A 117256-nucleotide genomic window follows, 5' to 3' on the forward strand; every position below is an offset into this window, starting at 1 on the left:
AAAGCTTCACAGCAAATGTCTGTCTGGGACCGCGATCTCGCCTAGAGGAAGCCATGACCACATGTCAGAGCAGGGAAGATGGCCACGGGTTGTGTTCATCACCCGATGCGTTCGCGAATGGAAGCAACATTTTGCGAATGCTGCTGTTTGTGAACCGAATTGCTTGTGAACAGAAGTGTTTGTGAACTGAGGTATTACTGTATATGGCAGTGTTGTCCAAACTTGGCCACTTTAAGATGAGTGGACTTCAACTCCCAGAGCATGGCTGGCTGGGGAATTCTGGGAGTTGAAGTCCACTCAAAGTGGCCAAGTTTGGACAACACTGGTATATGGATATGGCTCCTTCACAGAACACAGCTACCAAAGCATTACGCTCTATGGACCATCAAGGTTAATATTATCTTGCTATTGAACAAATATTGTGATGTTGTATGGATGTTTTACTGTTTGTGCATCAAAATCTTCCATTTTGCATTCCAACTCTGCTCAGCGTGCTCGATTACTCAGGTTTTAGAATACCTGCCACAGAGAATGGGTGTTTTGCCTGACCCTGAAAAATGCTTTCCTCAGCCTGGGAAAGGTAAAAGTATTTAAATACGTTACAGGTCCCTAAGCACCCTTTGCATCTCAAGTGCTATTGTTCTGTGACAACCAGTTGACTTCAGTCTGATGTTCCATATAATTTAATTTTTGAGGGAATGTTTGGCTTTTTCACATCCCAAAGCTATTAAAAATACTGCTGATGACATGTGCCATGCTAGTTTTTGCAGCTCTTCAACTTTGAAGAATAATTGACGACAAATGCTACTGGCAATAAACCTTTTAGGAGAATGGGATGTCCAGCCACCAGCTATCTGTAAACTTGTTTCCATCTGTTTCTATTAATCAATTAGTTTTGATGATAGAGAAAGGCAAGTAAGCACACACATTAATATTTTATTGACAAAGTGACAAACAAGAATAAGGTTGCCTCAATAAAGCACAAAAAATTGTTCTTAGCCTAGCAAAACAGTAGCATACATAATTCTTTATTCCCAACATGTTTTGATAGGTACTCTTGAATTCCAACTTTCTTTTGGTAAATACCCTTAACAGAATTAAGATTTTCTGCTGCTCCATTCTGCTCCTGTGTTTTGAGGGATACTTGGGGAGGTTGAAGATGGGTAAGGAGAAGGAACTTATGCCTTAATGTGAATGCAAGTCATATTATTTTTAAAGGGCAGTGTTCTTACATAAAAATTAGAGATAGCTGAAGCAATAAAGAATTTTTTTATTAGTTCCCTACTATTTCATGAGAAAATGTCTCTATAGAGAAGGCAAGTTTGTCATCTTGTTACAGTGAGAGGGCCAGCCCTCCCCACATAAGCTCTATTAAGTTCTTGATCACTTGAGCTTCCTTCTCTTCCTCCAGATGTTTCGCTGATGTTACCTAACCTGGTAATAAAACATCTGCAGGAAACAAACTCATTCAGAAACCAACAGTTCAACTCAAGACTACATATATTCTCCATTACTGCAACCTAAGTTCTATTTGTAGCTTTATAGATGCATTAAAATGGGCTGAAATGAGCCCATGTGTCTCATTAAACATCATCTAAAGCTTGCCCTGCAGACTTAATAGACAAATTTGTAAACCTCTGTGAGGTCCATAATTTAAATACATGCACTCATAGTGAAGAAAACCTCAATATTATATAATCAGCAGACAGAAAATGAGTACCTTTAGCCTTCTATGGATTGAAATGGGATGGTGAAGTTAGATGCAAACTGATGTGCATTTAGTTGGGAGGCAAGCCCACTGAAGTCAACAGCAACCAGAATAAATCCAAACAGAAGTGGGCTATATTGTGCGGTATTGCCGGTATGTTTATAGAACCATTAGTATTGCAGGCAGCCAACCCATTGCGCTTATGATTTTAATCCAGCAGTGGCTAAGAAGTGAGCTCAGTGAGAGCTAATAAAAGTTCTGTTTTGGGGTAAAATTAGAGGATTCTTCAATCCCTCCATTATTCTTATAAATATTGTTGATGCTGGGAAAACTTCAAAGGCAGAGATAGAGTAAGCCAAACCAAACTATTGAGTAGATCATAACCAGATGACTGTTCCGTTCAAATCAAGGGGACAATTTTTTTTGAAATAGCCAACATCCTGGCACGAAGTAGTGGAATATTTCTGCCGCTATCTGTGAATGGAAGAGAAATTTCTGGTATGGACAATCAATTGAGGGAAGCGCTATGTGTGCGCAACTTTCCATGACCACAGAAAATACAACAGATCTACAGATGAAGTCCAAGAATGGGGCCTATAGTCTTCCAGATACTGTATGTTCAGGAAAAAATCAAGCTTCTTTATGCATTACAAATTCAGTTTCAAACAATCAAAGAAAATCATAGTTTGAGTATTTTTTTGACTGAATTGCAAGTTGATTTCCCCCAATTCAACCAGAGTAATATTTAAGATTCTAATCCTATACCCCAAATTTCATGTACATATGAAAGAACACTAGAAATGCCTAGTGGTGCACCACAAGGAAAAACAGCTCTCTCATCCCCACACAAAACCAAGCTTCTCCTTTCCATTTCCATAAGAAGTGGATGGACGTCAGCAATCTGGTCCTCAATGCTGGAAGAAGGTACTTTTGCAATGTAATAGATGCAGGAAGTGTGATTCTGTCCTTGGGTACTTTGCAGCCAAGATAGTTTCCTTTGGTGTGTAGATGATACAGGTTAAAGAGAGTGTATCATCACATTACAGTATTTAAATAAATTAGAAGTATTTTAATATAATTTAAGTGCCATTCTAAGCATACCTACTAAGAAGTTCAGCATTTGCAGAGTTTCTTTTGCTCTTTATAATTGCCCTTACCTTCCAAATATTAGGAAAAGGACTTCATGAGAAATGATATATACTTTGCAGTGGAGGCTGATCAGAACCAATGCCCCTTACAGGGTGGAAGAAAAGATCCCAAAGGCTAAGAAGCCAGACCCTTTCTTTTATTAAGATTAGTGTAACGCTCTGATAAAGCTACGTAGGCAGCTTTGCAATCTGCAATTGCCTTGGACAGGTAACTTGTGTCTGTTCCATATGCAAGGGATCCTCAATAAGTACATCATTTATTTCATATTACATTGTATAGTACCTTTACAAATCAGCATCGTGCCTTTTTTTAAAATGAGGCTGCTCTGAAATGCATCACAATGTGGACATAATCAGCATGCCTCAGGGGAAAGCAGGAACACCCGACTACCTGAATCACTACTGTACAATTGCCATAAGTGTGCCATTCTGTTTCTCTATTTGTCTTACATGAAAAATTGGAACACTGGAATAGAGTTAGTGAAAACATATGACTACAGTGTTGCTGTACAGCACACCATTTGCTTTAACAAGCTTGTTCTCAAATGCTGATGATTGTACCAACCATAAAATCTACCCCAAGAAACCTAAGTAGACTTTTTTTTTTTTTGGCTGTGATCAGTTAACCAAGCCTTAGATGCTTTGCTTGAGTATCAATCTGATCCCCAACTGCAAACTGCTGTGCAAATGATTTTATGGCTGCCCTATAAACATACATACATACATAAGCAAGATGCCTTATACTGGATATTATTTTAACTTCTGAATGTTAAATCTAAGCTAGTCTGATTTCTAGGCCATTAAATTTATGAAAGCACTGCATGTGATTGAAATATTGAAAATCCACAGCCACTGAGGACTGAATTATCCAAATGCAAATCATCCAAGTATGCAAATTCTTCACGAAAGCCGAGCCCTCGGGTGATTTGTTGCTTTGGAGTAGGACTGCGGTTTCTTCCAAGTTGCTTTTGCACGAAGAACAAAAAGCTTTCAACCTTGGACTCTGGAGAAAATGTTCATCTTGTCTTTCGCTTGATCCAGGAAAGATATTTTGCTTTTCTATCAACAGCTGTGAGGCAACCACTTTCATTTGCAAGTATGAACGTCAGTCACGGTCTCGCATCTTCTGCAGCGTACGTAGCAACACCAAACAAATTTGCACTCGCATCTCTCCACGTGCCTGACTACCTGAGTGTTATATCCACGGCCACAGCAGAGGAGGTTGCATCCATCAGACCCCGCTGATGTGCGGTTGCATCCCCTTCCTTGCGTCCCAGAGACCCCCAGTTTGCGATCTTCCATACAGTAATTGGGCGATCTGTTGATATAGAGCAGGTCTTCTTTGTGGATTGGGATCATCCGTTGGCTTTTTTCTTTCCTGCGTATTTTTTTTCTTAGTCTGTAAGAAACCTGGATACTGTTCTCATACTTTTCTTTTAAAAAACTGCCAACTTTTGCAAAGGATGACATGGTTTTCCAGCAAGTTTTCAAAGCACAAGAACCAGATACACCATGACAGCGGCAATCGATGGACATCAATTTTGCTACTGCCTGGAGGAAAAATTAAAGCAAACCACAATCAGACATGATCAACTCTCTTATTAGGTAGGATACTACTAAGCACATTCCAAAGCATTTGAGTGTCTTGTCTTTATTTAGAAGCTGCTCCTCAGAGATAAGGGCCAAATTTCCTTAGGTACAACAGAAATACAGCATGCAATTTTCAAACTATGCAGCAGCTTGCATAAGTGGACAAAGTGGCAGCAGCTTGTGTATTCAGCATTTAGACACTTTGGAAGCAATGTGGAGGGATAGCTTCCTGCTCCCGTTAAATCACGTAAAATCCTGTACATAATATAACATCTGTATTTCTCTGCTCTGAAAGTTCAAGGGGAAGGTGGACTGTATGTACCATTCTGATAGCCTTTACTACTTACTGCAGTCCATGACCCCATTCAGATTTCTGTATGAATAAAGAAGGGCCAGTACATCAATATTCACTCTACAGAAAAACATATACATGACTTGTGCAGAGAACAAGAGATGGCACTGAAGAAGGAAGGAGATGGCACTTAGCAGAATATGAACTAAGCCCAGGAAGGCTTAAAGAAGGTATTTGAAAAAAATTTAACTCTTTGACCCTCTTTGGCAGTGTTTCTCAACCTCTACAAGTTTAAGATGTGTGGACTTCAACTCCCAGAATTTCTTAGCCAGCATGCTGGCTGGAGAATTCTGGGAGTTGAAGTCCACACATCTTCAAGTAGCCAAGGTTGAAAAACACTGCTCTTTGGTATAAGAGGGAGGGAAGAAAAAGGCTCTCAGGCCTTCTGTTACTCTAACCTGTATCAATAAATTAGAGTTCAAATATTTCTTGTGGAGTACATTTCCTGACCTATTTCAAAGGGCTGACAACTTTCCAGTACTCTCAGACTGTAGGTACCCACAACAAGTCAAATAAATATATTGTCATATGTGGTTTCCTCAAAGCTTAATTTCCACACAGAAAGTGCATTCTCTTTAGTGGAGCCCATTCTGAAGAGCACCCAGGTAGAGAGAGCTTCTTTGGTGGAAATTCAGTTGTTACTGAATTACAACATTCAGTAGACCCAGCCAGCATGGCCAATGGTACAGGAGATTGAGATCTGTAATTCAGTAACATGTCAAGGATTCTCCACACTTATTTGCCATAGTGGAGCTAGCGTGGAGATCAGACAGACAAAATATCTTGAGGCATGATCACATGAACCCTATGTTCAGATGGGAACTAAATAAAAGAAACATGTAACCTCCTCTCACCAATATTCATGGATATATGGGAGAGAAGAATGGAAGGGAAAGGATTTGAATCCATACCAGTCTTCCTGCTTCGTTATTATGCAGATTCATGACTATCAATCCATTTCTATCTTTCCCAGTGATGTTTTTTGTAGGACCATCTAAGAACTTTCTGCTCAACCACATTCCATACTGGATATCATCAGAACATCCACCCCAGTGCCAGCCTTCATTAGCTGAACCACTGTTTTGCAACATGGAATCACAGGCACATTCAGTCATGTTCCCTGCGCTGCATGAATGTGTCACTGAGTGCACGAGGCCAGCTGCCATCACAGCATAGATAAATGCTGTTTCTTTGGTACCTACAAAAAAAAAATAAATACAAGGGTTTGTTTTAAAAATCAGCAGTATGTTCCTGTGGTTAAAAGTTAATGATGCTAACATGCAGCTAAGAGTACTAGCATCTGGTCTCACTCCAGAAAATCAGTTCTACCCAAGTCCATTCAATCAATAAACAACTTAGTCGGAATCTGAGTCATGAATGGGACCAATATGCTCAAATCATATAAATGAGAGGATACAATAATTCACAACATTTCTTCAAGAAACTTTTTTTCACATCCTACAATTTCCTCAGAAATGAATATATTTACCCTACTTCGTTTATGTAAGCGGATGATCCAAGTTGTCAAATAGCATCACTCTGTTCCTGGGCTAATGAGAACCTGGTCTAGCTTGGCCAACATTGACCATAAGAGTTCAGGCTTAAGCCATCAAGAGGACCTCCCAACCACCACTGCTGCCAACTAAGAACCTACCGCTGCTCAACTCATAGCCAAAGACGGAGAAAGCAGGAGAGACGGAGATGGATGAAGGATTAGTGGAAAGTGCAGACACCGTTTCCGGAGAGAGTAGACAGTTCCACCGCTCATGTCTGAACTGACTCTGGCATTCCTGGATGCCCAAGCGTGCTCCTTCTTGGATGCTGTGCAGGAGGTAGGGCTTCTTCTTGCACAGGTCTTTTTGGTGACCATTCAGCGGCAGGTTACCACAACCCAATTTCTCTGGGACACCAAAGGAGGCAATACCCAGCCACCTGCAAAAGCAGTCCCGGGGGTGAGACCCAAATACCACGTGTTTCATGTTATGCTCACAGACAGAGAGGTGGCCCATAATGAAACCTCTACGGTCAAGAACTGCCACAGCTCCATAGAGTGACGATGGGGAAAAATATGACACACCATCATCAAACACAGATGGACAAAGGAGCTGAGACTTGGGGTAGGCATATTAAGTGACAGCCTCCTTGCACTGGCTAATAAGATTAATTATAGGCAAAGAATCAGGAGTCTGGGGACCATGGGCTATTCTTTCAGTGATTTCAAAAGTAATTAAATTGTTTACAAGCCTAGAGATCTAGAAAAAATTAAAAATGAATAACATCCAGGATACCATGAATTTCAGACTCATGCCTGAAATTACATTTCAAAAATACTTTTTGCTGCACTCTAAACTTTTCAGTCTTTTCCAAGCCCAAGTTGATGACAATGCAGGCTCTGTGTGCATACAGTATATATAGTTTATCTTCAAGAAAAAATAATGGTGGCCAAGGTGTAAAAGAATGTCTGCTATGCCTTTCAATGTTCTTCTTTTAGACCTCTTGGAAGCATCTTGCTACTGCTACTTACTGTCTTTATTCATACTTCGAATGTATTTACTCTTAATTTATTCCTTTTTTCCCCACTGCCATTTTTTCAGTGCAGTCCTCCGCACCCTGTGCCAAATGAAATACATCCTTTAAGATTGCTTGCTTTTGTTATATTCAAACTGAACATGCCCTGTGGGTTTTATTTTACAAGTGCTGCGAAGAACACCTTTTAATTTTTATTGGAACATTTCTCCACACCCTCTAGGATGCTATGTCCAGATAGTTTGGAATGGCAAACCTGAAATAAAAGAACTACCTGGCCAGGCCTGTGCAAGTGCTTAGGAATGGGGCTATTTAACATGTGGTCTACTTAGTTCTGTGAGCTCCTCTGAATGAGCAGTCTTCAGAAAAGAGATTAGCTCAGTCCCCATTTGGGTTGGAAATGTCCGATGTTCATATTTGTGTGCTCACAAAGGTCTTACATGGAAAAAAACCACATTAAATAGAGGATCATTTTCAAATTAAGTCTACATTCAGAATAATATAGTTTTTCCTATAAGGCAATTCAATTTGGAAAAATACAGTCTATCAAATGGCAGGAAATGCTATAGAACTATTTTTTTAAAAAAGGTATAAGATTATAGCAATGCATACTGCATAGCAGTTGACACATTCCCTCAGACTTCCATGCCCATTTAGAAAGCAACTTCCTTCCAGTCAAATGTAATCCTTTGGGACTCCATGGATACATCCATATAATGGCAACCAGAAGGAAGCAGTTTGCCATTGTCTATCCTCCACAATGATGTTTTGACTTCCTAGCCTAGTCATAGTCCTAAGATGGGTCGTCTCCCATCCAAATGTGTAGCCATATTTGACTCTGCTTAGCTTCTAAATTCAGATAAAGTTTGCCTGAATGCTGCCAGCTTTTGAGTAATTAGAGAATAATTTTTAAACCTATCTTCAAAATATTAAAATAACAGCATTCACATTTAACAACTTTTCTAAATAATTTCAGATAGCACAAGACAACAAGCAGCGGTGGAATGCCCATCAGTATGGTTTTATTTTGTAATCAGAAAGATTAATGGGCCCAGGTATTCTGACTCTGTGTGTGTGTGTGTGTGTGTGTGTGTGTTTTAAATAAGGTTGTTATTCTGGCACAATTATTGGGAACAGTACACACTTTGAATATATTTAAAGGAGCATCTCCACACACAAGCCTTTGGGCCTTCAGGAAATGCAGTAAGGGTAGATTTAAATAGATTTAATGCATTCAAGCCAGAGTTTTGGGCTCTTTTCACACAACATTAAATAGGTATGTATGTGTGTGTGTGTATACATGCACACATTCAAACCTCCCTTTCACCTTTTAGACCATCTGAACATGCTGTAAACAAGCAGCTGGTCATTTATTTAGCAAAATAAAGTATATAATACATTCCCTATGGTTTCATTTTGGTTAATCTGTTTTTGGTTGATCTGTAATTTAATAAAAACTCTGTTTTACGGCACATTAATAATACTGACACAGACTACAATGTAAGTAGGGCTAAAGAGGCTGGGCTTGAAAAAACCACTCAGCTGCGAGGTTTCAACTGGCCTGGAGATCCTTCCCCTTTCAGCGGATTCAAAGCCTCTTAGTTAGGAAGTAGAAAGTGACCTGCCTTAACATCATTAAGAACTGTCATCCTGTCACCGTTTGAGCCTTTTCAAGGGAACGGCATTTGATTTGGGATTGCTCATGCTCGTCAGTGATGTTTTCACTTCAAACTACCATCCGCCCGGCCTCTGGCAGGGGACAAACGTCATTTGCAGCGCTTCACCCAAGGACAATCATGGAATTGCGCAGTGTGGAGGCGGCGCTGGCTCATTCAGAAGGCGCACATCCCGTATCCTTCGCCGGGCACTCCTGCAGATTACAGACCCGGGAGATTCAAACCGCTCCCTCCCACGCCCGGCTCCAGCGAGTCCACTCTACTCACATCCAGTCGGCGTGGGCGCCGCAGGGGCAGAGTTCCCACAGCACCGCCGTCCACAGCACGCACAGGCGAGGCAGTCCCAAGGGCGCCCCTTTCTCCATAGCCAACGCATGGAGCTCCTTGGAGAGCCAAAGCCCTACCTTCCCCCTTGCTCGTTCGGGCGCGGGCACCGCCAACCCCCTCGCCCTTGGGGATCTGGCCGACGCTGCGCTCTGCTCGCCGGGCACGCTCGCTGCGCTGGGAGTTAAACGCGAGGGATCCTCCAGCCGGGGAAGAGCCGCGCCAGCGCCAGCGCCGCGCTGGAAGGTGAGAAAAGTTGCGCGCGGAGTTTCTTTATTTCTTTCGACTTCAGGTTTTTTGTGCTCCCTGCCCGCTGCTTCATTGGCTAGAGGGAGGTCATGAATATTCAACGTAGCTCTGATTGGTTGGGACTGGCCGTGCACGCGTCCATAATAATAAAAGGAAGATCTACGGGGGTACTGAGCATATAGGCTTTCTGGACCCGCGAAGCGCGATCGCTAGATGCCCTTACCTGTTGTCGGAAGCGCAGGCAGCCTCGGGTCACGACACCGCGCCTGCCCAGCGGAGAATAAGGCTCTTGTATATGGCTTTTATATTCTCTTCACTGTATTGTGAAACAAACAAATGCATTCTTTTTAAAAAGGTAACTAGCATACTTTGGAGTCCGGCCCTTCAAAAGCCTCACTTTATGGGTTGGCAATAAAGTTCCCAGCATCCTTCTCCTGTGGGAATGTATGCTGGAAAGAAAAAAAAAGTAAAAATACTTGCCCATGTCAACATTCAGACATGCCATTTAGTTCTTGGGCAACGTTCATTCGAAGTTTTGAATGTAACCCTACATTCAGCTTTGTGCTTTTTTGAAAGCTTTGCATCCTGAAAAATGACTTGGATTACTACATGTTTATGCCTCCGAAAACAGCATCAGTTCTTAATGAATGTTTCTGGACTGAATGCTTAAATTAATTCAAAATGAAACCAATTCCTGACTGGATCACAGGCTTGCATACTGAAAAACATTGCAATGAATGGTGACAATTGAGATCAGGTGATTGGCCTGCACAGAGAGAATCCCCTTGAGATATTTTTCAGAACGGCACCCTGAAATCTGTATGATAGCAAAAGTAGTATGATACATTTTTGGGGAAAGAGCATTTTGGGGATGGAGTTGTAGGGAAATAAGTGGGAGATGGGAGAATGACATTCTCCAATCTCCAACTCTCAAACCATAATCCCCATCTCTCCTAATTTCGTGTTTTTGTATCATATTTTTGCTTTCATTTAATTTAAAGAATAGATTTAAGTGGCATTATTAATGAGATATAGACACTGATTTGTACCAAGAGTCGATATAAATGAGAATAAAACACAGGCTATAACAAAAAGCAGTTGGTAGCAAGATTACTACAATATAATTAAGGCTTTTCTATAATTATGTTTTCAACATGTCAACATGTTTCTGTGTCTTAATCACCAAAAGAAAAAAGAAAAAAAAGGGAGAATGTTGTCAAAGAAAAAAAAATTCACAGTTCAGAGTCTGCTGTACAGAGGGAAAGACTGTATATATGTATCACAAACACACACACACACACACATATATATAAATAAATAAATAAATAAATTACCCTCTCACCCCTATGGGTGGTCTGTGTCTTCCTCAATCTCGGGTCCTCTACCAGAGGCCTGGGAGTTTGAGGGTTCTACGCACCATCTTAGCTGTTCCTAGCACTGCACTCTTCTGGACAGAGAGCTCGGATGTCATTCCTGGGATCTGTAGGAGCCACTCTCCCGTCTGTCTGTCTGTCTGTCTGTCTGTCTGTCTGTCTGTCTGTCTGTCTATCTATCTATCTATCTATCTATCTATCTATCTATCTATCTATCTATCTATCTATCTATCTTCCTACCTACCTATCTACCTACCTACCTATCATCTATATCTATCTATCTATCTATCTATCTATCTATCTATCTATCTATCTATCTATCTATCTATCTATCTATCTATCTGCATATGCATACACACACACAATACAAATACAAATACATAGACATAATTTCTTACCTATTAATGTTTTTTTAAAAGTAAATCTGTGATCTATCTATGATAAAGCATGGAGGATGGCAATTACAGTTTCTTTTAATTACAAGAATCTGAAGTTCTGAGAACATTTAAAATGTTTCCTTTGAGGCCTTTGGAACAAGACAAAAGAGAAGTATAAGCAGAAATTTTTTAAAAACGCAGATCCAAATACAAGAGTTTGTGCGTCATGTCATGTCATTCAATGTGCTTTCCAGTTGTTTAATTTATATGCTTTCTGGTGGGGAATGAGGAAACAGAGTATAAATCCAGGTCTCCCAATACTCCTCAACAGTTGATCTACACAGCTCTTTGTTTTGAAAGGTTACAAAAGCAAAGCCCAGAGGGAAAGAATTCTGCACACAGAATTAAAGAATTATCCAGCCAGGACAGGCAGACTCCATTACACCAGGATGTTTCAGTACACTTCTTTCTACTTTGCTGTAAAGCTGTTTTCAAGCTGGTGAAGATGATGATCTACCAGAATAAAAATGAGTTGTAACCCTCTCTTTTTAACCAAAAGATAAATCAACCAAATCAATGACTAATTAATTGGTTAGGTAATTTTTAAATTGTGGGTTGAGAGTTAAAGACACACATGTTTAAGTTGATCATTTAGGCTATTATGGTTTTAATGTTTAACATGGAACAAAAATGCTTAAGGAAAGTCCACCCTTCTGAAATTGGATGGTAAGTATATTATTGAACTGTAAATTCATGCTTTCTTCTATATTTTAATTTTAAATAGCAATTCTGTTGGTTATGCTCTGGTAACATGTAACAAAAACACCAAAAAGTTGATGACTGATAAAAGGGCACTTTGGAAATGCCACAGAAGAAAATAATTAAATCTCCATACAATTTTACAGACTTAGAGTTATTGTTGAGGAAGTGGGTATAGATATTAATTCTCAATCTATTTACTCCTACTTCCATGCTGAGTAACTCTCTAAACTACAAATTTCCCTCCTACCCCAAGCTCTTACATCTGATTTTTACACTGCCCAACTATACTCTTCACCATGGATCTGGAACCCAGTCAGACTCAGAATACTAATCAGTATTTGCCAGTCCTGATAGCAACATAGCACTGTGTTCATTGTCATGTATCTTTTCATCCTTCTAACGTTCCAGATGCACTGTGGAAGCCAGCCACAAGGAAGTGCCAACCAGAATGTCCTGGCAAAGGATTAAAAATTGATTTTGACACATTCTTTAGTTTGGACTTTAGGAACTTTTGGGGGATGGTGTGTCACAGGAAGGTCTCAATGAACTAAACATAGCAGAAGAGTGGCTTGATTAAGAAAGTACATCTTGATGGTTTAATAAGTCATGTTGGGTCAAAGGGATGCAAAGAAAGTATACAACATAGTATTTGCATATTCCATGCTCAGAATTTATTATCTTTCAAGAACATTAACATACAGTAGATTGGACTTAGGTCTAACATGTTGCCCTGCAAATGGCATACATGCAACTTATTTTTATTTATTGTGTTTATTAGACCTCATGAAAAATATGTTAAATATCAATAAGAGGTATTGGTTTACACACACACGCAGATATTTTCTCTCCACTCCTACATTTCTTTGAAAAAAATACAATAACAAAGGAAGGGAATGTTCTTACCCCCATGGGAGGAAAACTTGTGTTGCATTCCTGCACGTAGTCAGATGAGTAAATAGGCTAGGTCTAAGGAGGATTCTCAGCATGCAGGTGGAAAAAAATTATAGTGTATTCATACTTGTGGGTAACAAGAACATTATCCAGAATTTTGTTTCAGGCAGTATCATGGATCTTTGCAAAAGTGGAGTTTTGACTTGCAGCTCAGCTCTAAGCAAGTTCACTTAGAAGTCCAATAGAGTCTACTGGGGATTAGTCCCAGATAAATATATATATTTATTTGGAGGTGTTTGCATACTGCCCTTCACTTAAAAAAAATCTTCAAGAGGTATTCACAGTACAATCTAAAACAGCCCTCCTAAATAGATGCCCTCCAGGTATACCAGACTTCCTTTCCCAATATTCTCCAGCATAATTTTTAGTCTATACCAGTGTTTCTCAAACTTGGCAACTTTAAGATGTGTGGACTTCAACTCCCAGAATTCCCCAGGTCCACACACCTTAAAGTTGCCAAGTTTGAGAAACACTGGTCTACACATTTAAAACAATGATGACAAAGCAGCAAGAGATCAAAATAGATCTACTCACCAGAATTAATCATATTTAATAAAACACAAAATATTAGAGGCTCACTACCTACCAAGGTGAAAGTGGAACTTAGAGTACCTGACTCAATAAGGGAGATACATTTTTATATGAGAACAAGAAATTGCTGTTAGAGAATTGTACTGTTTATACATCAATACTCTTTAGATCTAATCCTCAATTACAGAATATTTGGTTTTTGAATAAATGTCTGTATCAAATGTTAAGATGAACCATCAAATCAAGAACAATTGTCAGAGAGATTTTTGTACAACTGCTTGTCTATTTGCTAAAATTTGTCAAATTTATTTTAGATGATATTCTAATGTTTTCAGTAGCACATTATGATACCCAGGGGGAGTGGGGAGTTGTGGTACAAGAGGCTGAATAAGTCTGAATAAGTCTGGAACCGTAGACAAAGAATCTGATGAATGGCAGTGCAATATGGTTGGGAATGACTATTAGACTATTATTAGTCTAAATACTGGTATATGTCTCTTATCTTGACTTGCCCCTTACAAATGTTTTACGTTCATCATCAGTGAATGAGAGTGAGTAAAGGCTTTGATGCCATTTGAAAATATCCTGATGCATGAATATAAATATCAAGAAATTGCTGGGCATTTGGGAATACTATTTATCCACAAAGAGATCCAATAAAATCAGCTTGGTCATCGTGGTTTCCCAGGATGTTTAGGGTGTATCTCTTTGTAAAGATGCTTTGCATACTAAAGAAAACAGACAACTGAATATACATCAGAAAGTGATACTTTCAGTGATCTGTTTTCACATGCCAATTAAAAAGATACCCATATCAAGGAAATGCGTCATATAGTATATCAATATTTATTTTATATATATTTACTATTGCCTAATTACAAATTAGATACCACTGATAAACATCTATGGTCCATATTCATATTAGAGTGATGTGCATGTTACAGTGATAAGTTTACATAAAAATATGCATATAAAAATATAGGACTGAAATGTTGCTTTCAAAAGAGCAACATCTGAGAAATATTAAACCCAGTGAAGGACAGCATAGGATAACCATATAATGGTGAATATGCAGAAACCGCATTGCACATTTGCCAGCATGAACTATATAACACAACTAGAATTCATTCTAGTTTTTCAAAAAAAGACTTTCCATATGAGTCCAACTTTAACATTACTTTCAGTATAAAGATATTTATACAGGCAATCCTCTTTAAATTTTTGCTTCTGTTGGAAAGCAATCAAGCACTCTGAAACCTGGATCACCTCGCAATGTATTTTTAAAAATCAGAATTTGTATCCATAGGAATATTCAAGTTATAAGTAAGTATAATTATTTTTAAGACTCTTCAGTAAGGCAAGTCTACCTTTATTTCAGATTTACCTTCAGCACTATCACAGGTTACTTCAAGTTTAGACTTCGTATGCATTTTTTTTTTTTTGAGATACTTGCATAATCATTTCTGTAAGGTTACTAAAAACTTTTTTATTCAGAGATAAATTTTGAGGACACTGCACTCTAACATCAAAGAAATGAGCAAAGGAAAAGTACATGTGCAAAGGCAGGGGCCAGCAAGGTCTGCAGGGCACGATCAGAAAATTCAAGATGGCAGCCATGATGATGAGATCAAAGCTCTTCCCATTTTTTTTTTATGTGCGTCCTACTGCCCCGGCCACCATCTTTACCATCTTTACCATACCCTGCAGATAATCCTGGCAAGGCCACTGCAGGAAAATGAGTTTGGTTTTTTGTTATGGTTCTATTGGCAATATGCACCCAACAAGGTGAACTGGGCTACCAGACACAGAATCCCAATGAGCTGAGCAAATGGTATTTGGATTTTCTGTGACTTCCCTCAGACTTTTGGGCATGATTTCTGGCAGAGTGAAAGGAAACCCAGTGCATATACATCATATCACTACAAATGTGAGTAAAAAATAATCACTACCAGTTCAAATCATGCAGCTACAACCTCATTGCATGGTTTTTAGGAAACCAGTCTTTCTCATATTAGCTTGATCCAAGTTGCCATTGAAAGAGTTGAAGGTTTCTTTCCCCATTCTTAAATGCCCTTTGCTAAACAGTACAATAGTTTTGTTTAGGAGTTCTCAAGTCAGTTCCACTACTGGAGGAGGAGGAAGAAAAATGTAGGAGCAGTAAAGATGCAAAATGTAGATATAAGATATAAAGATATTTATACAGGCAATCCTTTTTAAATTCTTGCTTCTGTTGGAAGACAATCAAGCACTCTGAAACTTGGATCACCTCACAACAGAGGAAAAAGAAGGAAGAAGGAGCAAAACATCTTCATGCAGCCACACTGTACATGTTTAATCTTAGTGCAATGGAACAACAAGTGGAAGTTACCTGGCATTCTGAATATAAATCAGGTTAATTTGGACAAGATCAACCTAGAGTTTTCACTAGAGGCATAAATGACCAGGCTCAAATTATCCTACTTTGGACAGATTATATGAAGGCCTAGCTTTCTAAAGAAGGCTGTAATGCTGGGAACGATGGAAGAAAAGAGAAGAAGAGGACAACCAGCAGCAAGATGGATGATTTAATTATAGTGGCAATGAATCCACTGTTGGAAGAACTGAAAGACCAGGTAAGGGACAGACTGTCATGGAGAAAAATCTGTCTATGTGGTTGCTAGAACTCAACATTGACTTGATGGCACATAATCAATCAATCAGTTTGGACAAAAACTTGTCAGGAAATCTCCCTGTTGGACTTTTTTTTTTTTTTGGACTCCTAGAACAAGCGCAAGGAGAGCTGATGCCATCATTTCCTCAATACAAATGCTAGAAGTGCATTTTCCTCTATTGCTTTTTTCACCTATAATCATAAAACTTTTAAACATGGAATGAGATTTTTACATTTTACAAGATATATCCATAAAATCTGTACCTATACTTCAGGAGTTTCTACAAACATAGTGAATAAAATACAGTACATCCTATCATACAATATTGCATAAACGTAGCTTACAACTGATTTAATGTTGGGCACTATTTCAAGTAACTCCTCTTTCTTGCTTTTGCCCCTTGTACTTCTCTGTTTCTCCCTCTGAAACCACAGACCTATGAAGACGCATCTTGATTTTATAAGGTTTTGACGAAATGTCCACATGTCTTGAATTATGCTAATGTGTTCAGCCATTCAGAGAAGTGTGCACTAAATCTGAGAGGGTCTCTGGATCGCCCCATGGGAAAGTGGGAAGTCTTAGTACTCTACGTCTCCACCATTCAAAATTACATGCCAGCATCCTTTCTGTTATTCCTGCAGATCCTGCTGAGAAGTATTTCAGAATAAACTTGATTTATTGGGCCTCTCACATGATAAGGAGATTGAGAATTGGATGCATAAGCTTGTAGTTTCACAAGGTTGCTTTGGTTGTTGAAATATTTGCCCAGAGCGTAGGGTCTTGAGAATGTTGTTGCTGTAGGAAAACTTCTTTCAGATACTTTTGATTTTGCCACCTGAAACAGATAGAAGCAATGGTTTGCAAGACATTCACACCAAGGCTTCAAGTTCATGCAACAAATCCTCAGTTCAAGCTGTATATGCATAACAATTCAGTTACTAAAAACTACTGTCATTTTATTCTGCAATCATTTAAAGGTCTTACAATGCAATCTTGAAAAGTGGTGAATTTAGTTCCTATCCTTTTCTTCTTTGCAGCTTCTGTCTCTCCAACAATGTAAGTGTGCACACAAACACCAAAATCAATATCAGCCCAAATAATGGTATGGTTGCCAACCCTGCCATGGTTGTATGATAGAATACTGAAGCATGAAATATCACTGTGCTTGGGGGGAAAAATGCTTTTTCAGGACTAACTCTGTGGATAAACTTTGTGGCTTGTTTACTTTTGGCAATGGATGGAAAGAATGACAATGGATGGGCACGCATCTGCTTTTTCCGGATGAGTGTAGTTGATTTCTTTAAAGCCATTTCAATAATATTCCTGGGAAACCACTCATTTTCTCATGGCTCGCATTTAGAGTTCTGAGCAGAAGTGTGCATAGATTGCAAATGCAGGGTGCAAGACTGGCAAGGAGCTTTTCCCCTTTACACATATAAGATGTATCTGCATAGCCAACTGAGGCAATTTGTGTGTAATTATTTTTACTTAGCCAGCTCTAGAATTTGCAGCATTGAATTCCAAATCATTCTGGCCTTTAACCCTTTTCTCTGTATTCCTACTTGTAACATTAAGATAAAGAGGATGCCATGAGCTTCTTCATCTACCTCCTGGTGGGAGGGGGGCAGCTGCATGCTGTCCACAGTCTTCCCCAAATATGTCATCAGACCATCCCCAAGTGTTACCTGCTAGGGACCCCCTCTTTTTCAAAAATATTTCTGGCTGTGTCAACTGTCTGAATTATGACCAAGTCCCTGATAAGATGGGCTACCAAGCCATCTCCAGGTGTTTTTGTTGTTTATACTCCCTGTCTCTACAGAGAAGTAAAAATGGTGGCAAAAGTCCTTGGATACTGAACCTCAGTACATAACCAAAGACCTGGAAAAGTGCCACACAGTTACCTTCCAGGTTCAGGGTCCATCAGCTGCCATTTCTTTGGGGTTCCTGGTAAGCTGAAGGGACATGGATTGGTATTTTTCTCAGCAATTCTCTTAATATTTATTCAATAATACTCTTTTTGACGTTTTACCTTTCAGTGCATCTTCTCTGTTCACACGAACACAGCATATGTTCTTTTTCTTCTTTCCCTGTTCATGTTACATTGCTGGGCATGTTTACTAAGAATCAAGCTGCACCATGTTCAATAGCATGTATCCCTAACTGATCTCACTGTAAAATGCTCATAGTGGATTGCCAAAATACAGCTATATTTCAAACATTTTCATTAAAGTTGAACAAAATTAAAAGCCTATAAATACCCGTGCTGGAGCATTAACCCCAAATACTTACCTCATGAAAATGACATCCACATTTCCCTTGCAAAAATTCCTTGTACCGTCCCATTGTAATAATGAAAGTATCGACTACTTCATACCCATACTGTTTTGCAGTGTTTAGAATGGCAAGATTCTCATTCCACAAATTCTGTATTTCTGCCTGCAGTTTAAATCAAGATACCTCACATCAACTTTCTTTGCTTATTTTAGTTTCTGTTTGAATAAAAGAATGGTAAGCAAATGAATGATTTGTATGGAAATCTGAGAAGAAAATCTCAACTTTTGTGTTGAGTATATACAAGAATGTCTGAGATTAAAACAGCTCCCAAACTGATCTTCTTAAAACAAACGAGAAAGGGAGGAAAAGAAATAAAAAGAGGGAGGGATAGAGAAAATATTTCAGAAATCAAATGTCTTTTAGGCACCCCAATCCTACAGCTATTTACAAGTGAGGAGATAAAAAACTATTAGTGGTTTAATCTGGTAATGCTGTATGCAATGAGTGATGCATTTCTGTCAAACTCATTATAATGTGGCTGGAATCCAACTTTATATTATATTATTTTTATCTCACTCAAAGTTTCCTAGATACTGTGAAAAAAATCTGTATAATGTAATACAGGCAAATGAGAATCAAATAATAGATTCCTGGGTGATAGGCAGTAAATCAAAGTGATATCTAACTTTAATAATTTAACGATAGGACAAAAATTGACACTCTTTCAAATTATATTGGGAAAGCTTTGTGTCAAAAAAACACAGCTCACTTTTGGTACACAGAACAAATTACTATGTTCAGCTTCAGTTGGCACAACTTGCATTAAAAAAGCAAAGTAAAGACACATGTCTGAAGTCTGCTTACCCTTCATGTAACAGGCATGGTTTAAAAAGGAAGGAAGAGAGGCAGGGAGGGCAAATTCAGACCATACTTTTTCATAATAATTTACATATTTGTCACCAGATGGCATGGCCACTGAGGGAAGAAATATATTGTGAGGAAATGAAAGTATCACACTGTTGGCTATTTACATTTCTACCACAGTTGGACAAGGGCCACTTGTTTACCAAAGCTGTCAAAAGTTGTTTCAGTGTTTTGAGGATGTTGGGGATGGGACAAGATAGACTGAAGTTGAACCTCAGTAAGATGGAGTTGTTGTTTGATCATCATGGTTTTCTACTAAGCTCTGTTTTGTTTCTTGAGAAGGAGGTATTATCTTGAAGGATGGCCATAACTTGGTAATCTTCTTGAATAAATGGCTCCTGCTGAACAGGCAGGTGGAGGCTGTGGCCAGGGGGACCTTTGGGTGTGCCAATTGTAACACTTTCTTGAGCAGAAGGACCCTGCAGTAATGATTTACGTCCTCAACACTACTCAACTAGTTACTACAATGCACTGTACATGAGGCCGCTTTGAAGACCACATGGAAACTGCAACTGGTATAAAATGCAGCAGCCCTTTTTTTGTCTGGCACTCCCAGCATGTGCCTAATATACCTGTGCAATTCAAAGTTTATTTTCATCTAGAAATACGGTTTGTGGTTCCCTACTTTAATGAAGTGAGGGAGGCTGAGGCCCAAAGTTGTTTTTCAGTGAGGAACCTTTTCTGTGGAATAGCCTCCCCCTTAAGAGCTCTTCCAGATGGTACCTGGGGAGTAATGAGGTACTGCTGTGTTTTGCTTTGGGGGGGGGGGTATTTTGCTACATCTTAATGTACTTTTAAATTTTTATTGTTTATCATGAACATTATAGTTTTGAAAGAATGTAGATCAGGCTTTGGGAAGAAGGAAGGGAGCAACGAATTGTTATGGGACAAGAAAAGTCTACTTAGTCCTGAGAAAGTGGAAAGCATGAGAAAGAAACTCAGAATAACTCTGCTTTGATTTTGCTTGGTATAAGATGGAGTAGACAGATACTCTAACAGGCTTTCAAGATTCTGTTATTCTGCCCTACAACAATAAAGAGCATTCTAGGAATCCCTGCTCGTTTCTTGATTTTGCCACCCTTGAAGAGCTGATAGTTATGTTATTGTTATTATTGATGTCCTTGCGCATTACAGAATCAGTGCAATTCTTAGGGCCAGGATGCCAAACAAAAGAAAAATTACTGTTTAAAGGAACAATTAATTTTAACAGACTACGAACAAAATGTAACTTACTGGTGAGAGTGTGTGCACTCCATCCACTGGCAGATGAAAGCCCACTCCCAGGGATTTTATCACTACCATTATATTTGAGAGATTCATTCTATAGAACAAGTGACAAAAAAATAGATATATTTTATTTTTGGATTTGCATAGGTGTAGTATTTTAAGAAATTCTCATTGATGTAACATTCAGGTTCAACAAAATGACATTTCATTTAAAACTTTGATTTTTAACTTAATCTTCAGATTGGTAATGTGAACACTAAGTGAAAATTGAAGATAACAGTGGTCTCATATAATACCAATATAATTTTAGGTTGATAACTATGGAGAGAACATCCTTGAGTTATAATTCAAGGCTGATCTCTCCACAGTTATCAATTTAAGATATTTTTGGTTAAATCATAACAGTAAGAACATATTTTGAGGGGTGGATTTCTTATGCCAGTTTATTTTATAATTTATCAGGTTCGAGATTAAACCTGCAAGCAGTTGGAGTGGAATGATTACAGTAAGAAGTAATTTTCACAAAAACAAGCTATAAAATGACAATGGTCAGCAATCTGAAAGAGATGGACAAGTGAATTGGCCCTCAAGTTGAAATGGAAGCTATTTTATATTTTCTAAGTCCTCAGAGCAAACAGAATGCAGATCATTCTGCCTGACTAGAAAATGGGATAACTCCACATGCCAAAGAATTGATGTGTAAGCCAAGCACTATGTTTTGCACTGCTTTGTAGTACTGGCAGCAGAAAGTGTCACGCATGTAACTAAGCTAAGGAACTGATTGAAAATGCAATTTCTACTCATTTTGCTCCATATAGGATTAGAGAAGGGAGAGTGAGTTCATCCCTCAGGGATATGCCATTCCAATTATCTTCGTATGAGACCTTCTATTCAAGCAAAGTGCTTCAAAAAGTTCTGCCACAGCTGTTCACAAAAACAGCTCCATCGAGTTAGGAGCTCTCCGTCTGAGGAAGGAGATTGATTCACTGGTTTTCCCGTGCCTGTTGCTAGATGGCCAGGCACTGCAAAAGCCCAACATGTGTCCCAGTGGACATGTGGTGGACATTGTATTTTTTTCAGCAAGCTGTATATTTGGATCTATGGTTCCATTCAGTTGTGTAGGCTAAAGCAACGCTATGAACGTTTTGAAGGATATTCAGTTTCTTCCAGTTAACTAGCCCAATAAATTTAATAGATATAGGAAGCTTTGGACCCAAATAGAAGAAAAATGCCCTCCTTGCCTTACCCTTTTTTTTTTTTTCCCTCTTCAAGGAGACATTGTGGAACTGGTTTTTACATTTCTTATTTAAAATACTCGGTTAGTTTTATCACAAAAAGGCGATGTAAGAAGTGCTATACCAAAAGAAAGTGAACATAATGTACCAATTTTTTATAAGTCATTGGGAATGATAAACCTGTGTTTCTCATGTCTCAGGCTCCTTTGGTGAGATGTCTGGAGATGCCAGCATGCCAGCGGATACTTTTCTTGGCCTATGCCCTGACTTATTACGTTTTTTAATTTAAACAATTAAATTAAATGCTGCAAAGCAAAGCACTAGCCTTCAGTGTCATCTTTATTTCCAAGAGTATCTCTAGAATCCAAACAGGCTCTGTAAACAGCTGTTTTTTCAAAAGTATGCTTGCTTGTCCAATAAAATAAAATAAAATAAAATAAAATAAAATAAAATAAAAAAATAAAATAAGCAACAGTCAAGAGGAATAGTAGGGAAGGGTGTAGCAAGTAGCATTCTAGAAATCAGTGGTTTCCAAGTGGCTGTATAGCACCTTGCAGCTGTTTTGTGAATATCCAAGCTTACCCCCATCAGCCGTTTTGGAAGAATATCCACAGCATATTCTCAAGATTTCAGATGTGCCCATCAGGTCACAAAAGTTGGGGATTCCTTCTTTAGATATTGTTAAATAACTTCCAGCATCCCTCACTATTAGTCATATTGGCTGGGATAGTAGGGAATTGTAGTTTGGCAGTATCTGGACCTCTACACGTTGCAGATGCTAGGTTTGCAAGTATGCACAAACACTAAGCATTTTGAAAATCATACTGGAAATAGTCCCTAGGGATACTAATGGTTTTTCACATTATAATACAAAACAAAAAAATCTGAAATATTAACACTTACCGCTTTAGTACTTTTTGAATAATATGCAAATGACTGAAATTCAGCCATTGGACTCCACCAATAACTAGTATGGTCTGGCCTGTATTCTCTAGTGGCTGTGATCTATAATAATAACAACAACAACAACAACAACAACAACAATAATAATAATAATCCTAAACCACAAACTTTGCCCTAGCATCTGAACAGATGGCAGCATTTATATTTTAGCAACATTGCAATATGCATCAGTCAAGGCTACTGACCATCCTTAACCACACAGACTGATGTCATTTTCCATTAGATAATATAGTTCTGCATATTTTAAGCTTGAACATTTATTATTTGTTCTCTTTTTTCATTGTATTGTATCTATATCTATAGATATAGATATTTGAGAAATAGATATAGATATAGATATTTGAGAAAGCAGCACATGCCTGATGCAAGGAAGTCATTCCAGCAAAGATGTTCAAAAATATTTAACATTCCACTGTTATTTTAGGACACTGCGTTCTGACCTTTGAGCTGTTTTCTGTTTTATTGCATGCTAACATTCCCAGCAATAGAAAATACTATCGAAGAGCAACTTGAAGTGTAAAGAAGAAGGGAAAATGCATGAGATACAGTTCTTTACACAGAGTTGAGAAACCTATTGCTGTATTAGAGCTTTCAGTTTCCCTTTTCACTGACCATGGAGTCCAGGCCTATTGAGTATCTTAGTCTATCAATACCTGGAGGACTGCAAGTTCGCCACACCTGATCTCTGCAGTTAAATATGAGATAGACTGAGACCCATTACTGCACTTCTATTGTAATAGCTTCTCTTAAATATGTTGGGATTAGAGCTCCTAGAATTCTCAATCTGATGAGAAGCGGTGGGGAAACTGATGTAAATATCTCCCAAAGGCAGAAACGGAATCACATAGAATCAACTTTTAGCCAGGATGCTGGCATGAAACACCTGAATGCCTGGAAAAGGAAAGTTATCTTGCCAACAATTCTATCATACCTGAGTAGCAGCTGCTCTAGAGCTTCTTCAAATGTTGGTCTTAGGCTGACATTGATCCAGAACTGAGGATAATATGAATAACTAATGAAGGTACTCCTATTGTTCACATTGTGATAAAACTTCATGCCATGTGCCTTTTGCCATTCTTGAAGGGTTTCATTCACTCTCTCTATCAGGTAATACATCATCCCTCTGTTAGTGGAATCACCAATAAAAAGAACCTTTAAAGGTAAAAACCACACATTTAATGTCAGGAGTTGATGGATCAGTGGAACTCAATAGACCGTAAGTCTGCCGTTTTAGTTTAATGCTGGTTGGTGGACCAGCAGTAGACACCATAAATAAATTACAGCAATTTGCATGATGCAGGGTCATAAATGTACAGGAAGTCCTCATTTACTGACTGCCTCATGTAGCGACCTTTCAAAGTTACAAGGGTGTAAAAAAAAATTAGCTTTGCAACCAGTCTTTGCATATATGGCTGCCTCAGCATCCTGCAGTCACCTGATCACCACTGGGCGCTTTGCAACCGGTGAGTATTTATGACCATTGCAGAGTCCCGGGGTCACATGATCACCATTTGTGTGCTTTTCAGCTGGCTAACAGAGTTAATAGAGAAGGCAGAAGTAAAATTGTAAATTGCAGTCATGTGATGTTTCACTTAATGAGTGTAGCATTTCACTTAACCGAAGAGGAAGTGAGGTTGTAAGCCCATTGTGGTCACGTGAATTTGCTCTTAATGACTGAGTTGCTGGTCCCAATTGTGGTCGCTAAGCAAGGACTACCTGTAGTTTAAATATGCAAGCCTGTTTTTCAGATACGTATTTCCTAGTATTAATTTTAACAAGGCTAAAAGGACTGCTGAAACTTATACATGATCTGCCATCTGTAATTGCAAATTGTTCTTAATACCTATCTGAAATTACATCAGATGGCTGAAGGGAAAGTGAAGTTCTCTAGTTTAGGAAAGTGTGAGGTGGATTCTGCAGTCACTGTACTCATGATGGATAACACGTATTTGGATTCCATGACTTCAGACACAAGTCTCTTCCAGTTAGATATAAAGCAGTGATAAGCCGCTGGCTTATCTCCCAGCATCTAGCCTGGCTGGGTGTGAATATTTGTTCAGACAAAGGCAGTGGTTGGGAATAAGATATCTCTACTCTACATGTTATATTTTAAATTATATCCCAATGGCTGGAGGTGGGCTACTGCCAACTCATCTTTGGTCCTCTGAACCCCCTTTAGAATGATCTGAATACATAATGGTATTGACCAAAAATAGCACTGGAATAGGATTTTTTTTTTTAAGGCTCTAATGCTATTTCTAGGAGGATATGTGGAAAAGGGCCAGACAACAGTACATACTGGCTTGTGGGGTAATTGATTCTAACCCCCCGCCCAGTCATCCTGAATTTTAGAGTCTTTTTATTTTTATAGTCTTTTTATATAGTTTGATTTTTTAAAGCTAATTTAATGTGGATAGTTATATTTTTAATTGTTTTTGATGCTTGATTTTAATTGTGCGCCGCCCAAAGTCACCACCCAAATTTAATAAAATAAAATAAAATAAAATAAAATAAAATAAAATAAAATAAAATAAATAAAATAAAATAAAATAAAATAAAATAAAATAAAATAAAATAAAATCAATCAATCAATCAATCAATCAATCTAGCATTTTGCCCAGCACTTTTTAAAAATCCGCAGAATACTTTAAAATCATTGCTGTGAGCTAACGCACTTCAGATCCCAATTTACAGATAAGAAACTGAATATGAGAAGTAGCATGTGGCAGATGTGAAATACTGAAGATCCCAATGAAACCTACAACACATATCATACAGTCCTCATGTACATCTAAGATGGCTTTCTTGAAGTTGGCCAATCTCAAAATTAAGCAGAATAATGTTATTACTTGATATGTGTCATCTAGTGAGTATAGAGGGATTAATTGGTTTTTTTTATTACAAGGACCAAACCAGGAAAAACACACACATTGTCCAGAATATGTGAAGGAACCACAAATGAGAATAATGATATAATTACAATAACATTAATTTCTCTACCAGGTAAAATGAAGAAATTTAAATACTGTTAAGCCAAGAAATTTCATGTGAAAAAAAATAATATATGCAAGTTCCTGTTTTAATAGGTGGATTTTAAGCATTTTAGCAGATCTTGTTTTTTTATATGGCCTATTCTCAATAATACATTACTGAGAGCATTTGATTACACTATTAAAATATAAAGGACTTTTTTAGAGTGAAACTGAATAAATATGTGTTTCATCACCTTTCACTTGATGTAATAATGTAACATATGCATCATTATTTAAATAATGACTTAGTATTCTATTCCCCATTTCAACTTTTTTTTCCTGAAAAGTTCCTTCAGGCTTTTTCAAAATACTACACTGCAGCAAAACTGTTATGGTCAAAATTAGTTAACTAGAAATTGATAAAAGATTTTGTCACACAAGGGAAAACAAATTAAACCACTTTTTTGGTTTGGATTTCATTGTTTTTATATCCATTTAAACTTCATTTCCCAAGTGGTACAGTCTAACAGATCATGTAATATACTCTTCATACCCTTTACTGTACTAAGGGGTTCAAAGATAAATTCCCACATAGTGTATTATATATTATTTTCAAGCATAGATTTCCTTCAATCCTTGTATGTGACCAATTAGTTTTGCTGACGCCTCCCTGATCTCTGCAGGCTCTGTTACAGAATGCTTTAGGGATTTATAACCCGTTTTTCATGTCTCAGACAATCTGTGGGTACTTCTCCACCCCAGGTGGTCCTAAGTTAGCACGGATGGAAATAACTTGACTGTTGAAATGAAAAGGCAGGTCAGAATAAAGGCAACGACAAGCCACAGCTATTAGTGAAACATAAAGCTAAGATGCCCTACCAATTCTTTCTCAACATTTTTGTTGACCCTTATAGAACCTGCATCTCCAGGACCACATCATAAGCTTCATGGAGAAGGGCAGCATTTGAGCATCACCTGTTCTTGTCAATATATAGTCCAACTTTCTCTTCCACCTTGCTAGGATATCTGCTGCTCCAGATTAAAGAACCTTCTTCAACCTGATATTCTCTGGTTGTATCAGACTACAACTCCTACCACCCCAATGGTCATGCTGACTGTGGATAATGGGAGTTGTGATTCAACACATCTGAAAAGTACCAGGTTGGGAAAGGAGACAATCAGTTCATTTGTCCCATCATATTTTTAGAGACTATTTACTCCAGTGCTGGGCATATTCCTTGGATAATTTAACAGATGATACAGTTCTATGTGAACATTTCTGAGAAGTAACTTTAAGAACAGCATTGCTTCCATTTCTCTATGGAACAACAACAACAACAACAACAACAACAACAACAATAATAATAATAATAATAAAGGTGACACAATTAGAAAATTTATACGACTTTTTGACATCTGCAGAAGCTGAAAATTTAACCAAAATGACCAAAAGTGTATTGTGTGACACAAGCTCTGCCTCTTACATACTAGTGTCTAATGTCACAATTGCAAGTACAAAAGATGCAGAGTTTGCATCACAACATCATTTTTCATCTCCCCCACCCCCCAATTCTTCCTGTGAACAGCCATTCATTTCAATATCATGACAGGGTCTTAGCTCCATTTTTAGCCATAGCACATTCCCTACATTAAATGCTGCAAGGTATATCTGCAAAATGTTGGAACAAAAAATATAATTTTAACCCTTATTCACACTTATACTCTGGGGTAATTACTAGTTTTAAATTGCAGATATATCTATGTTTATACCATTTAAGTTATTGCAAGAAAAAAATGGATTGCTTAAAATTGTAAAAAGGCAATATAACCCATTAAATCATCCAATTTCATTCCCAAATCTGTCAGTGCTGCAATTTGTTTTGGGTGATTCTCCACATTTACGGTTTTAAAGATGTGAGTAAATTCTTCAATTATATATCAAATATTTGAAATATATGTTATATATATACTGTATATATATTTATGTGTGTGTGTGTGTGTATACACACACATACACACCCAAACACTATATATATCAAAAAATATTACTCTTCAAAGATGGGAAGACAGCACAACTCCACCTTTACAATTCTATATTGTTCTAATTTGTTTGCTTTGTTTATGGGCTGGCTCTCAATGTAATAGAAAGACAAAATGATATTATTCTGTGTGGTCAAGACTTAATGATGTGTTTAAAAATTGAGCTGAACTTATTTTTTTGTACATTGGATGTTTTGGGGTTTTTTTTCCTGATTGTTTTTGTGTTTATATCTTATTTATAAATTTATTTTGTTTCTTAAAGGAATTAAGATATATCCTTTCCTTTTAAGCAAGTCTAAATAAGTATAAACAGGCAGACCTGCCACAAATAAAGACTTCATGTTGTTTTAAAATAGAGTAGAACCATTCTTTCTAGATTAATTATTTTGCAAGGTGAAATTACGACAGAAATAAAGTTAGATAGTCCAGCTTTCAGATAGTGTAACTGAATTTAAGTTTCTCAAAGCTAGAGAAGAAATGGATGGCCACAGATGGAATTGAAGAATTATGTGCTAAATAAGGCAGGAGCAGAAAAGGAATGTTAGATATTTCCTGTCAAACCTTAGCAGTAATTCTGTTTGGCTACATCAGCCGGGAAGATAAGACACCCAAACTTTCTATTTGGCTCTATTGGAACCAATTATGATTTGGCTCCCTCTATTCCAGAACATTTTCACAGTGCCATTATATAAAACAGTGTTTCTCAACCTCACCAATTTGAAGATCTGTGGATTTCAAGTCTACACATCTTAAAGTTGCTAAGGTTGAGAAACACTGATATAAGGCAATTTAAGTAATGTGGTGTCCAGCAACTGTTTTAGGCTTTAATTCCTTTCATGAAAAAATTGGAATTCTCGCAGCTATAGTTCAAACAATCTGGATAACACCAGGTTGCTTACTCCAAAATAAAATGTATATGTGTGTTAAAGAAGTTCATGCATCCATATATAGGTGAATATTTTAGCCATTCATTAACTCATGCAGCTTAGTATTGGGGTTATTTCTAAGTACTGGTTCTTAAGTTGTATAACACACTGCAACATTTGCAATGTAGCATTTACTTTTGAAGATGTGTATTAGGAGACAGCTGTACCTGTGCCACCCATCTCAGCCAGATGTTAGACAGTCACACCATGCCTATTAAGGAGAAACTGCTTTTCTAAGCAGTCATCTTAGATTCTTCCAGGTAAGAAAAGTGAAGTCCACCTCAGGCCTGCACAAGAATGTGAAGGAAGACTTCATAAATTTAATCAGCAGAAGCAAAGCCATGCATTACACAACCAGCAGAAGAAACAGAATTCATGCAAAACATATTAATTTCTAACACTAATATACAGCATTTTGCCAACTGAAACAGGTCAATACCTTAAAGGGTTATTTAGACCATTTAATGCAAAATTTGAATGCTGCCAAGTGACAAGCTATTAAAAATGATAATGATATATTTAAGAAAGAATAATGTTAGTTCTTCCATCATAATACAAATTACAATGGAAGAATTATTAATACATTCGTAATTCAGTATTTTGGTTCTTTAAAAACACATGGACAATAGCTTAAATGAAGAGTTAAATTAATTATCCTTTTCTTGTAGACTTTCTGTACCAACCTTGTGACTTACCTTTTTTCTTTCTACACACTTTTGGAGTTCTGGTTTATTCAGAACAGGGTACTGACAATTTCTTGGCTGCCATGTTATCTGCCTCCAATCACAAGTTCTATTATCAGAACAACTAAGGCAAGGAACGATCCACTGTCCTAGAAAGCAAATGATAATCATTCTTACATTTCTATCTGGAATTTGCTGAGCACAAATAAATTGGGCAGACATTTATTTATGCCTAGAAACCTTTTTTTGGTACTGGCAATATTTATTTCTTGAGAGGAACACAAAATTAATTCTGATTTTTCTTGCTAAAAAATTATCTTTCTTAGCTCATGATCAGTGAATGAAGCTTGAGATTTTTCTTCTTTTTTTAAGTATAACTGACTCCCAGTGGCAGACAGAAAAGAATATTCAAGCTTGTAAGAATGTGAAAAGATTTCTGAATATCACAAAACATATTAAGAACACACCTTTTACATCCCCCATTTCACATGTCTTCAGTTGTGGTTGTGAAATGGTTGACAGGTATTCAGCAGAGAGAGGCTGCAAACCACAGGATTCCTCAGGATGAATGATTGAACCACAATCCTGAATTAAAATGTCAAAATACAACCAATCAATACACAACCTATGTACTATCACATATGAACTACAATGAGGAATGTAAGTATAACTGAATAGAACAGTTAAGACAAAGGAAGAAGAAGATGTATTTTTACTCATTCCTCAGAATGTTCTGTTCACAGATTGCCAAATTTTTCACACCCCTGTTCAGAAGCAGAGTACATGTTTTGTAAGTAGAAGATACGAGGTTGAATATCCAGCATTTTTGTGGGAGGTTTGGAAAGAATCTTCTCTCCAATGGGGAAAAATAGGTTTTCTTAAATTACTCCTTTGGTATAAAAGCTCCAACATCTATTTGGCTAAGGATGGTAGGCAAACAAAACATGGGTGAGGATATCACAGGCAATGATAATTTAGTCGCTTGCTGAAGTTCCTTGGATGAAGGGTGGAATGCCAATGTAATATAATAAATGAATAGGTAAAAAAACCAGCATTATTTATTTACAGCCCCTAGGCAGTGGTAGGCCACAAAGAATGTCACTGCATGCCTCAACAGAGGCCACTCACTGAAGCTTCCAAGCAGCCTGATATGTTAGTTATATCTGAAGATTATAAAAAAACAGTATTATTCTTTGCATTGTTCAGCTGTGACTATGTGGCACCATTTCATTCAATCAGGAAAGAATAAATTTACCATCTGCAACTAATTGTGCTTAGGGAGAGATCTGCATTCCTCATGAAGTCATTTCAATGCTCTGTTTAGTCAGTCCATGTCCATTATCATACATAACCAAGCTATGATGATCAAATGCACTAGGAAAAGTGTACTAATAAAATTAGTGAGAATGAGCTCATAAAAGTAGAATAAGTATCTCATTGCAAAGAATTATACATTCTGACCAGATGGATTAGCTCCACTTGAAGAAAGCCATTAATGCAATAGAGCAAATGAGAAGCAAATGCAACCAGAATTGGCATGGAGATTTTTAATCTGTTCTTCCTGTACTAGACTGCCTTGGGAGTTTTTCCAAATGATCTTTGTCTGTATCCCACCCGCACAGCCACATTTTAATTTTTTCCACTATCCCAACAAAACTCTGACCAAAGGCATAGAATGATAACAAATGCACAACGTGTGAGGCACTTTCAATTCTACAAATGTTTGGTCTCTTTTTGAATAGGTGGGGTGGAAATGTTAGACCTGCAAGGTAGTCCAGATAAGAAGCACAACCAGGAGGTTACATTAACAGAGGATTCTGTTAACAGAAGATTCTGTCAAAATTGCAAGACTGAAAGTATTTCTCCCCTCCCTTCCTTTTACTCTCTGGAAAACTAGGGAGGGTCCCTTCTGAAATGTTTTCCATGCCATCCCTTTTCTGTGGGCTGAGACATCTTTTACATGCCAGTTTGCCAGTCTGCAGCTCTCCCTTTTGTCTTCCAAGATCATTCCCACATACCACTATAGGAAATCAGACTATATGTGTGGTTCGATGGCAGAAAAAGTAAGAACATAATCCCAAGATATTGATAAGCATCACAACATTCTCTATACAGTTTGGACCAACACCTCCAAACAGCATGGCCAATTGCAAAATCCAGTCAGAATTCAAACCAAGATCACCTTCACTGCCCCTAGCTTAAAGGAATTAAATTAAAATATCTTTAAAAGAGAGAGACTTTTAGAACTGAAAGATATGCTTATTTGGATAAAGTAAAGAATAGTTTTACTATTGCTGGTTGTTTTTTTGGGGGGGGGGGAGCAATCAATATTTCCTATGGTTGAGCTATTGTACTTCCAATTCTCTAGTGCATATTCCTGACTACTCATAATCAGGTTGATTTTGGTAATATTTGCATAGGTTGCATAGATTTCCCTGTAGTCAGTGCCCTTTGGATATGTCAGAAATGCTCCCAAAATTCCTAGCTAGTCACTAAGTTGGCTGAGAATTCTGGAAATTCTAGTCCAATTATTCCAGAGTAGGGAAGACTCTGTTAGGATAAACAGGGGTATAATTTAATGGTAAGGCAAAACAATGCTCATTGTTCTACTCTAAAAACAAATTGGTTCGCAACTACTGTACTGTACAGCAAATCATAAAATATGTAATTTCAGTTGGTCATCATACAAATCTTCTTGGATTTTTGGATCATTGCTTTAGACATGCAAGTATCTTAACATTTTCTTTTGAATTAAACAGGGATAAAGTTTGGAGAGAACATGAATGCAGTCTCAGATATATGAACGGGCTTGTATTGCTCTGAAGTTGTTCTCCCACACAGTGCTGCAGGCCCAATTAATTTTTGTGGTCATGTGAAGGTAGAAATTACATAGGGATTGCAGGGTAAATTAAATGAAAAGCATGCTTGACTCATTAGTCAACAGCAGCAGGCATTTCCCTTTGTTCATTTTTGTAGTCTGTTTTGCTTCAAGCAGTTGCAAACCAGAGTTTTTGAGGTTTTTCATGTTATTAATATCATAAGAGTGAAATCTAATATTACTGCAATGGTCACATATAAAAACTAATATGAAAACAATATTAAGATATACACTTCATTGCCCCATTTGAGAAATTAAGTCATAAATCTAATAATTAAATATATCAATAGCTTCTGTCTGAGAAGATATCTCAGAACTGGGCATCAGGAGATTTTTCTAGTTATCTATTCTTTGACAGAAGATATGTAAACATAGTTATTTATGCCACATAAGTTAGATCATACCATTATTTTTACCACATATGTCTGCAACTGAGGGCCACAGGGGGCATAGCAATAATACAATTATATCATCCTTAAATATCTTTGATGTACAATTTATGCATTCATTTGCAGGCAGAAGTGTGAACACAGTCTTTCTCACACACAGCATTTATTGAATGGGCATAGATAATGGAAAATGTATTGCTGTTGTTATTAACAGTAAAGCTAACAGGACTGTGTTTCCAGACACCTACAATAAAAATTCACATCCAACATAAAACTTTGGCTTAAAGTTCAGAGTCATAAAATTAGACTCTGTGGTTTAACAGCATTAGAGCTGCATAATAATACTGAATAAGAAACATTGAATAGTTCTTTTTGAAAAATTGGTAAATAATTAGAACCTTAAGATTAGGTTTATGTACTACAAACTGCCCAGAATTATTGGGTATTGGGTAGTGTAAAAAATTAATTAATAAATAAACCTGTTGCTTTATAATATATCAGTGTTTCTCAGCCTTAGCAACTTTAAGATATGTGGACTTCAACTCTCAGAATTCCCCAGCCAGCCATACTCGCTGGGGAATTCTGGGAGTTGAAGGCCACATATCTTAAAGTTGCTAAGGTTGAGAAACACTGTAATATATTCTTGAGATAAATATTCTGTAAATAAAGATGACAAACTTGATTTCATAAACTACTAATCTTTTCTTTCTGAAAACTCTAATAGCAACTGAATAGGGTGTAACAGAATGTCACTATCTATTCTACTTGAATTTAATGAATGTAATATTGTTTCATTAATCCCAACTGGCTTTCAAAAACAGCTAATAAATGTTGCTTTTTACTGTATAGATTTTTGTAATACTGTACAACAAGCAGAAAATACAATCTTTTTGAATCTGAGAGGGGACAGCCCAGGGTCTCACATACGAAGAGTTCAGTGCACAAAATAAGTCGATTCTACTTAAAACTGACTCCTGTTGTACAAGCAGACAGCTTGACCCATTTATTTCCTCCTTTCCTTTTAATTCAGGGAGAACAATCAAGCAATGGGAGATAAAAAGTGACTCTACAGTGGCAAAAAATTAATCATGGCTATGAAACAAAATTACTTAGTTCAAGCACTTATTTCTCCTGCACAAAACTATGATTAACGAATTAGTACATGAACTTGGCAGGTTAGAAAAAAGTGAAGAAAAGGCTATTCCTAATCAAAAGGAAATGCTGGGAAACCCAAGTTCTTGGCCTGGCACCTACAACTATCCAAAAATGGATGAAAAATACTGGATTCTGGAATCATGTAGAATTCGGCTGTTTGATCTATCTGCTGCTAGGTCTTTTTGCACAGTGGCACATATTGTAGCTCAACAGAATCCAAGACAATGTTGCCATTATAATATAGCCTCTTATGAAACACACCAATTAATTTCCGATATTTGTGGAATATGTTAGATTTATGCTTCAAAATCTGTCCTTCTTTCACCAAAATAATACACACTCTTTTGATGCCCAACACACAGCAGATCCAACAGATTTATTATTGTATACACTAAAAATGGACGCAAAAGTAACATGGTAGTGGCCCTATAATTATGCACACCCTTTTGAACAACCTTTTACAATGTGGAGACATGGACTACAAAACTGGAACATCATAGCAAAAGACCAAGTGAAATATAAATATCTGTTGTGTTTGATGCTTCAGATATCAAAGCTATCCAGATGAATTGGCGGCATATAAATATATAAATGATAATAATTATTATTAATATGACAATCAAATGATAAAGTGACAGTGACACTGAAAATAGAAATACAAAGAAATTTAAAGTCTGTCTGCAAATCCAAATTATGTCAAATTATGTCAGGAAAACAAAAAAAGACATTAATTATAAGCCAGTAATATTTTAGATTTCTTTGGTACTTAATACCTTGTAATAAAATAATTTTCCATGTGGATGATGCTTCCATTAAAACAAAAAGAAGTTGCTGAGTTTGACTGTGACTTTAGTAAAATTAATGTAATTTATCATATATAAATGCAAAATCAAATCCTTGAGTTTGACATATCTTTCATCTATGGTTCAGTAACTTTCTATTATTTCCAAAATTAAATAGCACAAAGTACAACAAAAATTAGTTTGAGTTTAGCACGCTGCCTTTCCTATTTCATCCCACAGCTGAACCCTTGCTTCATCCATAAACTATACATTCTTCATATAATGCAGCCATAACTGGGCACCTTTTTGGGTAACAAATTTTATTAAAAGGCATAAGCTTTTGTGAGCTGCAGCTGACTTTATCAGATGCTTCATCAGATTAAGTAAATTTTAATACATTTTCTTAGTTGGGAAAGGTGCTACCAGATTCCTGATTTTCTGCCACCAGAGACTAGCACAGTTCTCCTCCTGCTATGTCCACAACTTGCAGGTGAGCCTTTCTCAATTGCCACTTCAATAACCTGCCTAATATCATTTGCACAGGGGTTTGTCCTTAGCCTGTGGATAGACAATGTCTGGCCTACAGACAGCAACTAATTCCCAACCACTTTTTTTATGTTGCTGGAGATCTGACTGCTGAAATACGGAGGTAAACCATCAAAAATCAAAAGCATAATTTGTGTTTGTCAAATAAAAGCAAAGAAAAAAGGCACATAAGTGCCTTCCAGATCAGTTGACCAATCTAAAAAAGTAATTCTGCCTCTTCTGCCTGAAGTGTTGTCCGTTATTCTGCATGTCACTCTAATCCTTTTAATCTGTTCTCCCATGCCTTGCATTGATTGCTCTGATCACATTAATGGTTGTAACTATTCACTTTACAGCCATCTAAATCCTAATACCCTCTGATGTTTAGCCAAGAGTGCAACTTGATCCAGAGACCTATTGGAGTTCCCTACACATCCAGGGAATTCTCTATCGCCAGACATCGGGGCTATTAGAACAGCTGAAAATTGCAGCCTTTTTTATATCACATTCCTTAGGATCTACCTATCATTCCATCAGATCCTTCTCTGCCACCAGAATCTGTTTGAACTGAAAGGATTTTCCTTGACATTTCAGTTGGGCCATGAATTAGTCTCTTTAGTTTTCCTTGCTATGAAACAAACTTATTTTGAACTGAAAAGCTGAACATTATCACTTAAATGGTCTGCTAAATGGGATTCAGATACATGTTTTCATTTCACCAACCCCCCCAAAATGGTTTTTTAATTTAAAAAAATCAGCTTCAACCATTTGCCATGAAATCATTGTGTTACCTTGATTTTTGGCAACTGAAAAAAAAAATGTGGCTCCAACAGCATAAAAGTGGGTTTGTATGTGCCTTAAGACATTTAGGCATATTTGTTTCCTTGTATTGGGGGAATGGCTGGAGCTACTTAGGTGGGTTCCAACTTCTGACTTCTTAGGGATCAGTGTGAGGTTATTCTAAGTATATTTAAGCAAAAGTTTATACCAGGTGATGCCCCATATGACAATTCCTTATGTTCTCTTTCCCCTCCATGTATTCCCTAGTAGGGGACCACTGATGATAGTAGAACTTATATTTGCTTGCATAAAGTGTGAGCTTCAGACTTTTTTTTTCTTTTTTGGTACTTGAAAGCTACCACCAACCAGAAAATGCAATACTCAAGTACATATACTGTACCAATGATCTGCCTAAAACCAAGATAGCTTATTAATCACAGAATCATCCCATTAACTGGTCCCATCTTTGACATCTACAGTACCTGCTCGATTTTAAATTCATTTTCAACTTATACCTGCCTTACTAAATGGTTAGGATGTATAAAACTTAACTTACGTAAGCTTTTACCTTAACTTATAGCTTAGTAACAAATCAAATGAACTCACAAATGACACCAATATAACTGGTGCAGAAAGCATTCACATAGAGGACTTAAATAAGCTTTGAGCAAGGAGCAATTGCAAAAAACAAAAAGGAAGGGATATTTTGGTCTGATTTCTAATGCTTTTATATGTTTGGAAGAGAAGACGTGAGAGAAAGCAGGTGAAAGAAGACCTGAGATATGCCCATAAAGCAGAGTGCATAACCTGAGTACCCAAGGACACATTCAGCTCTCAAAACCTTGCATATAGCCTTCAGCTACCATATAAAATTTATCTCCCAAGTTTCAATGTTTATAATTTATTTATTTTACAAGGCTTATAGGCCATTTGAATCAGAACCAACTTTCAATAGCATACAATCCCCCCTCTGTAGGTTGGAATGAAAAGAGAATATAAGATAATATGTAATCATATGGCAAATCAATAAAATCTCATATATAAGATCTGGAAATGAAATGTAATCAGCAAAACACAATTTACAATGTCTAATTGTTTGAAGGAAAAACAAATTATTCAGACAGGAGGGGCTGTTTTAATTGTCAAATCTTAACAGAATTCTTAAATGCTAAAAAGGAAAGATGGGTACCACATCTGTGCCAATAGACTCCCCAAAGCACTTTTCGCTTTGATTCGAAGTGCTGTTAATATTTTCCAAAACAGTCTTGCCAACCTTTTACCAAATGTTTATTCTCTAAGAATCAGTTGCAGAGAGTGTTATGGAAAAAAAAAATACTGCATTTTTCATTAATCAATTTGAGGAAAGAGATTTCACTCCCAAGGTTGTGTGTTTGTATGTGTGTAAAAGCAGAATTTCATGGGTGAAGTGGAAAATTACTGCATATATTTTGTTACAAAGTGGCCAGGGATATTTATCTTTTCTTTCATGATCCAATTCTCTTACATTTTTTCATTGTACAGTCCTCTCTTTAGGCCACCTTCTTAGTTCCATGCACATCAATTAAACCTGCAGGATTAAATTTTCCCACTGGGCCTTTTCAGGTTGGGAAATATGGCAGGGAGGAAAGCTATAAAGCAATGGACAGATGTGTAATACAAAGCAGCAATATCGACAGAACTCACTCTGTCTTCTGCAACAATGAAGCTCAAAACCACCATTAAAGCAAATTCTCAGGCAAGCTAAGTTAGAAAAGCAAAAGCTTTTTTCACAGAGGAAAAAAACCTTTTTGATAAACTGTAAGGTAAATGTTGACAGAGCATTAGTTGTCACTGCTACAAAGACAGGGAAAATAAGAAACCCACAACAGAGTGAAACAGTGTATTAGTAACAACTAAGACTATCTAAAATAAGAGCCGGAGGATATAAAACAGGAGGATGTTCTCCCACCATTATTCCTATTGAAGAAAATGAAACAAGGCATTCGCTGAGCTCATTTCTATAAGTTTGCATGGTCAAGTGCCATGGGGATTGTGCCTGTAACTGCTTCTTCTACATAGCTATTTCATTTAGCCACTCCATTCATGCCATATGTGTTTATCCTGTTCTTTGGAATAAATACTCTTTCTTCAAAAACTGTAAGGCATCACAAATATGCCAATCTCAAGGTTACTGCATGATGAAAACACTTGCTAATCATATGCTTGCAGACCCCTGCACCACATGCCTTACACGCAGAACTATCTTGCCATTAATATACCTTTGTTTCTGGCTTCTGGATTAATGTTATGTTTGATTAACAAGGAAGAAGCACAGCACTTGAGCCAAACTGATACAATGCTATCTTCCATCTTTAATTTCCCATCTGCTGTTTGAAACAAGATAGGGAAAAGATGTGAAGCATGGCTTCTGGATTTCTTTTCAACACCATTATGCCATGGCTCGTGAAGGAAGAGGCTGAGAGTAGAGGGGTTAGCAACCTTCTGAGATACAGCCCAACTGGGCCTCCCATGGGAATGCACTGGGGAAATTTTTAATGGATTTTTTTTCTCCACAACCTTAGCTTCACCCAATCCATTTTAAACTTGATTTTTCTATTGCTGTCTTTTCCTCCTACAGCAAATTTGGCCCATTCTGTTTAGTTTTTGTAGAGTTATCTTGCTGATAGATGGACAAATCCCAAGCCCTTTATATATTTTCTTTCTAACATCTGTTAGTTTGGAAAAAATGGGAAATCATATCTAAGCAGGAGTAACTCAAGACCAAACTTCCTCAGTCTGGCACCATCCAGTTGGAAAGATGGATATTGTAATACAACAATTCTGGAAAGTTTTTGGTTGTGGAAGACTGTAATACAAAGTTTATACATTTACTGTACATGACATAGTTGGATTTTCCATCTGTGGCTTAAACTATGATCCTAAGCATGGGATTTGCTCCCATAAAATTGCACATTAAAATGTGGTCTTAAATCTTTATGGTTTTGATCAGACAATTTTTGGTGTCTCTATCTAATTATATTGCTAAAAAAGGGATATTTATTTGGTTCAGAATGGTGGAAATGGACTATTTAGGCCACCAAGTCCAGCCCTCAGCTCAGTGCAGAAATCCAAAATGAAAGCATCACAGTCTCTACATGCTCACGTCAATGAAAGGGACTCTACCACCCCTCCTGAGTAATTCGTTCCACTGTTGACCAGTTCTAAATGGTTAATAAATCTTATCTAATAGTCAGTTAGGTCTGCTTTCCTATTACTCAAATCTATTATTCTGTGTCTCTTCTCTGAAAGAAGAGAGAGCAGATCTTGAGTTTGGATGTGACATCCTTTCAGGCATATAAACAGCTCATTCAATCTCTCTTCCTGGGTGTTAGTTTCCAGCCCCCAGAAACTATTCCAGTTATTTTGAATCTGGCATAGATTGTGGTGCCCAAGATAGGACACAGTACTTGAGGTGGGTAGCTGACCAAGGCAAAATAAAGTGGAATTATTACCTCTGATGATTTGGATATTGTAATTTTCTTGCTATGGCTTAAAATTGCATTTGTGGTTTGTGCAGCTGCATGGTCAGGCTGGCTCATGATCAGTTTGAACTATTTTTTCTTTATTAGCATAACCATACATCATTCCAGTTTCCCCAGCATAGGCACCCTCCAGATATAAAGAGGAACATCCTAGAATTCTTAGCAATGGTAATGCTGCCCGGGAAGTTCTGGAGCTGAAATCCACACATCTATGGCATGCCCAGAATGGGGATGGCTGCATTATGGTCTGTTGCAAACACTAGTGATTAGATTCAGGTCATCTCACCATTTTGTCAATAGCAAATACATTTGTTTTTAATAGAAAAACAAATCAGGTTTGCAACGAACTGCACAGATAAATGTCAAGAGCTGCATATACTAGTGCACATACTTTAGGGCTCCTTTGGGAGAAAGAACAATCAACAACCACAAAATTAGCAGATTAGGGTACTCCATCCCATTTAATAGTCTGCTTCTAGGGACAACTATCCAGTCTGATAAATGTGTGTACTTTATAAAAATGGAAGATATATAGGGAAAATTGCCAGATTATACCCAGAAATAGACAAAGGGGTGCGTTTAAAACATACAAGATGCACAAAGGATCTTTTCTGTTTTTCATTATCTTTTTAAAACCCCAGGATGCGTATTGTAATGCTAGACTCTTAAAAAAATAGAGGAAAGGCCATGTGATCATGCAACATTCATTCCATACACATCTATACCACCCCCAAGGACAGCAGTAGCAAGACTTTGGTCTGGCTAGTATTTATCTAAACACTAATTTGGGTATCATAGGATTTAGAGTGGAATCCTTTTAAATCCTCATGTAAAACAACATATTTAAGGTATGGTGAATCATAGTGGTGGAACGCTGCTTGTAGTAACATTTCAGACTCTGGTGGCTTCTACTGTGTTGCAAAGCACAAGTTTCCTCAAACATCAGGGAATGCTCTGTTGATGCAACGAACCAACTATAAGATATACATGCATCATTACTGGACCTTGGGCATACAGTATGTGTTTCAGTGCATATATACTTTATCCACTGAATTTATGGCACAAGGATATGATAGGAAGCAGAAAAATGGGGTAAAGGGATTACAGGATATAGACCATCTTTCTTTGTCAGCCCCCATCGTTTCCTGCCAGACTCTGGGAGACCACAGGCTGGAGAATTTTACAGTAGAAGCTGAAACAGAATAGAGTAACCAACTGCTGAAACTTTATTCAGAGAAATCAGAAGATTTATTGGTTACCTGGATCTTGTCGCTTGTGCCAGTTACTCAATTTGCATGGTATATTTTAAATTGCTTATATATTAATGCAGAACAAATGCATCATCTATTTTTTAAAAATTTTGCCAAAGCATTCCAATACCCAGGTTCATTGCAATGGATCCTCTACTGGGTATTTATTTATTTACTAAGATTTCTATCCTGTACCATTCTACACTGGCTCTGAGCAGCTTGCAAAACCCTACCCAGTGCATTAAAAACAATAGAAAAAAGAGGCAAAAACAGTGCGATAATAAAGGTGCCCTCCACCAACAGCAGGTCAAAACTAACATCCCCCCAAAACCTTATCCTCTCAACATATCTTAAAAGGATGGCATAATATAACTTAAAAGCATACAAATGAGTCCCATCCAGTGATAAATATATAGGCAAAGGAAAAATAAGTTATAGGGACAACTATTACATGCATTACTCAAAGAAAAATTATTTTTGAATGCAATTTATTCACTTCCATGCTACAATAAATTTTGTGCAGAAGTTGGTTTATTTTACTTATGTCCCACAACCCCCCACAAAAAAGTATTACTATGAAGAACATTTATAGTTATCATAGAACAAACCTTATTGTAATAATAATTGCCCCTGAATGACAAAAATGGAGGGATTGCCAAAATATTTTCACATTCAAGTCTTCCCTAATCTATAAAATACATTGTTGGTGAGTTTAAATCTTGGTTTTAAAGCATTCATCTTCACCAGTCCTTGCACAAAATCAAGCAGGAGCTCATTTCAGTTATTTTAATATTAGTTGGAAGTTACTGTACATACGAATATCTAACTGGATTTTAACCGTCTCAGAGAAGCTAACCTAGGTTTATCAATGGCTGCTTGCATGTTCATACAGTATAAAATGAGGCCAATCTTCCCTAATTCTTTTCTTTAGCTACATCTTTTTCTAATGTATATAGTTTAAACTGGTAACTAGTTGATTGCAATAATATATTGTAGAATAGTAGTCTTTACACATAGTTAATGTGGTAAATATAGTCTTCTTTGATTTAGGACCAACATTTATAAGTTTTGTTTAATGTGTACTTTAAAAATTTTTGTCCCATCCCTTCAGTCTTTCTAACCTGATGACAAGCCTAGGAATTTTTGGAACCATAGTCTAAGAAAAGACTAGGAGAAGGCTCCCACATACACATACAGGTTGATTTGCATATTTTGATCATCATAATCTGGTTTGTTTGGCCTTGATTATTATTTTCTGTGAACCCAGTCATTTTGGTTTGCAAAGTACACTCAGTTTATGTGTGAACCAACTTTACTCAACAAGCCCAAGTTAGAAGACCAAGTTTTAGTACAATTTGTGAAGCCAGTCTCTTAATCTTATGGTAGTTCCTTGCCATCCCAGTTGAATACAATTTCTGCGTTACAAAAGCTCATGATATCTAAAGTAAAACATGAAAAATGAAAGCATTGCTGTTGACTTGATCCAGGTGGTATGGTAGTACTACATCCATTTTATTTCTAATTCATTTTAAAGTGTTCCCTGCTGTTATACAGCATTCTGAGCATAACTTACCTTCCTATAGTTCTTCAGGTTCATTTGAAATAGTCTCTGTACTGAATGAAACATGTTCAGCAGACTTCCCAGGGTGATGGAAACAAATGTTCCAGTCCTGAAGACACTTCATTAAATCCTCATTTATTTCAGATGAATCGCAAAGGAACACATTTAGGATTTCTTTTTTATTATTATTTTTGGTAAAACATATGAAAAGCCCAAATAAATCATTTGATGGAGTTCAAAATAGTTCATTACATTTTTCTCTCCCACTGAAACTGGTGTATAATGCCATACTAATATTTATTCATATTATTTAACACCAAGGAAGGACATGCTTGTCATGACTTTCAGCATTTTTACAAACAAAGGAATTTGAGGGGCAGGATTGGGTTACTTCTTCCCCATTTGCAGTGGTCCAGATTTAGAGCAGGCTAAACGTAAAGCAATGTAAAGCAGTCTGGAAGTGATGCTATATAGTATGATCTTTACATATTGTGCACTTTGCCCTTTAAATTACCACCTTTTAAACAGTAAAATCTTTTCCTTTCATCATTCCAGTTACTTGCCAGTAGGAAGTTTTCTATTATTCTACTGTCATATCTCTCTCTCCCCCCTCCCCATTTTTCTCTGTTCTCTTATTTCATGACCCTGACCTAATCCTGCTATTGTTCCTATTAGCAAGTTTAAGCAAGCGAACTTCAAACAGCCAAGGAATGGGTTACAAGCTTTAATGGGCACACAGATAATCATCTGAATTACATTTCTAGGACTGATGGACCAGACAGGCTTAGAGGGTAACTTTACTAGTTTTCACTGTTAATCAAAATGCATTGTGTATCTCAGGGTGTATCTGCCTTGTCCTTCTGTCTGAAGGGCTGGGCAATACTGATTAACAAAGGCAGCTGCATTAGCTTTCATCTCTCCTGAATTTCGCTCAAGAGGCCCAAGTGACATGAAAGGCAAATGTGACCACGCCAACAGCTCAAACGCCAAATGCTCATCACTGGGATATTATCCACCCTTGGCTTGCAGATGACTCTACTCAGCAAAACAGTTGTTGCCAATTTTCATGATCTGTTAACACTTAGGAACTTTGTATGGTGACGGATCCTCTTTCACCTTTATTGGGTGTATTGTCAAGGGGGAAGTGGAATGAGCTACTTCACATTGTCTGCTGAGTTCAAGAGTGATGACTTGGGAGAAGCTCAAAAGGTTTCAGTGACTGCATGTTCTAATTAACAGATAGTCTTCATTTCAGGAGAGAAGGGACAAGCTATGCTGGGCTGGATGAATGAAATTAATACTCATACGAATGATCAAGTGTCACTTTTTCTTGCAAACACAAAGCTTTTTAAAAATCTTAAAGAAATACACGCATAATATTGCACATAATAGGCCCACGTTTTCTAGACTTATATTTTATGTGAACATCACCCAACATTTCATCAAAAGTCCAGGGTGATGTCTTTTAACTGATATACTGTAAACAGTGGTTTATCTTGAAGTAATCCACTTATTCTCCAAATATCATTTAGCTTTAACGTCATGAAAAACAGCATACTTGTCACTGTTCTTTAATGCTGCAAATAACACAATGTTTTGGCTTAAGTAAAGAGGTGGTGACCTAGGAAAAATTTATAATTTGAAATACTTGGATAAAATATTTCTTCTTCATATATGATCTAATGCCATTGTTTACTGAAAATATGGATCTAATAGTAGACCAGCTAGGATGATCCCTACAGCAATGAACTATGTATGAAGGAATGAATTAAATGCTCAGATTAGAAGGGCAGAAGAAAAATTATCTTTTGTTACATCTGCTTAGATTTTTAATTTTTAGAAGGCACTAGGGCAGTGTTTCTTAACCTTGGCAAATTTAAGATGTGTGGACTTCAACTCCCAGAATTCCTCAGCCAGCAGTCTTGAAGTCCACACGTCTTAAAGTTGCCAAGGTTAAGAAACACTGCTTTAGGGGACCATGTTTGGGCTAAAATGGGGAGGACACATTTTGTGGATTTAATTAAAGTCTCTTCTTTACACTTCCTCCTCTAATTTAAGTACCAGTAGGGATGTTGTACCTTCCTCGCTGGCCTGGTGTGCTTTTGACACCTCTGGCAATGTATATGGTAATGGTACATTAAAATATGACTAATGTTAGGGTTACTACATCTGGGCTGCAAGAATCTTGACAACCAGTAGATGATAGCAAAGATTTTGGGAAAACTAAAGTCATGGTAGCCCTAACCAATATACTGTATGTAAATGCAAGTGTCTGAAAATTATGTGCCCTGCCATGCTGTCTTTGCATACATGGCCATAGCTGGCAAGGCCATCGTTCACATGATGAGCTCAATCAAGGTTAAAGCATTGTTCTATCCCTGTTACTATAGTTTCAACCAGTGTAATGCAGAGCTCTTTTCCATGTAGTATAAATAGCTTATAAATTATTTTGCTATTCCCATGTCTCATTCTACAAAGTCAAGATCAGAGAGTCTTTAGGCATTGTGGCACTTTGATTCCCATCAACTCCAGCAAGTATGATGTGACATAATTTTTCACTTGCGGAGGTTCAGTGGAGAACATTTTGGTTCTATCTGTTTTGTGCTTGGTGTTACCATGAATGGTTATCTGGCATCCAAGGTACTTGAAGTAAAGTTTTATTTCCTTTATTTATTTATCATCAGTGTGCTGCCCTTTTTGTTTTTCATCATTGCAAGATTAACTACAAATGCCCACACTTTCATATCCATAACAATCTACCAAAGATAACAAGCAATGATTCCTCACCTCAACTGCCATTTAAACATTTTTTTTTCCTGCCTACTTTATATTTATTGTTTTTGTGCCTTTTGAGCTCCTTTTTTCCAGGAATAGAGAAGCAGATACTGAAAATTTAGGAAGCACCATAAGAAATAAAACAGTCAGCTCAAAGACCACATTATTTCTACTTCCCTGAGACTCATTAGGTGCTGTAGAACGGTCATTAGTACATTTACTAAAGGAAGTGAGGTGTTCAGGAAAATTAGGGCAGGGTATTTATGAAAAATATTTGAACTGTAGCCTACAAGCAACTTCCCTGACATCATTTGGATAATGCAGAGTGAGATCATACCTAATTATGAGCACCTGATCTCTATTTAAAAAAAAATAGCAAAAGCTAAAAGACATACTAAAAGTAGGGAAGAGGCTTAAGGAGAATTTAAATGGGCTAAATGGCACACAGAGTTAATCTTTTCTCAGTCTTCTACACCTTAATGAAAATAACTGGCTGATGTCATTTCATTCATTTGTGATTCATTAAAACCTCTGATGTAGCTGAAGTCTTAAAGCACTAGGAGATGATTACAGCAAAACCAGTAAAAATTTACAAGGATAAATTGAAAAAAATAAGCTGTCTATATAAATAACAATGTTTGAAAGAATGAATGAGGAAAAAAAAAGAAAAGTTTCCTGATCACTTCAGATTAATTATTTAATCCTGGATATTTCTCTACCAATGCAATTTGCACATTTCATTAAATAGATTTTGTGCTATTCTATTGGATTTATGTCTGCTCTTTGGAGATAGGATATTGCTTCGCTTGGTCTATTTGTTTAACCCACAAGAGCATCTGTAAAATAAGCAGCACCATTTGACTGAAAGGAATAGTTTTGAAGAGGCAATTAACACAGCCTAATAAAAACTAGTGATGCCCTATCTCTGCCTTATTTGCTTTCTTTTGTTGCTTTCTTCATTTCAAATCCCTTAATATAATGATGTCGTCTTGAAAAAAATGTGCCACTGATTGTCTTATTTTCTTTGGGAAAGCCACCTTATTACCAAGCTAGTGAAAGATACCCAATAACTGAAAATGCCCTGCTGGACCTGACTGGAGATCAATCCAATGAGCATTCCCTAGCTGGCTGGATATCAATCAATCAGTCAATCAATCAATCAAATAAATGAATAAATTGTGTTTCAGAACAGTTCCATTTGAACGTCCACTGGAAGACCATTTGAGAAGGGGCCATATGAGTCTCTGGAGATAGACTAATCCATAAGAAGGGAGTATATTCAGAAAAATGAAGGTTTCCTAGACCCTCCTTCTCAAATTTCATACAGAAGGCAATCTCTCAGCATCCCTAATTTGGGCACATGTACTGGACAGATCAGTTGTATTTGAAGGAGCAGTCCTGAAAGTATCTAGATATCATGCATGCAGGACTTTATAACTGATAACTAGCACACTGAATTGTACTCAGAAGCCTTCTGAGGAGTAACACTGGCATTCCAGCACTTCTCACACACCAGTGAAGGGAATGATACATTTTGTACCAATTGCAACTTCTGGTAGTCTTCAAAGGCAGCACCATGCACAATGCATTTCAATAATCCAGCCTCGAGGGGATAAGGGCATGGGTGACTGTTCAAGTTCGTTCCATGTTAGGTTCTTCATCTTAGTTCTGTCATATAGACTGTCACTCAATGAAAAAATCTTGTTGGATAATAGAATTAACTGCAATTAATTAATTGTTCATCTTTTTCATAAATCTCCAGACAAATCAAATTAATATTTCTGAGGGGCAGGCTCAGGCCGCCTAGATCAAGGCTATGACAGATTTGTCTGTAACATGATCAGAAGTGCTTTTTGTGAATTCCTGGTGCTTTTAATCGGCTGAGCCAACCTTTTCCTTTTCCACAGACAGAGCCATGGCCTCATTGCATTCTCCTACTTCCAGCTTGAATCAATAAGAGAAATTATGTCAATTTCAAAGGGAGAATAGAGAAACAAATTATGGGACAATAAAATAATGCCTGATGAGGTAGAAGGAGTGAAAATCTTCAGTGCATTGCTTTGTTCAGTTAATCAATTAAACATTACACCACTGTTGTAAAGCTACATATTTTCTAGAAACGGAATTACATTGCTGACGATTTAACATCTTCAATACATTTTCCTAAAATGTATTTTCCACTTTATATTTAAATTCCATATAATGGTATATTGCTTTTCATGTTGTGGTAAAGAATCTTGGGTTTCTGATTTTCCTTGACCTACAGACTATTTTGTTACTCTGCTACAGAAAAACAATCTGAAATGAAACTTATTATTGCTTAACTTTATTTTATGGGTGTCACACAATTCAGGATAACTGTTAGTTATTTGAGAGTAATGTGTTGAAAATAATTTCATTTTTCTCATACCTAAGGGATCTGAAGTGACAAGTCTATTAAACCTGTTTATTCTAGTATTGCATGTTATGTTATTTGGAATATGATTCTACAGGTATTGAACCTAAGTTATAATTGCATCTTTTCTTTCTTATTGAGGCTAGAAGGTGAATTTTAAATACAATCAATCTAACATCAATCAAACCTAAATCCATAACCTCTTCATTAACAGGAAAAGTACTCTTATTCTATGCTATAATGCAAACAATGGAAATTTTAGCTTCTTAAGATGCCATCATGGCTCACGCCTTTATCCCTGACTAATTTGCTTTTAATGAAGATATTACAGCCACTATTGAATAAGTGAAATAACAATAGTTTTGTACTTTTAGGAGTTGCACAGCTTTGGGATTGCACACTACTTTACTGAGTAGCCTTGAATTTAATCCAGGGTTATTCAAACACATGAGAATTATTGGCAGTCTGGAAACAACATACCCAGTTCTCTCTTTGTATTGTAACCTTCATCATGATATCAGCTTGCACTGAAACTTGAATATCCTAACAGGATTAGACATGAAAGAAAAGAGTCTCAGGATTGGACTTTCAACTGAAACCCCACTGTGAGAAAGACCACACCACTGTCTTTGACCTTTTCTTTCCAATGCACGAGTCCAGTTGTGCCTAATCAAGTGTCTAAAGAAGATCTCTGGCCGTTTGCTCTGTTTATCCTTTGGCTCCTAGAACAGGTGTCTGGTTACTAAAAAGAAAAAAAAAACATGGACGTCTCTGATCTCTGGCACAGGCAAACTCAGCCAGCAGCAGTAATGTACTCCAGTACAAAGGAGAAAAAGAAAATACTCTCGCCACAAAATTCAGTCTATGAAGATTTTTTTTAAAAATACAGATTGCCTTTGCAAATTCCTATTTGAAATTAAAAAAATAAAATAAAATCCACCTTTGAATATGTTATAAATGGGTCAGCTGGTCTTTGAAAGGATTTTGCATTAACAGAAAATACCGGCTGGGGAGCTAGCACAGGTGACCCCAAATGCTGAGACTTGCCCTGTGGATTTTTCTTTTTAACTCCCCACCCACCCTTCAAACAGAAAGCCCATATCACACGTTCTTTTGGGAATTCTTCTTTTTCAAACTAGTTTACACTGTGACATGGGAGCTTCACTTTGAAGAAATGCAACCCCCAAATTCCATGTGGGACATAGAAATAGTGGCACAGTTAAAGTTACTTGACCGGTGTTCAAAGGCAAGCCCGTCTCCTTAGGTCATGTGTGTGGCCAATCCTAGCAGTGAATGGAGAACCCAGCGAAGGAGGCCTAGCTCTGGCATGCATCAGTAACATGGAATAGGTTGCTTAGGGCTGCCATAGGCAATAAAGCCTGGGAGCTAATCAGTTGCCAAGCAGGTAGGACCAGTCTCCATTCTGGTCTGTACTGATCCTATTGGTTCAATCCACCCACACATTCTTATTTAGTAGCTTTCATCCTAAAACACCTTCCTTAACATAAACATTTATAAAGAATAAAGTAAAGTCATCTTTTCAACAATTCAACTGCAAAATCATCCTTTCAACCTAAAGATCACTTATACAATGCAAATAGCTAGGAATACTTTTTTGTAATTTGCTAAGGGGTCAAATTCGTGGGAGTTAAGGAAGATTAAAAACTATTCTTGTTCAGAGTTAAACTATTGATATACCTAGTCCTGTAATGACTTCCTGGATTTTCCCTTCTACTTTTCAGATACCATGATTTGAACCAAGGACATTCTAACTGCAAAGCATGTACTCCACTAGGAATCCATGAACCCTTCGAGCAAACAGTCACCTCCACAAGATCCTGCAAGAGTAGAAAGTCTGGACTGACTAAACTAACAGAGGCAAGTAAAAACATAATAGAGGAGGTATTGAACACCCACAGAACAATTGATTTCCTTCACTGTTGATGAATAAATGACATGGTGCACGGATAAAACATTTGTTTGCTAACTGTATTTAGAAAGTACCTGTACAAAACCACACAGCATGAAGTCATCAAATAATGGCAAGCTTGGACGGTCTTCACGAAAAATGATGATTTTGTAGATGCTCACAATCTCATGGAGTGAATGAGACTTGTCTGTTATCAGAATAATTACTCTGTTTATACCTAATCCAAGTGGGTAATGTGCAGAGCTGTTAGAATAGAAGGAGAATGCAAGAACAATAAAACATTAGTGAAATAAATAATCAGTTCATTTTATACATATCATATTAAGTTAAAAAAAAGTTTATTTTACATCTATAAAGGAAATAACAAACTCTTTGGGATGATATACAGTATTAACTTTCTGTTACCTTTCTGTTCTTACTGATATTTCCAAATGTCTTAACGCATACAGTAATTACCATGCCAAGCTCCATGTGCTCATTGGAAAAAGCAAGGTATATGAAGTGCAGGAAGAGAGATGCATATCAGAAGCACCCTCCAAGTCCTGTACAGATCTCCATCGCTCTGTCATAGACTTGTGATAGCTGCACAGTTCTTCTACTTGCATCCAGTTGAAGGAGTAGAAACTTCCAAACAGTTGGAATCTGTGCTTTATCAGGGTTCTCAATTGCAGACTTCCTTGCTAAGCATGGAGAAACTGAAACATGTTTTGGGCAGAGCAAGCATGCATGACTCTGTCCCTCTTAATAATATTCAACTATCTATTCAGACAAAATATCTGAATAGAACTATAATCTGTACCCTCTCCTTCTATTTATTGTTCCAGTGTGCTCATAACATTCATGTTTGGGTGCTCCACCATTTTATCTAACTATAGTAGACAAAAGCTGTACTCAGGATCAGTTGGACTTCCACTTCCATCAATTACTTGCCCTAACAGAAACCCTGTGCCTCTAAACTTTCTGTCCCAATGGTGGGGGAAAGGAGAAGTAAGTATGATATCCTTTCTGCAGAAAGTACTGTAGGCAGAATGGGAGAGTCTAAGTCTTCCATGTAGAAGAAAACATTGCAGAGGCAAAAAAAGAAGAAAAAATGAAGAGAGGAACTCTATTCTTCATGCCCTTAGCAGTCAATAGGATATATGGTGCAAAGAGTTAATGCTTCTGCATCTCAAACAAATTTGGCAAATGAGACAATAAAGAAAACAGTTCCTTGTTGTTTAATGCTAGGTGTTTATCTTCCTTTCACAGAGCACTCCTTAGGGATTGAGGATAGCAGTTTACCGCAGAGACAATGCAGGTGTAGAAGCCTTTTTCATTGAATGGACTTGTTGGATGAGGCCTTGGAAGGAAGAAGTGAAAGAGTGCAATGGCTGTGCTTTAGCAGGGGAGGAACAGGTTGTGCTGCTTGTGAAGCACTGTCAAAGGGCTGCTTTGCATGAACCTTTGTTGAAGCTTTGCACAAGTCTAATCTATGCATCACACAGCAAACTGCACAAGGGCTACAAATATGTTTTGAAAGGCTCTGTACCCAAATACAGGAATCTGGGTCCTGCTCATTTCATGGTTATAAATACAGAACTGCCTGTACAGAGTTTAGATATGCATAGGGATACAGATGGTTGCTCCACTTTCTCTTATGAACGTTCATGATGTACATGTTCACATTACAGCCAAGTAAATGAAGAAGATGCAAGATAGTCTCTTAAAAGGGCACTATACATCAATAGGTTCTCGTAGAAATTTTGTAGGCTGTCATAACCAGCACTGATATAGGAAAACTGGTCTTCCAAAGCTTGCAACTACTAATTAGTAGTGGCATTTTAAATGATAACATGCTGAAATTTTTCTGGTAAAGCAGAATTTAAGGATTTGTGTTGTACATCCCAAGAATAACCACCCACCATTCCAATTACCTTGGTCCTTTTCTCTCATCCAAGTGAGCTTCACCTTGACAATTCATGGGTTCTACTCTAATCTTGATTGTCAAAAGATCAAAAGGCACTTCAGAGCAGTATTCTTTGATCCTGGGGTCAAAATTAGGATTTAAGTCCAAAGGTGGGCTGGTGATGATCTGCCTGATATGAGGTAGTGTCTCTTTATCTGTTTTATAGGGAAAAAAGAGCAACCATTTAAAAAAAAATGCTTATGTACATTAAATCAGTGGCTCAGCTGCATATTTCTAATAGCATTCAATTACACAGTTCCTTCTGTAAGGCACTTAAAATAAACCGTACAAAATTTAATGGATTTTTTTTAGATATTAAAAAAGCTCCATAACATGAACAGCTCCATGATAAGCTTTTTTGAGGTTGTGTATAGTAACTCTTTAAATGGATTATTTTTTAAAAAATAATATGTTGATGATTCAGCTTTCTCTCTTACCATGACTGCAATGCATTTCTTTAGCCAGATTTAAAATGTGCAGTTCTAGAAAATATACAAACACAAAGTTAGGATGGTTTGTCATTCATCCACTGTATATATCTGCATTTGAGAAAGATGTCAGGGAAGATCCAAAAATAGGAATAAAACTTTATCTATCTATCTATCTATCTATCTATCTATCTATCTATCTATCTATCTATCTATCTATCTATCAGATTTGCATTGGTACCAACGTGTAGCCTTTGATAAATGCCATTTGTTTTCAATAAATTATCATTCTTTTTGTCTAGCTTCAGCTGACCATAAAGAAGGTGAAGTAGTGTTGATAGAGAACTATATAAAAAATTCCTGATAATAGTTACATTAATGATCAAAGCAAATCCTATAATGATCAGTGCCTTTAGCAGGGGAGCTATGTAAGGACCAGCTTGTGCAATCAAGTAGCCATAGGAGAATCACTGTAAATCCAGCTAAGCCGTTTTATGTATTCACTCAACATATGAAATACAGTGGAACCTCGGGTTACGAACGCTTCTATTAACGAACTTTTTGGGTTACGAGCAGCTCCGGCTGCAAAATTTTACTTCGGTTTGTGAACTCCGCCTCGGGGTACGAACAGGATACGTGGCCATTTTCCCTCCCGTGACATGGTCCGCGGCCATTTTTCTGCCCCTGACACATTGTCCGCGGCCATTTTCCGCCCCTGACACGTGGTCCGCGGCCATTTTTCTGCCCCTGACATGTGGTTGTAGGGAGGGGGATTCTCCCTCCAAGCAATAGCCGCCTCCCTGTCCTCCACGCCAGAACAGATTAATGGTAATTACATTGAACCTTATGGGGAAATTTGCTTCGGGTTGCGACCAATTCAGGGTGCGACCAGAGTCACGGAACAAATTAAGTTCGTAAACCGAGGTTCCACTGTACCTAGTCCATTTGACTTCCACTTCACAGAGAAATATCAAAGTTTTTTTTTTTTATTGTGAGTTGATACATATGGAATATTTTCTATACAAAACAGCCATTGATCCAGTTGGATTTATATTTGGATTCTGAACATATTTAATTTAGTGGCAAACAACATTAAATCCAGTAGAAAAAATATAAACAATGTTACCTTTATCTTTTTCCTTGACTGGGGAAGATACCCTTAGTTTAATGTTCTCTTTTTCTGAATAAGAAATCCTACAGGTTAAGTAACAAAAGGAAGTCTTAATAATATGAAATTCAAACACAACCCAGTTACAAGAATATCCCACCTCCAGCAATGTATTTTTTTTTCTGCAGAATTATTTTGGTAATTCTTCATATTAATACAAAGGCAAGGTTAACAAAGCAATTAATAAAGAAAATTGAACTTGCTCTTAATGGAATTCATTCCAATAATATTTATGGGGAAAGATAATTCAATTATCACTGAATAAGCTTTGTACATGCTATTTGCTGTGATGATACTTTACATGTCCTTCTGGAAAGGACATTTGATCCCTTCTATGGAAGAAAGGCTTACTAAGGTGTGGAAAGCTGTTTCAATGTCCAAAATAACTTTATATCTTAAAAGTAAATCTGACATAGATCTAGTTCAGTTTGGAGACCAATTTAAGATACATGGATGTCTACCACATTCAAAATGTGGATTTCTCTTTTTACATAAAGCTTTAACATTTCAGTTTTATAGGATTTTAAAAATTAGAATAGACTTCTAATAGTGTGGACAGAATTTATTGTAGTTTACAATTTCATTTTATGACTTGTACTGTAATGACTGCGGTTTCTGATATTTATATTCAGTTTAAAGTTTAATAATGATTTTCAGTTTTTTTAAATGATAAAATACACTCAGTTACTTAAAATCAATAATGGAATACTGAAGAATTTTAATTTTTATGATACTTGTAAATCCTTTGTTTTTTTCATGTATATTCTATTCTTTTACCCCCTTTTTAAATTCTTTTTCCTTTTCTAGTCAAAAAATATCTACCTACCAACCTGCACTGGTCAGTGTGGTAGATTACAGTCCATAAACTTCAAAGAAGAGCCCTTCATCCTGCGGGAGACTGATATGGGCTAATAATAATACATAAAATAAACTGTTTCTATATAAACTCTTTATCCTTAATCCAGTAGTTGATTCTAGATATGTAATAATATTTTGTACCCTCTACTGCACTTAAGAAAAAGTGATTAATTCTCATGTAAGTATACTTTTATGAACTTGATTGCAGTTTACACCTTCATTCTCAAATATTTTTAATAGGAGACACTTAATGTCTCCAGTCTCACTTTGAGCACCATGTTTTCTTTTTCTTTAGTGCAAATACTGGATTTTTTAATTGGATGTATCTAAGGATTCCCAAATAGTTATAATTTTTGCAACAGAAAATTGATTGTAGCTACAATTTTATACATCGAACTCTTAAGCTATATTTATTTCTTCAAGTCAGACTTCACAGACAAAATCCACATAACAATATGGAATTTTTTGCTCCTGCTTTCTTCCAGGATGTTTTTTAACTTCACTGTTTGGTCTAGACCATCAGATTCCATGGAGGCTTTAGCCAGGCCTAACCTAGCTTTGCTTTCAAGTTCAAGCAAGATTAGTCAAGTTTTGCTGAGCCTTTGTATACTTACCTGAGAGAATGGGAATAAATATTATTACATTTATTGGGGTTTTATCTTACCCATACTTTATGAAACTATACTTCATATGCAATTAATGCATTTAAATTAATTATATTTCCTAAGAGATATCACTTTAACAATCCCTATTCATTTCAATGAGGATTATGTAAGAACTATAAAACCAGGTGATGTGAATGGATGGCATGTCATATCAATGCCTGGTGAATTATGTCCAGTCTTCCTTATACTTATTTTGCCATGATAATTGTACTTCTTAATTCTCACCCATGATTTGACCATGTAGCTGTCATCCAAGGTTTGTTTTTTGAATTGTTTTGCCTGTGGAAAAATGTAAAAATTATTACATGTTACTAATTCGTTGTGCTGGAAGAACAAAGAAGGAAGATGCTACAATCTATACTGGAGTTAACTAACTGCAGAAAGAAAAAAAAGAAAGGAAATAGAGCAAAGTGACTAACATCAAGAGAGCAATTTACACAACCAGAGAATCTGGACATATTGATTTCTGTAAGTGACCTATACTTATAAACTGTTCATATTATCAAAAATGTTAACTTATATGAGGTTCCTATGGGCCATCTATTGAAGTTGATGAAATACATGATTTAAAATATAGGAAAGGAAAATATATAACTATGATGTTCTGACTAAGCTTCATATTAGTGATACAAGATGGTTACAAACCATTTAGTCAAAAAAAGACAATTTTTTACTGTAGAATATATCTATCTTTCTGGATTTGTTAATCCTATACCTATTTTTTGTACTAAATTGTCAAATGCCTCTGAACAATTAGTCATCAACATTTTAATTCATTTTTTTATTTATTGCATTTATAGCATTATATACTGCCATATATCCCAAGGATTCTCGTATATAAAGAATAAATCAAACAGTTAAAAAACCAAAATATGAGAAGACAGAAGACAATAATTACAGGTATTAGTTTTTAATTACAATAGCAAAGTAATTAAATCTATTGAAGCTACTTGTTTCTTTTATATGGATGATTTCCTCCCCAGCTTTGGATAACTTTTTATTCAGACAACTGGCCAAATGCAATTTCTTTCAGTTTTATTTCTGTAACAACCACAGGGAATTTAGGAGTGCAACTTTCAGTTCATACTCAGAAGCCATCTATTACAATAATATATGTACAAACATGTAGAATACCTTTAAATGTAGCCAGTTTGGGATCATCTTTGTTAAAATCAATTTTATTTCGAGGTGTTTAAAATTCATAAAACCAGAAACAAATTTACGTTATATTGATTAGTTGGGGATGATGTAGTTTTCTGAACTCTTTGACATTGGACTGATACCATAATCTTAAGATTTTCTGAGAGATATAGAGTTAAGAGGGTGTTTATCAAAGATTCTGTACAAATTGCAGGAGTATAATACAACAATCTAATATATTTGATTTTTTTTTTGGTTAATTCCTCTTCCATTTTTTGAAAAATGGGCCTTAATCAGCTCACCCTCCTTTTTTTTTTTTTTTGATTCTCCCCTTGTTTTTGCCCAACATCACAGACTTGGGGAAAGCTGGAACAAGTAAAGTTTAGCATGACTTATTTATTACAGATTAAGATACATAGACTATTTGACACCATATACTTGAGGTTATTGAAAATAATAAGTCCAAACATGGATCATAATGAACATTTTGATGTAGTGTTAATTTGTGAACAATTAATATCAGGATGATTAATCAAAAGCATCCTCTAACAATCTCTTTTAGCTATTAATAGTTTCAAGCTATCATGTGATAAAGTTGTAAACAAACAAATATAATTAAAATATTATCTTACCCTTTTGGAAGGTTTGCAGGTGCTATATTGCTAATTCCTTGGAACTGTTTACGTAAATTTGAAAGGAACCAATGAACAGCTAGGATTGAGTTAAACTTTTTTCCTGGGTTCACCATATGATAAAGATCATGCAGCAAAAAATGGATTTTAGGAACAGCAGAAGGGAAAAGCTGAAAGAAAAAGCAATTGGGAACAATAAGAAAGGTGTGTATGAACTAACTAATTTCCATATATTCTATCAAATTACAAAGAAAAGATTTTTCCTCTGTCTTCTCTCATCCCAGTATGGTGAACAAACATCATAGTAATCAAATATATATGGAAAAATATTCACATTTGGGAAAAACACTTATTGAAAAATAAAACCACAAATGTCACATACCAGTTCAAACTGCCCTAGATTCTGAATCCCTTTCACAAAACTGATCAATGGATTTAATTCTTCTAATGTTAGGCAATAATCAGAGTTCTCCTGGAGATGCTCATCCTGTGAATAGACAATAGGAGAATCTTGGTTGAGATAAGAAAACAGCAAGCCACTAAACTAAGCATGTCCTGAACCAGATTGCTAGCCCTCTGCAGCTACTGCTTGGTCATTCTGTTCCTGGGGTGGAAATGGCTGAAGAAGAATTCCCAGAGTTGTCTCCCTTTGGACTGTAGCATTCATATCCAGAGGAGAAATTGTATGATTATTTCGTTTTCCATTTTTTTTTTAACAAAAATCCACATATACTGCATATATACAACTAACATGACAAAAAGAAGATATTAGTAATAGAGTAGTCCTTCTCACATTCAGACATGCAATTCTTTGCAAATTTTCTCCAAATCAATCCATCTGAAATCTGTCAGGTGATCTAGAATGATACTATGGCTGATAACAGCAAAAGCCACTGGCAATTATAAGCTGCAGTTTTAATACCGCAAAAACATTTTTGTTTGCAGAATATTGCCATACCTTAAGCCTTACCTTAATTCTTGCTGATCGGTATACATTTTGCATAGCTTCAAAGAAAGTAGAGGAAGAAGATTGATTCGATAAGAGAATCCTGAATGTATCTCTTAGAAGGATTTCTTTAACAGTTTGGTCCTCTGAAAATGAATCTTCATCAGCTTGAAAGTCAAAATATTCATGTACCTAGGATACATATTAACTGATTAAAACATTTAACCAATCAATAGATGACAACATCTACAGATGCATAGCTCCATCTGGAAATGTTTATCGGAACAGAAGAAGGAGAAAACACATGTGTGAGCAGAAAATACATTCCCAGCATAGGAATTTTCCTGTCTCTTTCCAAAACCCTTTCACTTAATCACATAGGCCACTCCCACTTGTTAGTTACTCATGACAATTGTAGTATGCAAATGCTTACCTCAAGAACGATAGGATAAAAAGTGTGTCTAAATCCAATATCAAAAGTTAACATCTGAAAGCAAGAACTGCATCTGAAATAAGAGAACTGAAATAAATTAACTGATTCCATTTTTCAAATCAACCTAATACCCAAATTTTAAAAGGTATCATGTATATTTCAGAACCCCCTCAAGTCCTGCTATGCTGCCTCATCAGTGTATGTGGGGGTGGGGAGGGGGTCTTCCTGGAAGGGATGAACAAAGAACATCGGGAGTGTATGCCAAGAATATGTACTCCTAGCAGGGATACTCTAGGTGTGAAGGTCATCCCTAAAGCAAGCAGGCACTTAGGTTGGACAGCAATGATATAGGAAGATGCTTAAGTCAGATGTTAACTTTAGCAACAATGGCCAAGGCAACATTTCATAATGTATGGGAGAAGGTAATGATAAACAACTCCTGTAGTTTACCAAGAAAACCACATGGCTAGACAATATAAAGTGATTGATGATATAATACCAGATGATGAACACTTCAAGTTGGATGGCACTCAACATGCTACTAAGGGAGAGCTAAGGATCTTTTGGAGTATTAATAATGTTTATGACCCAGTGAGATTAAAGCCTTCCAGATGTCTACTTGCTGGTTTTGCCATGCAGGAAAATAAAATCCAAAGTGGCAAAGACAGATTTACAGTGGGAACATGGAACATAAGAACACAGTGAATGATGGAATGAATCAAAGTCACATTACATCTTAGGTACTGGCAAACTGAAATGGACCAGAATTGGTATTTTCAGTCAGAAGATCATACTGTTTACTACTCTGGACAAACAAACAAACAAACAAACAAAACAGAGAAGAAAGAGCATTGCTTCTATAGCTAGGGAAGATACAGCCAAGACAGTACTTGGATACAAAGCAATCAATGAATCAATTAGACATTGCTGACAAACATTTAATTTGAGAATTATCCAAGTGATAATTGATATAGAGGAAAGGGAGGTTGGCAAGTTTTATGGTCAAGTTCAATCTGAAATTGACAGAACATGCAAGCAAGATATTCTGCTTATGGATGGAATGCCAAAATTGAAAATAGTGAGGAGAAAACATAATTGGATTCTATGGCCTAAGAAACAGAAATGAAGCAGGAGAATGACTTATCTGTTTCTGCCAATCCAATAATTTCTTCATGGCTAACATGGTCTTCAAACAACCAAATTAATGCCTACATAGAGATCACCAGGTGGAATACACAGAAGCCAATTTGACTATATTACTGGTACAAGGAGCATAGTCATAACAACAAAGACATGGCTAGGAACTGATTGTGGAACAAATTACAAACTGGTATTGTGCAAGTTCCAAGTCAAGCTAAACTTGAAGGACAAAGCCCATCATTTTCTGTGATATGATCTTAGGCCAAATGCACCATTTTCAAGGAGAACATCAGGAATTGCTTTGAAGTCCTCATTGACTGGGAACCAGAAGAACTGTGGAATGAAATCAAAAAAGTTGTTAAGGATGAATGTGAAAAGAGAGTGCCAAAGATCAAGAAACAGGCAAAATCAAATTGGATGCCAGACCAAATGGTGGAAAGTGACAAGAGAAGTCAAAGCCAAGAAAGACAATGATCACAGGAAGGAACTTAATTTCAGACAGCTGTTAGAAAAGACAATAAGTAGTATTACAACAACAACTGTAAAGACACTGAAGATGGAAACAGGCATGGAAAACAAAGAAAAGTCTTCTAAAAGATCTAACTCAGAAGGAGGTTCCAAGATCAGATAAAGATGGAAGGAGTACACTGAAATTCTGTATAGTAAAGATGACAACATCCAAGATATCCTACAAGATATTGCCTACTTAAAAGAATCGAAGTACTAGAAGATGAAGTTAGATCAGCACTCTGGTTGTTACCATGTCAGAAGGCTACAGGAGCTGATGGAATATCCATTGAAATATGGCAAGCAACAGAAAAAGAATCAGTCAAGATTCTAACCAAGCTATGCCAGCAAATTTGGAGAACAACACAATGGCCAACAGATTGGAAGAGGTCAATTTACATTCCAATACCCAAAAAAGGAGACTTAACAGAATGTGGAAACTATCATACAATTTCCTTAATTTCACATGCCAGCAAAATATGTTGAAGATGGTTTTCAGAAAGGCCAAGGAACAAGAGACTTTATTCTTGATGCATGCTGGATAATTGAGAAAGCTAAAGAATACCAAAAAGAAGTCAATATGTACTTCCCTGATTATAGAAAGGTCTTTGATTGGCATACCAGTCAAGCTGTGGAATGTGCTTTCAGTCTTGGATATTAAACCAACTTTGTTTGCTTGTTATACTGGCATCTTGTCTTTCTTTTCGAATAGGTGTGCATAATTTTTTTAGGTGAGGACTGCACTTGGCATCCAGTAAGTAGGTTCAGATGGGACAAAGAAATAGGCAGGGACAAGACAAAAACTGAATCTATTTCCTTCCTTATTTATTTCATAGACACATTTTTCATCTCACGGGTATTGTGCAGATTGCCTGAGCAAAAGAACATTTTTACAAATAATATAAGATATTATTAGCTACTCTGCTGACTTCTTGTCATTCTATCCCACCAATTCCCTTACTTGGAATTGCTTCTGGGTAAACCAAAGAGTATTTCTTGGAAAGTTGTTTATATTCATCCACTTACTGGCTAGTAGTTTGTGGCTGAGGTAATGCTGCTTCACTGAAAACCTCAGTTATCAACAAGAGTTTGCTTATTGCCTCTTTCATGTCATCCAAAGCCTGCTGAGGAGAAGTGGCCCTCAAAAATGTCTGAAAAAAGGTTTGCAGCTATAAAAGAGAAAGAGAAGCACGTTTCAAAATGCTAAAATATATATTCCTTTAATCCCAGGGAATTCTCAAAATGCAGGCTTAATCCTGCCATTTTCCCACTTAAAAGAAATAGCAGACAGTTGATTATTCAATATTTTGGAAGCAGAGATCAAGTTCAAAGGGGTTTGGAGGGATAGTTTTGTTCCTTTACACAGTTGGCCTCAGACATGCATGGAAATGGGTTACAACAGAAAAAGTATACATCTGACATACATTCACATTAAATCAAGATCTCTGGAGTTGCAGAAATCAATTTAATTTCTCTTTTGGCAAAGCAGGAGCTCTGTAAACTATTATTTACTTCAGGAGCAGTCCTCCATTTTGAGTTTTTGGGCATATTTAGAATTCTAAGACCATGTTGAGGTGATTGCTGTCACTGAAGGGCTGACTTCCTTATTGACAAAATGGACAGAATCATGGTAGGTCATATGGAAAGACTCTGAAATACAGCGGAAGAATGGTTGGTTAAGATGATAGAATTTGCAGAGATGGCAAAATTGACTTGTTTGATTAGGGAAAAGACAATATCTACATTTGTCAGTGACTGGAAACCCTTTATGGACTTTTTGCTGAAAACAGATAAAAATGAAGTTGTGAATTATAGGTTTGACGAGCCATGATACAACTTTAGAGAGAGAGGATAAAATATAAATGCATTTATAACTGCTGCTTCTTTATATCTTTTTTTCTTTTTTCTCTTTCTTTTCTGTCTCTTTTCTTTTATTTATTTCTTATTAACTTATCATTTTCTTTACTTTCCTTTTTCCTCTTTAAATTTGTATTGTTTTTATTCTGTAAAAAAATTATTCAATAAAAATTAATAATAATAAAAAAAGAATCATGGCAGGTCATCAAAGGCCCATTTATGAGAAAAGAAATGGTTGCTTGTATTCCCAGGTATCTGCGTGCTCATTTATGGCTACCATGCTGCTCGTTTCTGGTTTATTTATTTACATTTTAAAATGATTTACCACTTTTCATTTTCAGTACAAATCCCAAACTAATTTATAATCATTTCATAATAAAATAACTAACCAATGGATTGAAGTCTACCTTACCATGCATTTCCAAAGAACATCAGAATGAATGTTAAAAAACATGGAGTTCAGATTTCCTAGCAGTACCCCCTACCTTCAATTCTCTGTGCACTTCTTTTTGTTCCTAAAACTACATTTCTACTTGTGCTCCATGAAGTGTTAAAAGACGATAGCTTGAAAACAAATTAATTCTAAGAGACTGCGTATGTCTCTTGGAGAAATTTCTCTGTACCGTTGCCCATGGTATAGAAACAGATAGCATAAAATTTTGAGAGGAGAGAACAGAATTGTGAAAGGAAAGAGGGAAGGAGAGGATTTTCTCCCTTAGGAGGTAGAATAAATGATGTAATGACAGCTGAAAAAAAATAATCGCATGTTTTGTGACATGCTAAACATTGTTTTCCCTTTCTTTTAATGAATAGATTTTTACCTTGCTCTACATCAAGAGCACTAACATCATCGTAATAGCTACAACAAACCATGGGAAATAATAACCACAGTCCACAGCTTTTCTTTCATTGACTAGCTTGTTATACACTTACTGGAATGTGGTTAAAGAGAAATCATAGCAATAGGGGGAAAAAAATCATAATATGTCACTTGCCTGAAAGGAGTTTCTCTAACATATTACCTCCATCTACTGGACACAGAAATAAATGATTGTACTGTAATAGTCAAAACTTTTTTTTTTTTTTTTTTGGCGCCTTTGAGTCATTGTTGATCCTGGCAATTGTGTGGACAAGTCCCTGCAGTTTTCTTGGCAAGATTTCAGAAGTGGTTTGCCATTGCCTGCTTCCTAGGGCTGAGAGGGAGTGACTGGCCCAAGGTCACCCAGCTGGCTTTGTGCCTAAGGGAGGACTAGAACTCACAGTCTCCCAGTTTCTAGCCTGATGCCTTAACCGCTACACCAAACTGGCTCTCCAATAGTGAGACTAAGAAACGAAAAAATATTATTACAAAGATAAATGAAAAAGCATTGGTAAAACTTTTAAAAAAAAGAATAAAAAGTTAATCCAGCTATATTCTGCAGATCCCTACCACTTTTTAAAATGCTATAATCATGCTGAGTTTGAGTAAAGGCTCGCGGTCATTAATATGATCTGCATAGTAATCCTGGAACAAGAAGCTAGGTTGATTTATTGAATAGTTCAAGAGAAAAACCACTTCAAGCTTCCCTAAATCTGAGCAGAAAGAACAAGGCAATACATTCTTTCTTACAAAAATAGTTATTCCATGGAAAATTTGAAGACTTGTCAACCTTGCCTTTCTGGGCCTGGTCTCTTTATTTCTCAGGTCAATTGAAGAAGAAAGTCTTTTTCTGCTCTGCTGCTAGTCAGAGACAGTCTGAGATCTATTATTTCTTCTGCTGTGTTAGGGTGGGGATGGGAAATGAACCAGAAATGTTTATTTTTTACTAACCTTCTTTGAGCAGTATATGAAGTATACTATAGTACTATAAGTACTAGAAACTATGTACAGTTGGACCTGGCTAGTACTTCGATGGGAAACTAGCAGGAGATCCCAGAATTGTAGGCTAGATTGATCAGCCAAAAAACCTCCTGGAGAAAGCTATGGCACCTCCATATACTTGCCAGGGAAACGGTATCACCAGGACTTGAATTCCCTTTGAGGAATTCCTTTATAAGGAAAGACCAAATGCTCTGTCGCCCGTTGATATTACTGCACCCCTTGTGCTCAATATCCACAGTGCTCACCCGTTGCTCACCACAGCCAGTGATAAAGCACTGCAAAATCTTTTAAATGCCTGTTTTTTTCACTATTCTTTTAAATTTAGTTCACTGTCCTCTTCTCTCCTTCAGAGCAGATGAAAGCAAGTTAATCCTATTTGTTGGTATGTGTGGTTTCCCTGGACAGCCTGCCTGTTTAAGCTAATGTTTATTCCAAGTACATGTGAGAATTAATGCTCTTCAGAAAGCTTGCTGAAAAGATTTTTGCTTTTGCTTTGCTTTTGTTTTCAAGAAGGAAGAGAGAAGGACTATTGGTGCTGAGGGGTGAACTCAAGACTATTGTGGCAACTGGAAGCTTCAGCCTACTGATGGTTTCAGTGCTCAGCTACTGGGTCACTTGGGCAGAGGAATGATGAGCTGAAGGTCTTCCTTGCAAATTCGCATGCCATACAAAACATGTCTGAGATCTCTGGATGTTGAGACTAAAATGAAAAAAAAAAAAACCATGTAGGGTTTAAGGTGCTTATGAGATGACTTACAAACAGAAGAGATGGTGGTGGGACAGAATTCAGGAGCTCCAGAGAAAAGAGGGCAGCCACTCATGAATAATCCAAGTACTAGCAGGATACATATTTTTTTAACCTTATATTTATTATTGTGTTGTAGCCCTCTACTGCTCACACCTCTCTTGAATGAAAATAAATTCCCAGTAGATGTAATAATTTAAGGAAGGCATGTGTAATACAGTAATGATTGTCCTAGCCAGGAAATAAATTGCACCATTTGATATCCAGGTCAGGCTGATAAGCACCTGATTATTCCCTTGTGCCCTAATATGAAGCTTGGGGTGGACATATGGTGATTTCAGCTCTTGTTTAGGAATTTCCAGGGATCTGCTGTACAAGGAATAATGTGTCCCTGGGACTAATGCATTTGGCTCACACAGAGTCATTTTGTACTGTGTATGTTGTGGCGGAGAGATATGTTTGGGAGGCACAGTCTTTAATTGACATATGGTTGTTTTTAATAGTGGAGTATCTGATTAGTAGATTATGCTGATGGTTCCAGAGACATTGTGGCCAAGACTCTCATTTATACATTTTGTTTTAGTGGTGTTCCAAACATTGTTTTTCTCCCTACAATCCATGCTGTGCATGCTGCAGTTCTCAGGCAACCAGGGGTTTTCAAATTTTGCAATACCATGACTCACAATTTCTTCCCTGTGCTATCTTACAGCCCTGCATCTCTTCCCCTCCATTGCAATTTCCTCCCTCCAGCTTTGAATTCTGGGAGTTGAAGTCCGCACATCTTAAGGTTGCCAAGTTTGAGAAACACTGCTTTAGAGCAACTGCATCTTTTCCTGAGTTCATACAGCTCCCCACTGCAAATTCAGCCTGACAGAGATCTCCCTTGTCCTGAATGAAAACATCTTAATTGGAAATGAAAGCAAAAGAGATAAAAAAAAAGAAGCTGGGTGTGTTCCATCTGTTTTGAACTGAAGGGAAGAACATAGTTTTACCTTGACTGAAAAATGCTTCTTCTTAGGTAGATCCCAGAGAATTCCAGTTGAATGAATGAATGCCTGTAAAGGTGTTAAGGACGTCACCAACACATACACTTTGAAGATGATTGAAAAATCTTGAATTTTAAAGGCTTCTTTATTTTCTGCTGTAATGGGGATCTGATGTCTGGAAAATTACAACATAATATTAGGAAAATGTTGTTTCTTCCGTGTGATTCTAACAAAAAGAAGACATCATATTTTTCATTCTGGGTGGAAACAATAGTTTACACATGTCAAGCTAAGAGGCAGACTGCTTTGTTTATTGACTTGGGAGTTCTGGCTTGTTTATGACTTCTATTTATATATTTTTGTATTTTATGTTTACTCAAAATGTGAATAATTTTGTGTATTTCTAGTGTGTATTTTCTATCCTTATGAACCACCAAGAGTCCTTGGGGATTGCACCAAGGTACAAATGTAATAAATAAGTAAAGTAGGATTTGGGATTTATTCTGGACTTTTATTGCTGGCTTGTTTGAAGCAGGTTTGCATGTCTTGTTATACAAAATTCAAAAAGAGTTCCCACCATTTGTGTAGTTACTCTGACTGGCAGAAGCAGAAAAGCCGGAACATTTCTTCATGAAATGACTTCATTGATTTCATTTCAGGGTTAGCTGGATATGGGGACATAGCCTCAAAGACATCCCTAATGCTGGATCAAGAGCTAAAATGGCATCATTTTTTTCCTGCTGTTCCACTTCACCACTTAAAAAAAAAAATGCTGCCCCATTCAGGCATCAAGACCTGCCTTCATTTATTTTCTCTCATTCCTATACTGCTTGAAGCAATAAACTTGGACCAGAAGTCTTCAGTGATTTGACATTTATTTTCTTCTGATAAACATTTTTAATAAATTCTTCAGACTTCACTTCATTTCATAAAGGTGCCATAAGTTAGCGCAAAAATATTTCTTTTTCTCCCAATACTCTAATAGTTAAATTAATTGTTCTATGCTTGGGATGTGTATTCACATAAATATGCACCCACACATTTCATACAGACATATGCAGGGTTTGATCACTTAAATATTGAATACTACTGTGATAGAGATATGTATACTTCTATATTTGGTTTATTTTCTTATCTCTGGCACTTTTACTATCATATTCAAAGGCTAGAATTAGACAATAGTCCCAACTGAACCAGGGTTCCTATTCTCTGTTGGTCAAATAATAGAATTGTTAGAGCATTGCATAAGATGATTAGTTGGATATTATGAAGGATTTGTTTGTTTATTTATCCTAAATCCTTTCTACACAGCAATCTGTCCCCTACAAAGATTCAGTCATTTTTATCTCAATTGCCCTCATGCCTACAATTTTGGAACCCATGGGTGAATGGAGGAAAATGTAGGGAACATATTTGGTCAACAAATGAAAAGTTAAGTAATGGTTCTCTGGTTTTACATTAGAAGAAATTCAAATATAATGAAAGAAATATCATTTCATTCTACCCAGGGAGGTTTTGTTAAGAACATAAAAATATCTTACTGGTGAACAACCTTGACTGGCTGATGTAATGTTTCAATCAAACTTGTCCTTTCATTCTTATCATAAGATTTGACCATATGAAGAGACGTAATTTTTGAATCTGGGCAAGCAGAAGGAACAACTGGAAGATGCAAATCTGGAAAAAAAAAAACTCATTAGATTGGGAGAGGGAAATCAAAATGAAATATGGCAAAATAACAAACGGCTATCTTTTTGACAAAAGCATTGCTCTGTAGTTATATTTCACATCTTTAACATTACCTGGATTGGAGATATAATAACCAGGAAATCTAGACTGGGAAATTGAAAAAGATCCCCCCCAAAAGGCAGAGGATAACTACTTCCTTATTGTTGCCAAGAAAGTAACACACATGTGTCCATGTAGTCATCAGGATCCTGATCTCAATCTAAGGGGGACCTTGCTGTCACTATTCAGTTGGAAAGTGTTATAATTTTCTGATTTTTAAAAAATTTATGTTTAATAAATTCATGTGCTATTCTAATTAAAAGTCTCACAATGGCTTAAATAGGATTCCTTGTGTTGCCCTACTCAGCAGATATCAGGTGCGTACCTGTTTAACTTCTTTCATATTCATATGACATTAAGTATCATCAGTGCATTCATTAGACTTTATTTGTTATATTCCCAGCAGGAATCAGACACAGTTTGAAACATATGATGTTGACAATCCAAAGGATATTCCATGTTAATTCGTATCATTGATTTCAAAAAGCCATTTCCTAAAATACATTTTGATCACAATAGAAACACTAAAGAAACTGTGATGCATCTATATTCTGTTGAATACCTCCTGAAAACCATTGGGTCTACTTTTGAAGCATAAGATTGGGCTGTAAATCTAGTTTATTTGGGGTGGCGGTGGTTAGGACAGCTTTGTTTATCACACAAAATGTTGAAACATTAAATGAAAATATTGGATATTTTCTAATAGTATCTATGGAAACATTACCAATTTAGACCCCAACAGCATACAATATTTTGGTGCAACATTGATAAATTGCTCCCTATCAGTTACTTGACTGAGGCAGTGTTGGATGACCTTGTCAGGACTGAGAAGCTAAGCAGGGTCTGGCTTGGTTATTTCTTAAATGGGAGATCTCTAAGGAATAGTAGGGCTAAAAGTTACATTGGGGAATTTAAAACAAATCCTTGAAGAGAACAGTGGCAACCCAGTTTGGCATTTTTGCCAAGTAAACAACATGAACATCTCCATTAAAGCATAAAAAGTTGAATTTGACTTAAATGAGGAATTAATCCTTTCCATATAGTAATGAAAGACCAAAACTAGTATGCAATCTACCAACAGAGGGCGTGGTTTCCCTTTCTTTCCCCTGTCGTATGTTACAAAGCCTTTTTTGTTCATGTGTGGTGTGGTTTTTATTAAGTAACTGAAGGCCATTTTTAGACATTTCTGAATGCTTCAAGGAAGGAAGAGATCAAGCTGCTCCTGTTATTCCCAGATCTCATTACTTAGCTAGAGACCACACCATGCTGAGCTGTCTTTAAAGACAATCCGTTTTATTTCAGTTCGAAAGCTAAAAGCAAACCTTTTACACTTTTTAGTGAGCACGTAAGAACTTGTGATAAAAAATACTGTCCAGGCATATGTCCATTCAAAAATAATTTGCCAACCAAATGCACACAGATCATGGTGTGCATATAGTTGGCAAATGAATGAATTCATACTAATTCTACTGCCAAAGCTGTGTTCTGTCAGAGAGATGAGAAAGTCAGCTAATGCAAGATAGGAGATGTGCCCATTTTTCTGTCACTCATCAGCAGTCAAGTACGTGTATATCTTATGGGATTCTTTATCTTCTCCATACGATTTCCAAAGCCTCTTAAAATAAATTTACCTGACTGCCCTCCTCACATGCATGACTCTGGGCAGCTAAGAGTTAAAAATAAAATAAAAACAGAGTAAAAAACAACCAAATTAAAAAAAAAAACAGAAATAACATTAAATAATATAATAGCTGAGAACACTCAGTCAGCACAAGCAAACCCAAGAAATGAGCTCAACTATACTATGAGGGCCCCAGGCTTGATGGCAAAGCCAAGTTTTCAATGCCTTGCAGAAGGCCAGAAGGGTTGGGCCAAGTCTAATCTCAGGGGGTATGATATTCTGCCACCATGGCAGAAAAGGCTATCTTCCTGGGCCCCACCAGATGGCACTCTCTTGTTGGACGGGACCTGGAGTTGGCCTCTCCTGCTGGATTTAACGGGATGGGTGGACACCATTGGGAAGAGATGGTACCGTAGGTAGCCTGGCTCCAAGACATGAAGGGCATTCAGGGAAACCACCAGCACCTTGAATTGCACCTGGAAGCATACTAGTAGCCAACGCAGCTCACGGAGCAGAGGTGTCACTTGTGCTGAGCAACTGGCACCCATAACTGCCCGCGTTGTTTTACTGCATGCTTCTTCCTGACTGGATCTAGGAATTGGGTATGATGATGAGCAAAAAATGGTACTCAGAGTAAGAGCAAATGGGGATGCAACCAAACAGAACTGGGAAAAAAATTTATATTAAAAACAGTAGTGCAAGCTTGCTGTTATTTGAAAGGCCTCAGCACATTCAGAACTCTATTTAGAACAAAAATTACAGTTTCTGCATTGCTGGTTGCACGCTCCAGCACTGTTTGGGATATTTTAAGGCTAAAATCCTGAATGCATTAAGGTCCACTGAACAGAACAAGGCTTATTTAGGTGTTCAACTGAGTAAATGTGTTAAAAGATTTGCCTAGCAGAAAAGTCTCATTGTTTACATTTAGTAAAGGATATGGACTGCATACCACTTAATGTGCAAATCAGAGCTGAAACCCTTTACAAACGACATTCATTTTTCTTTTATATTTCATTTTCTTAACAGTAAAAGTATTTTTTTAAAATAAATAAATAAATGAAAGGAGAAAAAAGCAAGGAGAAAGAAAAAGATTTTCCATTGCCACACAAATGAATGAACAAACATTTTACTACAGTCCAAGACCAGATTAAAAAAAAAGAATTAAGTCATGGACACATGGCTGGTTTTGTCTTCAGAAAGCTTTTGCTTCATGCATGTTAGTTACTATTGTGTCCAAATGGGTTACTATAGGACATAGCTATGTGTCTTCTCTATGTGCACCCTAAAACCCCTTTGCAGTTTCCTTTAATGGTTTGTTTGCAATTTATATTTGTTTCTTTTGGATATGGTTAGAATACTTCCAGTTCAGTTACATGTCTTACACACCAAGATGCATAGAAATCATAATATGCTGCTTCTAGATAATGGGGTTTGAGGAAACACTAGAAAACTGATGAGAACCTACAAAGGAAACAGACTGCTCATATCATGAAAGAGTTTGTGAATACGTGGATTAAGAAGAATAGGAGCATCTATCTTGTTTTGCTTTTCACCACACTGCCTCCCTTCAGAAAATGAACCAATTTCCTTTGATAACAAGTGTGTGCTGTCATGTTTTCCACCGCCAGTGATAGATATGCTAAAACATATTCTTCTTCCTCACTGAGCACTTCTTACTCTTTAATCTTAGAATGGCTCCAGCATAACTGCTGAATGAGTTAAGTGTTTGAAAAGATGTTATGACTTGAGAAGCCATCGGTGCATTTGGGAGACTAGCTACAGGGCAGAAAAAAATCCAAGTTCCATCATTCCAAGCTATGACTGCTGGTGATGGTGGTTACAACGTTTTGGCGAATTTCTTGGAATCAGTGATAACCCTTGATTAAAGTCACCCAGCCCATCAGTTCTGTATGTGTTTGTGAGCAGATACACACAAACTGTGCATGTATATACACAGATGCATACGCCTATATTATACCACATAGGCAGTGCCCAAACCATTTTCTCTGGCCTCCAGAACTCTCTGAAATTGCTCTCAAAACATGATGAAAAAACCTACCAATTTTGTGATACCCCCTCCCCCTGCCAAAAGATGTATAAGTCACAGGATGGACTTAATCAATCTAAAAAAAGCAAACCATCTCCAAACCTCCCAAAATACAAAAAAGAAACCTGATTTCCATCCATCTGCATGACTCCATTGCCGGGCCCACTATGGTCACAACTAATACAGTGGTACCTCTAGTTACGAATGCCCCTCCTTACAAATTTTTCGAGATACGACCAGCTCCGGCCCCAAAAATTTACCTCGTGTTGTGAACCACCTCGAGTTACGAACCGGATCCGCGGCCATTTTCCCTCCCGTGACACGTGGTCTGCGGCCATTTTCTGCCCGTTCCACGTGATCCGCGGCCATTTTTCCACCCATGCCACGTGGTCCGCGGCCATTTCCCACCCGTTCCACGTGGTCTGCGGCCATTTTCCACCCGTTCCACGTGGTCCGTGGCCATTTCCCACCCGTTCCACGTGGTCTGTGGCCGGGTTTCTGCCCGTTCCATGTGGTCTGCGGCTGTTTTTCCGCCCTGCCACGTGGTCTGCAGCCGTTTTTCTGCCCTGCTGCGTGGTCCGGGGCCGATTTTCCGCCCCTGACGCGTGGTCCACGGACGCCAGAACGGATTAATGGTAATTACATTGAACCTTATGGGAAAATTTGCCTCGTGTTGCAACCAATTCGAGTTGCAACCAGAGTCACGGAACGGATTAAATTCGTAACTCGAGGTTCCACTGTATATACACAATTTTCCCCTGACTCATTGAAAGATTTCCTATTCCTGTTTTGTAGCATGAGCAAACCACTTAAACTTCCATACCCTATATTGTCTAGATGAGCTATATATTCATAGAAACAAGGTTTTTTTTAAAAAAGAGTATTCTTTAATAAAACAAGCTTCACAGGCAGGGCTAGATGTAACATTATTTAAATACAGTATATAAATATACATTTAAAACATCTGTTCAATCCCTAATTTTATAGAGGTAAATAATGCAGCATGATTAGTATCTCAAAACTAGGGTAAATGCAAACTGCATTTAATAAAATAATAATGCCCTTGATTCATTATTTAATCCACACTATATCAACATCTTAGAACGAGGATTGTAATGTTCAGAATGGCTTGCCTTAGGACAAATTTCCCCAACCTGGTCTTCTCCAAATGGGTTGGAATTACGACTCCACTATTTCTCAGCCAACAGGATCAGCATTTATGGTGGTAGGGAATTATGGACATTGTCTAGAAATTCTGGATGAGCATTAAATGGCTGTTGCTTGGGGAAAATGCTGGTTGCTATCTTGATATATTTATTCTTAAGAAAGAAACTATTTTGTAGACAGAAATTCTTAAGATTGATGATGTCACCAAGCAACTATATACTATATCATGTCCAAATTATGCCAACAATATAACTGTTTACAAGCTAGGATTAAAATGCCTTTACCAATAGAAGTGAATAGGTGTAGCTCAGGGTTGAACTATGGAGTCCTTGGGGTTCTCTGAGCTTGGTTGTTTTCTTGCAAATGTTTTGTTACCCGGCTAGGTAGCATCTAGTACTGAAGGTGTTACCTAGCCTGGTAACGAAATGTTTGCAAGAAAACAACCAAGCTCAGAGAACCCCAAGGACTCCACAGTTAAAATACCTTTATTTACCTAGTTTTTTAATTGTTTTCTTTTTTTTTACAATATATAGTAGCTGGCTATCACTGTCACTGAGGCTTTACTGTGCTTTACACTAACTTCTTTTTGTAACCCAATCTAGAGCCCACTTTTGTGAATATTCAGTATATAAGTTTTAAATATGAATAAATGAAATAATTGATCAAAAGACTTTATAAAATTAAGCATCTAATCAGAATCTACAATGAGTATATACTTCATGGTTATATTAACTTCTATATTTTGCATGGGACCATGAAAATACAGTGGTACCTCGGGTTACGAACACCTCTGTTAACGAACTTTTTGGGTTACAACCAGCTCCAGCCGCAAAAATTTACCTCGGTTTGTGAACTCGGCCTCGGGGTACAAACAGGATACGTGGCCATTTTCCCTCCCGTGACACGGTCCGTGGCCATTTTTTGCCCCTGACACGTGGTCCACAGCCATTTTCCTCCCCTGACACGTGGTCCGCGGCCATTTTTCCACCCCTGACATGTGGTCCGCGGCCATTTTTCCGCCCCTGACACGTGGTCCGCGGCCATTTTTCTGCCCCTGACACGTGGTCCGCAGCCATTTTCCTCCCCTGACACATGGTCCACGGCCATTTTTCCACCCCTGACATGTGGTCCAAGGCCATATTTCTGCCCCTGACACGTGGTCCGCAGCCATTTTTCCGCCCCTGACACGTGGTCCACGGCCATTTTCTGCCCCTGACACATGGTCGTAGGGAGGTGGACTCTCCCTCCAATCAATAGCCGCCTCCCTGTCCTCCATGCCAGAACGGATTAACGGTAATTACATTGAACCTTAGGGGGAAATTTCCTTCGGGTTGCGACCAATTCGGGGTGCGACCAGAGTCATGGAATGAATTAAGTTCGTAAACCGAGGTTCCACTGTACATGAACTTACAGCATTATACATATATCTGGAAGTGGTGCAAGGCCAAAAATGGCTTGATGTATTTTTAAAAGAATGGAACCAAAAAGCTTTTCTATGAAAAAGAAATCAAGTAAGACAAAAATATATTTATCCAAACATAAAGAGGTACTTTCAAAAAACCTGACACATACCACTTCAATTATCTAGTGAATAAGCTAACTGTTCTGAAGCACAGTTTTATAGGTTTCTTGGTTTTAAAAGTGGTTGCAATAAAAGACCACAAAACACTCATTGTGGGATGAAAACATTAAATCTTCAGATAAAATGAAACAACGTAATTTTCTGAAAAAGCAAAGCAATACATCTGAATCATCTTTGCTTTTTAGACTCCAATGTGAATTCAGTAAAATAGAGATTCCATAGAACGTACTTCCTTCTGAAAATGCATGGTGAAAAGTTCCCAGGTTAAGCCTATGTATTCTAAACAATAAGTACAAGTAGTTCTTATAAAATAATTCTTAGAACCAGGTTGTATGAATATTTGCAGTTCCCTTTTTAAAAACATTTCTGTTATGACAACAGAATTCAAATTGGATAGTTTTTACATTTCAGTATTTCTTTATGTGAAGCTTTGTCCTTCATAGTGATTTATACAACCTGCATGTTTTTTTGTGTGTGTGTGAAGGTGTGTCCCATCTAGTAAAACTGCCATATTTGCTGTGATCATAAAGCATTTTAGTCCTAGGTTATCTGAAGTTACTTGGACATGTTTTAGCAACAACTCCTTCTTACTGAGTCCATCCATGCAGTTTTCATACAATTCTCACACAGCACATAAAATTCTCTCTTAGCAGAATATTTCCAATATATTTTTTAGGTCAAGCCCATATTTAAGAGGGACGTAGCCTCGTGCGCAAAGTAAAGGTAGCTGTTGATCATCCAACCCACAAAAGGAATGTAGTTGAAAGTGACACACCTCAGAATTGTTCATGGCCAGCCACCTGTTGCTAGGGACACCCTTTCTGAGGGAAAAAGATGAAACGCTATGACTATCTGACCAAGACCAAGAGTGAGGGGAAAATAGTGAGGAAGCATTGCCTCACTATTAGCAAATGCTTTTTTCCAACAAAATGAGGGCAGATGTAAAGCCTCTAGAAAAGTGCCCGATCTGCCAGTGGCCAATTTCAGTTGAATCAAAGCATAAGACTAACTACTAATGAAGAGAAATACAGGATCCAGGCGTCCCTCCAGACATTTGAGGCTCTGCCCATGATGCAAAGAAGATTCTGCACAGAGAGCCAGATTTCTCTCCAGGCAAGACCAAGGGAGTGTATAAAGTCTTGCAGCCAAGTAATCAGCAGGCTTACCACATGTTTCTATTTGTGTGTGTGAGAGGGAAAAAACAACAACAAAAAAACTAGCTATCTGGTTTTTTTCAAAAGCACTTTTAGAAAAAAGCAGAAAGAGATGATTTTCATACTGAGGCCATTGGAAAGACCTCAGAGAAGCTGAAACAAATGTAAGAAAACAAATATGTAGAAGAGCTAGGCTCACTAAAGAAAGGTCAAGTGATAACTGTAAAACGAAAGGCACACAGAGGAAGAAAAGTCACATTGCTCCTTCCCTCTTCCCTTTTGCAGAATCCCCACCCATGGATTGTGGCACGCTGGCCTCTTGAAAATGAGCCTCTTGTGTCAACTGTAAAGTGTGTCATCACAGAGAAGAGCTGAAGAACAGCAATGAGAAGTATCTTGAAGATGCCAAGAAACTGAGGGGCAATGCTGGTTATGGCAATGACCAAGAAGAATAGTAGCAGTGGTGCTGTTGGACACTGGACACACCAGCTGCCGTACCAGTTAAACTCAGAGTGCTGGGAACTGTGTAAGGAGTCCTAGAGCACTGGCAACAAGCATGTGAGAGTCCAGAGTGCTAACTCTACTGCAAAGTGGTCAGAGATCTCAACACCGGACCCAAAACAACCCAGCTACTACCCACTAGCAGAAGAAGACTGTCAGAACCCCAACATTTCACCGGGCAGCAGCCGTGACAGCAAGTCAAAGTGTTGCAACACAAAACTTGAGAGTAGCAACTTGGTTTTACATGCAAGTGACTTACACCAAGGCTGGCTGGAGAAGGCAGGAGTGAAGGAGAAGACATAAGAAACAGTAGAAATGATAGAGCCACAGCTGAATATAGTATAGAACACAGGAAATATAGCATAGAAGGTTAGAGCTGTAAGATAGGAAATAAAGCCATAGGAATATAGAAACTGTATGATAAAGCATAGCATTATAGATATAGGTAATAAGTAGGATACTAAATAGACCAGTTAGAACCTATCCTGAAAAACATGCAGGATGCAGGCTTGGCCTGTGAAAAGGCCTTTTTCTAACTGTTAACTGAAATGAGGCTTTTCAAATTTTTCAGAGATGCATAAAAGCAGATTTGCCGTTAACTGCTGTTCTGTTCTTTGATCCATATGCTTAAAGAAATTGCATTATTTCAGAACAAAGATTACAGAAAATTCCTCCCTTTTAAGCTTCTGTAATTACTGTTCAATTATTATTTCTACATCCCCTCACATTTTATAGAACATTGGACAGCAGCTAAGCAAGCTGAGAAAGACATGAAACTAAAAGAAACATGAAACGCTTTACACTTCAGCCCTACTTCCTACAAAACGAGGCCAGAGCTGTCATTTCAGACTGGGGCTCATTTGACTGAAAGTTCCTACACTGAGGGGGGAAAAGTTCCTGCGTACAGAAAATTAGCATATAAAGGGAGCAGACTAAGCGAACATGCTTTCCTCTCATTTAGTTTTCTTTATGTGTGCTTGTTAAAGGATGGAGACATATAAACATGCACATCAAACACCAAATCATGAAAAATTACACCTGCATTCTGAAATGGTACAATCCAAATAGATTTGCAACCCCACTGAGAGGCTAAGCAAACATCCTTCTCCTTTATCATAATTTTTAAATGACTTTTTGTGCTATTATTGACCAAGTTTCAAATACCATAATCAATATTTTCAATTTTATTTGTTTCACTTTTATCTGATTGCTGGCCTTATGGCCACAATAAAGCTTTGATTTTATTTGATTTTATGTTTGATTAAGTTATCTTCGGAACTCACATTCCAGCCTTTCTTCCTTTGAGCAAGCAACCAAAGGTCATTGTTTGGTTTATCAACATAACTCAGAATTTTACCTGGAAATCTTTTCATTATTTGGCACAATCCTTCCTTTCTGCAAAGCAGATGCTGGATTCGAGAGAGAACATTAGCCTGGGAATGAACAGAGAAACTCCAATTATTGTAAGCTTACAAGATTGTTTTTATATGCCATTGAAGATGCCATTACAGTAAGGTTGGCTGATATAGGGAAATAGTAGTCATTCCCCTGAGTAGAATGGGAAATATCTTCAATTAGGCATAAGCCAAGCTTGGTGAGTCAGGCTGTTGTAGTGGTTAAGGTACCACGTTAGAAACTGAAAGACCATGAGTTCTAGTCCCATTTTTGGCACCAAGCTAGCTGGATGACCTTGGGTCAGTCACATTCTCTCAGTCCTAGGAAAGAGGCAATGGCAAACCACTTTGGAAAAATCTTGTCAAGAAAATTGCAGGGACTTTACAAGGCAGTCACCAGGAGTCAACACTGACTTGAAGGTATACATACAAGCTTCCACAAGCTTTTTTTTCAGTCAACCTTAACTTTGCTCTATTTTTAATTACAAGCTACATATTATATCCTTAGTTATGAATATGATCAAGTTTTAAGGCAGGATTAAAGACTTACAAGAGAAGTGTCCCCAAGATTCAGAGTGTTCATTATGATGATGAAAGCAACATCTCACTGCTGTGACACAAGGTCCACTCTTTATATGTGCCTGTGATATTATAATGCATGTAAAAATGGGCAGAGTGTGCATCATGCTGGACTGATTTTGCTTCCCAAAAGCATGATCCTGCTTTATTTGTCCTCTTGACACCCATTCCCAACACCTCTACTATACTTACAAGAAAGGGAAGGGAAGGGAAGGGAAGGGAAGGGAAGGGAAGGGAAGGGAAGGGAAGGGAAGGGAAGGGAAGGGAAGGGAAGGGAAGGGAAGGGAAGGGAAGGGAAGGGGGAAACGTGTAGGCATTGAACAGGATTTGGCAATATAAAGTAAACTCAGACTGCAGCATGCACTCTAAAATGTGTCTTTTTATTTGTTGTTCATAGACAAAATTGTTCTTTTGCCTATGGGACATGTCTGTCCGACATGTTTGTAAAACAGCAATTTTCTTTTTAATCTCAAAGTCAGGGCTGGCAAGAAAAAATTGCTATGTCCTGCAAAATGGGTTAGGGTTAGGGTTTTGCTCCAAGGCATTCTTTCTTCAATAAGACATACAATATATGTCAATTGCTTAAGAGTCTCATTTTTCTTTTCTTTTCTTTTCTTTTCTTTTCTTTTCTTTTCTGCAGTATGCATGAAATTGAATTCCATGGGCATGTGTGAGACAGATGAAGTACAAAAGTCCTGTTTAGAAAACCATAGATAATGATGACATCACATAACAAATACAGTGATTCTGACAGTTTAGCATACAGCCTTGACCTTGATGAAATCAATGTTAATCTGTGAATATTCACATTCTTCAAGATATTTGGCAAATGCATATTTGTGGTTTTTTTCCTTCCAACTCTGCTGGAAATAAAGATTTTAGAGAATGCACTTGAGACTTCACTCATGCAAAGCATCTGCTCTAATATCAGCAAATTCCTGTGAAGGTGAGACAGCTATTAGAATAAAAAACAGTGCCAAAACTGGGATCTGATAGGATGCTTTGTAATAAAATAAAAATGCAGATTAAAAAAAGTAAGTATATGCCAGAAAGAGAGGACCCTTTGCAATCCTACCTTCTGCAGTAGTGTTGGTTGATACGATTCCACTATATTTAAGCAATTTTCATGGTCAGCTTTGCTAGATGAAAGGCAAATCAAAAGGTCCCAAGAACTTAATTTATCTATGATAAAAAGAAAGTAGCACGTTAGGAATGAATTGTGATGAGAAAGCACAGCAGACCAATTAAATGCAAAATATTTATTCAAGTGACACTGTCCTTCTCTAGCAAAATAAAGGAAGAAAGAAGGGGGAGAAGACACCAGTTTGAAAGCTTTATCATGTCTTGGGCCATCTGATCAATATGATTCTGTGTAGTTAAAGTCTGAGTTCTATTGTTCATATATTTACTGTAGCAACTACTATTCTCCTTTTTATTTTTGCTTGCTTTTTAGGAGGAATAGCAGCAGCAGCAGCTTTGTGGATCCTCACTGCTCCCACCGCCTATACCTACCAATGTGTCTTGCAGAGCTTGCAATTTCAGTGGCTAAAATAATTTTACCCATACTTGGCTTCCAGTGACTGTTCCTATGGAACACTGCTTTGTAGAAGGAATCTTCCAATTACAACTAACTTCCTCAAGGCAAAATTTTTGGAAGAACATGGAAAGCAGAGACAGGTTGTGAGCCCCAATTCATGAGAAAGCCTGATTACACCTGGAAAAGCTATCACCCATCTTGAATTGGTGATACACCTATATATCTGAACACTTTTACTGTATGGATTTTGGTGGTTAAATGATAAAGTGTCAGCCCTTCCAGGTTGTCGAGATCAGGAAACAGACTTCACAAGAAGACTAGAACTAAACTTTATTAGATAGACTATATTAATAGAATCTTACAAGTCTGACTGTTTTTCCGTCCCTCTCTCTTGTACCCTAAGGAGTCAGGGAGGAGCCACCCTGAGTCTCTTCCTAATATAAAGAGAGCTTCTACTAGATCAGTGTTGTCCAAACTTGGCCACTTTAAGATGAGTGAACTTCAACTCCCAGAATTCCCCAGCCAGCATGGCTGGCTAGGGAATTCTGGGAGTTGAAGTCCACTCATCTTAAAGTGGCCAAGTTTGGACAACACTGTACAAGATGCACAGCAGCAGAGATAAACTGGAGAGTTTGCTTACGTAGGAACTAGATGTGATGTGCTCTGCTTTTTCTCACCTTGCAATAATCTCACAAGCAGAATAGACAAATAGTAAGTTACTAGGATTTTTTAAAAAATTAATAAACATTCAAGCTTAAAACAGAGACCCAGATTTCTGTGTAACTGTAGAATTACAAACTTCCTTATCCAGACCATAAGGAAGATATATTTATTAACCTGCTCCAAAAGAGAAGCATATTAGCTCGTAACTTATTTTCTACCATTATAGTTAAAGTGAGTTGTTCGGAGCTCCAAAAGTCCTATTTCAAATGTCACATACTGTATGTTTATACATCTATTAAGCCATAATGAGGTTGGGGGTGGACTAGAATCTGGACCTTTCTATTCCTAATCCAACACCACATTGGTTCTAGTGTTTAGCTCTCCCACTCGTGCTACAATCCCAATCTCCCTGCCTACCGTTTTCCTAATTTATGAAAACTATAGTTTAATCAATAAACCATGGTTTAAATTTGCCATGCAAAACAGGGTATGAAACAAAACAGCTTCACAGCATCAGTTTATATCAGTCTTTCATACAGGAGTTCAAAGCAGCATACATAACATTCCCTCCTATTATTCCTCATAACATGTACCCTGTAAGGCTGGTAGTATTTAATTCATTTTCTGGAAAAAAATCTTATCCATTCTTAGGATTCTATTTAGATTTGCATTTCTATTCATTTGAATAGTCAAGGCAGGATTTTATATAAATCGAGCAGTTTGACACAGATATGTGGTTAATATTTTCATCAAGAAAGTAGTAGCATTATGATAAACATTTTCTGAATGCTGCCTTCTGAACAGGCCACGTGGAATGTTTAATACGGGCACTAAATGCAGATGGAAACAGAATTGTAGGAGTAGAAACACATTCTTTTATCAAGAGCTTTTGGAGTGGGTGACAACTCGGCAAACACAGGCAAGCTAGAAAAAACATCCATATATCAAACTGCACCAAGGATAAACTTGGAGATTCTAAATGATATATTTGACATCATAAAGAAGACTGAGAAGAGAATTAAAACAAAGAATAATTCTTTCTTGGTGCCTGCAAAATGATCCTACCTACCCTTTTTTGATTTAGAAGAATGAAATTAAGAAATAGATCCCATGGAAAGAGTGCTTGAGAGATGCTTTGGAAAGCGCCACACTGTAAGACAAGCAGGTTAATGGGCACCTTACGCAACATGGGTAATTTTCAACCTGCCCCTCTAGCAGTTGGATGCCTATACCAGCCTTCCCCAGGCAGGAAGGGAAAGACCATAAAAGTTGTTATTGGATAAAGTTGACAAGATCCAGAAAAAGAGAGAGGTGACAAGTTAACAAACAGAAGGCAAACTATGAAGTGGTGAATTGATGTAGCGGAAGTCAGGGTAGAAAGATGTGGAGGGTATAATGAACAGTGTTGGTGTAAACTAAATTGAATTATTATGCTCATCTTTTTTCCTACCTCGTGTATTTAATTTCTTTGGCTTGCTATTTATTACTCCTTTTCTTTGCTTTTGTATGTAATAGCATGAGGGTTATGCACGTACATTGCCCGTTGCATGTGATTTAGATATTTTCCAGCAGCAGATCCACAATGCAAGGGGGGAAAAGATCCCTAAAGGAATTTACTAGATTGGATCCAGGGGCAAATTGAGGCTGCACATACTTTATAAATATACAAAAGGGCTAAAAGTACTCTCCTATTTTGGGGATTTAACTTTTAAAATGTCCAGTATACTTACAGTAGAATTGGACTCTTAGAAGGACGATACTCCTGGTACTTTTCTGGATTGGCCATGCCAGTGTTTCTTAACCTTGGCAACTTTAAGATGTGTGGACTTCAAGCTGGGGAATTCTGGGAGTTGAAGTCCATAGATCTCAAAGTTGTCAAGGTTGAGAAATGCTGGGCCATGTGACCAGCAACCGGAAGTGTTGTGAAAGAAACTTTTACCCATTGGTGTTGGACTTTTTAAGACAGTACTTTAAAAAAAAGTAGGTAGTACTTCTTGGCCATCTCATAATATTCATAAAGAACAGCCTCCATTATTTGATCTGATGAATTTTAGTATGGATTTCTAATTTTTAAAATAGAAAATTTTACAGACAGTTAAATAGAGCAGATCAGTCTGCATTTATTAAACCCAAGCTTCAGAGGCACTGGACTACAACTTCTATTATTCACATCGGCATGACAATAACTTAGTATAGATATGATTAGTTGAGAATATTTGTCCCTTTGCTATCACTTGCAGGTTTTGGCAGACTACTTTTGGATACAGAACACCAGGCCAATTCTAGGTTGAAAGGAAATTGTAATTATTAAATACTTGCTACTATGATGAAAAAAACCTGAATGCTTGCTTCTATTTATGACAACAAGCTCTTGAGAATAAAGAGGTGCTTTACCGTTATGATTTAATGGTACATCAATACCAGTTGTAACTGAACAACGTACAAATTTCTGTCAAGCACAATAAACTATATAACATGTTACGATTGACTATACATAATAATATAAAATTTCATTATCATTGATAGTGAATAGAAAAATTACTTAGTACCATCTGTGGTTTTTTAGGCAGTGAGTCAGGTTCAATATATACTGGAGTACTGTAATTAAATGTATTGCCTTTCATATTCTGTAAAAGTATGATAGGCCATTTTCACACTTGTGATTTATAGAAATTTTTAGGGTCATCCATCCATCTCTATGGTAATATAAAGCAAGCTTGTATTCATTACTGATAAATAACCTAAATTTTATGCCTATAAAATAAAGTACTGACAGGATGAATACATGCCCTGCTATGGATAAAATAATTATACTTGCAAATTTTAATTAGGTGCCATTGAGTCAATCCCTTTACAGAAAATGCCCATCACCTTGACCTGTTCCCAGAAATAATCTGTAGCTCTTCTAAGAACATAACAGTGAATTTCTTGATTTTATCCACCCACTTTAGCCATTGTCTTTCCCTTCATCTATTTCCATGAGCTTTGCTAAGTCTAGTCATTTTTCTAGTACATCATTTGTTGGCATGTACGTTTCTGATTCCTAATCATTCGCATAACAAAGCAGTTATTTTTTATAGAATCAATGGACTGGTTCTTTTTACAGCCCCTTAATAGCAATCCCCAAGAGCCTAATTTGAAATTGGTAATCATCTTCTGTTGCCTTTTCTCGATGTCCAGCTTTCATGACCATCCGTTATTACTGGAAAACCATTGATTTAATTATTGTTACCTTGAAGAAATATCCTTCATGATCTTGGCTTAGTTTGTTATTACCCTCCTTTGTAGAATTAATGCCCTCTTTATTTGTCTAACACAAAATCCATCTTCATCTGTGCTTAGTTCAAGAAAGTAAAACTATCTACCACTTTCATTTCTTGACTGTCAACTGTAAATTTGCTAAGTAGGCTGGCTGACACCACCTTTTACTTTTGTGTAACATTATACTCTCTGCATATCTTAAATTGTTATATTTCAGTCTACAATTTTGGTTACAGCTATTATCTCTTCCAATCCTACAATTATTACATTTGTTCTACAAGTTTAACAGATATGGGCTCAACATACATTTCCTTTGCTATTCTGAACCGCTCTGTTTCTCCAAGCTCATTTCTTACATCTTCTTGTTCATCTTAAATATTACGTAGAAGAATAATCAGATTTCTGGCATGCCTTTTAGCTTTAATATATTCTGGCATAATCTACATAGTTAAAGGCTAGCTATAGTTAATCAAAGGTAACTTTTAAATTTTCTTGTTTTTTCCATTATCCATCTTATGTTAACTACCTGATCTCCTGTCCTTTTCAGAAATCCCCCTGTTCATTTGGCTTTTCTCTCTCCATCTATAGCTGTATTTTTTCTTTGTAAGATCTTTCAACACAAAACTTTGCTTACAGTGAAGGTGATGAATAGATTTAGAGGATTAGATTTGGTAGACAGAGTGCCTGAAGAACTATGGACGGAGGTCCGTAACATTGTACAGGAGGCAGCAACTAAAACCATCCCAAAGAAAAAGAAATGCAAGAAAGCAAAATGGCTGTCTGATGAGGCTTTACAAATAGCTGTGGAAAGAAGGAATGCGAAAAGCAAGGGTGAAAGGGAAAGATATAAGCAACTGAATGCAGATTTCCAGAGAATAGCAAGGAGAGATAAGAAGGCCTTCTTAAATGAACAATGCAAAGAAATTGAGGAAAACAATAGAATGGGGAAGACTAGAGATCTCTACAAGAAAATTGGAGATATGAAAGGAACGTTTAGTGCAAAGATGGGCATGATAAAGGACAAAAAAGGCAGGGACCTAACAGAAGCAGAAGAGATTAAGAAGCGGTGGCAAGAATACACAGAAGAACTATACAAGAAAGATCTTAATGTCCCTGATGTCCATGCTGGTGTGGTCACTGACCTTGAGCCAGACATCCTAGAGAGTGAAGTCAAGTGGGCCTTAGGAAGCATTGCTAACAACAAAGCTAGTGGAGATGACAGTATTCCAGCTGAGTTATTTAAAATACTAAAAGATGATGGTGTTAAAGTGCTGCACTCAATATGCCAGCAAGTTTGGAAAACGCAACAGTGGCCACGGGATTGGAAAAGGTCAGTTTATGTTCCAATTCCAAAGAAGGGCAACGCCAAAGAATGCTCAAACTATCGCACAGTTGCACTCATTTCACATGCTAGCAAGGTTATGCTCAAAATCCTACAAGCTAGGCTTCAGCAATACATGAACCGAGAACTACCGGATGTACAAGCTGGGTTTCGAAGAGGCAGAGGAACTAGAGATCAAATCACCAACATTCGCTGGATCATGGAGAAAGCACGAGAGTTCCAGAAAAATATCTACTTCTGCTTCATTGACTATGCAAAAGCCTTTGATTGTGTGGATCACAACAAACTGTGGCAAATTCTTAAAGAGATGGGAGTACCAGACCACCTTACCTGTCTCCTGAGAAATCTGTATGCGGGCCAAGAAGCAACAGTTAGAACCGGTCATGGAACAACCGATTGGTTCAAAATAGGGAAAGGTGTACGACAAGGCTGTATACTGTCACCCTGCTTATTTAACCTATATGCAGAGTACATCATGAGAAATGCCAGGCTGGAAGAATCACAAGCCGGAATCAAGATTGCAGGGAGAATCATCAACAACCTCAGATATGCGGACAATACCACCCTAATGGCAGAAAGTGAAGAAGAACTAAAGAGCCTCTTGATGAGGGTGAAAGAGGAGAGTGCAAAAGCTGGCTTGAAACTCAACATTAAAAAAACTAAGATCATGGCATCTGGACCCATCAATTCCTGGCAAATAGAAGGGGTAGAAATGGAAGCAGTAACAGACTTCATTTATTTGGGCTCCAAGATCACCGCAGACGGAGACTGCAGCCATGAAATTAAAAGACGCTTGCTCCTTGGGAGGAAAGCTATGGCAAGCCTAGATAGCATATTAAAAAGCAGAGACGTCACCTTGCCGACAAAGATCCGCATAGTCAAAGCTATGGTTTTTCCAGTAGTAATGTATGGCTGTGAGAGCTGGACCATAAAAAAGGCCGAGCGCCGAAGAATTGATGCCTTTGAACTGTGGTGCTGGAGAAGACTCTTGAGAGTCCCCTGGACTGCTAGGAGGTCAAACCAGTCAATCTTAAAGGAAATCAACCCTGATTGCTCATTGGAAGGATCGATAATGAAGCTCAAGCTCAGATATTTTGGTCACCTAATGCGAAGAGAGATCTCTTTGGAGAAGACCCTGATGCTGGGAAAGATTGAAGGCAAAAGGAGAAGAGGACGGCAGAGGATGAGATGGTTAGATAGCATCACTGAAGCAATGAGCATGAAACTGAGCAAACTCAGGGAGGCAGTGAAGGACAGGAAGGCCTGGCGCAATATGGTTCATGGGGTCACGAAGAGTCGGACACGACTTAACGACTAAACAACAACAAATGTAGACCAATTTTTTTCCATAAATGACACTCCTTGAAATCAGAAAAAGAAACATACTGTACGTTTTAAATAACAAGCAAACAAATCATAACAATCCAAGCATTTCATTATTTTTTTCCACTTCTTTTTTTTTCTTTTTTTATTTTAGAGAACTTTCAAATTTTTGGAAAACATGCATCATGTGGCATTCCCCATCCTACTTCCTATACAGGAGATGTATTACATTTATTTGTAATTAGTTTCTAAAGTAAATTTGTTCATCCAGGATCTCTGAACTTAAAACTATAGTGTTTAATGCCTTTTTTTCTGGAATAGACCTCTGTTATCCAATTAAATTATTCTAGTACAATGCAAGAACTACCATAAACACTATTTGCAAGTAGATTATAAAAGTTTTCAACTCCTGTCCATTCTGGAATCTATGTAACAACATATTTGATAATCAAGTCTGCCAATGACTACATTTCCCTTGGCTCCCTATATTCCTAGTCACAACTCTGTACCCATCCCAAGATATTGAATATTTGATTCCTTACCCTTCCTATTCTTAAATAAGGATGCTTCTTAACTATCTGCTTCTTACAACCAAATGTCTCCATTCTCATTGTCAACAATATTAAATATTACCAAATTTGTTTTCTGTTTATGGGATCAATTCACCTGACCACTGTGCTCTGTGCCCGCCAATTAGTTGTATACTGATTTCTTAATTGATCTGTCTTCATATAAGCGTCCTGAACAGCTCATAAACATAACATTTTATTCAATACCATTTAGTTTTCACCTACTATTGCGTGGTGGGTCCTGTAGTTATTCCAGCTATGTTATGGCTAGCTTAACTTGTAATTCCCATAACAAATTTGTTACTGTTGTTATAGTCCTTGAAAGGATTGGGCTTAACCCTTAAGTAATCAGTGCCTGCAGCTGTATCTGAGATCCTGGATTTAAATCATGCATAGTCTGGTGCTTCATATTACTAGGACAGTCCTGCCTTTTTAATGTCTTCATACTTAAAGCTTCAACCATTCATGATGTAATTCTAGTGCGCCTACTGTATTCAAGCAATTTATTTATTAGCATATGTTATGATCAGTCTCAGGTAGGATTGCACGTTTCATTATAAAATATCACCTATAATGTAAGAGAACTCATGAAGTTTCCGTTGTCAACCAAACCATTGACCATACAATGTGCACAAATAATGTGAAACTTTTACTTACCTGCTGTAAAGTTAGCACATACTCTCTTTTGCTAAAGTACTGGATTAAAGGATACAATTAAAAGTATACTGTACTTTCTTTTCCATAGCAAAATAAAACATGGAATGTTTTATTAGAAACAAAAAGATAAAGTTTCTGATATTACAACCATTGGCAAGATCTATCTAAGAGAGAATATAATAAGACTTACATTCTTATTTACTCTACAGTGTTTTTATGTTTTAATATATTTCTCTAGTGATTTCTTGGTTAATGGTGCAAGAACGTTTTGGACTTGTATTCGCATCAATAGGCTCCAGTCATGTTTATTTAACCTTCACTCTGTTGGACTGTTTACACTCCTGGAACATGTTCAGATTTCTTTACATTTCTCAGACTTTCTTATTTATAAAGGCTGAGCTTCTTGTGACCTCTCTATTCATACTTCCTTTACCCCCCAGCAATAAAAAGAACAAAATACCCAGTGTCCTATTTATTTATTTTCAAATCTTTTACTTGCTTAAAGGAGTGGCTTTTCAATTATAAATGAAAATGGTAACCAGATGTTTACAGACCATGCCAGCATTTTCCCTTTAGGCTTCTAATGTTTTTATTACTCTTAGTTAGAATATTAGGCCCTTTATTTTTAATTTTAAAAAAAAACTTGCAAACAGCTTGCATTCTGTAAACATTGCTTTGTTGTATACATGACTGCAGTTGAAAGCACAGCTTATTTTCTCTTTTCCATGCTACTTTTCCATGTTGTTAATTGATCAACATATAAATTTACCCGTGGAAAGAAAAGTATCTGAAAGAAAAATATCCAACCTGATTGGATATATTTGTACATGAAAGTAGACCAGAATTATAAAGGACTCAGGCTTATCAAAACTGGATTGCTCTAGTTTTGCTTCTCCTTCCAACTGAGTTGGATGAACTAACTCAGATGACTTCAAATAAGACCAAGCAAAGGCCTACAACAAGCTATGCTCTTACAGATCTAGCTTGGTAAATAGTTTACTGCATTCAGGATTAATATATTCTGGGTGGTACATAAGCAAAGTATGGATGGAGTGGATGAGAAGGCATCAAGGCATCACTGCACCCACCACTGCAGTGTTTCTCAACCTTGGCAACTTTAAGATGTGTGGACTTCAACTCCCAGGCTTCCCCAGCCCAGGGAATTCTGAGAATTCAAGTCCACACATCTTAAAATTGGTAAGGTTGAAAAACACTGCACCACTGTGTTGCTTACAGTGGGACACAGCTCGTGAATAAAGATAATTTATTTATATTACAGCTTGTAACACTTGGATTCAAAGGCAAAAAGGCGCTTCTGAGCAGGCAGGAGCATAAACATGGCCACTGTCTACAATTCTTAAACCAGCTACAACTTTTTCCAGGATCACATGGCTGCCTTCCAGCCTATTTATCTTTAAATCCAAAACAATGCATAGCCCTAATCTATGTGAAATATTCATATCCAAGAAATTGATATAGAAAACTGTTTTGTCGTAATGTTATCATTGACAGAAAGTGGCATGATAACTCAGGGTTATTAAAAACAGGGGTTAGTGACAAATTCTCTTACAATAGGAATGACCCACCTTCTGCAGAATGCCAGGCCTCAACTGATTTTTACAACTCTTGGAACTGAAAGCAAAGAATTACTCATCTTTATGACATCTAAAGCAGTGTTTCTCAACCTTGGGAACTTTAAGATATGTGGACTTGAACTCCCAGAATTCCCCAGCCAACAAGACTGGCTGGGGAATTCTGGGAGTTGAAGTCCACACATCTTAAAGTTTCCAAGGTTGAGAAACACTGATCTAAAGGATTAGGAATCACAATTCTTATTAGTACTATTTTTCTTCTGGTTGACAATATTTAATATTTCATAGCATGAACTGCATCTTCTTTAAATCTCAAAAGGTTGAAAAAAAAAACTTTGGAAAACTTGCTACAGAGAGCTGTAAAAGAAAGAAATACACCCACTAAATAATAAATAAAATGAGCAACAGTGTCTTACAACAACTGTGCTGTTTTACAACTACTTACTTTGCAACTGCATTCTTAATTTGTTATCTACTATAATTTTGTATTTTTTCCCATTCTAAACAGTCACAGTCTGCTGCTTCTTTAGAAGCTGTGTAGGACTACTTCATCCGTGGATGTATAGCTCCATTTCATTTCCTAGATTTATTTAGGGATTGACACAATGAGGTCATATTAAAAGCTATATTTAGATGATATATATCTCCCCTGAAATCTGTGCAGCTCCCACCCTGTTTGAATTCTGTAAGACCTTGAAGACCTGGTTGCTGGCCCTGGCCCTGGTTTAAAATGGATGGAGCCCCTTGTTGGATGTGTTTTGCTCTATGTTTTTTGTACAGAGTAACCAGACCCCATCTTGTTCTATTCTATATTGTGTTTTTATTATTTATTTTATTGTCAGCTGCCCAGTGTAGGTTTGGAGTAGGCAGCACCTTAACTGAATGAATGAAATCAATAAATAAATCTTGTTCTTTACAACTCTTGAACATAAAATGTGGACTCCCATAGTTGAAAAGCAGATAGTCTGACCGGTTCTTGTTTATCTTGGCCTTTCCCAATGTGATGTCCTCCAGATGTCTTGAGTTAGCAACTCTAAGAAGCTCCAGCCAGCATGACCCATCGTTAAATACCTATCCATCTATCAGGTCCCTAGAAGAGCACTTTCTTTGTAGCAGTGCCTGTCCTCTGGAATGAGGTCCCCCCCCCCCATATCCAAATAGCCTCCACTCTGCTGGTGTCTTGAAAGCCCTTGAAGACCTGGCTGCTTGCCCAGGCCTTTGGCAAGGATGACTGAAGCCTCCTTTTAGACTATGTTGGGTTGTTTTCCTTTGTTCCCACCCGGTTTTGTCATCCTGCCATCTTTACCCTTCTTTTTGTCTATTGTTGTTTTTCTTTATTTTTAATGTTTTAAACAATTTTTAATCTGCCCAGAGTTGGTGGGAGTCAGGCAGCATATACATTTATATAATAACAATAATATGGAATTTTCTAAAAGTAGAAGAATAAGAAATGTAGGTGGAACTGTGGGTAAATGTGCAATTAGTATATAATTTGGCTGGTGTGGGTCTTCCAGGCTGTGTGGCCGTGGTCTTGAAGTTTTGTTTCCTAATGTTTCCTAACGTTAGGAAACAAAACTTCAAGACCACGGCCACACAGCCCGGAAGACCCACACCAGCCATTGTATGCCGGCCGTGAAAGCCTTCAACAATACACAGTATATAATTTGTTAATGGACTAGACTATGTTTTCCTCATAAGATATATCGTTATGTTTTTAGTGTTTCCAAAAAGACAATCCCATTGTGAATTGCAATTTATTATTAACAGCAACAGAACAACTTTGCAACCCCAATTTTATCCCATCCCCATGGCCCCAATGTTATCGCATTCCTGGGAAGCCTTAACCTGCTATTTTCCATACTACAAAACACTAGTTAGATAGAATACAGCAAGCAGAGATGATGCTATCATTATGCCAACAGCTCTTTTGATTGCCACAAGTGAGGACAAGCTTCCACTCTGCCTCCCTAGTGAGAAAAGGATCTACATGTGATGTCAAAAAGTCTTGGCCATAAGGCATATTTGTTGTAGAAAGAAGACCAACATTAATCGTAAAATTATGCTTGAAAGTCATTTCCTTTAGTAAGAAGGAAAGTCTAGTTTCTTTGTGATTAAACACAACAGCTGGAGCACAACATTACCAAAGTTCCAATGTGAATGAAACTTTTCCAGCTATCTTTCTTTAAATCAACAGGTTTTTTTCCCCTCCTTCATAAAGTTTGTACTGAGCCAAGTACAGTTTAGATTTAAAGTTATAGAAAAGAAAAAGAATGAACTACAGGCTTTTGACACAGAACCAGATAAAGGCCTGATTTGGATATAATGAGAAATCATGGTTTTCTTTTACAACAGCTGCAGTAATTCTTAGTCACTGTAGACTTTCTGCAATACACTTTAGTCATATATATTTATGGGATTAAACCTCAAAGGACTATTGCTTGTTTAAACCAAGGTTTGAGAACAAGTCAGGATCTGATATGACAATTTCCCGAGTTTGGATGCCATGGGAGTTGCAATTTCTTTAAAACTCCAGATGGAGAAAGGTGGAATTCTTGCCACAATTCTTTCGAGTAGCAAGAAATCTTAGTTTGCTAATATGTACTGTATAAACTAGATACAAATACAGCAACTAACTATCAGGAGGAATCTAAACAAGCCACTCTTCATTTCAGATGTAAATTCATTCAAATATAAATAGATTTTAAGCTTCACTGGGCCAAAGTCAAAGAAAGTATCTAGAACAAACGAATTCCCTGCTGTTATCTCTTGAAACTGTTGTTAGTTTATTATGCTTTTAAGATGATTCTGCTTAGGAACTTGGCTCGTTCTTTTATGCTTTCTGATTACTCTGTTTTCTTGAATTTCTTTTGGGAATAAGAAATAATATCATGTTTAAACAGTAAATAAAACAGTAGGTGCTATGGCAGGCCAAAATAAGGGCCAATGAACTCCTAACCAAAATGATTTATCAACTCTATAATATATGGTCATTTAAAAACAAAAATGGAATCATGTTACAGTTAGGAAATAACTGAGCATTCTCACCTGGATTTAGATTTTCATGTCTGCTTAGCTTCCTGTCTTCAAGGACTGTAACTCTATAACTGTGTTGCATAAGGATTTGCTGATATAACTGAAGATCTTGTTCACTGCCAGAAGAAGGGGTGTATAGTATTACTTCTCTGGCTTTGTTTCTAAAGAATTTAAACATGGTATCCTCAATCTGAAACAAGAAAGAGATATTCATGCATTACATCAAGCAATGAAATGCCAAGGACCATGAGATGATGACATAGAAAACTGGATCAGTTTTTCCTTAGAACTGTTTCAGAGAACCCTGTTATTCACAAAATTACAATAATCATAGAAGAATGTGGGCAATGAACATCTGATGCTCTGCTGACTCCCTTTGGACTCCCTTTCTTATGAATAGTAGTACTGCTGGGAAGGAAGCTCCCATATAGTAATGGCCCAGTTTGTCACTACTTCATTTTGAGAATGGCACAGAAGCCTGACCATAGCTTTCTCATCCCTGGTACATTGCAGGGAATTGGACTACAACTCTCAAAATTCTTTGGTTCACTATATTCACAGAATGCTAAATTAGCAAAACAAGCCCTACCCCAGAGTAGGCATCCTGTGACACACCCAATGTTGCTGAACTGTTACCGCCAGCATTTCTAGGAAATGTGTCCAATGATGAGAGTGACTGCTGTAACTGCTGTTATTCAGCAGTATTTGGAGGGCTAAAGATTGTCAATATACTGCCCTGTACAGTATATTTTCCACATTATCAAGAACTGGTGCATATTTCTGATGTTGCTTAATTTGTTGCTTAAGCAGATGATTTATGTTAAATAATAATCTAACTGTTGATAAGCAGAACATGAATGCTGCATACCATTTAATCAACACTGAGGGTTTTCATAATAGCATGTAAAATTCTGTGTTTCATTTGCAACAAACAGCTTGTTCTACATAAACAGCCCATGATTTGAGACTTCCAGGGGCAGACATAGAAGACCAAACTGAACACACTTTAAATGGAATCTTGGAGGAAGGGAAATTAAATGAAGATTGCTTCAACTGAGGAGGGGGGATAATTAATGAGATTACAACAAGTTTAGAAAGCAAATTTATTTTTTGCTATAGCTTTGCAGAACATCTCCTTCTGAAGGTAGTATTTGACTACAATTTTGTTATCCCCTACAAAAGATAAAACTGGAAGTTAAAAAAGGTGAACAATCAAAGCTTTGGGATTGCTAAATGACTGGCATGCTTACAAGAACAATTGTGCAAACACATGGTTATGAACCTCAGAATGGGCATTGTTGAACAGAAGAAAGGCAGATCTTTCAGAGTAAACAAGTCTAGTTCAAAATGCTTTGAGTTCTTGATTAGCCTGGTTAGTTAGCTATAAAGTGATGTTCACAACAGTCTTTTTATCAGTTACAGGAAGTTGCTTTATGTTACACTTGGCTCAAGTGTTAAATTATTTTCAGGAAGGAGACACATAACTATGTCTAATCTTTGATGAATGACTAATACTTTTCTGGTTTAATACAGAACACACATCTTTTCCAATTACAATCAATACATTTATCACCTGTTAACATATTTTATTCACCTTTTTACTATATGTTTAAGCTCAAGACTATTTAGAATATTCCCATCAAATGCATTGTGTTTACAAGCAAAAGTAATACGAGTGAAAAGGAAGTAAGTGCATGGGAATAATATTACAGTCCTGTAAGTTTATCCTCTCTCTGTCCTTGCCATATTTATAACCCATTTGTCTAATAGTGAGGAATGAAATGCTGTTTAACCTCAAAACACCTCTTCTTCTGGAACAACCTTTCTTCTTTCTATCCTGTTCTACTACTTTCTTATCTTTTCCCTCTCCTATATGACTATTGTCAGTTTGAGATTTACTAAAATCTAGGTTTTTTCCGTACTGAGTACAAGCTGTCTCAAAAATAATAGCACAGTCAAAATTTGGCTATTTGTTCTATAAATCAGAATAAAAATTCTAAAAATGTTTAATAAGTATATATATATACAGAATATAATATTATTAAAATAATCATAATCATAATCATAAACATTGTGATGATTGATATTTATTTAGGTGACTGTCCTATTACTTCCTGCATACTGCCATGTATTGGCTTTGACCAGATTCCAAAAGCCAGAATACAACATTCAGTTTTGAAATTCAGAGGAAGAGTAACAAGGAGAAATTTGCAAGGAGTGGATTTCCATGGAAAATCTTGCTTTCTCTTAGATTCAGAACAAAGTTAATGAACAAACTTATTTTGCAAAATTGTACTGTGTCTTGACTTTTGCAGCATGCACACTAAATAAAACTAATGCTTGTTTTTAAAAAGAATGGAGGACATAAAATGCTACAACTAAAAGCCAAAATATATGCCTTTAAACTTTTGGAAGCCAAAAGACCGACATGCTCTACATTTTTAGTGGAGCATGGTCAAATATGGTTTTCCTAGTAGAGCATATAGCAATACACATATGTGTGTATAGAATTTAACTGTGAACATTGGGGCAGGAAGAAAGAGTTAAAATCTACATTCCCTTCTATATGCCAAAGTTGTGATACCATTGCTCAGCTGATATTTGCAGGCATTTCATAATTCTTATCTGTTCTTATATCTCTTTCTGTCAGCAGTATTTTGCCCCTCTGAAAGGGAGGAGATAATCTTACAAAGTTGTATTAAAATGTTGTTTGTATACTCCAGAATCAATTTTAGTGAGTTGTGGTAGAAAAGTCATGTCGGGAATCAATGTTACAGGCAAGAGCTTTATCATGGAAGAATTGAAATATTGTGGGAATAGAGGGCACCCATTGTTACAACATATAAAACAGCATTTGACAGAAAACAGCAAAATTTGGTCATGTTACTTTATTCAGTTCCATTTTAGAACCAGATTAGTTCACCTTAAGAGGAAGTAAAATCTGAGCCATACTGAGCAGGCTTTGACAGTACTATATCCCTAATTTCCACATATAAAGCCTTGTACTACCTGAATGCAATACTCCTATGAGTCATCTCCTATGATCCAGTGGAATGTGGCAGATGGGAGAATGTTTTCTTGAGTTTACTATCTAAATGCCAGGTAAGAAGAGCCAGCAAGGAAGCACAAGAGACAATTTTAGTAACTTGTCTACCACAGTTACAGTCTGGGAGCCTGCCAAAGTCTAGTTATCTTCACACCTCTCACAAAACCTTTTGATTCATGCTAGCTTTTGGTAATTCAGTTTAAGTCAAAGAATGCCTTGTACCATGAAGCATCAAAAGTTATGGATCAAATCAGTCTTTGTTCATTCATATTGCTCCTTTTATATATATATATTTTAACTAGCTGAAGGGACTGAGATCTTAAAAATAGCATCCAAATACTGAATAAAGTATCTGGGCCACTATGCCTTTTGGTAGCTGAATCTCTTCATTAAACTCCCATTTCCTCCCTAAATTAGTTAGCTTTAACATGTATGATTGAATCTGGGGTCATAATAATTATCATAGGCTTCTCTGTTTTCTATCATAACTTTGTAGGTGAGGTGCTGAAGGCATTGGAACAGATCCCTTGGTAGAGGTAAGTAGATACTGGGTTCACTACTCTCTGGATAGAGAGATGTGTGACTGGATGAATTCTGTCCCCAAACCCATAAGTGGCCCCAATTATACTTACCTAAATCTGACTACCTATTTCCTGCCATTTGACATAATCTGAAAAATAAAGAACTTGAATTTCAACATTTCAAAAGATTTCCCCAAATGAATGCCAAACTCAGAAAAACAGTTCTGTAAGAACTATACGCTTATCAAAATGAAGAAATAAAGAAGTCTTCCAGATCAAGAGAGAAAGAAAAGGCCAGAAAGCCAGAAAGACACCAACAAGTGTGTGAACACAATCCCACCCTTTTGTGTCATTAACCCACTGTAACCAGGGTTTCCCCTAAAATGTTAACTATGAGCCCTGGCCTGCAAAACATCTGTCTTCTGCTCTAAGGACACTCAAATGGATGATTTCAAGTTTGGGTCTTAAAGAATTAAACGGGATAAATAAGTACATAGGGACAAAAATAGTTTATTTTTATGATTTTATCAACAACACTTGTCCATCGGCAGTCCCTGTCAGAGGTTACACTACTATGTTTGTAAAAGGTGAACAATTGGAACAATTGGAAACCTTTTCTCTAACTGATCTAATTTGCCTGAAGAACTGTAAAGATACCACCACTGTCAGTCCAACATGCATTTTTAATTTCTGTTTTTAACATTAGCAAATAAAATTTGACAGAATAAATACTTAGTAATAATGTAACATGACTGGAATATAGCCAATCCCAGCAGTTATTTTTCCATCATGGACAGTGATCATCATTAAAAAATAGGCCTCTTCTGAAAAAAAAAAATCATTGCATATGTACAACAGATCATCCAACATCACATTTTCAAAGTGTCTAGATAAAAATGTAAAACATTGTATTAGATTCTTGGTCTGAAAGGAATGAAGTTCAGCTTATGTTCTCTGTAAACACTCATCAAAATGTAGGTGTAGAAACAATATAATGTGTAATGTATCAAGATCTATAACAATATAATAAAAAAGGGAAAAAATAAAAATGCAGGTGTTTTGAACTTTTTCTTCAGATTTATTTATTTCATTTGGTTTTGGCGCTAATAAACTCAGAGCGGCTTGGGGTGCTTCAGATAGCACAAAATGTAAAATAAGGTTCATTTGGCATTTTGCCATGAGTGTTTTCCACTATAAAAGGCTGATGTAGCACTAATTGAATAAATATGCTTGAACTGAAGCATAAAGAATTTGGCATTCATTAGTAGAAACTGTAGTTCCCCTTTGAAATTCAGGAAACTTCATTTTCAAATTATGCTAGAGAGCAGGAATACTTTCAGGGCACAAACCAGATGTTTGATTTTGCTCTGCATGTGTTAGAGGTTTGGAAGATCCAGTTCAAACTGCAGGGATTATTTCAGTCTTAATTCAGTTAGGGTCTGTAGGCAATGAATGAGACTGTCTGCTGCCCTCCAGACCTTTTTGACTTCAATTCCCATCAGTACTAGTCACATGAACTTTGGCAAGGGATTGTGGGAACTGAAACTCAAAACTTCTGCAAGGCTTCTATTGGTTTATATTGTAAATTGTAGAGTGAGCTAAATAGTAAAACTGAAATCAAATGAGATATTTCCACTTTTCTCCCCATGTGCTCTCAACCTCAACTCTAGAGGCCCTAACCCTCTACAGCAGAATTTGAGTCTGTATTTTGAGTGCTAGGAAACAAGGTGAAAAAGAAAAAGAAGTCCATTAGTTCAGTACTGAATTTTGCCCTTTATCATTTTTTACCCTAACAGGTCCATCTAACAACCTATAATGTTTTACTTTCCCTTTTAAAATATTTTATATATACTGTGATTAATTCACTTCAAAGTCTATTTCAGTCAAAGTTTTGTAACTATTATTTTAAGTAAAAAGCTTGTCAGTCTGGATGAGATGTCCCATCTTTTGAACAAGTACTATTCCAACTGTTAAGTCGTTCCGTTCATAAAATATTAACATCACTATTCATATTATTCCCATTATCAGTTTTGGTCTGATGTTATAGAAACTATGCTCCACTTATCCCAAGGTTTGCCAATCTTAATTTTTTCTGCTCCATTTTTAAGTCATTAAATCTACATCATAGATTTTAGAATCTTGGCATGAAAAGGCTTATATCCACAGAGGAAAGCAGTTTGCTCAAACTGATTATCCTTTTGCTGGCTTTCATACCCTTATGCTGAAAGGATATGATCTTACATTCTCTTTGGCAAGAGAATGATTTGCCATACTCAAAAACATTTTTTAAACATCTAACTATATGTACTATTTTAATGAAGTGTATTTATCAGGTTAAACAAGTCAAAAAATGAATAACCAGATGTTAAGACATGCAAGATTATGGAATCTTGAACATAAATTAGCATTCGGACCTGCATGTATATATAGCACTTTACTTTTTACAAAAAAGTAAAATAGCTGATGTAGTTAATTCTGGGGATAGAAAATAGTCCTAGAGAAGAGACTTGCAGCCAACATTTTAGAGGACTGGTCTTAAGAGTTTCTGCGAAAAGGGGGAAAGATGCCCAAGATCACATGGGATCTTATGAGATATCAGCTGGTTGATTATTGGAAAAAGAATTCTTGGGAGGCACAAAATGGTGCGATTAGAAGGACACCCCTGTTCTTGTGCTCTTCCAGGATAGCCCTGTAATCTTGCTGAGGTATAGATTTAGAATCTTCATCCTCAGTATTCTCCATTTTTGAAAAGCAGTTTTTTATTGGATGGCGAAAGAAGAAAAATCAGTAGAACCAAGAATTTTATATGAACGACCGACATTCTCATATGCCCATGTTGTGGCCAAAACCTGGCTCACCGAAAGCTTTGAAGATACCACATAATTTTATTGGCATGCAATCAATAAACAGTATATACTGGACTCCCAGCAAAGCATTGGCACTTTGCTGAACAGCCATGAGCAAAAGCAGAACCCGAGCTTATATACCTTTGGCCTACTACATTGCAAAGACAAGACAAAGACAAAGGCTGACACAGTGGAAATTACAGTATGATGTTGGAATATTTTAGATAAACCCATCTGGGTGACCTTATTATTATTTACCCCTTCCTCCTAGGTCAGCATGCTGGCCATACTATCTTTGAGATATGGCCAGGGGACATAAGCAATTTGGTTTACTGGACCACTGGCCCCTGTCTGATTCCTCCCCCTGTCGCCACTCAGGATCAATTAGCTTGCTGTGAATGTTTTCTTACGAGGGCACTTTAAGGAGTTCATATGTATGGGGGCAGGGAGGGGGGAGAATCTCAGAGGTTTAGGAGTGAATGCTGCTTACATATATATGGGGGGTACCTTTTACCTCCACACATATACCACACATATCACACTGCTGATAAAGCTGCATCACAAGTTATCCACAGGTTTGCATGTTCAACTGAACTGACTTGAAGGAGGTATTTTTTCTGCTTTTCTCTCATTATGCATCAGTACATATTGTTCTATTAGTTAATGTTGCACTTTAGATCAGTGTAATATCACTCCTTGCTTTGCATGTGTTTAGCGTTTTTATATCTCTGAGGTTTTTAAAATGATCCTTGTTGCACTGGTAGAATTGCTAGCACAGAGACAGAATTAATATCATCAGAAAAAGAATACAAAGGATTGTAAACACAACCTTGCAGGAATGAGGAATGGATATGTCTTTTCTTAGAATTAGAATCATTAGAGGCAACAGAACTGCTGGTGGCTTAGAAGGGCCCCACTTTGTACCTCCCTAGCATGGAAAAAGGTTATTTAAAGGGAAGGGTAACCAGGTTTAACCACACCCACTTTAGGAAAACATTTTATAAATACATTTTGTAAATCTTCTATGGATAGCCCCATTCAGTGATGGATTAGGATATTATCTCTGTTAGGTATCATTAATTTCATCAAAATTGTGAGCTCTTAAATTGGAGATACAATTTTTTTTTTTAAGCCTACAGAACAGCAGATTTCAGATTATCAAACATAACTTCTTTAGCTACACTTCTGGATATCTAGAAACCACAAAAATTGGTTTTCCCCTCACCATTTTGCACCACTTTGAGACTGGTTCTGGACTAACTGATCTCAGGATAGTGTTTGTTTTGAGACATGAGTTTTTTTCCTGGCTCCATTGGTTATTTGAAACCAAAGCTAAACATGATTTATTTATTTTTTTGGCCATGTTGCAACTTTGCAGACCTTGTGGGCAGGGGCTCCTGCCTCTTGAGTTCAAACAAACATTACTTTCCCCCATTTCCCCCAGAAATTTGCAGGTGTGTTCCTGAAGTTTTCTTTTTCTAGTACACTGTGCATTGTTCAGAACTTATGCTTTGCTTTCCCCAACTCAGCCATTCTAACAACATGCAATCATGGTCATAGATATTGGAAAAGTGTGTTTATTGCAAAGTTTCTAACATACTAGCATTGTATCAAAACAGCTAATAAGTGGTCCATTCCCCCACCTGATCAACTGCAGTTATAATAATAAAAAGGCAAGAAAACAAACTTAACTTGATCAAAATGAACTTTAGTAAGTGGTAGGGCCCTGGAAGACCACCACAGAACTGTCTGTGTATCCCAGATTTTCCAGCAGCCCCCCATGCCTGTGTCTCATCATTCACTGACTCTTTGAAGAAACATTGGAAGGTGTGAAGATGGTAGCACATTCTGCAGTTGGCAACCATGGCCAGGAACTTTTCCACAGATCAATCTCATGCAGCAGTTACAATTGTTCCTGAATCTGGACACTCTTCTCACAGTCACCCATAACATAATCATTTCCCATTTGGAATACAGCAATGTTTTCTTACTCCGGCAGATCACTCAAAAATTATAGATAGTCAGGATGTAGTGACACAAGTAGTAATGGGCACATCTTGTTTGTGCCCTGGTAACACCACTGCAATTGAGACAGCCTATAAGTTTGATTAAATACATAAATAAAACAAGAGTTTTAATCAAATGTCATCTTTTCATGACAAAACAGAGAGCAGAATTCTCTGTTTAAAAGACAAGTAAGAATGTCTTTTCATTTCATTTTTAATACGAGACGTCTTGCTAGCCTCTGGCATTCTCTATAACTGACATAATTTCAGAGTAACTTCTATTTAAATATGATGTTGGCTCAGGAATTTGTTCACCAACCAGATAATTATTGTCCAATTATTCCCCCCCTCCCCACCTATTTGCTTGTTTGAAGATGAGTTCTGCAGGAGCTCTCACTCTTTAAAATTCTCTTGGGATAAATTATAACTTTGGTACAAACATAATCCACCAATGAAAATCACATTGGAGGACATCCTGAAGCTGGCTAATTTGCCTGGAATCACTCAGCCCATCCACATACTAAACACAACCATTTGCTTTCTAAATTGGATGCTCAAAACAATTATTTCTGTGGTGAGTTTGTCTCCCCAACTGGGTAATGTAAGAAATGTCACGGATTAGAAATCCTTAGAAGTCATTTTGCACTGCATTTTAACGATGTGTTATATAAAGCTGTATGTAAACACCAAGAGCACCAAGAGCACCAAGAGCCTCAGACCAGAAGGAAAAAAGCTAATCATAGTGGAGTTATGTCACAACAGTGAATGCATTGCTAGAGGAAAAAGGGTAGGTCAACATTGTCAGCCGCATTCAGTTTAGACGCTTTAGGAATGGTCAAACTAAATTGGTTGAGACCACCAGAAATAGTGAGTTCTGTTGGACCAACTGTGAGTTATCATATCCAACAGTGCCAAAAATCTGATAGAGGTTTGCAGGGCCACCCTTGTCATTAAGCAAAATAAAGAAGTTGTTTCATTTAGCAGATGCTGGGAGGTGACAGTGGGATGTTGGAGAAGAAACCTGTATATGACATGGCCTGCCCTGTGCCCTAAACTAGCCTGTTGCCTTCACATATTCATGTTGAAGAAATATACCGTTATCCATCTAATCAATGTAAGGAAGCTTGAAATAAGGAAGTGGAATGTCAGATACATAACTATCACTGGAAGATTATTTTGGCATGTATATGCAACATAAATTATTGTTTGGGATATATAAAGAGTAGAAAGGGAGCCAAACAAGTAAGAAAAAAGACATCCAGGCAACTAAGATCAGCTTGTCATCTGGTCTGGGGAGACAGTGGTGGTTAATCTGAGCAAGGAGGAAATAATAGAATATTTTTAAAGAATCCTTCTTTGCGTTATTAGGAGCACTTCCCTATACAGCCTCCCAACATATGTTTTGTGGATGTAGTTTATCCGATTTTTTAATGCTTCCTGTATTTCTAGAAATAAGTGAATTTCCTTTTTTGTTGTTGTTTTCTGGAAGCTACTTAAAATGTGTTAGCTTTTTATGTCTGTAGTATTTTTGTTCAGGAAGGAGTGGGCTTTGGACTGAAATGACTGGAATGTTCCTGTGTTTCTCATTGTTTGCTGCCTAAATATAGAGTAGGCCACAAAATCAAAAGATATGCTTTGATTGTAGGCATGATGCCACATTAAAGCAGGCTGAGCACTTGACAATCAGATCTGCTGTAGTTTGACTTCAGAGGAAGAATATTGCTAAAGCTCAAAACTCCTTGGCTTAGTTATTTTATATGCGTGCAGCCTGTAGTTCACTCCATTGCCAGTTGTTTTATTTAGATCAGTTTTCCACCATCTGATTGCCTCCAGGTATGAGGAGACTAAAGCTGCCAAAATTCCCAGACATGGGATTATAAATCAAGTATGAAATGCAGGATCTTTTCCTAAGATTTACTTTTAGAATCAACATTTCTTTCAGAGGAAAAATACAGGTAAATTTGCAGTGGAAATCACTTCACTGTAGTTTCCTTGCATCAAAATAAAACAATTTGCCATTTCTTCTGAGGCATAATTCACAACCAGAAATGTGCTATTTAACTAGCTCCAAATTTCCCTCCCATTTGCTATCTCCAGATTAAATTCTTTGCATCTCCTACTATATACTTATAGGAAAGTGTGTCAGATGAGGATAGCTATCAAGTATGAAATGGAGTTAATTATGGTTTATCACCCTGAGACTGGAAATCTTTCTTCTATCTGAATGCATGACAATATGGCAGAACCTGTTTCAATATAAAGATCTACTTGTTGACGCCTCAACTCTTCCTCTTTAAACTGGACAACTGCACATACTTTGCAAAGATGACAAGCTCCACTTTGATCATTCTTGGATGCCTGCTGAATTTCCATCAAAGGGAAGCCAATTACAGTTATAAGGCTGAGATTATAGACATCCAGAACTGTAGTCCTAATGTATGAAGGACATCCCTAAGAATGTTGACATTTTTTTTCATATGAGATATGGATACATGAATATGCCCAGTGGTGTAATGTTGCAGAAATGCCTAAGAATGCAGTGGTTTTGGAGAATGCAGGGGAATATGCTTTGGGACTTATTTTTAGAGGAGGAACAATATATCATCACCAAGAGCACTAGAATAGACCGACCTTCCTTACAGTATTCTTAAAATTGGATGAGATGATGCAATTTAGCATAAAGGAGGTCAGAAAATTAAAATAAGCAAAAGTTGTATAATTCTTTCCTTGTCTTTAAACTTGTAATTTAAACTAGTTTAATTGGATTTGATTTAATTTCTGATTAAAAGATAAATGTCACATTTTGGCTACTAAAGTCCTTTTGTTAAAGATCAGCATATTTTGTAACTTAAATTTTATAACTGGAATTTACAGTTATACACTCATTTTAAACTGAGAGATTTTATTAGTAGTTTCTTTGCTCTGAGTGTTTTGAAAACAATGTATGTGTGCATGTGTGTTTGTTTTTTTAATAATAATTTTTATTAAAGTTTAAAAATACATAGATAAAAAACTAATACAAACTAAGAAAAATGTACAAAGAAAAAAGAAAGAATAAAAAGTTCAAAGGGAAAAAACATAGCTATCTATATCTATATCTATATCTATATCTATATCTATATCTATATCTATATCTATATCTATATCTATATGTGTGTGTGTGTGTGTGTGTATGTGTGTGGTATATACACACACACATACATACAAACATACATACATAGAGAGAAGAAAAAAGAATATATAAAGAAATGACTTCCCCCTTCATCAAGACAAGTAGAAATAATTTCAGTAACTTATCACCTTCTCTAACATTTCAACCAAAGATCTCCATCCCGTATCTCATCTTTTATCTATTAGTAAATAATAAAACCTCATTATTCAATCTTAATTAGCAAAAGTCTATTAAGAGTTACCAGAAACAACAATATATATAACATTAAACAAGTAAATCAATTTAATTTAATTTCCTTTACACAGTAACTTATCATTTTCTCTAAAAATACAAAATCTCTTCTTCCCATATTTTATCTTATATCTATAAGCAAACCTATAAAAGCTCTTTGTTCAAACTTAATAAAAAAAAATTCCATTAAGAGCTACCAGAAAATCTTAAACTTTAAACCAAATAATTTCCCACAAATTAATTTATTATCATTTTCTCTTCATCTCCTCTCAGAAATTTCTTAGCAAATTTAACACTTTATTTCAATGTTAACCTCATAACACATCTCTAATCATACAACAAAAAAACTCTTCTCCCCATATCGTAGTTAATAGCAAATCTTTATGGTTTCGTCATTCAATCCTGGTCAAGCAAAATCCATTAAAAACTACTAGAAGAAAAAACATCACGTATTTTAACCTTGATCAAACAAGCTGACTTTATAACCTTTCTTTTTGGTTTTAAAAACCTTGATGTTTATTCCTTTTAAGTAATGTCCCAAAAACTGATTTATTTTCATTTTTTCTTTATCCTTTCTCAGAAACTTCTTCATGACTGTAACACACCTCTTTTGTAAGTCCAAGTCACTCTTCTGTGTTGAAATCCACACATCTAAGTCACACTGCTAATGTATTATTTGTATGTCCCTTTTAGCTATTAAAACATCAGCCAGTTTCATTTGTAAGTCCTGTGTAGCATCTTTGTCAATATCATTCTTGTATTCTATCCCTTTTAAATCCATATCCAAAACAGCTGGATTCTCAGTTGTATCATCTTCTATCTCCTCTTTAAAATCCATTTTTATAGTATCAGACAATCTTAAGAGAAAGCTCTGAGTACATTGTTGCCAAATATCCTTGAAATCTTCCAGAGTTAAAATACTGTTTTCCATTCTGTATTAGTGGGTCTTCTCCTTTAATTGTAATCTTTAGTTCTTTCTGATTGCCTCTAATAACCAGCCTTCAAGGTCTCCTTTTATCATGTTTTTCTCTAATCCATACCATTTTTCCATGGAAAGATTTCTTACACTTAACTTCAAGATCTTAATATGTTTTAAAAGGATTTTAAACAAATCACAGGAAGGAGTCTTATAGTTATTTTCAACATCTTATTTCCAGTCAATCTAGCCCCTTAGCCCATTTATAACTTTCCAAAATCAATGTTCTAATCACCATTTTGCTGCTTATTTCCAAATTAAAAAAAAAAATATCTTTAAGTTCTTAAACTTACATGGAACTTCATTCATTGAGGATTGAAGGAAATTCACCCCGTGAAATAAAACTCATCTTTCTGAAGGTTCTCAGTATCCAAAAAGCAATTTACAAGCCATTTTCAGAAGTAATTAAGAAAGGAAGTGGGCAAACCCAGTGTCTCTTTGAAGGCTTCAGGCCGCGGCTTGGGCAAGTCGACTCTCCTAGCTCCCAGAGCTCTAAGACCCACTAGAGACCACTGTTTTACAGTCTCGTCCCAGGGAGCCTCTGTAAGGAGCCCTATGAATGATCCCCTTTATCTGGGGAGGAATTTCGAGGTGCCAATCTGGTCATCGAATCCTCATTCTGCCATGGTCATCGGCTCTGTTGAAAGCGAAGCTGTCTTCAATTCGCCATTGCTTCCCCAGAAGTTGTGTGCATGTGCATTTGTGCGTAAGCAGAGATATGCAAATATGGATTGGTACTGAGTTACACATATGAGATTATTACATTCTGCACTTTAAAATGTTGGAACACCAAAGGCAAGATTCTTCTAGTCCCTGTTCATCAAGCTTTTGTTATATTGCTTCATTGGGTCATAGCTGAGTCCTGGTGACTTCCTGGATAAAAACTGTTCAAGTGATACTGCCATCTACCACATCGCCAAGACCTCCTGGTGCATCTCCGTAGCTTCTACTATTCCAGCTATCCACTTCATGCACTGTCAGCTCTTTCTTCTCTTTCCATCTACCTTGCCCAGTGTTATCATGTTTTCCATAAATGCTTCAGCCCTCCTGATGCGTCCAAAGTATGGTAGTTGTTGTTTTGGGATACTTGCTTCCACTGAACATTCAGACTTGATTTCTTCTTCTAATACTTTACAGTTGGTCCTCTTGGCTGCCCCCAACATGACAATTCAAAGTAGTCAAACTTTTTCCTCTCTTTCCGGCCCAGAGTTCATCCCTCACATCCATACATCATAACAGGGAAGACCACTGAGTGGACCATTCTAATTTTTGTTGTGATAGAAATGTTATGGTCCCTCAATGCCTTTTTGACCATTGTTATTTTACTCTAAATCTCTTTGACACAGCCACCATTTTATCAATTTTGGAACCTAAAATTTGTAACTGTCAACCACATCTATTGTCTCATTGTTTACCTTAAATTCTTCTACTTTTGCAGCATAATCTTTGTTTTCTTGATGTTCAAAGAGAGCTCAACTTTTCACTCCTGTTTTAGAATGATCATTATTAGGTCTTCTTCAGTTTCTGCAATCAAGATAGTGTGGTCTGCATATCTCAAGTTATTCCTTCTGATTTTGACCCCACCTTAAGTTCTTCTAGACATGCAGCCCTTATAATGTATTCCGTTGAACAAGTATGATGATAGAACGCAGTCCTGTGCGACTGTTTTTCCATCATTCAGCATTACCAAATTCTGTTTTCATTGTTGCTTCCTGGTTGTTGTAGAGATTTCTTATCAGAAGAATTGGATGCTTTGGTATACCTATTGCTCTGAGAAACTTCAAAGTCTTGAATTACTATATTATCAAAAGCTGTGGAGTAATTTATAAAAGTATACTTTACTGAGATAGGCTACAATAACAGAATCTTTTGCAAGTCTGATTGTCCTGTTCCTCCCATGTCTCTTATACCCAGGGAGTCAGGGAGGAATCAGCCTGAGCCCCTTTTTATGCTATCTATCTTCCCAGGACTTAAGGAATGCTTCTGTCTTTTTCGTTTACACAACGGTTTCTGTATATTTGCTTTAAGGCATCTCACTGGCTCTCTACAATTATCCACTAATATTAGCTATATGATCTTGTGTTCTGTTGCTCATTCTGAAGCCTGCCTGTTCAATTATCTCTCCATCCATACAGCACTATAATCTCTTCTGCAGAATTTCCAACAGCTGGTATGTGGTATTAGGGCTATTGTCCTGTAATTAGAGCATTCCTTTAAACCTCTTTTTTTTTTTTTTTTTTAGAAATTGGGATATAGATAGACCGTTTCCAATCTGCTTTTCCCCTATATTTGTACTGAGTCAAAGATCATCAGAAGCAGCAACTCTTCTGTATTTGTGAAGTTCTTGGACAAAGGAACATCTGGAGTCTCCTGTTTTCATAACCCCATAACCCTTAAAAAAAATCCTGGTTTGCTGCTTTAGCACAGCACCTACATTGCTATCTGCCTCCCAGCCAGTCAGCTAGTCAATACAGATAGAAAATGTATATGAATGCTATATGAAAGTATCCTAGCCTACATGCAAGCAGATGACATGCTGCCTTGGAAGAGTGCAGTTAGTGAGAATAGACTTCAGCATTTCCTTAGCATGGGTTGTTGGTTTGGGAATCTTTCCAAATGAGATCTAGATCTCCATTCTACTCTAACTCTAATGATGCTGCCACAACTAGCCCAGAAAATCATGAATAAACTAGGAGACCAGATTCATCCCAATTTCTCATCAGATCTTTTTTTAAGCTGTGGGAAACTTCTGACATTAGATTCCCTTGTATTTTTAAAACACATAAACATGGGTAAGAAAAACAGTTGAATATGTTTTTAATTGTAGAAAGGTAGATACAAGAATTAGATGTTGAACTCTAGCAAAGTCTCTGGAGGCTTTATCTGACATAAACTAAGCAATTATTAACTTTTCCATTTTTTGGAATGTTTCCTACCTTAGAAATATTTTTTTTTAAATGAAAGTCATTCTCAAGAAAGTTTCTAGGAATTACTGGGAAAGACACAATGCAACTAAATCTGGTAGTATTCTACACATATTGCTGAAAAATTCAGATGCACATTAATCATACCTGTTTACAACTATTTAATTAAATCATAGTCTGATGTGTTGCCAAAGAAACTAGTAAAAGGCAACCTGAATTATCTGGGACATTTCATAGGAAGATAAGATTGGGTTGTAGAGGAAGGAAGCAGACAGATATTCAGGAATGGTAGGAGTTATTTTACTTGTACTGTGATACAGGCTTCCTTATAATAAAAACACTCTTGCCCGGAGGACATTTAATTTAAAAAGCTGTCCATGCATTTTATAACAGCATTTCTTTTTCCAGAGATTTAACTCTGATGCAGTTGTGTAGAGCTGATGCCACAACCAAAATAGCTAGTACAACTACAGGTACACTTTATGAAAAACTAACAAATACATATTTCAATGCAAATGTTTCATCATTTCTGGTGCCAAGGAGATATAAACAAACAGAATGATGTGAAAAAAGGTATTGGTTGTAATGCAGCCAGAATAAAGCACAGTTAAAACACAAGTGCTGAAATCTGTATAGTATTATTTTTCTTTCTTTCTTTGCATGTTTTTCCAGAAAGTGCCTCATGCATAGCTTTAAAAGTCTTCAAATATCTACATATACTCATGTAGGGATGGGGACTTACATTAATTAACTTCAGGGATTTGAGTGAAGCCATGCCATCTGACTTTGGTTAAACATCTATCCAAGTCTCAATCCTGTTTTGAATGTCATTACAGAATGGTCAGGCCAAAACTTGCTAAAAAAATTAGAGCTAATGTGTAACAGCATTTCATGCCTGAAAACTGCCCAGCTTTTGGGTGTTGGGGAGCATAACTGGAATTCTGGGAGTTATGATGGGTATTCTCAAAAAATGGCTGCCATTGCAGATCTCACCCACTTCTACAATGGTTGTCACAGTGGGGGTGATCCATTGTAAAATACCTGTTTCCCAAAATGCAGATTGGTGAGATTGTCCTCACCATTCCCTCTCGCCTCCAAACAGCTTAGCTTTGTGTTTTTCTGGGTTGGTGGGCCACATCAGAACAAAACACTGGTTGCCACCCCCATCATTTTCGTTTTCTAAGAATGCACGTGGCATGTATTTAGCTTCCTGTATATTCCTGGAAATACAGATTATGATAGAAGTGAGTGGAAAGCAAAACGATGCTTTGGAGCATGAGAGAGCAAGCACACAGCGCCTGTCTTCAGCTTCTTAGCCCAAATGTGTTGTTTCTCAGGATCATTTGGCAGTTGTGGGGAGCAGTTATGGAAAAGCACAGCTGCTCAAGGGAGCTATAGATAGATGCTACAGTGGTACCCCTGTATGCTTTGAAACCCATTTTGGCCTTCTACTCCAGAGCCCTACATAGCCCTAGTGAATACTAGTTTCCCATTGAATAATTGTAATTAAATTAATCTCCCCCCCAAAAATAGGAAGGAGGTTGGTCAATTGTTGAAGTGGCACTACAAAACAAAACACAACAACCAGTCTACTGCCACCAGCAAAAAAACCCAGTCTGTACATATTATAAACAAGACTCTTTATCGTTTTCTACAGCATGGAATTCTCTGAGCGCTCTCAAGATGTGTTGGGACTGTAAATGTCATCAGCCCTAATGACAATGCTGGAATTTACTACAGGAGGGCACCAGGTTGGAGAAGATTGTTGTGCCGTGTAATACAATACGTAATAGATATACAGAGTAGCAATAATGATTAGCCTCAGGCATTTGCTAAAATCCTAGTTTGAAAAATAAACAGCAGTTGCCTGAAACCTGGTGTTTTCCAGATAGGTTGGGAATCCCTGGTTGAAAATCCTGTGAATTGTGTTCCAATACTTGGAGTGCACCTGGCTGGGGAATGCTGGTATAGATCAAATCAGTCACATTATCCATCCAAATCCAAACAGAGACTTGCAGGTGCAACAAAGCACAGTGAGGATTTGACCATCTGCCAACAATCCTAAGCACATTTACCTTGGAGGAATCCACTACTCCTGAATTAACGCATACTGGATATTAATATGAGTTACCATGTATTTGTTGGCTGAAAGGAAAATACTTTCCCTAGAAATTCCATTTCAGTTCTCATGAGCTGGCCCAGCTTTGAAAAGTATAGAAATACCATAAAGTTATTGACAAAGATGACGAGTATTATTACCCCCTAGGGTAGAAAACAGAATAATATTCTGCACGGTCTGTTTGATGGGTGCTATTGCTCCTTTCAAACCTATCTGCCAATTCATCCTTATCTCTTTATTCTTACAACCCTTCTATCATCACCTGCTTTACTGAATCTTGCAATCAAAGTAAGGGAGTAGATGAATGTAATTTTTTTCCTGGGCTTTAATTGTATCACCTTTGATCCTTTGTCATGCAGTTTGGAGCAACATAAACACTAGACTGCACAGAGAAGGTTGAGTTAAGAAACTGTACTCCTTCTTCCTCCCTATTCCCCATCTTCTTCTACGTTGCTTCTTCTTTTTCCATAATTTCATTCCAGCAGGATGTTTATGCTTCATTCCAGGCAGGCGTCTCTTTGGGTCACCTTCATCTAGGCAGTGCAGCTAGAGCAAGGGATTCAATCCAAGCCCTTCATTATGTCCCTTTCACTGACGTGGGTGACTTAGGAAGCAAAAGTTAATTTTGACTGCAACTCTAGCTTACGAACCAGGGTTTATTTGAAACTGGTAGGATCTTTCTTACCTCTTTCTGCCCTTGTTGTTTACTAGAAGGAAGGAAGCAACCGACTCGCCTTGCAAAGACTTGGTGTGTCTGACGCGGCACCTCAGCTGCTTTGCTGGGCAGAAGTCCATTGCCAGTTGTAGGAATTGCCAGTCTCCTGGATCTTAAAGGCATCAGGGTCTGGTAGAAGAGATAGGCAGCCAGAACCAGCACCATCAGGAACGGGCGAAGACGACACCATCTCCGGCCAGGCACAATTTGCCGGCAAGCCATGGCACCTCAGATTTCTGATTTGTCCCATTTCCACATTATAGGGGCAATCAGTCTGGCTGCTTTTTACCAGCATGAAAGAAAGGCAGGAAGGTGTGCTTTCCCCACTCAAGTCCTCTCTCCATCACTTCTGGACCTGAGTTCTTCCATGACATCAGCTGGCAAGAAATGATAAGTCCCCAGCGGAGAAAGGCAAACAGTGTCTGACCTGGAAGAAACAATGGGATTGGTCGGGAGAGAGACCGAAAGAAGTAACACGTACACACTGTGGATTGGAAATGAACACACATTAAGTTTCCAAGTATTGCCAGCAGAAGAAATGTGACTGTTCAGAGCAAAACTCCATTGCACAATACCCAGAAAGGGACCAGCTGAGCAATTAGGTTCAATTTATTGGTTAAAAATTGCAATGGGCTCTGCCCACACAGCTGAAAAATATGAAGGCTTTTCTAGCAGGGCTTTCTTTCCCCTCCCTCCCTCCCCTCTTTCCAATTCCTCTTCTGATGGGTTCTTTAAAAAAAAAACCATTTCCTTCATCTTTTAAATTGCCTTTTTCCTGCCAGAAAACATACAGAGGCTTTCCTCCCTGAGCAGTTTTTAACAGTGCAAAAGCCTAGTTTCTTTCCTCTTTTTCTTTTCCTCCGCTGTCTTTTGGAGTTCAAAGTCATGTTTACTTACTCAGTTCTTCACCCCGTCAGACGTTTTCCATTCTCCTCTAACGGGTTGCTGATTAAAACCACTCCAAAGAGCCCAGGCTCATGACTTCGGCTCATCTCCGCACACGCACACAGCACTCCATCTGAACTCCGTTGGACCACAGACGTATAAATAAAAATCAGGACTGCCCGGAGGGGTGGGGTTAAGTTTAGCAGGCTCTGAAGAGTCTCTTGGGCTGGAGACTGTGCTGGATCATAGAAAGTTTACTTTTGCCTCCCATATGCTGTTTTTCAGTGTCGTAGGAACTTCAGAACGGCGCATAGGTTACGGAAAAGGGACACAGAGGTATGCAAGTGCTATGGCAAATGGTAAATTAGGAAACCAAGTGGCTCTGGGCTTGCAAAACCACTTCAGGACATTCCAGATTATTTGCCAAGTATGCAGAAGAAGGGTTATGAGAAAGATTAATGATGTGTCTGAGGCATCTTTGGGTTTATAGCACCGCTTATTGTGATTCTGGGCAGCTAAGTGTTAGCAGACCAATAGCTGGCTTTAAGAAGAAGGGGGGAAAAACTTTGAGTTAGTGCTGAGTCCTGGCAACTTCCTCTGGTAGTCCCTGCAGTTTCGTTGGCAAGATTTCAGAAGTGATTTGCCCTTGCCTTCTTCATAAGGCTGAGAGGAAGTGACTGGCCCAAGTCACCCAGCTGGCTTTGTGCCTAAGACGAGACTGGAACTCACAGTTTTCCAATTTCTATCCCTGTGCCTTTAACATTACATCAGACTACCCCCCACAGCTGACTCTAAACCATGGCATATGCAAAGAAGCCTGCATACATCCACTACAAAAACTTCAGGAGCATTGTACAGGGAGTCTCACCTCCCTCCTCCTGCCACTCCTGTCCCACATCATCATTTTCCCTCTGCTTTTAACACCACTGGTGAAAAATGTTTTTTTTTCTCTTTCCTTTCCTTCCTGGAACCCAGCTAAAGGCTGATTGGCTGGGCAAAAAGAAAAATGGGAGAGGGTCATGGGGAGTGGACAGGACATGGTAAGAGTATGTGCTGTTGTAGTTGCCCACCTGGGAAGCAGCAAATGGTGACTTTAGGTCATGCATTTTTAAAATTTTCTCACTTTCTCACTGTTCAAAGCTTAAAATATCCATCATTTGTATAAATACCACACACCTCTCCTTAAAAAAAAAGTTTAAAATTCCAGTCCAACTCACAATAGTGATATCACTGTTCTTTTGGCCATCTGCCAACAGACTTTGAATTATATTTTGACCCCAAGATTGTCCATCTAGCTATGGACCATGTATGGTAAGTCCCTTTGAATGCAGTGGGATAAATATTTGCATTTTTATTTTGCAGAGAAATGCACAAAAAGTATCTCTAAAATGTATTTTTCTATTGGAGGTAGTTCTTCTGTCTCATCTCTGTGTCAGGTTTAAGTAGTAATACTGAACTAACTGCTCACAGCCATGTTTTCACTTGGCTGATCTTCAGAAAGGGCTTGATCTGTGGGATATGAATGTGAATCTAAGTTATAGCCATGGTCTCTTCAGAGCATGAAGAATGATCTCCCCCCAAAGATTATGGCATTCAGGAGGCTACTGAAAACCTGGTTGTTCTCCCAGGCCTTGGGGAAAGGGTATTTGTGGACCCTCCTTCTTGTTTCTTTGCTTGTTTTGTTTTGATCTATAGCTTTGAGATATATACATATACATATACATATTGGTTCTTAGCTGTAAGCCACCCAGAGTCTTATGGGAGTTGGGCAGACTGAAATGAAATGAAATGTAGTTTCAGTAAATTCCTATTTCAATGCCAACAACTGGTAGGCTCTGCCCCAGTGTCATTTCTCATGCTACCCTCAAGTCCCCAATCTGTCTGGAGAATGAGTTGGTCACTTTTGATCTAGACATGCATCAAAGTACCCACTTTTAGAGGAGACTGCTTGTTGTATCTCTGCATGTAATGCCATTCCCAGTTTGCAGACAAAGTGAGATCAGTTGCTCAGGAAGAAGCACAGGACAGAATCTTTTTAGGACATGTGATTGCTATCTCTTGCTATCTATAACAAAGTTAACCTTTTGTGTTTATATGTGTTGCATACACGCAATACTATACTTATTTTCAATTCTGACAAGAATTGGCATGAGGTTTTAGAGCAAGGAGTGCAACATGTTTTGGACTATTAATCCCATAATCCACCACCATTAGTCAGGTTGGCTGTAACTGATGGACCTGTAGGCCATCCTTTTAGTGAGCAGCATGGGTTAGAATGTCATACCGCTGGCATGTTGGAGCTGAGAGAAGCAGGACCAAATCCCAGCTAGGCTGAGAGCTCATTGAACCAGTCACTTTCTCTCATCCCAGTCAACGGGACAAGGTTGTTGTGAAGATTACTAGAAAAGATGGGCATTGCAGGAGGAGAGCTGGGTTAGTCTATGGTAGCCAAAAATCAAGAGGCAGAGGTAGGAGACAGAGGTAGGAGGGGGAATTATATTATGGCCTGGAGAAAAGCTACAGTGGTGGACTCTCAGAAACATGCATTATTTGAAATCGTTCCCATGTTGGCCATACTAGCTGGGAGTTCTATATCTTATACCTTTGTAGGGGAGTCTGTTGCGGAAGTTGATTTATCACTTCTCTAGTTGGCCTTTGAATGCTTACATAAACAGAATAGAACACCACTTTTTAAAATACAGTATAATTAAGTCTAAATTACTGGTGATATCTCAGAGATCTTCTGGTGAGGAAAAGAGATGAGGTGGTACCCTTGAGCTCTCTGTTCTTGTGGCCTCCTTCTTAACTAAGAGAATTTGGTTAATCCTTCTCCCCATCTGCCAAATGGTTCACCCCATGGTGCAGAATAAAGGAGGGATCACCTGGTGTCCTGCTTTCCATCTCTGTTCAACTGCTGTTATTTACATAAAAAGGGGAGAATAACTGAGGGCCATTCCATTTGGTTTGGCCCATCCTAATTACCTATATAGCATTGTTTCCGGTGGCTCTGGAAAGTTCTGCATCTTTGGCGATATATAGATAATGTAGATGGTTGTTATTAATTATTTTGCCCTTTTATCTCTTGCCAGTGGGTCAAGTCTTTCCTCCTGCTTTGGCTGCCTTTTGTCCTGTTTTGCTAGATAACAGTATTTGATGTTTGATGATGTTAAATAAATAAACACCAAGCTTTATTTTTGCTAGCCAATCTGAGTGGTGTATGTGCTTGCTCTGATCTGGATACAGGGAATGACTGGGCATATGTTGGGTGCAAACTAAATTAGAAATTGCCCACAGTAATTTTCCAACCTTTTGGTTAGCCAACACTCCTTTTCCAATAGTTCTAATTCAATATGATAGAAAAGGAATGATTTTCAAAACGTCTTCAAAGATTTGGAGAAGGTTTTTGCTCTTCCCTTAGTTATCAGGTGACCAAGGGATAGGTGTGAATATATTGTCTTTCATTGTTATCTTTCATTGTTATCTTTCCAGTGGCAGGTTTCTCATTCTATAATTAAATCCCAAGGAAGAGATTCTCTCCATGGTACTTTTTCAAATCAGAAATCCGAGAGGCAACCAGAGATATTGCACTGTATTGTGCTATTAGGGTAATTAAAAACAAAAAACAAAACTAACCCTCCCTCCCCACTCTGGCAACTAGCAGTGTTCACCACCAACCTGCAACTAAAATGTAAACTTAAAAGCATTACCAACACAAAAGTTAAAGACGTCCTGAGAATGAGATATCAGAAAAGAACCCTATTTCACAGGGGAAGAAAACTTTCAGGACATTGAGGGACATATTTGGTTGTAGGTGTGACCAAAGTCCATGCTGGTCATTAATAAGACTTTGATCATCTATAATCGATTGTGGATGAGATCATGTATTAGATCTGGGTGGAGAGACTGTTATGATTCCAACTTGGCACAGCTCTTCCAGCCTGGGCACTCTGGGAAATGGGAATTGCTGGCATCTAGAACTTTTCCATCAACCATGATAGGCATCTCTGGAGCCCAGATTTGTCACACCTTAACTCTGTGGTAATAATATTTCCTTAAAATCCTCTTCTTTTTTTCACCCCACCGGAATATTTTAATAATACACCATTCGTTCCTTTAAAATGAATATATTGGCTATGGAAACTCACATTAAACGAATGGGCTTATTTTGTAATTTTGATTTTTTTAAAAAAATTGTAATTAAAAGAATTTATTTTTAAAAAGTTAGGCAGAACAAGGAGCTTTGCAAGCACCAAGGGAGTTGTTTCAGGCCTATTCATGCCCATGGATATCATATTAGAATCCTGCTGTTATGCCTTTAGAAAGCTAGAACAAGGGAGAGGAGAGATCGCCATCTGACCATTCTCTGGTGTGATTTCTTAGATGTGAAAGAGCTCTTATATCTATATTACATCTCTCTCTCTCTCGCTCTTTCTCTCTCTCTCTCTCTCTCTCACACACACACACACAGAGGCACATTTAAATAATCCATCCCCCAGACTATAATAGTACAGTTCCTGCAGGGTTGTCTATGACATGTTTTTTTCTGAATGATGAAACTGGCTCAAAATCAGTACTATTAATAGCACATCATTCCACTGCAATGAAATATTAAGGCAGACATTTCTGCCTTGCTCGGCTGATCCATTCCATTAAATAGTGTTTTTTTCACAGAAGTTGCCATTAACAAAGGTTGCAGTGGGACAGCCAACAGGTCAGAAGCAGAAAGTCACTTTCTGGCATTACATGAAAGGGGCATTTTAGCTCAGACAGCTAATGAAGTGAAGAAGCTCTTGACCTGCATAATGATAATACCTAGTAATGCTTCCAGTTGCCATGGATGTTTTGATAAATCTGAATGTCAGCTTACTAAAAAGAAAGAGATCTGTCTCCAAACCAGATTACTTGGTTCCTCAGGGGATGAACCTCTGGAGGCCTTATTTTTGCAGTTTTCTATATGTAAACACAGTTTAGTTACTTGATTATGAATATTTTGTACTCTACTCTATGCACTTGTTTGATTGTGATGAGACTCAACTTCTAAAATTGCCTTTTATATGCCATTCTGGATTTGGCATGTTATCAGTAGTATTTTCTCAACTGAAAGTTGATTACCATTTTTGTTCATAAAAATACTATTCATACCTTCTGTTCATGCCTCATCTTTATTAACAATGATTTTATTCACATAATATATCAAGTTGTTAGAATCCCTGCATAAACAGGTACGCAATACAATCATAGTGTATGCCTTAATATCAAAGTTCTCCACATCATTAGTGACTTGCATATAAAAAGGCACAGAATCAGAATTTAAATATCCTTTTTACCACAATATTGGACTTCAGAGCAGCCACGATTGTCAAGAGGAACCTTTAGCGGCTACAGCAGAAACTCTTGCTTAGATGGATGGTGGGAAAACCACTAGTAATTATTCCTGTGTTTGATTGCTAAATTTTAATAGTCTTGAGATTGTCTAAGTTTTATTTAAAAGGGAGAGTTGGAATTGTTCAGCCTTTGAAAAACAGCCTGTTGATATAAGAATGACTGGAATAGGTTAAAATATGCTCAGACATGGATTGGTACTTCCAGCATCCGTTACTAGAAGATGCAGTTGTTCTAATAAATGTCCTTGCTCTATGAAAAAACAGCTATTTTCCATTTTGAGAGGAATGGATAGACATATTTACATATGTAGCTTAAAAAAAATTGAGAAACAATATAAAAATATGGACCTAAACCTACCAAACTTTTTTTTTTTCAGTTAGGTTGATCTATCTGCAGCAATAGTTACTAGAAAAGGAACCTATTATGGTTTACATTTAATTCCAGAAGAACTGCTAGATTATGCTTACTGCAAAAAACGAACAATAACAACAAAACCAACACAAAACAGATGAATATACACAAAAGGAAATAGTACCAAAGGCAGAGTTTTATGGAATATTAAAATACAGATTTAATTTGGCATGAAATACCCTTATGTACTAAGATAAACACTTCTAATTCCTGAAAACAAAGCCTCACCACTGACCTTTATCCATGATGGCTGGTGTGAATTTGAATCCAATGTACAGTCCCAGGTTCCTGATCCCTAGAATAAGACCTGTAATTTTCAAATCTCCAGTGGAATTGTAACTATATTTGAATGTTACTTGTAAGGAAAATATAGTTCTATAAGCTTATGGAGTCATTTGCTAGCAGACTAAATCCAGTTTTGGCTTCCACCTGCTGCACAGTAATGAAGTGGTCTCATATTACTTTGCAGAAGATGCTATAAAAATTGTTGCAACGCAACAGACTGAGAAGCTTAAGCTGGAAGGGACTCTGCTTCATGCAGTGCTCTCCCATGTGAGAAGATGGAACACGAAATTGTAGGGCGGACTCAATGATGGGCATGGGATATAAATGCTTTTAGCAAGTGTTCAGCAGTAACTGAAACAATTTCTCTTTCAAAGGTGCAGATGAGCAGACCTTCCTTAAGTCTGGTCCCTATTACTTAGCAAGGCTAAAGATCATGACCACCAAGATTCCTGGCCAAGGTTCTTCATCATCTGCGTGACTCTTCCACTTCCAGTTCCATCTCCAGGTTGAACCTGAGAAAGATGATTTGAGGAGTCTTATAAGATACATACAGCAGAAATGCTCAACTTTTTCCCAAGATGAGGATTGAATTTGGCTTTTAGTTTGCTGGAGGCCACACTCCAAACAAGTAAAAAAAAAAAAAGGCCCAGGACAATAATTAAATTTGTCTTACTTTTGATTAAATGGTGAGATTCTCTCATCATGTACGTAATTTCCTATCGAAATGACATCAAAACTTACAATGTAGTAATACTTTTTTGAGGTGTCTGGAGATCACACCAAACATTCTTAAATAGCATATGAAGCTTTGAGACTTCAGGTTGAGTAGTCTGACAATGAGAATGGCGAGCGTGTGATAGCTTAACAATGGAGTATATACTCTCGCTTGTCTGATGTTTCATTTCGTATGTAAGAAGATACTGGATAATTGTGCTTAGCTATGGACTCTGAGAAGGAAATCTATTCATTCAGAGGCTGCAAGGTGCTCTTTATAATTCTCCACGAAACTGTCCATGTTTTTCTGATTATGTGCCAACAAGTTGTTTCCAATATCCATGTTAATACATCCATTAAAATAGACACAAATCACTTGGTGATATCAGGTATTTGAAAACTTGTTTTTTCCAATTTGGCTATACTGTTTTGCCATTCATTACAATTTACCATTAATATATAAAAGGAAAAGCATAATTTTTATTAGTCAGTGCCA

The 117256-nt window shown here is 37.3% G+C and overlaps 2 protein-coding genes across 4 annotated transcripts; both read right to left on the reverse strand.

The window, feature by feature from the left end:
* Positions 1–3942: 3942 nt before the first annotated feature.
* On the reverse strand, positions 3943–9365 carry WNT16 (Wnt family member 16). 2 transcript variants are annotated; one of them, XM_088141529.1, is made up of 4 exons: positions 9270–9365; positions 6453–6747; positions 5710–5996; positions 3943–4407 (listed from the first exon to the last, which is right to left on the reverse strand). In XM_088141529.1, the coding sequence occupies exons 1-4, from the start codon at positions 9363–9365 to the stop codon at positions 3943–3945; spliced, it is 1143 nt and encodes a 380-aa protein (XP_087997655.1). The 2 variants fall into 2 exon arrangements, with proteins under 2 accessions (XP_087997655.1, XP_007438357.1); XM_007438295.1 differs by having other exon boundaries at positions 6453–6730; positions 9268–9365.
* A 4132-nt stretch (positions 9366–13497) lies between these two features.
* CPED1 (cadherin like and PC-esterase domain containing 1) lies at positions 13498–110133 on the reverse strand. 2 transcript variants are annotated; one of them, XM_088141685.1, is made up of 24 exons: positions 109978–110133; positions 109051–109507; positions 90537–90714; positions 77623–77729; positions 75932–76007; positions 66256–66391; positions 64721–64889; positions 60292–60434; positions 57619–57691; positions 57210–57377; positions 56622–56726; positions 56240–56409; positions 54693–54746; positions 52903–52970; positions 51786–51830; positions 51317–51503; positions 49478–49646; positions 29930–30047; positions 29475–29611; positions 23773–23993; positions 22782–22883; positions 20650–20737; positions 18508–18654; positions 13498–17053 (listed from the first exon to the last, which is right to left on the reverse strand). In XM_088141685.1, exons 2-24 carry the CDS (start codon positions 109300–109302, stop codon positions 16826–16828), a joined length of 3141 nt encoding a protein of 1046 aa, XP_087997811.1. In that variant the 5' UTR covers positions 109303–109507; positions 109978–110133; the 3' UTR covers positions 13498–16825. The 2 variants fall into 2 exon arrangements, with proteins under 2 accessions (XP_087997811.1, XP_087997812.1); XM_088141686.1 differs by lacking the exon at positions 13498–17053 and having other exon boundaries at positions 18573–18707.
* Positions 110134–117256: the final 7123 nt, after the last annotated feature.

The sequence above is a fragment of the Python bivittatus genome, unplaced genomic scaffold (assembly GCF_059951505.1).
Source record: "Python bivittatus isolate LINGU-HERP-01145 unplaced genomic scaffold, Pbiv_v1 ctg000330_np1212, whole genome shotgun sequence".
NCBI classification, from domain to species: Eukaryota; Metazoa; Chordata; class Lepidosauria; order Squamata; family Pythonidae; genus Python; species Python bivittatus.

Bases quoted from the DNA above. Each gene is read 5' to 3' on its own strand.
- WNT16 (XM_088141529.1), bottom strand. From the start codon at position 9,365: ATGGAGAAAGGGGCGCCCTTGGGACTGCCTCGCCTGTGCGTGCTGTGG. The intron at 6,748-9,269 runs ATGTGAGTAGAG...GGGTCTCACCCC, and splicing joins GCGGCGCCCACGCCGACTGG to CGGGACTGCTTTTGCAGGTG. The intron at 4,408-5,709 runs GTATGGATTCAA...TTTTTCCTCCAG, and splicing joins ATAACGAAGCAGGAAGACTG to GCAGTAGCAAAATTGATGTC.
- CPED1 (XM_088141685.1), bottom strand. From the start codon at position 109,302: ATGGCTTGCCGGCAAATTGTGCCTGGCCGGAGATGGTGTCGTCTTCGC. The intron at 76,008-77,622 runs GTAGGATTGCAA...GTTCATTCCCAG, and splicing joins AACCAACACTACTGCAGAAG to GCTAATGTTCTCTCTCGAAT. The intron at 56,727-57,209 runs GTAAGGCTTAAG...GTCTATTCACAG, and splicing joins ACCGATCAGCAAGAATTAAG to GATGAGCATCTCCAGGAGAA.